The sequence below is a fragment of the Arvicola amphibius genome, chromosome 2, assembly GCF_903992535.2.
Source record: "Arvicola amphibius chromosome 2, mArvAmp1.2, whole genome shotgun sequence".
NCBI lineage: Eukaryota > Metazoa > Chordata > Mammalia > Rodentia > Cricetidae > Arvicola > Arvicola amphibius.
The window spans coordinates 90,141,082-90,268,336 of NC_052048.2; the positions used below are offsets into that span (position 1 = coordinate 90,141,082).

The following is a 127,255-nucleotide window of genomic DNA, read 5'->3' on the forward strand; positions in this document are numbered from 1 at the left end:
CCCCTGGCTTATACACACTGGAAGGAAATGCTTGCCCTGGGTTTTGTCGCAAAACTCACTGGGAAGTGGCGAAGTTCAGGGAGGGTGGGGAGCAAACCAGACAGGAAGTTATCACTTCTGTTCTCTGTCTGTGTGGTGATCTGCCCCCTGCACAGTCAGGAAGGTAGGGGTCTGCATTCTTACCCCCAGGCTCCTCTGAGCCCTATGGATGGGTTGCTGTCTCTCGCCCCTGCAGAAACTATTGGCTCACTCCGAGCCCGCTTCCGCCACAAATCTTCTCAGTTATTTAGACCAACTTCCCTGCCAGGCTTCAGTCATAACAAATGGCTGCCCGGGCTGCCGTTGCATAAACCCATTACTACTCATAGCTGAAATGGAGAGCAGTTCTATAGGCTGCACCTAGAGAGCCATGACGCTCAAATTCACCTTGCCTAGAGGGAGTTTGCTGTGACCCGAGATCATGGTCTCTTGAAATCTGGTCTTAGAACATATCACAAGAGTTGCGGTGACTTCTGGGTACTGGAACTTAAAGAAGCCCCAGCTACTGGCAATAGCATGGCCTGATGATCCTCTGCCACACCCAGACATCCAGCCCTCCTGTGTGCTGACAAGGGAAGTAGAGGTCCCCTTAGAAGTGATGAGCTGCGCAGTCCACCATTATCTACGAAAGGAAGCCAAGCCTGCAGCAAAGAGAAGACAGCTCACAGCCTGTCGTTTGGCATCGCAGCCATTCGGACCCATGAGCCCTTCAGAGTCTGGCTAACCTGACCTTTGCTCTCCACTGCAAGCTCAGAGACTCTTGGTTCTGCCTATGCTCAGGGCCCCAGTGGATGACTTGAGAAGTGAGATGAAGGCCTCTGTCTTGGTCACTGTCACTCTGGCTCCCTGCAGCCACACAAAATAAAAACACTCAATGTGTCCTCCAGAAAGGCAAAAGACCTGAACTGAAGCCGTCCCTTGAACATCTGGTTGCAAGCCCCTCACCCTTCCTGGCTTTGCCCCCTGCCAGCTATAGTGAGACTGATTAACAATCACATGTCGACCTAGGGATAGTGAAGGATGGAGGAACCATGACAGCAGGACCAGGACACCATGACCTCTGACCTCCAACCCAGAGCAGAGAGGGGGTAAAGGGAGAGTGGGTCCTGGCTTAGGTCTCCCTGAGGGGGGATGGAGAGAGAGAGGTGACAGCAACCTCCCCACCCCACTCCCACAGAGGCCTCTACTTGCCCCTTCCTTCTCTTCTGATAACTCTGGCTACTCCACCAGCCCCTAGGAAGGCTTAAGTCTCTCCCAGAAAGACCTGGGACAGAGGAAGTAAAGATTCCAGCAGCTTCTGAGAGCAGCACCCCTGTATGCCCAGCGCCAGTCTCCCTCAAATTGCAGGAATTTCCCATGCTTAACCTATAACTAGGCTGCCCAGGTTGCCCCAAGCAACAGCTCTGGCATTCACACTGGGGTCCTCAAAGCCCTGGCCTCGGGCCTCTGGGCGTGGCCACTCTGTGGCCCAGCCCACCCTGTGGAGGAGGGGAGGAGAGCTAATAGGAGAAGGTAGCTTCTTTCCCAGAGTTATTCCTAGGGGTACATTTCAGTGCCTCCTAGGTGGGACAAAACCGCAGAGGACTGGCGGATAGTGCCATCTGCTGGCAAGAATATGTAACAGCGCCCGGCTGATTAAGCCGAGCCTCTGAACTACCCTTTTGGGAGGTGTCCTGGGAGAAGAGATGACCACACTCAGCAAGGCCAGAGAAACACACTGAGGTATGGGGGAGGACGTGGCCTTCAAACCACCATTGCTGTGGACTTCCTTTGTGACCCTGATAGAGATGACCCTCTATCCATAATCCTTGCTAGGAGGCAAAGTGATTTTGACTTTTGAGCCAGCCTGGGCTGAATATTGTCTCCAAACAAGCAAAGTCTAACATGTTCTGCCTCTTTTAATGGGAATAAAGTGTGAATTTGTTGAAGAAGGTGTGTCACGGGGGGTAGGCTTCCATGCCAGGCCCAGTCTCTCTCTCCCTCTGCCTGCTGTCTGCAGATCAGGAAGGAAAGCTCTCAGCCACTGTTCCAGTGCCATGCCTGTCTGCTTCCTGCCATGATGGCAATGAACTCACCCTCTGAAACTGGAAGCAAGCTCCCAATTAAATGCTTTCTTTTATGAGTTAGCTTCATCATGGTGTCTCTTCACAGCAACAGAACAGGAACTAAGACAGCATCTTGTTGTGAGATATTTGATTGTCCCATTACCGTGATTGGTTTAATAAAAAGCTAAATGGCCAATGGCGAGGCAGGATATATAGCAGGAACTTCTGGACAGAGAGAGCTCTGAGAAAAGTGCACTTGTGGAGTGGTCCCCCCACACAGGAGGGAGGAGTCTTGTGCAACATGGTCCTTGTTACTACTGCCTGCACCATGGAGCTGAGCAGGAAGCACACAGTATCAGATTTAGATCCCACATTCTAGGCATTGCACACAGTTATGCACTGGAGCCTGTGGGACCCACGGAAGGTGAAATGGAATTGCTATCAAGGAAGTGGGTCACTTTCCCAGGAATCCTGTGGTACCCCTGGCAGGCACCAGGCAGGCTGAGATTCCTGTAGTGCACGGAAAAGCCCGGCTCACTGGCTCACACAGTATTGGTGGCAGGCATGCTAGCAGCCTGGGGTCTCGTGGGGAATCCCCACTAGGGTCTCTCAAGACAGCTCTTCTGGGCTCTCGTGGGAGAGGGTGTCACTCAGATCCTTTGCTTAATAGTCTCCCTTCTACCCAACAGCCCACATTGGAATCTTAAGTCCCCAGGTCCTGACTATAAATTTAATGATCTCCACATCCCACCTCCTGAAGTCTCTCTAGTCCAAAACAAACTCATCATTACACCACCTCAGGGTTCTTCCAGGTGTCTAAGCCACAAAAGACACCACTATCCAGCCACTAGCAGGAGCTAAACCACAGCATATATATATACATATATATATGTATATATACATACATATCTACATATAATTTTTTGAGACTAGGTCTCAAGTATCCCAGGCTGACTTGGCCTCAAACTCACTGTGGAGTAGAGGACGACCTTGAACTTCTGGTTCTTCTTCCTTCACCTTCCTTCCTCCTGAGTGCTGGACTTACCACCATTGGTTTACATGGTACAGGGCATGCAACTTTCTGCAGTGGGCAGGAAGAAGAAGAAGGGGGATGGGAGGTAAGGGTGGGGAAAGGAGAGGAGGGTTTAGGATGGGACAGGAGAGGAGGGTGCATTAAAACCTCTGTTCCTGCCTGTGCAATGGCTCAGTGAGTGAAAGCATTTTCTATGCAAGCTTGGTGACCTAAGCTCAGTCCATGGTGGGGAGGGGAGAAAACCAACTCCTCAAAGTTGTCCTTGACCCCACAAGTGCAGTGTTAATTGTACATATGTACACACACACACACACACACACACAAAACACACACATAATAATAAATAAATAAAATTAAATGTTTAAAGTCACTATTATTGCCACCTTTTCTTTAGACCAGTCCAAAACACTGACAACATGGGACATGAATGTGTGTATTCAAGAATGACTTGAAAAGCCATTCACCAAACTTTTAAAATTACCTGTGGGGTGACTTCACTGAAACACAGAGAATAACAAACCTAGAGATCATGGCCATGGAGCCTGCAAGATGACTCAGAGGTAAAACAGCTTACCATGCCAAGCTGATGACCTGAGTTCAATGCTCACAACCCATGTAAAGGTGGAAGGGGAAAGGGGACTCCTCAAAGTGTCCTCTGACCTCCATACATGCTCCATGGTGCGCGCATGTGCACATACACACACAAATATTAATATTAATAATAAAGGGGGCACAATATGGCCCCATGGTAACTCTGCTGTGGCCCAGCATCTGTAGCTATTGGTCACTGGAGAGAGCAAAGGATGGTATAGCAGTTCATTGCCTTCTCCTGGCCCTAGTGCCAGCCTCTTGAGCCACAGGCAGGAGACAGCCATTGGCCGGTAACATTGTCTGATTCTCTTTGAATCTCATGGGGTAGAGAGGTGAGTCTATTCCCAGTGTCGGTTCAGCCAGCTACATGCATAGGAAAACACCCAGGGCCTTCTCTTCAATGACAACCAAAGTAAGCCAGGTCACAGACCTCTTCCAAGGTGCGGCCTTCCATCAGAGTGCATGTCCCAGCAGAGAGAGAGTCAAGGGTGGAAGGGACAGGAAACCTTAGAAAGAGTTCCAGGACAGGCTGGAGGTCTGAGTGAGTATCTGGGGCTGAGGACTGCTGTGTTCTCTGCGCAGCCCCCAAGCCTGAAGAGACAGAGCCCCAGAGGGGAAGACCCTTGTAGACTGAGTGATTGGGTAGGTGCATAAGTGAAAACGGACCCGGAGAGGGAGTGCTTTTGCAACTAGCTGTAGGAAAGATGTTTGAGGACTAGCGGCTGCAGACCTATCGTCTTAGAGGGCTAAGCATATATTGGGATTAAATAACATCAGGTGCCAAGTTTATGAGGTGACCATGGGGAACCTGGGGAGGGTTGAGCTGCTCAAGCCCCTCACAACCTAGGCTACCAAGGCTGTGTTGTGCACGAACGCTGCCACCAGGGGGCGGGCGAGAGATGGAAAGGTGGCTCTGCGCCCAAGCTGGGCAAAGCGAGGACCCTGCGAGACCCCCCCAAAACCAGACTAGGGACCTTCTGCCAGCTAACAGCTAATGTATAGTCCCCGGTGAGCCAGACCCCCCGACCTTTATGTCCCAAGCACGTTAGCAGCCGGAAGGTTTATTCTGCTGCCACCCTACTACTCCGCGAGTGCAGGGTGTGCCACTTAATGTTCCCGGTTTAACAGATGGAGAAACTGAGGCCAAGCACTCACCCAAGATACTAGAAAGGGCTGGGACTGGTGAGATCACGCTGTCTGGGACAGGGACCATTCCTAGTCCTTGTGTACTTGAGGGTTATTTCTTCAGATCTCCCAAACCTTTCAGCGCTAGCTCTGTGTGTACTAGCCCGATACTAAGCACCAGGGAGATGTGTCACACAGTGTGATAGTTTGAATGTAATTGACCACCATAAGCTCATGAGGAGTGGCACTATCAGGAGGTGTATCTTGTTGCAGGAAGTGTGGCACTGTGGGGGCAGGGCCTTTAGAGGTCTATCTGCTCAAGGTAAGCTTAGTTCAAACCACTTCCTGTTGCCTGCAGGTCAAGATGGAGGACTCTCAACTCCTCCAGCACCAAGTCTGCCTGCATGCCACCATGATGACAATGGACTAGACCTCTGAAAATGAAAGCCACCCCCAACTAATTGTTTTGCTATAGTCATGGTGTCTCTTCACAAAAACCTTATCTAAGACGCTGAGGGTAGGCTTTGAGGTTTCAAAAACCCATGCCAGGCCCAGTCTCTCTCTCTCCCTCTGTCTGCTGCTTGCAGATCAGGATTTAAAGCTCTCAGCTACTACTCCCGAGCCATGCTTGTCTGCATACTACTATAATGGCAATGAACTAACCCTCTGAAACTGGAAGCAAGCTCCCAATTAAATGCTTCTTCTATGAGTTAGCTTCATCATGGTGTCTCTTCACAGCAACCAGAACAGGAAACTATGACAACATCCAAAATTAAAAATCAACAAGGACTTTTGGAATCAAAGCTTATTGTGTAATGATTTGGAATGTCCATCCCTCCGACCTTGGTCATGGAACCCAGGGTTTCTGTTCTAGACACAACGATGAAGGGAGCAGCCACTGGTCAGTGGTTGGTCAACTTGACACAAGCTACGGTCACCTGGGAAGAGGAACATCACTGAGGAACTGCCTCCATAAAACTGGCTGGTAAGCATGTCTGAAGGACATTTTCTTCATTAAAGATTGATGTGGGGGGAGACCAGGTAGGTGGTCCTGTTTTGTGCAAGAAAGAGAGCTGGGGCAAAGCATGGGAAGCAAGCCAGTAATCAGTGTTTGTCCATGGTCTGCTTCAGTTCCTGCCCCCAGGTTCGTACCTTGAGTCCCTGCCCTGGCTTCCCTGGATGATGGACGGTAAACCTGTGAGGTGAAATAAACCTTCTCCACCCCAAGTTGCTTTTAGTTGTGGTGTTCATCATAGCAACAGAGAAGCAAACCAAGACAGGGACAAAGATAATTTTGACCTGGGAAGATGGAGCTTGAATACCCAGAGCAGGAATAGAGACACTAGAAGGTGATTTCCCAGTCTCAGATGAAAACAGTCTCTTGATTGCTATAATAGATCCACTGGATAGACAAGCTGATTCGGTTGCAAAGACCTCTGGGAAATCTCCCCGAGGCTGCCCCACAGAGAATGGTGGGCCTACAAAACTCATTTCTTATAAGTCCATATTTTTTCAGGCAAATCAAATGGCTGCAGAAAATGTGGATAGACATATGTAAATATGTAAATGAGGATATTTATATGGGATGTGTACATATGACTCAACTTGGGGAGGGAATGCTTTTCTAAGTGCAATTATATTGTTAAACCATCAAGAGTCATATTCACAACTGGAATTTCATTTAAAAAAATCTTGAAATGTGATCATAAAATATTCTAAAGACAGACTTGAATTTAACCAAATGGTCAAATTCAACATTGCCCATCTCAGACAACACTTCTCACTGAACCATGAGAGTCAGTTCACTGTTGTAGGGAGAGGGTCGCTTGTTCATTCCAGCCACCTGGCTAGCTTAACCCTGAAATAACCACACAGAAATTGTATTAATTAAAACACTGCTGGCCCATTTGCTCTAGCCTCTTATTGGCTAACTCTCACATCTTGATTTAACCCATTTCTATTAATCTGTACATCACCATGAGTTAGTGGCCTCCCAGGAGCGATTCGGCATGTCTGTCTCTGGCAGCTCCATGATGTCTCTCTCCTCCTCCGCCTCTCTTCCTCCCAGCATTCAGGTCTGTCTTCCCTGCCTATCTAAGTTTTGCCCTATCAATTAGGCCAAGGCAGTTTCTTTATTCATTAACCAATGAAAGCAACACATAACAGAAGGACCTCCTACACTAGTTCATCTCACTTTCAATGGCACTGATGGACATCTGTTAACTCTCTGGTTTGATGTGGGAGTTTCATAGTCATTCCCTTAGTCTCCTGACCAGCTCCATGTTGTTTCCCTTCAATGGGATGTGCAGATACGCCACTAAACAAAACCAGCTTTGCAATCAGCTCTCAAAAGAGAGGACCTGGTTTGTTTTTCTTTTCCCTTCAGGGTCATGGCTATAACTCAGGCTCCAATGTGTACAAAATTGATCAAGATGTATGTTATTCTCAAAATATACATTTCCAGATTTGTGTTTCTTCCACATGAGCAGCCACAGCCAAGACATCAGAGTTTGGTCCTCAATGCTGTCTCCTTGGTTCCCAAAGTGAGTTCATGGAGACTTGGAGGTCCCCATAACCTCCTTTAAAGGGTTGTTTTGACAATAACAAGATACAAGGTGTCTTTTCCTGTGGTGACATTTGTATTGATTGTAGAATAGACGGTATGTATCTTTAAATGGTGTTGTATGAAAGAGATGGCATTGAATCTTTAACTGTATCTTTATCTAAAGTCTGGAAAATTTATGCTTGCCACTGTGAGCTTGGAAGGGTGGTGGGCAGCAGTATTAGCAGATGTGGTTGTACCTCACATTATTTAATGGCATGCTCTATCTATATCTGGAAGATCCACATAACTCAATGAACAAGTATTTTCAAGGAGACCAATGTATTATGTTGCAAAATCATGGGTAAAATTTCTATGAACAGGGCACTAAAGGACAATGGGTTTTATGTAACAGCAACAAAACAAGTTACTAATAAGTTCCCAGGTCCCACATTGTAACTAACTCTTGGATAATGGCTGTAGAAGGGTTTTCATGATCCTCTTACTTACAAATAAGGTCACTCCAGAGTTGGTTAATGCAGCTTCTCTTGGTCTCACAAATGTCAATACATTCTAGCCTGTACATTTTTTGAACGCAGGAGGACATGTCTCTAAGATATGTATCTAAGTATGAAATGAATGCATGTGTGCTCTTTATCATAATCATCATCACTGCAGTGGGTTTGAAAGAAAATGGCCTCCAAAGAGAGTTGCGCTATTAAGAAGTGTGACCTTGTTGGAATAGGTTGTGGTTTTGTTGGAGGAAGTACACCGCTCTGGGGGCAGTTTTGACATCTCATATGTGCTTAAGATACAGCCCCACATCTCAAATCACTTCCTGTTGCCTGCAAGATATAGGTCTCTCACCTACTTCTCCAGCACCCATGTCTGCCTGCATGCTACCATGTCCCACCATGATGACAATCCACTGAAGCCTCTGAATTGTAAGCCACAATTAAATGTTTTCTTGCTGTGGTTATGGTATCTACTCACAGTGATAGAGTCCCTAAATAAAACTGAAGTTGGTGCTAGGGACTGGAGTATTACTGTGATAGGCTGGACCATGTTTTTGTTTGGAATAATAATAGACTTTGGGAGCAGGTTAGGAAAGAAGTAGAATATGCTTTAAGGCCTGCCTCATGGGGCCATACTAGGAGAATGGAGACAGTGGTGATAAGAATTATTTGAACTGTGGGGGGACCTGGCTCAAGAGATTTCGGAGAATATTAATATGTGGTCTAAGGATTGTTGTTTGTGATATTTTGGTGAAGATGTGGCTGCTTTTTGCTTTTGTCCAGAAAGTCTGCCTGAGGCTAAAGTGTTTTCGATCAATTCCCATGGCAGAAAAAAAAATCTCAAAAGAGCCTAGTATGGACTAGGTGGTTATTAGTGGTAACTCTGTTGAAGATTTATAATGAAAATACAAACTGAGCAAATAAAAAAAACCTACAGATTGAGAAAAGGGGCACTAGTAAGTGAAATAAAAGTAAGTCCTGTGTTCAAGGAAGTAAACAGTTTAAGAACAATAAATATAAGGGAGGAGCTCAGCCCTGCCTCAACTTGATGTGCCATGCTTGTGCAAGCCCATGGGAGGCCTGCTCCTTTCTGAACGAAGATGGAGGAGGAGTGGATGGGGAGGGGGTAGACGGGAAAGGGAAGGGAACAGAAGGAGGGAGAAGATGGTAAATGGGAAAGGACAAGGGAAAGGAGAGGAGGGAGGGAAACGGGTTCAGTATGTAAAATAAATTAAAAAATGTTATTTAAATTAAAAATTGAATAAAGGAAGTGTGACCTCAGGGCAAGGTAAACATCCAGCTAAGTTTCCAACTTGTGGAAAGGAATTAAAGGAAAGATTGGGTGTGATAGTGTACAGCTTTAACCCGAGCACTAGGAAGGCAAAGGCAGGCAGATCTCACCCAGCTAACTTTCCAGCTTCTGAAAGAGATTTAAAGAAAAGCTTAGAGCCTGGTGTGGCGGGGTACATCTTTAATTCCAGCACTCAAAAGGCAGAGGCTTTCAGATCTCTGAGTTTGAGGCCACATTAATCCACAGAGAAAATTCCAGAACAGCCAAGCTTAGGCAGTGAAGGACAGAAAGCTGGGGAAGATGTATCTGAATGAAGGGGCCATGTTCCAGTCCCAGCAAGCAGCAGAACTTAGCAGTTCTGTTTAGAGTCAAAGATAGAAGAAAGGCATTGTAGACCCTTCTTCCCCAGAACTAAGAAAAGTTGCTGAGGCCAGGCATGTGTCAGGGTATCTCTGAACAGAGGCCGAGGGATGTCATTGTGAATTGAAAGCCTGGATTGCCTTGGAAAACCCCAAGATGCTGGAGATGCCAGAGCTGTGGGATGCCTGCTGAGGAGGACCTGGTAATCAAGCAGAACCAGCCAAGAATGTTGCAGTCATGGAGCGAAAGGACTTGGAGATGTGAAGAGCATTTTCACATCAGACATGGAGTTGCAGAGTTTGGGAGTTTGCCCAGCTGGTTCTCGGTCTTGCTTTGGTCCAGCATTTCCTCACTATGCTCCCTTCCCGTACGGTCATTAGAAATGGTAATGTATATCCCTGTGCCTTATATGTCGGAAGTACGTGATCCTGCCTTTTATTTTGATTTACAGAGGATTATAGTTAAGAGATTGCATGAATTTCAGAAGAGTGTTGAACTTTAGATTTTAAATAAGTTTGAGACTGTTATAGACTATGAGGACTTCTGAAGTTGGACTGAATGCAATTTCACATTATAATATGGCTACAAGCTTTTGGAAGCCAGGGAGTTTGAGAGCAGTAGTCTGAAAAGAAAATGGCCTCCAAATGGATTGCACTATTGGGAAGGATGGACTTGATGGAATAGGTATGGTCTTGCTGGAGGAAGTGTGTCATTATGCAGGTGGCACTGAGGTCTCCTACATGCTCAAGACACTGCGGCAGTGTCTTACAACACATGCTTGTTGCCTGCAAGATGTAGGACTCTCAACGGCTTTCTCCCGGCACCATGTCCTGCCTGCACACTGCCATGTCCCAACAGGATAATAACAGACTGATCCTCTGAACTGTAAGCGAACCACCACAATTAAATGTTTCTTTGAAACAGCTGCTGTGGACATGGTGTCCTCTTCACAGCAATAGAGAACCTAACACAATATGTAACAGTATAGCACAGGCATTTTCCCTACATCTCTTTAGTAAAATTAACTGAATTAAAAAAATTTAACACTACCATCTTCAGACACCATCCAATTGTCCCCAATTTATTTCATAATAGAAAATTTCAATCTAGAGTCAGGGGTCATGTTAGTTGGTCACACTCCTTTAGTCTGAATTGTTACAGATTATAATATAAGTAGGAGGGAAAATCAAAACAAAGGACGGGCCTGGCTGTCCAAGGGTTGGAAAAGACCCCAGACACGAGCCCACGTGAGCTGCCTTCTTTTGTGGCACGAGGAGTCACCATGGGATTTGATCAAGTTTCCAAGTAAAGCTTTTCATACAGCACTAAACAGCTTTAATAAGAAGCACTGTGAAGACCATCGTGACTGCCATGTGGCTAAGTGGAACACACAGGCACAGCTACTGGGAAACGGATCTCACCCACTAGCTAACAATTTTGGTATTCTGTGCTCTCCTCTTCCTCTTCCTCTTTATATCTCTGAGATATGGTCTTCCATATGATAGTTCAAGATGGTCTCTGTCCCATACCTGGTGCTCAGGGAGGCCAGAGGAGGGCGTCAGATCCTCTGAGACAGGAGGTACAGACTGCGGTGAGCTGACATGGGGTGGTAGGAATTGGTCTATGGGTTCCTGGTCCTCTGGAAGAGCAGTTAGTGCTCTTAACCATTGAGCCATCTTCCCAGCCCCTCTGTGATTCTTGAGGATTCAGTGTCCTGAAGCTTGGTTCTTCCCTCTTTCAGGAATGCAACGACAAAGAACTGTTTCCCTCTAACAGTGAGTGTAGCTTAGGCCAACTGCTGGCATTATATCCTTGCTCACAGCACACAGAGATCGGACCAGACACAGCAGTAACGGCAGGAAAACATTTATTATAAATATCATTAGGTGTTTAGATGAAGGATAGGAATGAGGGTACCAGAGTCTTTTAAGTAGAGTTTGGAAACACAGAGTAATGTAATAATAAGGAATCTATGAAGGTTGTTGTTCCCGTGAGTCTGATCTGCCAGCACTGAGTGGACCTGTTTCCACGCATTGATTTCCGGCACTGAGTGGACCTGTCCTATAAGCAAGGCACTCAGAGCAGGACGCCTGGCTTCCCAGGTCAGCTCTCCAGGAGGCCTCCGGGTGCAGATGCAGTATTCGTGTGTAGCACCAACCCTCGCTGTGCAGCTACTGGACGTCTTCATGGACTAAGAGCCCTCCTTGTCTGGAGTTTGGCTTCCACCCGAGAAAGCTACAGCTCCAATGCAGCAGCCATGCAAAGGATGAGAATTCAGCCATCCCTCACCACAGAGCTGGCGGCACTTAAGAACCAAGAGGAAGGACCCGCCTCACTGCCCTGAGGAACGATACTGCAATGAGAGCTTTTCTCTAGAAGAAAATGGAATATTTCCAGTTGTGTATCAACTGTCACTGTCACTACAGACAGTGGGGTTCATTGGACTCTGAGAGCTTAGGATTGAGTCAATTAAGGGAGGCAGCATATCTGTCCCTCCACTTCTCAGCCAGGAATATGCTCCCACAGGTGAAGTCATACGAAATTTAATGGATTACTTCTGTTCATTCATAAATTAATTACTTTCCAGTCAGTAAAGTTTAAGCAAATAGGGAATTAATTTGTTAATGTTTTACTCAACAATTTAAAACACCTTTCCAAAAATTATGTGCTGGGAGATTTTCAGAAAGGAAGAATCATAGGGTAGCAAAAGCCATCACGAATAGCATCAGCGGTTCACTGCCTCCTGTCCATGGGGCTTCATTGGAAGAACCACACCGATGAGCTACTCCATGGCCACACAAATCTGACGTGGACAGTCCATCCCTCCCTTCTGGCTCTAGAGGAAGCTGCAGGGACTTGGCAATTTAGGGCTTGGGAAGAGCCTGCTGGCCATTCTGTAGCAGGTCAGAGTCAGGATCCTTCTGCAACTGTCTAGTGAGTTGATCAATGTCAGGCAACCTTGATTCTTGGTTCACTGCAGGAGGATCAGGAAGACAGGCTGACGACCTCAGCCAAGACCTGTACAAAGTCGGAACTAATTTTCCCCCAGTACCTGAAGGGAACCAAGTTCACTGCCAGTGTCCTGTGCTCATTCCTCCCTGCAACTGGACAAGGAGGGTGAGCTTGTCTCAGTCTTTCTCATTTCACATGACTGACAGCCCACTTCACGTTCATGGGTGGCTTCTATTTTCCAGTGTGTCCATAATTTCATTCAGGACAATCTATTCTAAAGTGATAATTCGGTCAGAATCCCCAATATTTAGATTCCCTTCAGCTTGTAGAATTGTGTTGGGCAAACTGCGCTGGGCAGTACTGTTGGGCTTCTTGTGAAGAGAGGAATCCTTATGGAGGTCACTGTGTCTCGGTGAGTCGGGGAACCTGTGGAATGAGTCATCAACTGTGCTCACTCCAGTCTTAGCACAGGGAGCTGAGCGCTGGTTGTCTGTAGCCGAGGGTCTCAATGTCCTTTTCAAGCATTTAGATTAAACATGACCGCTAAGCAGGGCACACCTACGGCTTCTATGTATTCAATGTAGGTGCGTTTTCCCTGAGCCAGTGTTTATATTTTGGGCAGTTTATTATTCATCCAGTCAGCAACTATGGCAGCCACCTCTTGGCTGAAACCGAGGACAAAAGCATGAGATATTCCTTTCTCACAGAGTCGAATATCCCCGCCTGGGAAGTCTTTCTTCATGTCTTCATAATACTTCACTGGACACCAGCCATCTGTTTTACCGTAGTAAAACGTGAGCTGAAAGACAAGGAACACCATTTATCCTCCCCTCCAACATCACGGCCAGCAGAGGACTGCAGTGGTCTGAGGGACCCCTGTGCCCGACTCCCGCCCACTGTCCTCGGTCCCTTCAAGAGCTTTTAGAGACCACAGGATGCATTAAGGCCTGTGAAGGGAAGAAACTGGAGATTTTGTGGGGCAGATTTCTCTAACTCATAAAGGAACACCTGGCCACTTCATGTGTACAGAGAGCGGGGTGGACATGGGAGGGGGAACGAGGGGTGACAGTCAGCGAGACAGGTTAAGCTGACATGGTCACTGCAGGAGTGGTGGCCACACACTCACTGTTTTCACACACCACTTTGGGAGGCACAGGGCTGTTCCCACAGGCAGCTCGCACCTCTGGCTACGGCAGGCTAAGCAGAGGATGGGGAACAGAGCTAGGGTAGAAAACTCCTTTCCTGAGAGCTCTCTGCCCCTTTAAGTCACATGGTAGCACTGGCCTAGGGCAGAGGCAGTACCAGATTGCCCTGCCACCACTGCCCACCTTCTTCCAAAGGCCACAGTGTGGTTCACAACCAGTGTGCTCTGCCTGTGAACAACTGAAGACTCCCGTGGACCCAGAGTGATATTCAGATTCAGGCCGGAGGAACAGCACACAACAGCTGTTTCCAAAAGCTTGGGCCAAAGACAGTCACGGGCAGTTTAGAATTTCCCTCCTAAGTGAGTTTGAAATGAAAACTTCCAGTTGATAACCAAACACTAAGTCACTTTTCTATGAAAGAGACATGCATCTCCTTATAGTTTAGAACAGTGACAGACTCAGGGAAAGCTGACCTACCTGTCACTCCAGATACATGTGGGCCTGATATAGCACAGAAGAGACCAGGGTTCCACACAACTGAAATGTACAGGTGATTTTCTTCCCTTGGCTACCTTTACTCCAGAGCTCACCTACTGCCCCTCCCTGCCTCTGTCCCATTATATTCACTGGCTCCTCTATCCACAACCGTAACCTGAACTGCCCAAGCATCAAGCTTCAGATGGCCTCTTTCTTTATATTTCAGACTTCTGTAGGTGGCCACGATGCATGCTCACAGCTCCAGCTATAGGCCTGTCACACCAAAGCCAAACTTGAGCCCAGACTCCTCTTTTTAAGGCTCATAGCATACACCTGGGCATGTACTTGCTGGGATATTCCACAGGTGTCTCATACACAAGCACCAACCACCTCCCACCACCTGGGGCTACTTCCCCATCCTCCCTTCCCACCAAATCTAGACCAAGGGCAACAGTCTCAGATTCCTTCACCCCATCTGCTAATGCCCCACCTGCACGAAGGGCCTTTGATTCCTCCTCCTGAATCTTTTCATCCCCAATGCCAGTGCGTTTGTTCTTCTAAAAGCCTGTAAACAGGCATACCACCTAAAACGTAACTGTTTCCCAATATTGTCCTGACACTTTCCTCCAAATTATCACTCCTGTGGGGTAATCTCACCACATTTTTAGGGATAACTGATACATACTGGGATATCTGAATGGGCTGTTGGCAGCTGCTATATGTTCTGATTGGTTAGTGGCTATGTCATGTAGTTGCCAAATATTCATATCCTCTAGTTCAGTGTTTCTCAACCTTCCTAATGCTATATATAATATTTTAATACATTCCCTATGTGTAGTGACCCCCCAACCATAAAATTATTATCCTAAGTGTAATTTTGTTACTGTTCTGAATCCTAGTGGAAGTATCAGTGTTTTCCAGTGGTCTTAGGCTACCCCTGTGAAACGGTGGTTCAACCTACAAATGCATCATGACCCACAGGTTACAATGGCTGCTCTTCTCTTGTTTTGTTTTGTTTTGTTTGGTTTTTCGAGACAGGGTTTCTCTGTAGCTTTGGAGCCTGTCCTTGAACTCACTCTTGTAGATCAGGCTGGCCTCAAACTGACAGAGATCCACCTGTCTCTGTCCCCCAAGTATTGGGATTAAAGGTGTGCGCCACCACCACCTGGCTGAGAATGCCTGCTCTTAATGCTGTCCCTTGCTTATGATTTAAGAGGTGTCCAAGCCAACACATCAGGCTAACCCAGCCTCTCTTTTCCTAAAGTGGGGCTTTTAATAGAGCCTACAGGCCCCACAGGTCCAGTGTTTTGGACTATAAATTTGTTATATATCCCTAATTATAATTTAATTTTCTTTCAATTATACAGACAGTAAGCTACCATATTACTAATATACATATAATCAAATCATAGTAAACTTACTGTAGATGACTAAAAACTGAATTACACTTATTTCTACAAATTCACAGGAATAACTCTATTACTATATACTTAATTTTAATTAATTTTCAAAAATGTGTGCCTGTGTCTGTGTGTGTGTCTGTTTGTGTGTACATGTGTATGTGTGTGTGCCTGTGTCTATGCCTGTGTGTGTATGTGTGTGTACGTGTGTGTGTGTGTGTGTGTGTGTGTGTGTACATGTGAGTGGAGGTGCCCATAGACATCTGAGGCATCAGATCCCCCTGGACCTGGTTCTGAGTTGCCTGGTGCGGATGTGTAAACTGAACTTGGGGCCTCTGCAAGAGCAGCACTCACTGCTAACCAATGGGGCGTCTCGCTAGCACCTGCTATTATCCCTTGCTCTTCAATGTGCTGATAAAGATGCACATGGTACTATATCACAGATTAAATTGAAATGTATTCTTGCTAGCTGTATTTCAATATAATCTATATTCTACAACAGCTTCCTGATGGACCTGTCTTTCCACCCACCTACCTAGCACACATGCACTGATGGTTCAGCAGAGACTATGAACTGTGCTGGGCCCTCAGATGAAAACCACAGTTTGCTTCCAGCAGGAAGGCTCATTTATACCAGCATGACAATTGTGACATTCCAACCCCAAACAGGAGCCATGAGGGCCACAGGAGGACTGCAGCTGGGGAAACATCCTGGAGATGGCAGTGGGAGCCAAGTTTAAGGAAGGTGGGACTTAGCCAGGTGAGGAGACAGGGTGACCTCTGACGTCACCGTCATGCTACACTCATTAGGAAAGAGCTATGATGCTGTGTTTTCATCTGGAAAGAGAAGCAATTGTCTACTACAGGGAATGTGTATCAATATAGCTTGGCATAAATTCTCCAGATCGTCCAAGGAAACAGTTGGCCTAGACATTTCAGAGTTAATTGGTCACTTTCCCTAAACACATTAAAACACCTCTTTGTGAGAACAAGGGAACCTATGGCAGAGAACCTGACTGTGACTTCAAAGCTGAAGCCTGATGCTCAGGGTAGAAGAAGGGTCTGGGAAGCTTTTGGCATGGTGTGGTAGAGACTAGTTTTACGCTAGTTTTGCGTGGCCCCTTGGCTAGATGGTACAAAAATACTCTTTATGTAATGGTTTTGAGTGGAATAACTGAGACAAAGGGAAAGGTTTTTGCATCTATGATGACTCAGAAACTTCACGCTGGGCAGTGTGAACAGTCACAGAGGTTCTGAGTACCTCTTCTCGGTGGAAATGGGGAGCGGGCATCCTTGAACACACACTTACGGGAGAGGCATTTGCAGTCTCAGGAACTGGGCTCTCAGCAGTTCTCAACCTGTGGGTCATGGCACCTTTGGGGGTCAAAGGACCCTTTCACAGAGGTCACCCAAGACCACTGGAAAACACAGATATTTATATCACAATTCATAACAGTAGCTAAATACAGTTATGAAGTAGCAATGAAAAGAATTTTATGGTTGGGGAAGGCTGCCACATCATGTATTATGGGGGTAACAGCATTAGGGTGGTTGAGAACCACTGGAATAAACCATCTCTGGATGAGGGGAGGCAATGCTCACTTCCTAGGACTGTGTGCCTTAACTTCCCTTATTTTCCTTAGCTGACAGGGATATATTGTGTTAAGTCACTTTATTAAAATTAAGCTGCAGCATGTTTCCTCCTCTTTTCCTTATGCAACACGAAGTGGCCATACATTTCCTGTCTCTGTGTTCGCTTAGGAATGCTGAGGAACCGGGACGACCCTATCTGGGGGGAGAGCTGCTCTCTGGCTGGTGGAAGGTGTTTCAGTGAACTGAAGGGAGTCACAGTGAGACAGGAATGGAGCTGCACACCAGCAGGAAGAACAACACTGGACACGCCTTAAATTCTACCCTGCATTTGATGTTGTCGTCTTAGAAACACAATTATTTCGTGGAGTTGGCAAGCTCCATCCTGAGCCTGTGCTGATATCAACCTTGAAATGGTGACTGTCTAGCAGCGCACTCCCGGGTTTCTCCTGAGAAAGTGTCAGGAAACTTCCAGCCCTGCCACAGCTGCCATGAGCAGACCTCTACCTGGGAACAAATGCCCGTGCATGGGGGGTTTAACTCAGCACAGGACTGAGTTAGCGCCTTCCCTGACCTCTTCCTGACCACAGCACACAGACAGGATGCAGAAGGAGTAGTACTGAGCAGCAGCTGGCTTCCCCAGGGGGGAGGACCGCCTCTAACACGTCAGTCCCGTCATCCCTGAGTGTGAATGTTTGAAGCACATGTCTGCCAGTCTTACTATAAAGCAGGACTTGAACTGTTTTTTACAGACACCCAACCTGGAGAAGTAAAATGCATTTTGGAAACAGACTCACTTATAATTTGACTACAAAATAAAATGCTGTTTTCTGGTCATTTCATACCCTCAGTGCTGGAGTATTTCAGAGCCCTGGACAGTAGCAGGTCCTCCTTGCCCAACCTGCTGCAGTCAGCGACCAACAGCTGCCTCTTGATACAAATTTCTATCTCTAGACAACTGCTGCCTAGGACATACGATGGCCACTAGTGTGCTGACGATGTGATGACGTAAACACAATGACATAATGCAAACAGGTCCTGGCATTTCTCCAGGTCCTCTTGGGTTGTAAATATTTTCAACACAATGAAATCTTTTCTAAGTATGTAACGCTTGCTTCCCGAAAACTGCCTCGGGGAGGGGTTGCAAAACTGAAAATCAGTACTGTGGATGAGCTGCAGTCCAGTGTCTCACAGTTTGAGAAGAGATTCTCAATGCAGTCAGTATTTCTACCCATCACCTGACAGCCTGCAGCCTCGAAATGGTTACCTTAGGTAAAAGTTCCTTAATGGCTTCATCATCTCTCTTTCTCACTTGGATCATTTCTTGGCTCCCGAGGTAGGCAGCATTCGCTTCATTGGAAACAAACAAAGAAAGAAACAAACAGTTAAACACATCGACTATGTAGAAGAAACACAAACATCAAATGAATTTTATCAAATTCATATGATTCCTTTCTCTAGAGGCCAAGTGCTATTTGACACCAGATACTGTGGGTCTAAAGGACATACATGAGCTCTCTGGCAGGCTTGCAAAGGCAAGGTGTGTTTCCAGAGCACTATGTCTCCAAGGTTCATCTAACCCTGGGAGGGGCAGCCCACCCTTAAGTAAATTGTTTTTTTTTTTTAAAGTATTTAAAGAGGACAGAGTACAGACAGTCATAGATTAAAAGGAATAAAAAAAAAATAAGCCACGTAAAGATGGAATATATGCAGAGAGTCTGGATTATGTATATTACTGTGTTTTCTTTGAATTTTTTGACTGTGAAGGAGCTAAGCACAGAGAGACATTTCATTGTATGGGCTGTATATTATAAAGGTATCTTGACTTCAAAGTTTGAGTCTATGCATATGTTGCTTTGGAAAAGATGTTCTTCTTTTGTCTCCACAGAGGATAAAAACCTGTGGATTCATTCCAGGTTAATATGATTTGATATACCACGACCCCCTGAAAAGTTGCCAAGAACACCCTCAAAAAGTTACTTCACCCAACTGCTGAGATAAACCTAGCAAACATGATATACCATAAAAGACCTGATTAACAATACCCCCCCCAACAGCAAAAAGCAATATGAACAAAACTCTGCCCATATTCCCAAATATTGTTTATAATTGTTTGTTTACATTTAAAGGTGGGATATACTATAGAGATGAATAATTTGCTTTGGTATGGATCTTGGTTTATTGATACAAATTTAAGTTAAATTTCGTTATACTGTATATGTATATTTCTGCTCTTGATTAAGGTATTGTATTTGTGCAGTTCATTTAAAAATGTAATGTATAATTAAGAAATATAGGTAAATAGTCATATACAATTGTCAAGCTTGTAGTCATATTACTTAGATTTTTTAAATGTAGAGAGATATATTTCAGTTAAATAGGTATTCTCCAAATATTTCAGAGACCTTCATAATGTGGCATTTAAAATGTTTAAGAACCTAAGACTTTTCATGACAATGAGACACATCTGCTCCTGGCTGTACCAAGCTACTTCAAGAGGATGATAGACATCAAAGAGGCTTCCTATGGAGTTTGCTAGCCATTTGGGGCAAGAAACTGCTCTTGCCTGGACTGCTTAACTGGACTTGCAGGACCCTCAGAGAAATGACTGTTTAAACTTGCCTAAAGGTGAGATGATCCTTCTGGGTTCCTGCTACATGAAAGAGTCTGTCAAGACATTCTTCAAAATACAGAAGAAAGTGACTGACAAACTGTCAATATAGGAGGAACTGTCTTTGAAATTTCCTGCTTTGTGAAAAAGTATGCTGGATACTATTGGCCGGTAGGCTCAAGATGGATGCCCCAACGATACAGAAAAACTTTGGGTGACTGTCCAGGTAGTGAGACATCTCTGTCAATTCTAGAGTTTTAGAAATTGCTTACAATGTACTTCCTGTTTACTTAAGTAATATTAAATCCTTCTGGAGCCTTTGATGGAGTTAAAGAATTTATAGTTATAGTTTTCCTTAGTTATGATAAAAGATAGATATAAATATTATAAGTGTAATTCTAGTTTGATACCTGTTTTTGTTATACGTACTTTTACTACATTAAAGTTAAAACCTTCCTTTTTATTTAAACAAAAAGGGGGAGGTGATGTGGGAATCCCCTCTGTGTGCTGTGATTACCATCAATGAATAAAAAAACTGCTTTGGACCTATAGCAAGGCAGAACTTAGGTTAGGCGGAGAAAACTGAGCTGAATGCTGGGAGAAAGCAGGCAGAGTTAGGGAGATGCCATGGAGCCATGGCCAGAGTCAGACATGCCGAAACTTTAGCCGGTAAGCCACAGCCATGTGGCCATACACAAATTAATAGAAATGGGTTAAATTAATATGTAAGAGAGAGCCAATAAGAAGTTAGAGCTAATGGGTCATACAGTAATTTAATTAATTCAGTTTCTGTGTGATTATTTGGGTCTAAGCTGGCTGGGCAGCCGAGAACCAACAAGCACCTCCCTTTTACAACATACCCTGGCCAGCAAGGCCCCAAGATGCCAGGGCACCCTAGGGAATAAGAGCAGGACCCACAGCCTTCGGGCAGTGAGAAGGGCTCCACTGTGTTCGTCCCTGCATGGCAGCTGGGAAACTTCAAACAACAAAAGAGATAACTGTAAAATTCACTTCATTGATTTCTCTTTTCTCAGAATCCCTGCTTTTCACTTCAACATCCGCTGTCTTAAAAACTTTTGCTTTTACATTTTATTTGTTTTTTCAGTTATTTTGGGCAAGAGGGCAAATGAAGCCCTTCTTATTCATCTCAGAAGTGGGGAGCTATGTGAAGTTATCGCCATTTGAAATGAAAATCCACTTGACATTTGAGATAGCTGCAAACAAGCTGTTTATTTGGTTGCTACTTTGACAACTGAAAAGTCTTCATTAAGAGATGACACTTCCTGTCTCTGGAAACATCTGGAGACTGACGCATCTCAGCATCACAAGGAAGACTTTGTGGTTCCGTATTACAAATTAAATTCAGAGATTGTTTTTACCAACACTGGCTAATGTTTGGGTATTTCTAGCCTACAAGAATTTATCATCACAATACCAAACACAAGGCGCTGAGTCACACATTTAATGCTACAGAGAAGCAGAACTCAGGTCACATGTGTGTGACCTTGGGAGGCTCCTCTGTGGCTGCCATGTGTTGGTCAGGACTTCTCACAGCCACACGAGGCTTCATCAGGCATTACACATTCCCAGGTGGCCTTTCTGCTGTCCTCACAGGCTAGAGTGTTATCAAGATGGGGGTATCAGATCAAAGTTCCCATTCCTGGTGATCTATACTTTGTGGGCCAGGGACAGACTCCAGTGGTAATAACTTTGCTATGTAAGGCCAAACTACCACAGGCTCAAACCCTAGCTATTTACTCTCTGAAAACACCTGAAAGATCAACCCAGCATCCTACCTTCCCTCCACCTGAAATCACCTCAGAGCCTGGTAGGTACCAGACAAGAGATCACCCAGAGACTTCAGAAAATATAACAGCAAATCCTAGATCTCTCCACCCAGGTTGCCCAGCAGCCACAAAACAGGCTGTGGGTCTTCTGTCCTTTCTACCTCCTGAACTTAATAAATAGGGTGTTTCCTTGTGGAGACACTGTAGTGTGACATGTCCCCCACTACTGGGAGCTGTAAGCAATAACCTCTCCTTTGAAAGGTAGCTGACTGCATGTCTATCTGATGGAAACATTCTAACTGATTCTGCATCAAGGAGACAGGGCCTCTGGGAGGATGAATGCAGTGGCTTAGGTAGAGCAGAGGCAGAGGAGAGGAGAGAGCTACAGTACCTGGAAGTTCCAGAGATCTACAAAGGGTATCCTTGAGATTTAACTGAGTACTGACCAGCATAGTCATCTGACAACTAGAATTCAGGAAAGAAACTTCAGAAGGGATTGCCCGGGGTCGGTAGCACTGAAATGACTGACTATTTTGTGTATGACATTTCAGAGCCTATGAAAACAAAAATGTGTGCACAAACTAAAGGACACTAAAGGGCACCCCTATCTAGACAGGGCAGGATTTATAATCTACCCCTTGGACTAGCAAACTTCCTCCATTTGTTTCCATAAGATTTCTCCTGTAGCACAGACATTACATAATGCAACAAACACTGCAAGGCAGCCTGCAAGTTCACCCCAGCAAGTTAAAGGTCATCCTCTGAAGGGCAACTGGACATTGGAGCAGGTCCCCAGCGGGAGGGACATAGCTGGACCACAAGCAGTACTGGGAATGATTTCTGACCTGAACGTTTGCTAAGTCTCCTTAACCACACCACTGAGGCAGCCTCTATGAACACTAGTTTTACCTTTCTCCAGGGCATGAGATGTTTTTGGGGCCCACTAACTATTCTCAGCCTGAGGCCATCTCTTAAGAGCATTGTCCTTTCAGGAAGTCACCAAAGGCATGACCAGGTGACTGGACTGGGGTAGCTTCTGTGATGATTATGGCAAGAGGAGGCAGTGGGTACTGGAGAAGCTAGCAGAGGAGGGGATGTAGTGGTCGGGGATGTCACTTGGTTAATGAGCAGCTCGGGGTTACTAGGGTCCACTAAACATCCAGGCAGAAGAGCTGGGAACTAGAAAGAATGAGAAGTTCTTGCTTCCTTTCCCTGTAACCAAAGTTACACTGACTGGGAAAAGCTGAGAACACCGGAAGTACTGACTACTTGGATATTGTTAGTCCAGATCCAGAGCCAAGGAGCGGAAAGACCAGATGAAGCGGCACGCCAGCAGCAAAGACAGCCGTGCACACAATACATCTGCTTGTGAGGCAGTCATTTGAAGCGAAGACGAACTTCCTTCTGGTGTTTAGGGGTCTATGGTTGGGGAGAAAGCCTGACACAACGAGGCTGGAAGGCGCTGGTTGGCCTTGTCTAGAGGGGGAGTGTGCACTGTGGCTGAGTTTACAGCAGAGGCTGCTGGAGCACGTGGCTATAGCCCAATCACTGCAACTGCAAGGGGGGGCTCCTCCTCACCAGTGACTTCAGGGGTGTTTCCTCTAGGAATATGTTTGTAACTCTTGTGTAGGAAAGACTAGACATATATTACATAAGCATTTGCTTAACAAAAATCAAGTGATGTATAGTATTATATATTCACTTGATATAAACTGTCATTTAATTACTGTATTTAGAATTTATATACATAACTTAAAAGATAAAAAATTTCTTATGTTCCACATCCTGATCTGAAGCCTGCTTCTGGTCACAAGTCAACACGGTGCACAGACATATGTGCAGGCAAAACACCCATACATATAAAAATAAATAAAATTTAAGTCGTTTATAAAAACTAATAATTTATTATTGTCCAAAAGTACAGAATAGGAAAACTATTCACTGTATATCTGAAGTATAGACAGCGGAGATTCGAGTACTAAATGATATTAGCATGGTGATGTTACTCTGTCGTAATTTAAACTCTTCTAAATTGATGGAAAAGATGAGCATCAAGATGTAACCCATCCCTTCTCCAGGCTGTTACTGCAGACAGTGAGCTGCAGGCCACCTCTGGATTCCCGCAAGGACTCCCCACACAAGCTGTGTCCTGTGCTTGGCTCATCTCCCCGTGCTGTAGGCACAGTGTGAACCAGGGAGCAGAAGGGAACATTAAAGCTCCATGAAATTTTTAAAACCGGTTTATCATGAACTCCCTTCACGCCAATCTCAAAATTCTATTCTCAGATTAAGTGTGGGGTAGAAAAGGTCAAACAGATAACTGTCTGATGCTCACGGACCTTGGCCCAAGACGGAGTCTGCACATACTTCTTTACTCGACAGCAGCCACACACCTTGAGAAGCATGCTTTACCCAGGCAGAATGGCTGAAGAAGGTTCTCCAACGGAATTTCACAGGTGAAGCTCAGTTTTTCAAGGGCTTTTTTGATTAGGAAGGACTTTATTATTTCTGGACATGGTTTAAGTACTAAGTAGCCGGTAGCATAGAGCACATATCGAAACCAGCACAGAAGCGGAGTGGCAATTCTGCCGTTGGGCGTCTCAGCCATCCGCTCAATAGTGGGGAACAACAGAAAGGAGTGGATGACCTACAAGAAAGAAACACATTACATGAGAGGGTTTTCTTACAGAATAGCCCATGCTTGTCTGTATTTCCTAGAGTCTCTTGACAGTCACCAGGCCTAGAACACCATTAGAGACGTGGTCAGATCAAACTAAAGCCGACTCTATTCTTATCCCATGCTAGTCTACAGAGGGACCTAAGTGCATTCCTGGGGCCCTGGGGCTACCTAAGGGAAGGGAGGAGGAGTGACAGGACACATCGAGATCATGATGGAAATTCACCATTCACTGAAGGATTACCAAAAGGAGGAACAAATACACTGACCTGATTTGATGGGAGCAGGGCCACATGAAAGGCTCCATTGCTGTGAGCATTTCTTTACTGATTAGACTTGGAGACAGTTCTTTTTTCCAAAATGGGTTTTCTTAACTTCAATATTTATTTTAAGGAATAAAAGCATCAAAGTGGCTCAGCCAGGAAAACAGAGATAGATACAAATGCTTCTTCCCGATGAAAATGAACATAAGTCCAAGCACTGTTTATTACTGAAACTATGTGAAATAACTTCTATGGGAGATCAGAAAAGTCAGAAGAGTTATGCACCAATCTATTAACAGAAATATAAATGGGCACCTCAGTACTAGTAAAAGATCCATAGAACAGGAAATAAGAACAGAGACTATCGATTAAGTTTCCTACCTTTTCTTTATTTATATGTATGGGTGTTTTGCCTGCATGTATGTTTGGGTACCATGTGTACACAGAAGCAAGAAGAGGGTATTGAATCCCCCTGCGGCTGAAATTCCAGACAGTTGTGAGCCATGATGTAGGTCCTAGGGATAAAATGCAGGTTTTCTTAAAGAACAAACATTGCTCTTTACCATTGAGCAATCTCGGCAGCTACACCTTAATTTATAATTACATTAGAAAAACAATTTAAAGTGTGTATGCACATACACGTGTGCACCAGGATGCACATTTGGAATTTAGAAATAATTTGTGGGGGTCAATTTTCTGCTTCCACTATGAACTTGGGATGTCAGGCTTGGCACAAGTCCTAGTTTTTTTAAACATTTTAAGTTAAACATAACACACGTACAGTGAGGCATATCAGATATAAATGTGCAACCCAGCAAATCACTGTATAGCAAACAGCAAGGCAGCAGAAAATGCAACGAGCACAGCCTGCCTTGAATCTCCGGCCACAGGGTTCCCTCCGGTCAGCACCCATCCCCCCATATGGGCAGCTCCTTTCTGTTTCACATCCTCGCTCCCCATCCCTTCACAATGAAGAGCCTCTTGGTTAATGAGTTTTACAGAACAGTACACTTGACGGTTTTCCTTCTTTTACTCAACCTCATGTTTATAAACATCATCTTTGTTTACCTTATCTTTGCTAATATTCTACTATATGAATATGCAAAACTTATTCATTTCACTGAAGATATTTCAGTTGTTCCAATCTTATTCAGATCTTAGTTTCTGCTCCAGTGCTTTCGGTGTGAAGAACCTAACGCAGTTCTCGCAAATGGTGGAAGTGACCACAACTCTCCCCAGCTGTTCTTGTCTCCAGTTGTTACTTTTCCTTAATCTTTGAAGGATTATTGCACAGGGTAGAGATTCCAGATGGTGGTTTTCTTTTTTCTTTCGTTTCTCCTCCTCCACACTAAATATCTCACATCTTCTCTCTTCCTGTCTGTGAAGGTTCTGAGGAGCTAAAAATGATTCTAGCTTTTGTTTCTTGACAAGTAATGTGATTGTTTTTTTTTTTCCTTGTCTCTCAGAATTTCATTATTTTTTTTTGACTTTCTGTAGTTTGGAAATGCATGCCTAATTGTAGCAAGTTTTAGGGAGGTGTTAATGCAGTGTGGTGTCTACTGAGGTCCCTGGGTCTCTAGTGTGGTGTCTGACATGAATTTAGTTGCTATCTTTAACAGTTACTTTCTGTATCTTTCTTTCCCTACTGGATTCTTTTTCTTTTGTAGAGTCCTGCACTCTTCCCATACTGTTTTGTTTCTCTTTGCCTTTTGTTCTCTTTGCTTTTTGACTTTAGAGGTTTCTATTGAGATATCTTCAAGCTCAGAAATTCTTGACTTACCATATTCAAGTTACTCACACACCTAACAAAAGCCATCTTCATTTCTGTTACTAGTTTTGATGGGCAGCATTCCCACACCTCTTAGGAGTCCCATTTCTGCACATGTTGCCCACTTCTTCTATTAGAACTTTTAATTTGTTCATCATAGCTGCTCAGATTCCTGGCTGTCTAATCTCCACATCCCTATATATGGGTCTGAAGTTCACTCCACTTGTCAAGTTATGCCTTCTGCTACTTAGCATTTCTTGTAATGTTTTTCCTGTCAGCTAGACATAATGTGCCGGGGAAAATCAGCTGCTGCCAGTGTGGTGCTGGTCACACAGTGCTCTTGTGTCGTTCACAGCAGATCTTTGTCTCTGCTTTCTGCCAGAAGTGAACAGGGATGATTCTACAATGTCCACCATGAGAGCCTGGTTGAGCTCTTAGGAGACAAATCTCAAAATTATACAGTTCTCACATGTCTGGGACCTCCTGGAAGTTCTAAACTTCAGAGTTCTCTACTCTGAGCCCTCAGTAACTAGCCAACCACTACGTGGCTTCTCCATCCTTGACATTTGGCTCTCATCAGGGTTTCAGCGTGTGACTCTCCACTCTGATAAGCCATCAGCCCTTATATGTCCCCATCTTTCACACTGGTCTTTGGTGGCCATCAAGCCTGCTTGGCTTTACATGGACCTGGACATCTGAACTTGGTCCTCATGCATACAATGCCAGTGCTCCGCCTGCTGAGTCATCTCCCCAGACCACTTGCTTTTTAAAGAGCTGTTGTGTGAACTTTTTCCTGAAGAAACAGGAATCAACATCTGCTCACCCACACAGGGCACCCATGACAGAAACAAAGAAATGATTCCATCAGTGAGTTTACCCGGAGTTACTCTCAGAACTATCAGCAACTTACGGGTGGCTACACTGATAGGACAAACTGTCTTTCCCAGCAACTGTTCACTGTTAAGCCTTTGCAAGGGGTTGGGGCTTTGTGTGTCCCTCCCCTGCACTGTGATGGAGAGTTAATGAGCTCAATTCTGTACAGTCTTCCAGTAACTACAGCTGCATCCTGTGCAACTGGACAATGGCCACATCATGTCCAGAGGACAGTGTACCACAATAATCCTTATCCTGACATATCCTCAGGGATAAAACTTTCTGGCTTTGATCTGTATGTCCCTGGTGACCAGGGATGTTGAACACATTTTCAGATATGTATTGCCAATGGTATTTCTCCACTGAATACAAATCGAATAGAGTTTTTGATCATTTCTAAGTGGGTTTTGGTCTTCTTTTTAAAAGAAATTTTGTATTTTGTATTTATTTCTTTATTGTTAATGGAGGAGCATGCACACACAAAGTGCACCTATGTAGATTACAAGTGGGAGGGAGTCAGTTCTCCCCTTGCACCACATAGGACTCAGGGATCCACCTCAGGTGGTCAGGGTGTGGACCCCTTACCCAGGGACCCATGAGCTCACCTGTAATTCTTTCCAGTTACTGTTCTTTCTGCTTTTTTTTTTAAGAAATTATTTTCTAACACCGAATAAAGAATGTGTTTTCTTCTTCAAAATGTTTCTTTATAATAACTGGATTGCTGGCCTTATCTTCTCTACAATGTAGGCCCAAGCCTGTGGCTGCATTACATCAGTTGTGGGTCTATTGTCTGACTTCAGATATCTGCTAATGTTTGACCATTTCCTATGTATTTTATATTTCTTTCTGAGTAAAATCAACACACTTTCCCTGAGGGTGGGTTTCTATCTCTTCACCGTCTGCTGTGGGCAGTTCCTTTCTCTTGGTCACTGTTTGATGACATTGCCCAAATGCCAAATTTGGCCAGGTGTCCCCTGGAATTCTCCCTTGTCTCTCTCACTAATGCAGAACAGGGATTTGAAGGAAAACTGAGGAGGGATTTTTCTTTGAGTCATATCTTGTTTTTCCTGGTCCTATCTCTCAGCTAACTATTCAGCTATTTCCTGTAGACATTTTCTTCCACAACGATACTTGAGATATTTTGTTTCTCTTTTGCTCACAATAATTTGAGTTTCTCTGGTTTTCCTTGTCAGCCCAATAAGAACGTATAATTCCAGGAGTTCCTGTATGGCCTGGATGATGAGTGAAAAGATTTGGGGAGAGGGGGAAAGAGCTTTTCAGACGTCTGGAAATGCTGCTTCGGTAGCAATGCATCGCCAGTGCTGCCAACACACTTCCTAAACAAAGCACAGCGTTTCAGCCACAATATAAAGTGAGATCTGAAACTCACACAGAAAGTACATTTTGTCATATTCTCATGCTATAATGTGGGTATCTGTCGTGTTACTTCAACACCAAGCAGCATGCTTTAGGAGTCTGAGGGGTAAAACTGATAAAAATCATTTCAGGAACCGGAGAGGTGTTCTATGAACCAATGACTTTCCTGCGCCCAACTCAGAGTTCTGTCGTTTAGGGAATTCTGATGTCACAAGTCCTTTCATTCCTGAGACTGATTGATGTGGGAGGGTCTTCTGTTTGAGATGATTTCATTGGTTAGTTAATAAAGAAACTACTTGGCCTGATAGGTCAAAACATAGGTGGGTGGGGTAGACAGAACAGGAAGAAGGAAGTGAGGTAGATGGCTCAGACAATTGCCCCGCCTCTGCTCTCTGAGACAGACGGGATGAAGCTCCGGCCCAAGATGGCCTTACACTAGAATCTTCCTGGTAAGGCACCACTCATGGTTGTTACACAGATTATTAGATATGGTTAATCAAGATGTGAGTAAGAGGCTGAAACTAATGGGCCAGGCAGTGTTTAAATGAATACAGTTTGTGTGTTGTTATTTTGGGGTATAAGCTAGCCAGGCGGGCTGAAAGCCGGGCAGGAACACAGCCTGCAGCTCCCATAGTACAAGTGATGAAGATGCTGCTTTAGATTTAAAGAGACTGAACAGATTGCAAATGGGTGGGTTTGTGCAAAGGAGTCCCTTGTATTGAGATAGGAAGGGCTTCTTCTGTGTCCTGTTGAGGTTTCCCAGGTGGAGTGCGCTCTCCCCACCCCACTATTGCTCCAGGCCAAGGAGCAGGCTGCCTGGTAGCAGCTGAGGGAGCAACACAAAGATGTAGAAACTGAAGTCTCAGTGTCGCTAGTCCTGGGCCGACCACTCTGGTCAGGGAGGCAGGTCTGGCCCACAGTTATGAGCACACAGGCTCGGCTGGACAGTCAGTGCTCTGCGGTAACACTTGGGTAGACTTCTGTGTGCTGGTAAGTAGACCTGTCTGTCAACCTTCTTTTCCCAGTTGTGTCTACATTCGTTTGTATATACGACTTCCCTGAGTTTCAGAGCATGGCCCTTCCCCACTATCTAGAAGGTTAGTAAAATAACACAATTATGTATGCTCTGAATACTCAGCAGATCTTATCACTGAAGCTATCTGGGTCTGGGTTTTCATTTTCCAAAAAATGTATGGGCTATTGATTTATTCAATTTATTTAATAGTTCAAGTTTATCCAGGATATTTCATCTTGAATTTGCTTTTGTATATTCCCCCCCTCATGCCGGGCTCGAGTCCATTTCATTTAAATCTCCAAATTCACTGGCAGAACGCTATTTATAGCGTCCTGTTATTATATTCCCATCTCTGTACTACTAGTAATGATGCCACGCTCACAGTTCTTACACTGCCTGTAGTGCCTGAGAGAACAAACTCTCACTATAAAGCAAGTCCCTCCATTTTTAGTTATTGTTCTCTCTTGGGGCTTATTCTGTATAGCATTACACAGCTAACATAGCTTTCTCTTGGCAAGAGTTGCAAGATAAGACTTTTCCTATTATTTTCTACATTTCTATATAGGATATGGTTGGAATTTTCCTCTATTCAATCTCATAATTTAGTTAGGATACATTTCATCTAAGTTACTGCTAACATTTTAGGTATGAACCCAAGGTACACAAATCCCAGCTCCCAGCTCCCCTGTTAGCTTCCTCCATATTTCTTTATCTTTTTCATCACATTAAATAGATAACAATAAAGGATATGGAAATCTATATATGCAAAGGTCACACTCAAAGATTGGAAACCAAAGACTACACAATCATGCCAAAAATGCAGAAAAACATCATACAATAATATAACATCCTCTCATGCCATAATTGCACGACGACTAAGGTGTGGAAGGAATGTGCCGCACAGCAATGGCCATAGATGGTATCCCCGGTGCTAACATCATATCCATGACAGAGTTCAAAGCTTTCCCCCTAAGGAACAAGACAACCGTAGATTCTTAAACAAGTAGGTTCAAGAAATAGAAGGTATATAAATCAGAAATATGGAGTTATACTCCTGTGGACAGTAAGATGCAAATGGGAAATGACACACTGAAAATCTGTTTGAACTAAAAAATTAGTTCGGTAATGTTGCAGGATGAGAAAATCAACACTTAAAAGTAAATTGGTAATGTTTCTGTAGGGCCAGCAACAAGCTTCTCCCTAAAAGATATCAGGAAAACATTCCACTTCTTATTTAAGAATGGGTTTTAATCAATAGACAGGAGACATGGCTCTGCAGTTTGAACCAGGTACTGTTCCTCCAGAAGATCCAAGTTCAGGCCAGAGCATCCATGCATGTCAGGTGGCTCACAGCCAACTTCGATTCCACCCTCAAGAGATCTGACAGTCTCCTGGCCACTGCTGGTATTGCAAAGATGTGTAACTCCTCCTTCCCTCCCCCATCACATACACAAAATTAAAAATAAAAATCTTAAAAAGAATCAATTTAACCAAAAACCCATATACTCAGAGGTGTAAAATACTGAAAAAACTGAGACATCAATAATGAAAACCTCTTTATTGTCCTTCCATTAGAAGACTACTATGAATATGTCCGCACTACCTAGGGCAATCTACAGATGTTATGCATTTTCCACCAAAGTTACAAAGGAATTTTTCACATTAAAAAAAAGCCAAACTGTTTACAGAGCAACAGAAGACACAAAATATCCAAACAAGTCTTTAAGAAAAGAGTAAAGCTATTGCATCACATCAACTGACTTCAAAACACACTACAAAGCTATACTCATCTAAACAAGATGGTAACAACATAGAAGGTTTTAGGCCAATTACACAAAGCATGACCAGTGTACAATATATACTTGTATGAAAACGTCCTTATGCAAGACAATATCATGTACAATGAACATATACAATGAAAATTAAAAAACAAGGAGCCCTCCAAATACTTGATTTTTAAAAGACAGATGTTAAAAATACACTCTGCACAAAGGACAGACTCGTAGTGAATAGAATGGGACAACTGGTAACTCATATGCAGAGCAATGAAATTAAATACTCATCTCATTGGAAATTTTCTAAAAAGCATTAAAATTTAACTGTAAGACCTAAAACCACAAAAACTATTAGTAGGAAAAGTGAGAGAAAAATCTCCACGAAGTTGGTCTGGAGAAGCATTTCTTAGATACAATTCCAAAAGTGTAGGCAACAGAAGCAAAAATCAAATTGGATTGCATCCAATTAAAGAGCTCTGTGCAGGAAGGGGGAACAAGCGATAAGTGGAGAGACATCTACAGAACAGGAGAAGATGTTGCAAACCATGCTTCTAACAAGAGGAAAATATCCAAAGCAAATGAGGAATTCAACAAATCAATAACCAGAAACCAAGTAACTTGATTTAAAAATGAGAAAGGGCCAAGAAAGAGGATTTGGCAGTGAAAAAATACTGGCTGCTTTCAAAGTGGATCAGAGTTCAAGTCCCAGCCCCACATCAGGTGACTTACTACTCCTTGGAATTCCAGCTCCAGAGGATCTGATGTCCTCCTCTGACCTCAGCAGGCACCTGCTCTCACATGCAAATACTCACACAGGCACATATGCAGATAATTAAAAATAAAATAAATATTAAAATAATAAGCACGCAGAGGACCTCCTTCCTGCATTCACACCATTGCTCATTTTTTAGGAGAGCAAAACCAAACCACCCCCTACTGTATTCTGGACACAGGTAAACACACACGTGAAAACACACATCACAAACGTTTCAAATGGTGACATTGGAAATAAATACTTTTAGCCTTCCTGGTAAGCCTACAGCAAACCAGCGCAAACAATTAATGAAAACTATCTGTTTTCCAAGACATCTGATAATTGAGTCCTGTTTAGAAACCCACTACTCATTTTAGTTCCAAGTTCATTCATCAACTTTAAAATCAGACACCTATGTTTACTACGATGTCCTGGGAGATTTAGAGACTATAAATGGTTAATTCAGTTACTACCAAACTTTGAAAGTATCACAAAGATTCCAAAGGAGTTGTGAAATCCTCATGACTTGAGAACTCTGGGCTAATCAAATCAGCTCCCCAAAACAGGAAGCAATCCATTATTTTTACACATGATCCTTTACTGTGACCCATGTTAAACAAAACTGCATGCAAGGGGAACTAAACACACCAGCAACCACAGGTTATAGTTGGTTGATCTATATCGAAACAAATTGAGTATAAAGTGTGCTCTGAAATCCTGGGAATGGACCAAAACAATAGGAAGTTCTCATATCTGCTCTGAATGCCTTATTACCTCGCAAAAACACAGGAGCAGAGATGGTCACAACCAGTGCTCAGTAGGTGGGACAGGCAGTCACAACCAGTACACAATAGATGGGACAGGCAGTCACAATCAGTACACAGTAGATGAAACAGGCAGTCACAACCAGTACACAATAGATGGGACAGGCAGTCACAACCAGTGCTCAGGAGATGGGGCAGGCTCCACCTTCTCCCTGTGGAGAACAATTCACTGCTGCTCAATTGAAACACACTTTCGCCAGACATCAAGATAATTTCAGGGAGATTTATAGTTTAAGTTTGGTAGGAAAAGACACTGTTGAGAATTCTTTTATTCTTTGTATAGAAACTCACTTTTAGAAAAGAAAAAAATCCATGCAGGCCAAGGAAGTGGACCTAATTTTCTGACCCAGCTCATGCAGAGCACTTTCCAAACCTCAGATAGGACAAGCCATGTTCTCAGGTGATTGCCTCGTTACAGAAAGCACATCCGTGCTGGCCAGCTCGATCTGCTCTACAGAAACAGTTTCATCTGAGACCTACCAGAGTCAGCATCAAAATACTGTTTTTACATTTAAATTTGGTATGAGTGTGTGTGCGCATGTGCATGTATGTGTTCACAAGTAGGTGGCCATGCACACAAATGTGTAGACCAGAGAAGAACAACTGGTAATGTGTTCCTTCCTACCTTGTAGATTCTGGATATCAAATTTGGGCCATCTATGAAATTTGGATCAAGTGTTTTTACTCACTGAGCCATCTCATTGGTCCTAGTGTTTTTAATTAAGCTTTTTCTTTTAATTTTGTACAGGGTGCACTATGTAGCCCCGGATGGCCTGAAACTATGGAGTAGGCTGGCCTCCAAATCACAGAGATCACCCTGCCTCTGCCTCTCAGTGCTAATGTCTAGCTCAGAGTCAAGCTTTCTTATTGAGGCACAACCAGGTTTTCTTGGACATTTCTTGGAATAAAGTATTCATACTAGGACTTTACATACTGTCTACATTTTGGGGCAGTGGCAGATTCTTGTGTCATTTTTCTTGAATTTACATATTTAATCATTCAGAAAAGAAGTCAAGAACCATCCTGAGATGTGGCCGTGGGGAAAGAGCATGATGCTCAGGTGTGGCTTTTGTGAAACATTTCAGTAAGTAATATTTAGTAATTTTTCACAGTATCTGGAAAACAAACGTGAAAGAGAATTTAACTTTAAAGTAGAATAAATCTTAAAACCTTCCATACATCTCCCCATTTGTCAGCTTATCCCAGAGGCATCCATTGTCCCTGAGGAGCAACAGTGATGTCTGCAGGTGGTGACCAAGGGAAACCATGACACTAAGACTCTGACAGTGTCCAAGAACACCACCACCACACTGCTATTTGCTCATTAGGGCACCCGCCTGGCTTTCCTGCTCCACCACCATGCAGACAGGAAAACATAGCACATCGCCTTTCTTCTCCCTGTAACTGCCCGCAGTCCTTTGAAAACGCGCAATAGAAACCTGTCTTCAAAAATCAAGTTGTGAACAGTCAAAGTGGAGACCGAGAAATAATCTTAGCTCTGCTTGTTTCTTTCCCCATAAAGTCACGTGTCCCTGTCCTCAGTGCCCTTTCAGAGACACAAGCGATTAGCTTTTCTTGTCTCTATGCAGTTCACAAACTGCAAATGTCACTTTTATTTTAATCAGAGAGCTTGCTTTTGAGAGAGTATTGTCTTTAAAATTTCATATATCAGAAAGTAAGAAATACACCACATTAGGCAAGCACTTAGCACAGCAGTGTGATTTCTGTCATTTCCTAGGCATTACAGAGCTTACTTTCTAAGCACTTTCTCATTTAATCCACGAAACAGTCTTACAAAGTAGGTCTCTTCATTTTCATAGATGAGGAAAAACTGAGGATTAGCTACAAAGTAACAAATATGAAGCATAAACCCAGGCAGGGTGATTTGGGTACTAACCGTTAACAAGAGTACCAGTGAAAAACTTCTTTGCAATGGTCATTATTTGGAAACATCAGTTTCCTCACGATGAAACAGTTGCTGCCATATTGTCAGGTGATCTAGACAAGTCTTAGAAGTCATTTAGCATGAGAAAAAACCAACTCTCATGCTAAGAAATAAAGCTTGCCTGAAGATCAGGGTTGCAGAGCTAAGCCACTAGAGGTCAAGTAAATGGTGACATACACCTTTAATCCCAGGACTTGGGAGATAGAGGCAGAGGGATTTTGTTAGTTCAAGGCCACCCTGGGCTACATGAAATTGATACAGTCTATAAGAGAAACAGAGTTCACACAAAGGTGATCGCAGCAATAGAGAGGTGGAGACAGGAGTGATATGGGTGGGTGATGAGAGGAATATAAACCAGGAAGAGACATGAGTTTAGATGCAGTCTGAGGTAGGATCTGAGGTGACAGGATTGCCCCTTTGATCTGAGCACTAGAAGAGGTAAGAAAAAAAATGTCTAGTGGTTAGGTGCTCTGTTTCTCTGACCTTCAATTTTTCACCCCTGAAAGCTGACTCTGAGTTTTATTACTAAGAACAGTTTGAACTGCTGTAATCCCTTGACACATGAGAAGGACAGCTAAGAGCATGGCAGTTTGCTTTTCAAATAGCCAGAGGGACAGGCTTCAGCAGGACAGGTGTCACCTCCGGTATGTAAATCACACGACTCCTCCCACCTTTACTGCATTTTGTTGGTTAGAACTGTAAGCACGAGGAAGTGACATATAAACATGGACGTAAGAAGTGGACATGAGACCACAGGTGGACACGGGTCTGCCCACCACACTCCTCCTCACTTTCTTCTTCTGTGTCACTGTATTTGTACAAAAGTTTGAGCTGTGCAAATTAAATCTTTACCTAGTCTAAGGCCAAAATATTACTGAGTTCAAAGTTTTAGGAGTTAAATTAGAATGGCTCCTTTACATATCGTGGTGGTTTGAATAAATACGACCCACATAGGCACACAGGGAGGGGCACTACTAGGAGTGTGGCCTTACTGGAGTAGGTGTAGACTTGTAGGAGGAAATGAGCCACTGTGGGTGGACTTTGAGGCCTCAAATGCTCAAGCCAGCCCATTGTAGTTCTCTCTTCTTGCTGCTTGAGGATGCAGATGTAGAACCCTATCCCTCCAGCACCATGTCTGCCTGCACCCATGGTGATAATGGATGAACGCTCTGAACTGTAAGCCACCCTAAAGAAATGTTTTGCTTTCTAAGATTTGCTGTGGCCATGATGTCTCTTCACAGCAATAGAACACTGACTAAGACGCACAGGCTCTGCCCATCTGTGCCTTCTCTCCTGACAACAGACAGATGTTTCCTTAGTCAAGGCAGGTGTCAGGGTCCTTACATGAAGAGAAGGAGCCAGTGGTGCTCACAAACCACTGACAGTAGCCAGCAGCAGCTGCTGACAGGACTGTCACGCCTGTACTTTATTTCTATTAGAAGAAAAGGAAGGCGGGTCTTTCTTTAGGGATATATAGGAATATGTAGGACCCCACCTTCAAACGTGCAGGAGTCAGCTTCTGTTCTATGCCAGTGACAAAAACTAGGCCCAAGCCATAAGCCCGACAGAGGAGCATAGGGAACACGGATGTGTCTGGGCTTTGTTACAGTGAATGATGAACTGGCACAGGAGCATCTTCTCTGAGAACACAGTCTTCTTACAGAGATTCAAAACCAATGGATTAATAGAGTTAAAGGGTGTGACACCTGTACAGAAACTTTCCTCTAACAATATGGGGTCATTCTAGAACACAGTGAAAACAAGACAGTCATCACTCCAGGGACAGCAGCCATAAGCCACCTGGGGTCTCTGTGTTCACTGTCAAAATGTCCTGGGCTCCATAATACACTGCAGAGCGCCACTGACCAGACACGGTAAGTACCCGTCACTCTACAGACACTAACTGGGTAGAACCACTTCACACACTGTGGCAGGTATGCAGTTTCATAGTTGTTATAGCTCTCAGGTCCATATCTGCTGCTGTCTTTGCATCTTTATCTGAGAGCTTGCTATTCTTTTCATGGACTTCTAGAAGCCCTTTTATAGTACGAGGTTAGGTACTAAGCTTGGCGGGTGAGTACATGGTGGGTCCAGTCCTAGCACTGCTCCTCCTGGCCTCTTGGATCCGAGCAAATCAAGGTCCTTCAGAGTCTCCAGTTCCTCCCGTATGAACTCGATCATAAAAGCCTCTTCAAGTTGTTGAAAGAATAAAGAGCTTTCCTCCAGCATTTACTGTACCTACAATGGCTACAGTAAAGAGTATTAAATCTAATATAAATAGCCACAAGGGAAGTGCATACTTGAAAAAAATTCTAATTCTAAATGCAAGAATTTAGCTAAAATTTTCTTTTATTTCCCCATTAACTAAAATGAACAGAGTGTACTATATTATTTTCTCTCTTCTAAGTACAGGTATATAGGACATGCTAACTTTACAGTAATTTTTATTTATCTGTGTGTGTGTACATGGGTGTGCATGTCTGTGTGCATGCCACAGAGCACATGTGGAGGTCAGAGCACAACCTGTGGGAATCCTCTCCTTCTATCATGTGGTTTCCAGAGCTGAGGCTTAGATTGTCAGGCCTGGCAGCCTTTACCTGCTGAGCCATCTTTCTGGCCCAAGTCAGTTATCTTTAAGGTAAGAAGCAAATCAGTAACTGTGCTGCAGATATCTCCTGATAAACCGCAAGCAGCTCTCGCTATATTTCCCTCGGCCCATTATATTCTACATTATATTTCTACATGGTTTTAGGAAGCCACTTGCTACATTAGAAAAGTGGCCAGCTGTACACTGTGACGTCCCTCTAAATGATTCTCTACTTTTATTTTTCAATGTTTTCCTCATCTTCTGAAATTTGAAAATATCTTAACTTTTATAATTAGAAAACGATTTAAAAGAATATTATAAAAAGCAATTCTGAATACAATGAAAATTAAAACATAGATTATATCCAAAACACACAATAAAATAAATATAAGGATAAAATACCTACAGTTTACTCAAGGTAGTCATGAAAACATTGAATGAAAATACAACAAACATTAGTAACTATACTATGGATGATGGATTTTTATGAATTCATTACAAAATTACTTTATTTTTGAAAATTTCAAGTATCTTAATTTTATAATAAGGACTTTTTAACTCTAAAAATTTTCATAATAAAAATGTAAAAATGTCAACGAATAAAAGCTTTCTCTTTATCCCTTGCCCTCTACAGTAGCATATACTGCTATCAGCTGAGACGGTTTGCTGTTCAATATTCCAGTTGTTTTGTTTTGTTTTGAAACAGGGTCTGAATGTATAGCTCAGCTTATCCTGAGACTCACAGTGATCCTCCTGCCTCAGCACCATGAGGACAGAGATTACAGGTATGGTATATTAAATCTGGTTCTGAATCCACCTTTAACGTCCTTAGATTCCATTAGCCAAGGCTTGATTTCCTTCCTTACGAAGAAGTGATCATCCACATGTATCCACTTGATACATCAGTGATTCCATCACTCCACTTGAGATGTCGGTGCACTGAGGCAGGAGGATGACTGTTAGTCTGAGGCTAACATAGTGAGCTCCAGGCAGCCTATACTTTAAATTAAGACTAAACAAGCCGGGTGGTGGTGGCACACGCCTTTAATCCCAGCACTCGGGAGGCAGAGGCAGGCGGATCTCTGTGAGTTCAAGGCCAGCCTGGTCTACAAGAGCTAGTTCCAGGACAGGCTCTAAAAAAAAAAAAAAGCTGCAGAGAAACCCTGTCTCGAAAAACCAAAAAAAAAAAGACTAAACAAAAACCAGGCATATTCATCACTATGCCATCTCAGTGAAACATGTCATCAGCTAATGTTGAGGGAAAGGGGAAAATAAACTTCTTTTGTTAATTGCTAATTTTACTTTTTGAGACAGGGTTTCTCTGTGTAGCTCTGACTGGCCTAGAACTCACTCCATTGACCACGCAGGCTTTGAATTCAGAGATCCACCTGCCTCTGCCTCCTCAGGGCAGGGATTAAAGGTGTGTGCCACCACTGCCCAGACTATATCTCCCCTTTTAGGCACAGCTCACAGAGAGCTGTCAGGCTGAGGGAAGCTCTACACCTGACAGTAAATATATACTTAGATCTGGAAGCTCAGAAGCCCCGCATGAAGATATTCAATAAAGCGCTGAGTGCTGACACACATGAAGAATGTTCTATTATAAACCCATTTTTCACTTTCTTGCACCTTTCCAAAAAATTAGCCTTTTGTGGTAAAATTTTCCATGCTTAGTTTCAGCCCAAAGGTGATTTTTTTGCAAAGTTTGAGAAAAATATATTAAATAGTGTTTGAGTTAAGAAAAGATGAAAAAAAAAGACCACATAAAATTTCCACTTTGAAAGCAGTTTCAGGATTTGCAAAAATATTCAGACAGCTAACAATGACTGTAGTTGAAAAGCCGAAATTTTCCACATGTCCAGTGTTCAACAAAGTAGTCTAAGAGAATCAGAGAAGACAATATGCATGCACACATGTAAACAAATACATACGGGATCTGGCAAGATTGCTCAGTGAGTAAAGGCACCTGCGGCCAAGGCTGATGACCCGAGTTCTATCCCTGCAACCCACACAGTGCAAGGAACATAATGACGCCTACTAGCTGCCCTCTGACCTCCACATGTGTGCAGTGTGGAGTGATGGACCCTACTAGCTGCCCTCTGACCTCCACATGTGTGCAGTGCTGGCATCTGCACCCACACACATTTGCATGCTCAGACACATACATAAGTTAAAGTGTAAAAACTATTAAAAAACAAATATCTACCGAGTCAGAGTGTGACGGGCCACTGGAAAACCAGCACTCTACTACAGTTAACACAAACCTTCCCTGGAATAATTGATTGCTTTCTAACGCGAAGTGTTTCACAAGCAGAGGATTCACGGCTGCCTCTCTGATCATGGTTTTCACACCAAGACTCACTAGTGGCCACATGGAGACAGTGTCAACTCCTGCACTGCACTGTCCCAGATGCCCATCCCAAGTCTGCAAGTCTCACCCTGTTTTCAGTTCACCTTCTGCCCTTAGCCAGGTCTCCATGCTACCTTCCCCCTTGAGAACATTCACACAAGCTCTGATCCCTCCAAAATCTCCCAAACCTCGCTGCAAAGAAACATTCACCTACTTCCCATTAAAACTCCCAAGTCCTCGAAGAACTCAGGTATTGAGGAAACAACACAAACACGTTTAATTTAAGGAAACGAAGCTGGAGAGACGAGCTGGAGAGACGGCTCAGCGGCTAGGAGTGCTAGCTGCTCTTGCAGAGGACCTGGATCTGACTTCCAGCACACATGGCACTCACAAGGCACTGTAACTCCAGTTCCAGCAGATACAGTGCCCTCTTCTGATCTCCTCTGGCACTACATGCATGTGGTAGGCAGAGGCACATGCAGGCAAAACACCCACATACACAAAAATAAAAAAGAAAAATTAAAAGATACATTTACCTGGCAAGTTCCTTATTTCCTAATTGAATTTTTCTCCTCGGCTTCTAGATCAATATCTATCGCTCTACATTCTGCAGCTTCCTTCTCTTATTGCACTAACATGTACTCTGCAGGGTAATTCCAGCAATGGGATACCATCCATCGCATCGTCTTAACAAGCTGTCACTTTATTTCAGCTAACTGTCACTGTGGAATACCGCTCTGTCTCAGGATTCTGCAGGTGAGGAATTGCGACAGGCTCAGCTGGATGACTGTGTGGCCCCTGGATCAGCTGGATGCTGGTGCAGCACACAGTGCACTGGAGGGCTGCTTTGCCAAGTGCCTGGGGACCCTCTCGTGTGGCCACCAGGCAATGCCAGAGTAGCTAGACCTTTAACATGGCAGCTGCCTACTGAGACAAAGAAAACTGAAGCTCTCTAGGTCTGGAGTTGGAAATGCCAGAACCTCACCCCGAGTCACCGAAGTGACTTGCTGAAAGCAGGTCAGGTGCCCAGGCTAAGCGCAGAGTGGAGGGAACTCACTCCATTTCTTGAGGAATGAATGGCAGGGAGCCAGGGCCCTTCATCCCCACATCACTGCACCTCTCGCGACCTCCTTTCCCTTCTCGCAGCTCCTGTACTATCCAAGTCTGGATGAATGGCTTTCAGAACTTTTACCTTAACTCACAATTAGATATACATTCCAGAATGGAACCTGAGTTACCAGCACACACTTGTAAAATGAGAAACAAATGTCTGGCAATAAATACCTAGATTACAATATAAATACAGGCTGTTCTATTTCTTCAAGTGCTGTTTGGACATTCGTAAATGATTTCTTCTCTCAGGAGAGCATTAGACATCCTAGCCTCATGGGCCAAACCCTGGTCAGGTGACTTGCCCTGGACTGTGGGAGCAGTGTCACCTTCAGAGAGAGACTTTAGAATGCGGCCCACCCCTTTCTGTCCTCTCCACGATGCCAGAATATGTCAGACCAAGTCCCTCAGTTTGGATTCTGGAGTAAGACTTCAGAGAGAACTGCGCAGGGATGGCCCTTCCTCACAGGATGTTCACTACAAGTAAGAACCAAGCCTTTTCACTCGGGCTTGTGCCCCGTGCCTGTGAAACTGTGGCACAGTCTTCCCCATCCACACTGTAACCCACGGCAACATCGCAGGGTGCGCGGGGCTGTGGGTGATAGTCTGGAAGACAACTGTGTTTGCTGCACCTTTCTCTCTTCGTCCTTTACACAATGGAGCAATCCCTGAGTGTGCACATCTATACCCCCTTCCTCCTTTACACAATGGAACAATCCCTGAGTGTGCACATCTATACCCCCTTCCTCCTTTACACAATGGAACAATCCCTGAGTGTGCACATCTATACCCCCTTCCTCCTTTACACAATGGAACAATCCCTGAGTGTGCGCATCTACACCCCCTTCCTCCTTTACACAATGGAACAGTCCCTGAGTGTGCACATCTACACACTCTTCCTCCTTTACACAATGGAACAATTTCTGAGTGTGCGCATCTACACACTCTCTATTCAGTCTCGACTGGGAATTTGCTGTGCGCTGTATCTAGTGCTGCTCACTTGCACTAGGAATCACGCTGTATTCAGTGCTGCTCACTTGCACTAGGAGTCACGCCTGTTGCCTGGTAGTTTCCTTTTCACTGCACCTTCTTTCTTGTTTCTTTTCTTCACTGAAAAACGAGTTCACTGCATGTCTGATAAAACCCACGAACCCCCTATGTTTGTGTGTCCCCCACTGCTAGAGCAAGAGCTAAATAAAGTCTGACTGGCCTCCTTAGATGTATCACACTGCAGCCCAACTCAACATTTTACCTGCTATTGCTGCCTTCAGGGGCCAGTGACAGAAGTCAATTCTTTCATTGTGTAGAGCACACAGCGACTCCCTCTCTGTCTCATGGACGTGGACTTCTAGAGGCCTGTTCAGATACCCGGCTGTGGAGAAGGGCTCTGTTCAGAAACTCCTGCCTCAAAGCTCGTTTGAACTTCTGAGCTGGAAGAAGGTTCTGCTCTCTACACATCCAGACCCTCTCAGATCTTCCCTGCTTTACTTCTTATCACTAAATCTGGGGACAGGGCCCTGGCGACAGCTCCTGGGACACCAGTCGTTCCTCTTGCCTCCCTGAAGGTTTTCCTAACCACTCAACAGAACACGGCACAACGGCATGCGGTTCTCACTGCAGGCCTGATTGGATGGGCCAGGAAGGCCCTGGAGAGTAGGGCGGTTCAGCACAGGCTTTTTCGGTAACTGCACAGCAGGCAGAAGATCTGAATTAATTTTGTTCTATTATTGGGGGGGGTGTACTCCTGAATTGACAAGTTTAAAAATACTAACGTGTCATCTTCTCAGCACAACTTTGTCAAGCAACTCAGTTGCAGTCACACATTTGAAGTCTAAAATTTAGGGTATCTGATAACACTCAGAGAAAGAAAGAGGAGAACAGTGTGGTATCTCACCCTGTAAACAACCCTGGAGAGACTTGAGCAGGAGGACTGCTGGGCTATGTAAGCTCTAGGCTAGCAAGTCAGACCCTGTCAAAACAAAAATAAAAACATCTAGTAAGAAAAACAAAACCGAAACCAGAAAGGAGAAGAAAGCTCCAGGCTGTAACAGGACCCATGCACTTCATTCTCTCCATTCTCCTCTGGTGTCCTTAGGCAGACACGGTTTGCCTTTGCTGACACGTTATAACACAGCTGTCATAGTAGTGAGCAGGGAAAATTGGTTTTAAGTTGAGAGATGGTTCCTAGATGGTTCCTAATACTGAGAGGAGATGGAAACCTATACAACTGACAGACAGGACGCATTTTTCTAAAACAGTAAAAAGGCCACAGTCCCCTAAAAATGGTCAGGGGACAGGCAGACTCTCTTGACTACATTGTATCTAGCACAGCATCACCAGGATTACAGTATCTATTGCTGCTCAGAATCTGTAAGTAAACCTCCTCTCTGCTCCATGGTCCTTGATGAAGAAGCTGAGTATTACCAGGCACGGACAAGGCTTTGCTGCCCCTGGATAGTGTGCTATACAAGTTGAAGCCATCTGGTGGTAAAGGAAGACACTTTTGCTGTTCAGAAGAGGTCAGCTGTCTGCTACTGTGCACCTTTTCCAGGGAACGCCAAAGAACAAAAGACAAACTTGCAAAGGATCTGCTCTTCCCAGAGGATGCTGTCGCCAAATGTGAAGGTAACAGAAAATCACCTCACAACTCAGTCCACAGCCAGGTAAGTCCTACCTAATCTTGACTTTATGGAAATGACCAATTGGAGGGTACCTTTTTAACATGCAGAGGGCTCATGCTGAGAAAGCAGGTTCTAGAAAATAGGGTAAGATTGCTACTCGTAACTGCTAGGGCACCAGAAGGGTTTCCACCCTTTAGCAGACATAAACACAGCCATGCACACACCATAGTCTGTCACCCAAAGGCTGAAGGACATCAGGCACCTTCCCAGACCCTCTATAAACACAGCTAACAGAAGCGCATCCCACTTCAAGACTGGGCTCCAGATGAGGCTGAATCCCGATGAGACCCCTTTCTCTTATTTTTTCATATAAAACAAAGATGACTGCAATTAAGCTCATCTCAGATCCAAGACACTGTGGGTCTAAAGACCAATAGTGAACATCGTTACAAGTCAGAGCAGTCACTACTCATCAGTCTACCAACAGGTTCTCTAATAGAAAAAAAAAAAATCCCTATTCTGGATATTACTTACAAAATATCTGACAAACATCTATCTCTATATTTTATATATCAAGCTTGATTCAAGAGAGAAACAAATAAAAATGTAATACCAGATTTTAAAAGATGAAATCATTTAGTGCTGTATAAAAGTACAGGTCAGTCAATATACCTGGCATTGTGCAATAAGTCTCTACAAATGACTTGAGAACAAAGTCGTCAGCACAACCCCTCTCCCCCAGCTCCTGCTGCACGGGTGTCTTTGTTACACATGTCCCTGCCTCTCCCAAGCCTGCCCTAGTGTATGCAAGGTCCTTGGCTCAGGAGCAGTTCCCTGCTAATGCACCAAGGCCATCCACCCAGAGGGGTGAGAGGCTGCCCGGTAGGCAGGCCTGAAGATTCCCGCAAGGGAGTGCAGGTACCTTCAGCTTGTGCTGCAAGTTCTGCTGTGTGCTACTGGACCTCGCCCTGCCCCTACGTTCACCCATTTGTCTGCGGTGTCCTTGGGCTACCAGGCATCCCTGATTCAGTGCTGAGGAGTTCCATCCAGATGGTGCTGAGGAGTTTCCATCCAGTCAGGAACAGTTCCTGCTCCTGCACTGAAGAGATCCACCCAGAGTCAGTCACAGCAAAGATTGGACCAAGACACCAAGTCTCTCCTGGCTCCATTTGAAGGAAGAGATGGGCAGGCGCCAAAGCAAGAATTCTTCCAATAACCTGAAAGGCAACATGACATCACCAGAATCCAGGGATCCCGAACAACAAGAACTGAACACCCTACTCCAGAAGAAATAGAAGAATCGACTTTAAACAGTACTTTATGAAAATAACAGAGGACCTTAAACAGGAGGTGAAAAACAGCCATAAAGAAATGGAGATGACAAACAATGACGAAATGAATAAATCTCTCAAAGATACCCAAGAGAAAACAAGAAAAACAAGAAAAAGCAATCAAACAGGTAAGGGAAAACAGTACAAGACCTGAAAAATGAAATGAAAGTAATGAAGAAAACACAATCCAAGGGAAGACTGGAAATGGAAATTCTGGGTAAACGAACAGAAACTACAGAGACAATTATTACCAACAGCATACAAGAGACAGAAGAAAGAATCTCAGACTCTGAAGATACTATCGAGGAAATAAACTCACTGATTAAAGAACAAAACAAATCCAACAAATTCTTAACACAAACATCCAGGAAATCTGGGACACTGTGAAAAGACCAAACTTAAGAATAATGGGGGTAGAAGAAGGAGAAGAATTCCAACTCAAAGGCCCAGAAAATATATTCAACAAAATTATAGAAGAAAACTTCCCCAACCTAAAGAAGGATGTTCCTATGAAGATACAAGAAGCATACAGAACACCAAATAGACTGGATCAAAAGAAAGCATCCCCACGCCATATAATAATCAAAACACAAACATACAGAATAAAGAATAGATATTAAGAGCTGCAAAGGGGAAAGGTCAAGTAACATATAAAGGGAAACCTATCAGAATTAAACCTGACTTCTTCCAATGGAAACCATGAAAGCCAGAAGGTCTTGGACAGATGTGCTACAGACACTAAGGGAAACATGGATACAAAGCTTGCATTCAGCATCGATGGAGAAAACAAGATATTCCAGGACAAAAACAGATTTAAACAATATGTAGCCAAAAATCCAGCCTTACAGAAAGCAATAGAAGGAAAATCACAAACCAAGGAGTCCAAGAATGCCACAATAACTCAGACATCTAGCGACCCTTCACCAGCACAACTCGAAGACGGGTAACACACAAACTCTACTACCAAAAAAAATGACCTGAGTTAATAACCACTGGTCATTAACATCACTTAATATCAATGGAAACTCACCTATAAAAAGGCAACAGGCTAAGAGATTGGATATGAAAACAGGATCCAACATTCTGCTGTTTACAAGAAACATACCTGAACCACAAAGACAGACATCTACTCAGAGTAAAGGGTGGGGAAAAGGTTTATCAAGCCAAATGGACCTAGAAACAAGCGGGTGTGGCCATACTAATTTCTCACAAAGTTGACTTCAAACTAAAATCAATCAGAAGAAGATGGCGATGGACATTTCATACTCATAACAGAACAACTCATCAGGATGAAGTCTCAGTCCTGAATATCTATGACCCTAAATAAAAGCACCCATTTATGTAAAAAGAAACATTACTAGAACTCAAGACAGACATCAAACCACACACACTAATAGTAGGAGACCTTCAACACTACCCTCTCACCAATGGACAGGTCAATCAGACAGAAACCTAACAGAGAACATAAGAGAATTAATGGAGGGTAGTAATCAAATGGACTTAACAAGACATCTTAGAACATTCCACCCAAATAGGAAAGAATATACCTTCTTGTCTGCAGCTCATGGAACCTTCTCGAAAAATTGACCACATAATCGCGTAAACAAAGCAAACTTCCACAGTTACAAAAACGTATTAGTAACCACCTGTGTCTTATCGGATCACCATGGATTAAAGTTAGAATTCAACAACAATGCTACTCCCAGAAAGCCCACAAACTCATGGAAACTGAACAGTCAACTACTGAACCACACCTGGGTCAAGGAAGAAACTAAAGAAAGAAATTAAAGTCTTCCTTGAATTTAATGAAAATAAAGGTACAACATACTCAAACCTTTGGGACACTATGAAAGCAGTCCTAAAAGGAAAGTTCATAGCACTAAGTGCCCACTTAAAGAAAACGAAGAAAGCACACATTGGAGACTTAACAGCACACCTGAAAGCTCTAGAAAAAAAAAGAAGCAGACTCACCTAGGAGGAGTAGAAGACTAGAAATAATCAAACTGAGGGCAGAAATCAACAAAATAGAAACACAGAAAACAATCCAAAGAATCAATGAAACAAAAAGCTGGTTCTTGGAGAAAATCAACAAGATTGACAAACCCCTATCCAAACTAATCAAACGGCAGAGAGAGAACAAGCATATTAATAAGATCAGAAATGAAAAAGGGGACATAACCACAGACACAGAGGAAATTCAAAGAATCATTGGATCTTACTACAACAAGCCTGTATGCCACAAAATTGGAAATGTAAAAGAAATGGACATTTTTTTAGATAAGTACCATATACCAAAGTTAACCAGGACCAGGTGAACAATCTAAATAGACCTGTTAGTCGTGAAGAATTAAAAACTGTTATCAAAAACCTCCCTACCAAAAAAGCCCAAGACCAGATGGTTTCAATGCAGAATTCTACCAGAACTTCCAAGAAGAGCTAATACCTATACTCCTTAAAGTATTTCACAATATAGAAACAGAAGAGTCATTGCTAAATTCCTTTTATGAAGTTACAGTTACCCTGATACCAAAAACACACAAAGACTCAACCAAGAAAGAGAATTACACGCCAATCTCACTCTTGAACATCAACACAAAAATTCTCAATAAAATACTAGCAAACCAAATCCACGAACACATTAGAAAAATTATCTATTATGATCAAGTAGGCTTCATCCCAGAGATGCAGGGCTGGTTCAACATACGAAAAATCTATTAATGTAATCCATTATATAAATAAACTGAAAGAAAAAAACCATATGATCATTTCAATAGATGCTGAAAAAGCATTTGACAAAATTCAACACCCTTATGATAAAGGTCTTGGAGAGATTAGGGATACAGGGGTCATACCTAAATATAATAAAAGCTATTTACAGCAAGCCGACAGCTAACATCAAATTAAACGGAGAGAAAACTCAAACCCATCCCACTAAATTCAGGAACACGACAAGGCTGTCCACTCTCTCCATATCTCTTCAATATAGTGCTGGAAGTCCTAGCAATAGCAATAAGACAACATAAGGGGATCAAGGGGATTTGAATTGGAAAGGAAGAAGTTAAACTTTCGTTATTTGCAGATGATATGATAGTGTACATAAGCAACCCCAAAAACTCCACCAAAGAACTCCTACAGCTGATAAACACCTTTAGTAATGTGACATGATACAAGATCAACTCCAGAAAATCAGTTGCCCTCCTATACAACAAAGGATAAGGAAGCAGAGAGGGAAATCAGAGAAGCATCACCTTTCACAATAGCCACAAATAGTATAAAATATCTTGGTGGTAACTCTAACCAAGGAAGTGAAAGACCTATTTGACAAGAACTTTAAGTCTTTGAAGAAAGAAATTGAAGAGGATACAAGAAAATGGAAGGGATCTCCCTTGCTCTTGGATTGGGAGGATCAACATAGTAAAAATGGCAATCTCTACCAAAGGCAATCTATAGATTCAATGCAATCCCCAATCAGGGTCCCATCAAAATTCTTCACAGGATCTTGAGAGAATAATAATCAACTTTATATGGAAAACAAAAAACCCAGGATAGCCAAACAATCTTATACAATAAAGGAACTTCTGGAGGCATTACCATCCCTGACTTCAAACTCTATTACAGAGCTACAGTATTGAAAACAGCTTGGTATTGGCATAAAAAACAGAGAAGTCAACCAATGGAATCGAACAGAAGACCCAGATTTTAACCCACAAACCTATGAACACCTGATTTTTCGATAAAGGAGCTAAAAGTACACAATGGAAGAAAGAAAGCATCTTCAACAAACGGTGCTGGCGTAACTGGATGTCAACCTGTAGAAGAATGAAAATAGATCCATATCTATCACCATGCACAAAACTCAAGTCCAAATGGATTAAAGACCTCAATATTAATCTGACACACACTGAACCTGATAGAAGAGAAAGTGAGAAGTACTCTACAACATATGGGCACAGGAGACCACTTCCTACGTATAACCCCAGCAGCACAGACATTAAGGGCAACGTTAAATAAATGGGACCTCCTGAAACTGAGAAGCTTCTGTTAAAGCAAGGACACTGTCACTAAGACAAAAAGGCAACCTACTGACTGGGAGAACGATCTGCACCAACCCCGCAACAGACAAAGGTCTGATCTGTAAAATATATAAAGAACTCAAGAAACTAGACTTTAAAATGTTAATTAACCCAATTAAAAACTGGGGCACTGAATTAAACAGAGAATTCTCAACAGAAGTTCAAATGGCCAAAAGACACTTAAGGTCAAGCTCAACCTCATTAGCGATCAGGGAAATGCAAATCAAAACAACTTTGAGATACCATCTACACCTGTCAGAATGGCTAAAATCAAAAACCACCAATGATAGCCTTTGCTGGAGAGGTTGTGGGGTAAGGGGTACACTCATCCATTGCTGGTGGGAATGCAAACTTGTGCAACCACTTTGGAAAGCAGTGTGGCAGTTCTCAGGATCAACCTACTCCAGGACCCAGCAATACCACTCTTGGGAATATACCCAAGAGGATGCCCAATCATATTACAAAGCATTTGTTCAACTGTGTTTATAGCAGCATTATTTGTAATAGCCAGATCCTGGAAACAACCTAGATGCCCTTCAATGGAAGAATGGATAAAAGTGTGGAATATATACATATTAGAGTACTACTCAGCGGTAAAAAAAACAATGCATCTTGAATTTGCATGCAAATGGATGGAAATAGAAAACACTATCCTGAGTGAGACAACCCAGACCCAAAAGATGAACCTGGGATGTACTCACTCATAATTGGTTTCTAGCCATAAATAAAAGACATTGAGCCTATAATTCATGATCCTAGAGAAGCTTAAATAAGAAGTGAACCCAAAGAAAAGCATATAGTTATCCTCCTGGATATTGGAAGTAGACAAGATTGCCGGGCAAAAATTGGGAACTTGGGGGTGGGGTGGGATGGGGCCAAGGGGAGATGGGGAGAGAAAAGTGTGAAGGGGAGGATGGGGAGAGCTTGGGGAAATGGGATAGTTGGGATAAAGGAAGGGTGGATATGGGAGCAGGAAAGTATATATCTTAATTAAGGGAGCCATTTTAGGGTTGGCAAGAGACTTGACTCTAGAGGGGTTCCCAGGTGTCCAGTGAGATATCCCCAGCTAGTTCCTTGGGCAGCTGAGGAGAGGGAGCCTGAAATGGCCCGATCCTATAGCCATAATGATGAATATCTTGCATATCACCATAGAACCTTCATCTGGCAATGGATGGAGATAGAGACAGAGTCCCACACTGGAGCACCGGACTGAGCTCCCAAGGTCCAAATGAGGAGCAGAAAGGAGGGAGAACATGAGCAAGGAAGTCAGGACCGCAAGGAGTGTACCCATTCACTGAGATGGTGGGGCTGATCTAATGGGAGCTCACCAAGGCCAGCTGGACTGGGACTGAAAAAGCATGGGATAAAACTGGACTCCCTGAACATGGCGGACAATGAGGGCTGCTGAGAAGCCAAGGACAATGGCACTGGGTTTTGATCCTACTGCATGTACTGGCTTTGGAGGGGCCTAGCCTGTTTGGATGCTCACCTTCCCAGACCTGGATGGAGGGAAGATGTGAACTTCCCACAGGACAGGGAACCCTTACTGCTCTTCAGACTGGAGAGGGAGGGGGAAGAGAGTGGGGGGAGAGGGAGGAAAATGGGAGGCAGGGAGGAGGCGGGGAGGAGGCAGAAATTTTTAATAAAAAAAGAAAAAAGTCGTCAATAATTACACAAAACTATTACAAAAAGTTGAACCAAAGGAAACCAAACAAACCAGCTAGTAAATTGCAAATGTGCCCTCAACATTTTATGGGTCTCAAAATTTCAGTAAAATAACAGAAGAGATGGAAACAGAAGTTTCTTATTATCACACTTCATATGTTATAAAACATAACAGCTAACTTAGTTTTGGCAAATGATTAGGGATTGCAACACTCTGGCTTCCACAAACTTGCTTGATTGTCAAGTGCATCTCAAATGGAGCATGTCACGTAACTTCAGGCATGCAGGGACCGTGTCATCAATGAGACACTGAAATTTCAACACTTCAGCATGGATCACACGGCCAGATTAACGGGCCCAGGTGTTTAATGGTTGAGGGGTGGGATGTGGTGGTGGAGAATTTCAACAATGCAGAAAATTGAAAGAAGATAAAGCTTTTTTAAAAAATTTGTATGAGTGTTTGCCTGCATTTATAGCATGCGCATGCCTGGTGCCTGCAAAGGTGAGAAGAAGGCATCAGATCCCTGATCTAGAGTTACAGAGGGTTGGGAGCTACCATGTGGTTTCTGGGAACCAAAACCAAATCCACGGCAAGTTTACAAACATTTTCTCACTGCTGACCCATCAGTCTAGTCTCAGATAAAGCCTTTGACTAATGAAAACACAAAACGGTAAGGCACTGACACATAGTGATATACAGATGAATGGAAATGGGTTAAATCAAGATGTGAGAGTTAGCCAATTAGAGGCTAGAGCAAATGGGCCAAAGAGTGTTTTAATTAATACAATTTCTGTGTGGTTATTTCGAAGCTAAGCTAGCCAGGTAGCCAGGACAATAAGCGGACCCCCTCCTTACAACAGTAGGTAGCCAATATAGCAGTTAACACAATGATTGAAACAAATGTAATGTTACTCCATAACAACAATAATAGTAATACTTGCTCAGAACTTTAAATCCTGGCAACGCTCTTAATATTTTTGCATAATTCTTCAGAAGATCCTTGAAGAACACATAATTATTTCCAATGTGTTGATGGGAAAACTGAGGCCAGAGAATCAATGACTTCTTCAAGTTCATGCAAACAAAAGATGACAAAAAATATTTGAGCCTAAGTGACTAGCAAGAGCCAGAGCTTACAGGGACTGTGTGACTAGAAGCACTCACACGTGGGCCTGGTACTAGAAAGATGGGAGCTGCCTAGAGGGTAAGAGGAATGTCAAGGGCAGAAGGAGGCTGTAAGTCACACCAAGGCCGACACCTAAGCTAAAGCTGCTCTTAGACTGAAGTACCTCATCTGCGGAGAAATACCTCAACTGAGTAGAAGCAGGAGTCCAATGATGCAAGCACTGTCTTCAGTTTCCTGAGTTCACATCACGCTTAGACATAAAAACATATTTTCTTATCCAAGGAGAAAATTAAAATCCATTTGGTGTTAAAAAAAGGGAGACCAAAGTTGTTCTCTTTCCAAGTGCTGGTTTGAGCACTGAGCACAGTGAGCTGGCAGGAAAGGAGGCAAATTCCTAGTGGGATCCAAGACTCTGCTGGAGATATTTCATCACATGGGAGAAAAAATTCATGGACGGGGCTGCTGTGAAGGGATCCCTTCCTCTTGCTTAGCTGTCTCCTCCATGAGACTCCAGGCTCTTAGCTCAGAACCCTGCCTGTCCCCTGGGGCATCCTCAAGATGGCACAAGAGTGATTTTGTACCCATGCATGCCAAATGAAGACATAAATTATCTTGTAAATTGTACCCACTCAATGGGTTCATTTTCATGATACATGAGAGAAGGCATGCCTTTAACGCTCTTAAAGAGTTCACTTCCTATTGGGGGCACTTAAGTTTTACTCTGTGATGTCAATGTCAATGTATAGTACACAGCCGCACTTAAGAACCAGCTGCTTGCAGCTGTGGGTGTAGCTCAGCGGAAGATGCTTGCCTCTCATGCACTAGGCCCTGAATCCATCCCCAACATCAGGACAACAAACATAAAGATAGACAAAGAAAGTATTTCTGAATGAAAGCTGCATACGTGTCTAAAAACAGCTAGAAAATACAGAACAGACAAGAATCTATACTTACGAACACATAGCGTGTTCCTGAAAGACAGGTATTACCTGTCAGTGATGATGACACATTATTTTGCTTCTTAAAAAGAGAGGAATATTTTCTTATTTCAATTTTTGGGACCAGCTGCATGCAGTGCCTGTGAAGGCCAGAGGGCACAGGATCCCTGGGTGCTGGGAATCACAACAGATGCTCTAGTAGTGCGGTCTTAACTGCTGAGCCATCTCCCCAGCCCATGCACATTTTCAAAACACGCTTTCAGTACAGACAGAGTCCTTTACATGCTACGTGTTCTTAAATATTGTCTCATAAAAGAGAGCAAGTTAAATATAACACTAGAATTTCAGAGAACCTTAGATTCAAAGATATTCATTTAGAAAAATCTCTCTCTTTCCCACCATTATTCTTGAGAACATTATGAAAGGTTCTTTAACATAAGTCTTTAACAACAAAGATGAAGGCAGCCACTACACATCCCCACTCCGCTCTACAAAAAAGCAAAGAAAGATGAGGCTTTTTGCAAGGCAACAATCAGGTACCCACAGTCACCTTCCAAGGCATACTTACGGGGAGCTCAGGGGCATCCTTCATGACCTGAAGAACAATATAGCTGCCTATGGAGTGGCCGATGAGGATGAGCTTCACATCCCTGGGCACGTGAGCTCTCAGGAAAGCTATTTTGTGCTGTATTTGACCAGTCAGACCATAGATGTCCTCAATTTCTTGAGCATTTGACTCTAAAGCAAAAGTATGAACATGCTTTAATGAATAAGTAAACAAGCTTATTAAAGTAGAAAAAGATCTACAAAAAAGCCGAGACTCAAGACAGTGACTTAGAGTCAGGCACTGAGCTCCTGTCATAGCCTGTGATAGACGAGCTGCAGTGCTAGACACTTAGATCACAGACATCCATCCTCACCACAGAACGGGAGAGGCAGCACCAGCTGAAACGTCACAGCTCGTGGATACTGTGTAAAGACTGACAGCTGTGGACTATGAAGCAGGGCAGTTGAGATTCAACTGCAGGTCTGTCCTTGAAGCCCATGAACTTGCGGCTACTCCCCGAGCCACTGCTAGTTTAGGTCGGTAGATCTCAAGGTTGATCACGTAGCGAGTACTCGAGAAGGGCTGCTGGAAGATAGCTGGGCCCTGACACAGAGTTTCTGACACAGTAAGTCTGCGTTGAGGCCCAAGAATTTCCCTTTCTAAGTTTCCAGGAGAGGCAGGAAGGCTGAGTCTAGGATTACACACTGGGAACCACTGGGTTAAGCTGACTCAGATCCAGTGAACTAAGAAAACACCTGATGGATCCTGTTGACGATGTTGAATAATCTGTGCATGTTTAAAGAACTTAAAGACTTAAGTAGAAACCTCAACCTTAACGCACACAGTCATGACCTGCAATAACCTTTCTGTTCCTATTCTTTTTCTAGGGTCTTCAAGATCTAATTAAAACTACACTTGCATAAGCTCACTGACCCAGAAAGACAAAGACGGTATGTACTCACTTATAATTGGACATTAGTTGTTAAGTAAAGGACAATCACACTACAATCCACAGGCCCACAGAGGCTAAAAACGGGGAGGGCTCTGGGGAGGAGAGTAGGGGGGTGTGGGTCTCCCTGGGAAGGGGAAATAGAATAGATTTTGTGGGTGGACTTGGGGCAGGTGAGGACAGGAACAGGAGGGATCGGGTAATGAGTTAGAAGGAGAGGCAACTGGAATTGGAGGGGAGGTGCAAATCAGGGGCAAGGTAGAAATCTAGCACAATAAAAGCTCCCAAAAATCTATTAGGGTGACCTTACCCAAGTCTCCAGAAATGATCATGGTAGAAAGACAGTGATCCTCTGCACTCAGAGAAATGTTGCATCTCTCTCCAACTTCCTCAAGAGAAACACTACTAGAACACTACCAGAGATGTGCATCTTTAACTACGTATCTGAATGTGAACATACCAGTCTATATATACATCCCTACATGTATGTATATATATATATGTATGTATGTGTGTGTGTTTAACTACAGATAAAATATTAAATGAGTAACTTTACCTATGTATTTTCACTCAAAGAGTATTTATGAAACTCCAATGACAATAAACTAGACCTAAGACTAGGAAATAGTGCTGTGCTGGAACTGTGTGTGCAGATGGTAACCCTCACATCTTACACAGCAATTTTCACATCTGCAGAATTCTTACACCTTGCCCCACTGTTACTCTGAAATGATACCCTAATAATTTTGATCAAATATCATACATATATAAAGACTGAAATACGAATCTCAGATTTGAAATCCTTTGAACAAGATGAGGATACCAATTATTCTTTAGATGGACTTTTAAGAACAAACTGTGTTCATTATACATGTATATTACAATCAGAAAATCTAAAAAGTCATTAAAATTTAACGTTAAATTCAAAGTACAACCAGAGACAGAATGCAAAAAAAAAAAAAACCTTTATATTATTTGTTTATTTATAATATTAAAATGGGTCTGGCAATGCTAGCCATCATATAATCATAGAACTTGAACTTGAAAGTTGACACGAATCGAGCAGGACGTGGGCCACTGCAGCAGGGCATGTGACTGCACAGAAAGGAGCAGCACGCTTGGCTGTGGGCTCAAGGGTGGGTGCTGACAGCCCAGCACATCAGGGACTACTAAATGCACTTGGAAAGGTGCCAGGGTTTTCAGACATACTATCCAGACGCTAGTGAACAGGGGGGTCATCCTGGGCAGCTCTCATCTGAAATGCCTGTCGCCAGAACTGCCTAGATTTCAGGTCTCTGTGTCTTTCTGATTTAGGGACTTTTGCCTTGAGTTTACTTGCTAAGCATCTCTCATTCAAAACTCTACAATATGAACAAGGCTCCCCACTCTTCTCTGCCCCAGGACTGTAACCATGGGCTCCATTTCCAGACCCCTCTCCAGCTCTGCACTTTAACTTGGAAACATGCGTGCGTTCCTAGTGGCTGTGAGCAGTGGCTGGACTGTCCCCACCTTTGGGTTTGTCTTTCCTCAATGTTCTTCTGCTAGTCACTGTCCTGGAGAGGGAACTCCTCCAAGCAGTCTCTCTCTCTGTCTGGAGGACTGCGGGGTGTGGTTTTGTTCTTATAACTGCACAGGCTAAACTCATCATTAACTGAAAGGACTGGTAATATTTCATCTGCTACAGTTGAACTGGCATAATTTTTATCTTATGCTTCATGTGTTTTGAACAAAGGACCTGAAGTAGTTGATAATAAATTTACCACCAAGTAAGCGGACTCCAGTAAGTCAAAGCCAGACAACAATTTAAATTCCTAAATTGTTAAAAAAATTATGTATCTTTCTTAAATCATCCCTGTGTGGTATCAGAGAACAGCCGTATTATATTCTGTCATTATATCCACTTCACATTTCTGTCAGTGTGCTATAACAAGAATATCACTTCCATTCTATGCTAAGACCAGGGTCCTCCTGATGGCTCCTTGGCCTTGAGCGGGAAGGAGGGGAGGTATGGGTGAAGGGGAGGGGAGGGAAGGGGGAGAAGGAGGGGAGGGTAGGGGAAGGAGGAGGGGAGGGAGGGGGGAGGAGGAGGGAAGGAGATGGAAATTTTTAAATATAAAAAAAAAAATAAACCATGAAGAAAAAAAAAAAGAATATCACTTCCAACTGTTTATAGTTTTAACACATGTGCACATGAGGCCAAAGCATGCTGCCCAACCTCTGCTGTGCTGCCATAGCTCACTCGCTCTCTCCCTCATTATGTATTCTGCAAACCATGCTGTGCACGTCAGGCGCCTGTACTTAGGGTGACAATCCTGCATGGGAACTATGTATCTGTCCTGCCTGCACTGACCCATCTTATGGCCCCCACTTAGAAAGTACAACCTCTAATACGGAACATAGGTTGTAAGGCCCAGGGCTACACTCGGCCTCTTAGAACTTTTGGGATACTTAGGGTCAGATGGAAATAGTCACCTCGGAAGGTGGACATGGCATCTCTATTGATTCTCCTGCAGTACTACCTATCATTGCCTAGTTGATCATAAATCCTAAGTGATGACAGACTGCCCTTTCATCCCCCTTCAACGTCCGCTGGCCTCTGGGCTAATGCCTCTAGATGGCACTGTTCTCATTAGGTAGCAAAGAGCTCAGACTATTGCTAAGTTATTAACACATTATTAAGTATAGAACCAATCCAAACAATAAGCATTAAAGGAAAGTTATAAATAAGCAAAAATCATTTTAAAACACAAATATATTTCCTAAATTCTGACTCACAACATACATATATCTTTCACTTGTGTGGGGCACTAGTGCATAGTGGGGAAGAATCCATGGTCAAGCTCTGGAAGATGGGGTCCTAGGAACCCCATCCCTAGCAGTAGGAACACTGTTGGGAACTTGCTAGAAATGCAGACTCTCAGGTGGTGCCCCACATCTACTGATCAGTGAGTTATTATTACTATTTATTCTAATAACCTTTGGGTAACTTTGAGACATGCCAAAGTTTGAGAACACTAATCATGGGTGACCCTTCATGTCTGTTTTCACTTTAAAGTCGCGACTCATGTTCTGTTTATTTGCTTCTGATTTTAGAACAGATTTGAATGGCTACTGTCACAGCTGCTGTTGCTATAATAAGAATTCTCTCTATACTACATGCCTCTCCAAGATAAGACATGATAGCTGCATATCACTCAGAAGTTTGAGCAATGGGGACAGATAATTTTCATTAGGGATTAACTAGTCTCTTACACGTAAAGATTCTTGTAGACAGTAGAGAGTTGGGCCTTATTTTTATGTACTCCAAGAGACTGTCTTTTGAAGTATTCATTGTCAAAATGATTACTAATACAATAGACAAATGATGTATAAAACTTACATGTGCTTTTTAAAATAATATGTGTCGTGTGAATGTCTAAGTGTAGGCATGTGCATTGAGTGCAGGTGCCCTGGGGAGACCATAAAGTGTATTGGTTTCCCTGGAGAGGGAGTTACAGATGGCTGTGAGCTGCCCACCTTGGGTCCTATGCAAGAGCAGTAAGTGTTCTTAGCTGAACCATCTTTGCAGCTACTCTAAGTGCTTTCTATTTGACACATTTGCCCTTTCCCCTTTCTTTCTTTTAACTTTTTCTAGTCTTAATTAAGCATATTTAATCATCTCATTTTCTCTTTTTATCATAGTACCTATATTTCTTAAAAAAAACTTTTATTGGTTGCCCTAGAATTTGCAGTACTTAATATAAGTCCAATTAACAGTATATTACTTTGCCTTCAGTTCACGTATGTTATATAACATTGTCATAATAGTATTTGCCAAGACTCAGACCACTTACCCACACATTACCATCACTAAGTAATTTGAGCAGGTATTAGGTAAATTTAGAATAATGAACTTTTAAAGCTTTTACTCATTTCTTCTTCCTAGCTTTTCTCTTTTATATTTTTAATTTGTATGTGCATGCATATGTGTTGTGTGCATGAGTGTACCTATGTTTGTGCATGCATGTATGTATGTGTGGTGTGTATGCATGTGTGTGTGTGTGTGTGTATATGTTTGGGTCCATATGGGTGTGTGTGTGTGTACATGTGTGTATGGGTTTGGCTTGTCCAAGAGTGCTTGTGTGTGCATGTGTATACCAGCACACGCACATTTGTGTGTGTGTGTGTGTGTGTGTGTGTGTGTGTATGCACACATACAAACACAGGTATCCAGAGACCAGAGGAGGTGCTAGATGCTCTGGAAGCAGAATTGCAGGTGGCTGTGACCTATGGGACACAGGTGCGAGGAACTGCACTCTGGTCCTCTGAAGAGCAGCGAGTCCTCTTAACTGGTTAGCCATTGCTCTAACCACGGCTTTCCATCCTTGCTATAGAACTTATTTTCTGTCTTCATTCTTCTTTCCCAGGGCAGAGCTAAAGCAAAAGGTCTCCTCAGCTTCTGTCTACAAAGTCTTTACTCATCCTTTACTTCCAAGGGTAATTTTATTAAACACAGAATCCTAGGTTGCTGATATTTTTCTTTCAAACCGAAATATCTTACTTTATTCCCCTCTAATTTATATCTGACAAGAAGGCACTGGAAGTCTCATTGTTGTCTTCTTTCAAGGCTTCTCTTTGCCTTGGTTCCCTCTAATTTCAATATGGTGAACACAAGGTGAAGATTTTTATCCTGCTCAGTGTACTCCATGTTTCTGAATCTGAGTTTTATTATTTGACTTAAGTGCTTCCATTATTCTGGCTCCATTCTCTCTGTTCTCTGGTACTGTAATTATGTGGACGTCACATCTTTGAAAGTGCCCATAGTTCTTGGATATTCTGTTCTTTAAAAACACTATTGTTTTGTTCTTGCATTTCAGTTTGGGAAGTTTCTACTGGCCTATTTTCAATTCCACAGATCCTTTCCTTAGCTGCATGAGGTCTAAAGACAAGCCCAGGAAGCCAGTCTTCATTTTGTTGCAGTATTTTAATACTTCCTTCTGATTCCTTTCAAAGTTCCCAGCTGTCACTGGTTCCCACTCTTCTGCAGTGTGTTACAGTTCTCACTGGAGTCTCAATATTGACTGCCATGTTATTTAAATCCTCCATCTGATAGTCTGAGAATCGGCACCAGGCACATCTGCGTTTGGTTAGGAGTCACCGTTTGTTTAGTTGTCTTGACTTTTTCTTTGTCTTTTACGAAGCCTTGTCATGTTATGACTGAAGCTGGACGTGATGTGCCAGTTCTAGGAACCGAGGTAAACAGATCCTTGCATGAAGCTTGATGTCAAGGTGGCCAGGACCTGAACTACATTTAATATCCTCCAGAGGCTTTGGTTTCCTCCACGTCTCTGCTTTTCCACCCTCTCGCAGTTGGCTTCCCCTAAGACCTCCTGATCCGCTCCTGTGTCTTCCAGCGCACACTCCTTTGTTATATCAGAAGTCTACTGACACGGGGTAAAATACGGGAGAGTGAACTACAACCTTATACTTAATGTCATGGGGGCGGGGCTGAGACTCTGGGGAAAAATACCTTTCAAATTACTTTCTTCTCTATGTTAGACAAGAAGGACAGGAGGCTCTTCCCTTGGTTTAGACAAGGTCTGGCAGAGTCTCATCCCTTGGAAAGTAGCATTTGCTATTGAGAATTCTTTGGGAATGCTGCAAAATGATTTCTTCTCTTCCCTCCTCAGGAAGACCCTGGGGATATTTTCAGATAATTACTGTGCTAGCTTTACTGCCATGACAAAGCATCCCATGGAGATTAGTTCATGGTTTCAGAAGTTTCAACCCATAGCTATCTAGCCCTATTGTTTTGAGTATTTTGAGGAAAAGACCATCTAGGCAAGGAATGGCAGAACAAAACTGTTGGCTTCCTGGTGATGGGAATTAAAGAGAGGAAAGGGAAAAAAATAACTTCCAAGGTTATGATCTCAATGACCCACCTACTCCAAAATGGTTTTACCACCTCCCAAGATCCCATTAGATTATAAATCCCTAGATGGAGTGATTCACTCATGACGTCAGAGCCCTCCTGACATAATCACCTCCCATAGGCCCTACCCTAACCTCTGAAAACTGCTGCACTGGAAACCAGTCCCTCAGCAGAACACTCTGGGGACATTTAAAATCTAAACTATAACTGGACATGGTGGTACACTCCTACCACTCCTCCTCTAGAGAGCTGGAAGCAGAGGATTGCAAGTTTAAAGACAGCTTGAGTTATTTCGTGAGACCTTGTCTTAAAATATAAACAAACAGGACTGGAAAGATGGCTCAGAGGTAAAGAGCACTTGTTTGTCTTGCAAAGGACTAGGTTCTATTCCCAGAACTCAGCATGGTGGCTCACAACCACTTGTGACTCCCTGTAGAAGGAACGGCTGGCTGTGTCCACCACCCGGCTAGCTTTACCCAAAATAATTACACGGAAACTGTATTCATTTAAACACTGCCTGGTCCATTAGTTTCAGCCTCTTATTGTCTAATTCTTACATCTTGCTTTAACCCATATTTAGTAATCTGTGTAGCACCACGAGGGGTGGCTTACCAGGAGAGATCTTAACCTGCATCCATCTCGGAGAGGAGAGGAGAGGAGAGGCATGGCGACTATGTCGACTGCCTGAAGCGTCTCCCCAACTCTGCTTCCTTTCTCCCACAATTCTGTTCTCCGCCTACCTAATTTTCTATCCTCTTAAAGGGCCAAGGCAGTTTTTTTTTTATTAATCAATGAAAGTAACACATAGACACTCCTCCATCAACTCCCCATCTCTTCTGACCTCCTCAGACATCAAAGGCTTATAAGGTGTGCATGAAGGCACCACACCACACATATAAAATAATGAAACCATTCTAAAAGGCAAAACCAAACAAGCAGCAATCTCCAACCTCAGCCACAACACTGACTCACAACTGAAGAGGGAGTCCCTGGAGGCAATGCTCAAGAGAGCCTGGGCTTCCATCTCACTCTCTACGCAGCCTGCGTTTCACCTGAGCTCGGCGATTCGCCACAACCTCCATCTGTGCTTTCCTGGCTTAAGGATTCCCTAAGATTTCAAGTAAGCTGTCCTTTCATGGTGGAGCCATCTCCCCAGGTTGTACATGGCATTGGTCCTGCTGTCTTGAGTGTCTGACATAGCTAAGAAAAATCATGGATTTTCAGTTTGTCCAGCTTACTTCTTGCTGTGAGGAGAGGAGCAGTAGATTCCAAGCCCAACACATCAGGAATGAAACTGGGAGTCTACTACTTATTGTGGAAGAATTCTAAACTACATCCTTTTCTCAGTGCGTAATATTTGCCAACTATGATTTCTGAACAGGAACAAGCAGTAAATAAATGTTGTAAAGCACCTTTATGAAAAAAAGTATATTACTCAGGTTTAGGACACATAGCTTATCATTACATTTTTATAAGGGGTTTAAAAATAATTACAAGGATGGATGGTGGTGCACACCTTTAATCCCAGTACTTGGGAGGCAGAGGTAAGTGAATCTCAGTGAGTTTGAAGCCAGCCTAGTCTGCAAGAGCTAGTTCCAGGAGAGTCAGGGCTGTTACACAGAGAAACTCTGTCTCGAAAAATAAAATAAAATAATAATAACCAAACAAATCACTGAAGATAACACCCACCAAGTGACAGTTCTCATGGATTTAATTCAATCTGGGTAAGACTCCTGGGTGACTTACACAACATTAAAGTAGCACAGAATCTGGTCTCTCAATGCTAACATGCCAATATATTTACTTGAAGTTAATTTTTGATCATAACAAAACAAAGCATTATGTTATAATATTCATTTTCAATTTTAAATTATAAAACAGAAATTCTTAAACATTTTACTTAGCATCTAAATTTTACATAAAAGGCAAATATAATTTTAATTTGAAAAAAGCAATATTTACTTCAAAAGATGAATAAAATCATGTATTAGTCATTGGAAGTAAGAGATCTATAAACTGTAAAGTTATGAACAAGATAAATTGATATTACTTATCTAACTGCAACACTTCCCAAAAGCTAGGTGAATATACAGGGTATTCAGAAGAGTTCACATATATAATCATAATGACAATTATTTAAATCAGACAACAACTGTATGTGATATGATGGAGGGTGGCCAGAGTACACAGTTAAAAAAGAAACATAATCAAACTATCTTTGAGTACCATGTAGATCATTCATAGAGTACAGGTTTGTGTATTGAATTTTGTATGTTAATATCTAAAAGGATCAGAAATGTATAATCATAAAGAATACAAAGGTAAAATGTTACTGTATCTTTAAAACAGAAAGAGAGACCTGTAAGGACCAGGAATCAAACAAGCAGTAAAGCTCCTCTCTCCCCACAGTGAAGACTCTTGAGCTTGACATCTGTTGGGAATTTAACTATGTATTTCCCCTCATTTATAAGATCTTTAGGAAAGTAAACATGCTAGAATTCTATGGGTAAAACACAGGTAGCTTGCAATGTACAAAAGCGTTCCTTTCCCTGATAAAGCATCTAGCACATTAGCACACAGAAGCCCTGCCCTCCCTTCTCTGGGCCCCACAGAGCAGCAGCAGCCCTCCTGACCCCGCCTCCCTCCATGCTGCTCTACTGTCACTCAGGCTCGTCTCTACCCACACATCCCAGACCCACCGGCATCAATGCGTCATCAATGATCTAGTGATTACACCCCCTTACCTACAGATGTGGTAATACTAGAGACTGAATCCTTTCTGAGGAGCACTCTAATGGGGCTACTGCATGGATTTCAAGAGCTCTTCCCACTATGAGGAGAAGTGGACTCTCCTTCCCAGTATCCATCACCCAGGGTCTTCACCTTGAACCTTTCAGCCTTGAGAAATTGCGACACATGGGTTGGGGATGTGGTCAGTGTTGGGATACTTTCCTAGCACCACACGATTCTAGGTACAATTCCCAACCCTATATGCTCTCCAGCCGAAAGCAGAAAATTATGAGAAATAAATTTACTTGTAAGTTACTTAGTCAATGGTGTTCTACCACAGCAGCTCAAACTATGGCACCCGTTACATGAGCAAGTCTCCTCTAACCCCTGCTGTGGACTCCCTGATCAGCAGGGCACTGCCGAGTCACCACTCTTTGACTAGGAGGGAGAACGCATCTCTAAAGACCAAGTTTCAGTCTTTCCCTCCAGCACTTCCTCTAGTCCACTTTGGACGCACATTATCAATAACTATACAGCTGGTCACTAGTTAAGTAAAGAGGGAGATTCATACTCAACTTGTTGATGTGTCCAAATCCTTATAAAAATTATCTGCAAAAGACAAACTAGCTCTAAAATTATAAAAAAAATGTGGCCTCTGGGGTCTAAGACCACTAGCAGAGGCGATCATTTGTGAACCGTGAATGCTGACAGGCTTTCTAGAAACAAGGACACGCATTCACTGCCAGTCAAAAAGGTGTTAAGACGGACATACCCTCTGGTGCTGCTAGAATCTTCTTATCTTTGGGAGCCAAGGCAAACCCAGCATGAGAGATCATCCACACCGGGAAGCGGCCTTTCGTCAGAGAGTACAAGCTCTTCGCAAACGGCAGGTAAAAGGGGGAAAAGCCTGGGTTACCTAAGGAAATATAAGATTGTGGATTAGAAAGATGGCAGACCCATGCGAGGTGATGTCAGGCCTGAAAGATGTTGCTCTGGGCTTTCTCGCACTATTCTCTACAAATCCAGTGACATTCACATTTACACTTAGGTATCATAAGAAAGATCTTCACAAACCAAAGCATAGAAGTATCTTTTTAAATCTCCTTTACAAGGCTTCCCACTGTTACCAGAATAAAGCTCCAAAGCACTAATACTGTCTCTATGGAATTTCAAGATTTGATCACCTCAGCTATTCTGAACAAAAACTAAAATTAAAGCAAACAACAATAACAACAACAAGAAAAAAAACAGGCCAGTCAAATCAATGTTAGAATCTTACAAAACTTTAAATGTTATCTTTCCATTTCAGATATTTGGAGTGCGTGTGTGTGTGTGTGTGTGTGTGTGTTGTATTGTGTGTATGTGTGTAATGGACCACTGATGGACATATACACTACACATGATTTTTCCTGTGTGTATACAGAATGGATTTTTGACATGGATTGGCATAGGGGAACAGAATATCAATATGATATATCTGCAGCGTCAAGGACAATGAACTGGGGGCTTTAGAGCCTGCAATCATCATCTGTATAAATTCTTCGTTGTTTGTAGCCCTTTCCACAGATGTCCACCTTTACCTATCACCTATTTCTCCAATTAACTTATCTATTTCCTCATGCTGTAAGGTGCTCTCTACTCTAGCTGAACATGGTCTGTGGCAATAGTGTATAAATCACGATTGCCATCCACACCAAGGGTCCACATCTTACAGATAACCCTAGATAGCACAGCAAAGCGGTTGAGAATTAGGCTGCCTGGGCTATAACTCTCATTTTCCCTATGAACTGTGAGCTTCACCAAGTTATTTATTCTCTCTGTGGTTTGACTTCTCATGGATGAAATGGGATAAAGTACAAATGTACATCATGCTAAGTGAATTTACAGACATATTTCAACAGTAATAGGTATATAGATGCTAACTATTCCACATGCACAGCCCTGCCTACCTGTCGTGGTACTCTCTAATGGTTTCTTCATCCATATTGTTACCTTGCTTCTGTAGCATTCTGACCAAAGCTTTAAGTTCTAAGCCATTTTTTGGTGGTGCTGACAATTTGCCAAGTAACATGAAAACTTTCTCAAGGCAGTGATGTGTTCTTTGGTCAGCTTCCTGGCTACTGTGCAGTAGAAGAAGGAATGGAGAGTGGGGATATCAACAGAAGTTGGATACCCACTGTGTATGTGAATGGCATGTCTTCATCTTTATAAATGTAAATATGCAGAATAGGAATGCTGTCTAGCATTAAAGACAAAACAGCACACTCAACTTCTCTTCTATTAGCCAGTTCCATGAAACCATTAATTATGTAACGTAGCCCTGCATTTGACCCGAAGTGTCTTCAGATCCAACACTAAATTTCTAATTTATTTATCTTAACCTGTTCTCCTTTGCTAAAACAGCCGATTGTACACCCTTCTGCATGCACGCGCGCGCGCACACACACACACACACACACAGGCAGGTGTGCATGTTCATGGCTTAATAATGTTCATGGACAAATCCTTTCTCTTTAAGCTTTTAGGGTCTCAAAGTAGTTGAGTTCATTTTGAAAAATCTTCTTGGGCTTTGGAGTGAAATTATTTACATATTACTCTAGAAAGATCTGAGATTTCACTGAGTATACCTGTGGTGCTTTGAACAAAAATGGCCTCCAAAGAGAGGGGCACTATTAGCTGTGGCCCTGTAGGAGGAAGTGTGTCACTGTGGGTGTGGACCTTGAGGTCTCTTTTGCTCAAGCTATGTTCAGTGTAACAGACAGTTCACTTCCTGTTGCCTGTAGATCAAGATGCAGAACTTTCAGCTCCTTCTCCAGCACCATGTCTGCCTGCATGCTGCCATGTCCCGCCATGATAATGGACTGAACCTGAAATGTGAGCTGGCCCCAGTTACAAGTTTCCCTTATAAGAGTTGCAGTGTTCGTGGAGTCTCTTCACAGCAGTAGAAACCCTAGCTGGACCAATAGCCTTCCGGGAGTGTTTTCTGTCCCACATTCACACTCTACAACAACTAATCAACATATGGCTGGAAGCATCACTAGGTAACCCTCCGAACACCTAAAGTTCTTAAGTCAGCATTTTACACATTCTAACTCAGTCTTCGATGGAGCAATAAGAACAAACAGGTTGTGTAACTTTTACCACAAGTTAGAGAATCATTTGGGAAGAAGAAATCACAATTGAGAAAAGGCTCCCACCAGACTGGCCTGTGGGCAAACCTGCAGTGCATTTTCTTGGCTGATGGTGATTGATGTGGGAGGGACCAACTCACTGAAGGTGACGCTACCCCTGGGTTAGTGGTTCTGGATGCTATAAGAAAGTGGTCTGCTCAAGCCAAGGGGGTCTAGCAAGTAAGCAGCACTCCTCCATGGCCTCTGCATCAGTTCCTGCCTTGAGTTCCTACCCAGCTTCCCTGGATGATGAAAGAGAAAGCTGTAAGATGAGATAAACCCTTTCCTCCTTAACTTGTTTCTGGCCATGGTGTTCTATCACAGCAATAGAAACTAAGATCTTCTGTATGCCTGACTACAGTTAGTCTTACAAAACACCTAGAATGCAGACGGAGTTATCACTAGAGGTAAGTGAATGAAGAGCCATTTATAAAAAATTTGGCACTTAGTAGGCACTTAGTAAATGGTAGCTGTTATAATTATTATTATAATTAATGCTAAAAACATTAAAGATAATAACTACACATTTTAGGTACAACAAACCCAATGACAGGGTATATAAAAACATTTGAGAACAAGATAACTATAGAACAGCCTTTTCTACCTGTCTCAGGGTGTAAGATTGAGTTCTTCCTCTTATTTACAATATGATCTTAATTAATTCTCCTTGCTCTAATACAGTATTTTATTACCACCAAGTAGAATGCCAACTACAGCATGCTCAATCTCTCTGTCAGTATTATAGCTTCCACTATATATTATTGTAACTATTACATTTGTACTGGGCAGTCACTGTTTGGAAGTCACTGTGCCATACACAGGCATGCAAGAAGCTCCATGGAGTTTATACAGGAAGAGAGAATAAAGGCATAATCAAACGGGTGACCTGATTCACACGTGTGATAATTCGTACAATCAAAACAAATAGGATCTTGAGAGAGAGATTGGTATGACTTAAAAAAACAAACAACAAACCCAAGGTCTGAGGAAGTGACTTTTTTAGCTGAGGTCCAAAGGGTAAAATGAAAGCCGTGAAGAAATAAAGAGCTTAGTTATTAAAGCAATAGAAGTGGCCCCTCCACCCTTGGCTCTTCTTGTTACATCCAATAGCATCACGACTAAGGACTATGGCTAAGAAGCCTTTACACAGAAGGGAGGATGAGGAGAAATAAACCAGTCAGGATCTGAGGACCGACCATGACAGGAAATATGCCCTTTAGTCTATCAACACAGGATTAAGAGGGTTTGGGCATCTGATCAGATTTCAATCATTTCTCTTCAACAGTAAAAGAATAACTAGAAAACATTAGATTTTTGGTAATTTGGACAAAATAGGCCACTTCCTATAAAGATGGAAAGCATCTCAACTTATTCAAAAAGAATTAGATAATTTCAATAGACCTACTGTCAACTAAAAATGTCAAGCTTAAAGACTGAAGAGCTCGCAAACAAATCCAGATCTACATGGCTTTACTGGCAAACTCTGCCAAACATTTAAGGGAAGAAATACTATCAGTTTATAAGTATTCTTCAAGAAAATATGCAAGGAAGAAATAATTATCAGCCCATTCTGTGAGGTCTATATCACCATCATACCAAAGCCAGATGCAACTTCTAGAAAAACAAAACTACAGGTCAGTATCACAGGGAACAGAGATGAAAAATTATACAGTAAGGGCCTACAAGTTGAACTCATCAAAAGGTTAAAATGTACATTGTGACTGAGTAGAGTTGATCAAAGATGACACCACTGATTTAACATTTAAAAATCAATTTTATCTGTCATACTTATAAATTGAAAGATTCACACACTCATCTTAATAGATACAGAAAAGGTGGAACTTGGAATATATTTAGTAATAGAGCTATATTTTTAAACACAACATATATGAAATACTGAATCACAATTCCTAGATTCTGTATACAGTCTTTGCACCTGGTGAAGCTAGTCTCTTTCCATTACTGTTTATTTTTCAATTTATTTATTCTCTTTCTCCCTTTTGAAACAGGGTCACTCTAGCACATCCTGGCTACTTACTATGTAAACTGGGCTGTCCTCAAATCAAAGTCCCCCCAAAAAAATAAATAGATGCAGGGTGCTGAAAGTGGCATGCTGGAGAAAACACAAAACTCTGGATGCCTTCACCCATAAGTGTGCACCCTAATTTCCTGACAGTTTACAGAGATGAGGCCCCAAATAAAGGTACGGGAATCCTACCAACTCACACGCAGAACCAGCCTAGGCCTCTGAGGGATCTGAGGAAAACAGTGAAGGCCACAGAGGAACAGAGCAAGCATAAAGGACACATCTGAAAATCCCAAAGTGCCACAAGAAAAGAGATCACGGGACAAGGAATGTGTGGCACTTCCCAGCATCCGTAGTGTCTCCACTAACTGCTCCCTCTACCTCCTCACCACACAGCAAACATGGCTTCCCTCACTCACTGTTGTCTAACACTTCACACACTCAAGGGCAGCAAGCACTTTTCCGCAGCACACTCAGAAGAAATGAACCCCACTGGGTGTGGGAGTCTGGGGGCTGCCTCCCTTCATCAACTATTTCACGTTACTTTAAGACTCACTCTGCCCACTCCAACCCATCAGCTTTTCGGTCACTCACACATTTCCAGGTCCTTAAGTGACAGTTCTCTTGTTGCGCACATGAAGAGATTTCAAAACCCAGATGAATTGAGTCACTACCTCTGCCCCATAATTTAGCACAGTTATCAAACCCAAAGGACTTATCTGCATCAAGTATAAGCAACAAGTTACCATAATGTGACCTGGTGTGCATCATGAGGCCCTGGAGGAAGGACCTACGCAGAATGACAGTGCCACCCCCAGACTTTCTGGATCAGAAGTCAATGATGGGACGAAGGAACACTGTGTATCAGGCCCTATCTCGCAATCCAACATGGACTGTAAGAACTACAAGCTTAGGCCCTTTCACCAGCCAGAAACAGCTAACAGGCAGAGCACCCCAACTCTGAGGACCCTTCTCCAGATGAATCTTGGGCGCTTTTACCCCTTACTTATAACATGCCTGTTATTTTATCACGAAGCTGCTCAAGAACCCAACGCCTCTCTTTTGGATAATGGAAAGATAATGCCTTTCATTCGGCAGACTGCTATTCCACCTATCGTCCTCGAGGGGTCGCCCCACCATCCACGAGCACCGCTCTCAGAAACCGACTTTGACCCTAACAGAACACAGACATGGGAGTGGGGCAGGGGTTACTACACTTTCCTCTTAAATCCTTTCACACTTGATCATTTCAGTTGTCAAACTTCCTCCTTCCCTCCCTCCCTTCTTCTCTCCCTCCTTCTCTCCTTCCTTCCCCCCCCTTCCTTCCAGCTGCAGGACAACACCTCCAGTCCAGGATGACTAGTCTACTTAATTTCTATACCCCATTCCTGCCAAACCTCAGCGACATAGAGTAGTACCTGCTATGCCTGCAACTTCAAACTCTCATTCCCTACCGACAGAGTATGTCTATTTTTTTATTTTAACACATGCTACCAAACAGATTTTCAAGGAGAATGTTAAATCCTGGATGATTGCAAGCTTGTTTCCAGAAAAGGTTAGGCCAAAGAAAGATAGCGGCTCAGAAATCTTAGCACCGCTGGGCACGGAAGTCCCATGCTAAGGCGAGGTTAGAGCGGTACAGCTGAGCACGGACATCTCAACCCCTTTCCCCTGTTCAGCTCGAACGTTAGCAGACAGGCTCTCACGCTTCACACAGAAACGTGGAAGAAGATTCCTTCCCAGAAAACAGAATAACTGAAGGAAGAGCTACAGATCCTGAAAACCAGAGACTCAAAATGAAACGCTGAGTTACACTCAATACTCCACAGTAAGGCTTGCTCAGGGAGCCCAAACCTCATTAGCCCGGGTGTGTTGTAATTTAAGCATAGGTTGTCATGGATCTTGGGGTCCCTAGTCTAGGAAAACTGCAGTACCTGATCAACCCTGAGCATGTGGAGAAACCCCGTCTCTGTATGTAATGACCGTCTAAGGAGAGAGGGAGCAAGATGTCCTCCAGCCTGAGGGATCCTCCACACAGTGAAAACACATGGCATGTAGAGCTGTTTTCATAATCTTAAAGGAAAAGATGATTTTGGCCAGTTTTAACACTTCCATCCAACCCAATAAATGCAGAAAGAAAGACAAAGACACACCGACAGGGAGCCTTGCCACATGTTGCAGGCAGAACACAATTTCAAAGTTTATTGTTTGCAACCAACTAGCTATCTCTGACAGTGACAGAGAAAAGTCACAAAAGGCCAAGAAGAAAATCACAGAATAAAAACTCCACATTAAATACATGATCATTTTAAGGAGGGAAAAGGTTGTTAAAAACTTAAACTTTGATAAAGATACAAAACTAAAAACGTTTATAAGGGAAATTTCAAAGTTGTGCATGTAGTGCCTTCTCCATAAGACAAGGCATCTCTGTATAATAGGGAATATGGAAAATACCAATGTAAAGAAAAAAGCGCACGCCCAGAATAGTAACCACGGTTGTTATCAGGAGTAATTTAATTTCCCTCTGGTTCTCCAGTGTGCCAACAGCAATTCTGCAATCAGAGATTCTGAGTATCTGTAACGTTTAGACTTACCTGGAATAACGAAGATAAGCAGTTTCGGCCTGGTGACACTCTGTTCATCAAAAAGATTAGTCCAGGGCCCACATTTTATAATCTGGGTTTCAACTCCACCACAGAAAAAGAATTCCTCACGCACAGGGATTTCTTCCTGAACTTCTGAGTCCATCACTAAATAAAAGGATGCAGGGGGGCAGGTGTGAGAAATAAAATAAAGACCGAGCAAAAGGCAGGAGAGGTGTGCACAGCTGTAGTCTCAGCCCTCAGGAAGTGGACGTGTGAGTTCAAGGTTAGCCTCTTTAGCTACAGAGAGCTAGACACTAGTGTGGAGACCCTGTCTCAACCTCCTTTTCACTCTCTCCCCATCCCCCACAAAAGGGAGGAAAATATAAAACCTTGAACCAAAGACAATATTGAAGAATTAAAAAGGGTCATTTCAAAAACACTCAGAAAAGAATGCCACGGGGCACGTCCCAGGTGCAAGACTATTCAGCTATCTGCATTAATGGATTGAAAGGCAAATTCAAACCAACCACAAGGGGTTTCCTGAGAAACAGGTGGTCGGTCACAGGTCAGGAATGAAAAAGAGGGGGCTGGAGAGATGGCTCAGAGGTTAAGAGCATTGCCTGCTCTTCCAAAGGTCCTGAGTTCAATTCTCAGCAACCACATGGTGACTCACAACCATCTGTAGTGAGATCTGGTGCCCCCTACTGGTCTTCAGGCATACACACAGACAGAATATTGTATACATAATAAATAAATAAATAAAAAGAATGAAAGAGGTCAGAATGAAGCCTGAGTCAAAGACAGATTAGCATTTTCCCCTGTGGCTGTCTCCAGTTGGAAGCCACAGTATCCTTGGATGACTTCCCTCCCCTGGGCTGGCATCCTCTGGTAGCTCAGTGCCTCACCTGAGATGGGCCCTCAACCTTTACCTGGCAATGGCTGGGGAAAGCTCAGCTCTCCCAGGATGGAAAACACTGAGTTCTTTCTGCTCATTCTAGTCCCCTCTTCTGTCCCAATTCTGCAGCACAGGCTTGTGTAGTGGAAGCACTGCATCATTGGATTATGAAAGAGGGGCAGGGAACACCAGGACAAGAGGCACCAAGCATGCACGATTCTCTGAATCACGGTATACATGCAAACTGGAGACTCTGAAATCTTTAAGTAATTTCCCCGTCTCCGTTTTTGCCCTCCCTGTCTGTGGGCACCAGGTCTCAACACTTCAAGACTCTGTCCCAGCCTTCAGGACAGCCTGCCCCCACCCCCTCGTGCTATCCGGTCCTTTCCTTAGTGCCCACTGCTTTTCTGCAGTCACTCTGCTCACGCCTTTCCCCCCTCCCCCAGTCACTTCTGGAACCTTCCCGCTGCTGTCAAGGACCCATTTGCTGCCTCCGACCAGGAATTCCAGCCCCTCTCTCATGGCTGCGCTCACAGCTCTGACCCTGGGCTCTGAAATGCTTCTCTTCTGTCAGGGGAGGCCGTGCTGAGTTCCTGGTGGAAGTGGTTGGAGAGTGGCAGCTGGAAGTTTCCCCTGCAGGCTCTCCGTGGTGGACATGTCTTCCCCTCTGTGCTGCTCAGGCTGTGAAATCCCCCAGCGGAGGCTGCTTTCCAACTGGAGGGGATTTTGTCACCGAAAGACACAGAACAATAACTGGAACTGGTTTTCACTGGTAGAACTGAGAGCTCCTGGCACACAGTGACTAAGGGCCAAGAACGCTGCTGAAAATCCAGTCCCCACAATAGAGCATGCAGTCCAAAGTCACAGACACCCAGAATGGAGGAAACTGCTCTAGTGCTGAGTGTCTGTCTCCAGAGGGCCACTTACACCAGTAGTGGGCTAGCCACCATGCTTTCTCTAGGTCTCCTCACAGGGCAGCCCCAAGTGGCTGCTCCATGGTCCCTCTTCTGGACAGCCAGCTGCTTGGCCTTTGTTCTCCATGTTGGCCCGGAACTGTGGGTCTCACTCTGGACACGCCTGATGTGGGTGCTGGGATTTGAACCTAGATCCTCAGGCTTGCAGAGGAAGCATGCTCATTTCCCCACCCATAGTCTTTTTCTCAAGTGGACACCGGTTAGGTAGCCAGCTAAGTTTTAGACTTAGTGCAAGTAAAGAGTCCAAGAATAAGAATATAGAAATGTAGGTTCCAGAAATAGGAATGCAGAAATAAAGAAATATAAAGTTGTAAGCCTAGGAGAATGAGAGCAGACTGTTGGCAGCTTTTGGATTACTATTAACAGTGGGTTACTTTGCCTTAAACCCATAGCTCTGTCTGCAAGACTGAAGCAGCCCTCTGCAAACAGAGGGTCAGCTTTTAGATGACCCTCACACACCCAGGTCACTCACGACCAGCAGCTGATGTGAGCTGACTTAACCTGTAAAGGATGGGATGTACTGACTTTTTGGTTGTGCGTTGTCCCATACCCTTCCCTGCTACTCAAAACTGGCAGTATCAGGGGAAGTGTGGAGCTTTGGTAAACACCGTCAGCAAGTGCCAAAAGAAAACAATGGGCTAAATACAAACACTAGTTTAACTGGAAAACCCTGTTAATGAGAAGGGGGAAAAAAGGCAATTTGTATCTTGAGTTTTATCTCAAGATTGTAAAAATTCTCACGTGCTTCTTGCTATAAAAAAGTGAGTTTGTAAACAGCCATGGCCACAGCTATAGAAGGCCATCTCTGACTGTGGTCTCAGTCACAGAGAGCTGATAAGCTTTTTGTGCCCTGTGGAGAATTTTTTTCTTTTTCTAAAATAAAGATTCCTATTGGTTTAATAGACTTTGGTGGTCTGTACCCATCTTTGTGTGATGCGAAGACCCAACACAAGTACTCAATGTCTTTCCCCAGACAGATCATCGTAATTAAGGTAAAGGCAATGCTGGTTAGGATGCAGTGCAACTGGAAATTCCACACATCTGGAAAACTATCTGACAGCATGGGTCAACACCTACAAAAGGGACCACTTTGCCTCATTTTGAGGAATTCTATACAAAAAACAAAATCACAAAAATATGTCCATAAGACTGATGCAAGCAAGGAGTGCTGCTTAGTAACAGTCAAAGGGCTGAAGAAGCTAAGTGGCCATTAATGGGGTTAAGCACAGTATGACAAAGCAGTGTAAGAGAGTTAACTACTTAATGAATCAGCATTCGGGAGGGATAAACTATAGTTCTGAGCATACGTGCCCCATTGAGACAGCTTTGCTAGTTTCCTTTAACTTTCCTTTTCCCCCTAAAATTTCTATGATTTCATTTCTCCAGTCTTAGGATCTGGTGTCCCCTCACGCCCCCTTGTCTATGTCCACATTCCTTTGACTGACATTTTTATGAATTTAGGTGCGAATAAGAAATAAACACAGGTTTTTTGAGACAGGGCTTCTCTGTAGCTTTGGAGACTGTCCTGGAACTAGCTCTTGTAGACCTCAAACTCACAGAGATCCGCCTGCCTCTGCCTCCCAAGTGCTGGGATTAAAGACGTGTGCCACCACCGCCGGGCCTTAACTGACTTTTCTTAAGCAAGAATGATTAGAAAAAAATTAAAAACTTTAAGATGTGGGAACCACTCCTGATACAAAATATGTTGACTAAATAAGTTTTACTCACCTTTATATACAGAACTATTTTAATCACTAGTAAATATCACTGTAGCCTCTGTAACGATCTGTCCTGTCTCTTTAAGAGTCAAGCCACGCCCATTCCCTCCCCTGTCTGCTGAGGCAGGCAGATCTTCCTTCCTGCTTGCAGCCTGTCTCTTCTTTTTCCTTCTCCCTCTCGAAGAGGCAGCTTCTGCCTCTCCCGTCTCTCCCTTCTGTCTCTGTGTCTCTGTCTCTGTCTCTGTCTCTCTCTCTCTCTCTCTCTCTCTCTGTCTCTCTCTCTCTCTCTCTCTCTCTCTCTCTCTCTCTCTCTCTCTCTCTCTTTCCCCCACCTAAATAAATGTCCAACCTCACTCTGCATGGCTTGCCTATCCGTCTGTCTCTTGCCAGCCGCTGCCACATGGCTCGCCACCAAGGACCAGCCACCTTTGGAGACTGCTGCGTGGTCTCGTGCGCCATCCTGCCTGGAACTGGCTGCTCTCAGGACCCGCTGCCCCCTGCCTGCCACCGCCCAGAGATCTGCAGCATTTCTGCCACTGCAGCCACTTGAGGATCTCTGCGGCATTTTTAATTAATTCATTACAGCTCCGCTCCAGAAACATCACAACACAGGAGGTGCTTGTAAAGAAACATCACAACACAGGAGGTGCTTGTAAAGAAACATCACAACACAGGAGGTGCTTGTAAAGAAACATCACAACACAGGAGGTGCTTGTAAAGGTTTTCTGACATTTGCAATGCATCAGAAACAAAATCGATGGAGGCTAATACAAAATGTTAAATTAGGGCACGGACTGCAAAGCCACTGGCCACACTTAACACTTTAACCAGAGGGAAATCCAGCCATTAAACATACCTGACTCTTGGCTAATTAATTCCAAGTAATGATACTCTGGGTTTGATTAACGTCAAAATTTCTGAAAGTTCAAGCAGACGCGAAACTCAACAGTCTATGAAAACTGGGAAACAAAATCCACAACTGCGATTCTAAAACACTTCAAACACAATAACTGGACTGAGAAGAGTGGAGTTCACACTGGTGTTCCCAGGGCAGCCTTCCCTTCCCTCCCCTCCCCTCCTCTCCCTTCCTTTCCCTTCCCTTCCCTCGTACATCTGAGTCTCACCAAGCAGTGGAGAAGGAAAGAAAATCTTACCCAAGAGCCCGAGGTAATTCAGTTCTGCAAGAACAGATTAACAACACTATGTTATGACAATTATAGGTTGCTGAAGGGTGACAGCTCCACCCTTGGCCTCATCTTCAGCCTATGAGCAGGCCTGGATTAAATCAATTTGATAAGCACCAAGCGTCAGGATGGACGGCAACCAAGTGTGACTATGTATGACTTGTGCAATTTATGAAAACCTGTTTTTCTAAATACAGGTGCTTATCTGTATTAATAATTTTTGAATTTTATGTTGCAACGTATTTTCCAACTTAATCTTATACAAACCTAGGCAATATGTAAAAGACAGAACCAGCATTTGACCAGTATAAATCTTAGAAGTTCAAACCTACAATATTTTCATAAATTTATTGTAATACTTAGAATGCAACTATATAAACTATATTGTATGAAGCCAATGGGAACAATAAAACTAAAATTATAAACAAAAATATTCAAAGTAGAGTTGTACGTGTATCTTACTAGGCTGAAGCATCTAAATGTCTGCCGTTTATTTTAGCTATCCAGAATTCCTACCGTCATGTAGGAAATGGCAATGATAACTTTTAAAAAGCTTGAGCTAGAATGACCCAAGCGTTTTCAATCACATTAAGCATCAAAAAGACATAGCAGGGAGTTTTTTAGATTTCCCCCTTTCTTCCGGTGCATGCGTGTCCTCACCTGTTTGCATGTGTATGGAGGGCAGAGGTCAACTTAGGGTACCTTTGTCTATGCTCGCAGGGACCTTAATTTCTTCAGACAGGGTCTCTGCGCTGACTGGCTGGCCAGCAAACTTCCAGGACCCATACGTCCCCTCCCACCCTCCCTGTGCCGGGGTCACAACAGATCTCTTAAGTGAGCACTCGGGGTCCAAACTCAGGTCCTTCAGCTTGCACAGCACGCACTTTACCCAGGGAGCAGCCGCCCAGTCTGCAAGAGTTCCATTACTCTGTCTACTAAGAACCTGTGTCACTTACCACGCACATCAGAGTCTAAGAAGCTCCTAAAGCTTCCTCAGAAGCCGGTCTTCCCGTGAATCATTACCGTCTCACCATGAGACACAGCAGAACACACACTCGCGCATGTCTGATTCTTGAACGGAAATTAATTCGTGTGGTTCCTGGGTACCAGCGTTTAAGCTACTTGTGAAATATTTGGTGACTGGAATGCACAGACTGGCTTTGGGAAGGTTCGTGGCAGACACACCAAGTTTGTAATTCATATGGAAAGGCGATGTGAGAAGGAAATGTGAAAAATAGTAGAAGCTCTAGTTCAAATACTGACATGCTGGTTATCTGAATGTGTTAAACCATAGAGGTGAGACTGGCAGCTGGTTTTGCTTAGAGGTTTGTTTTTTGAGTGGGGCTGGGGATTGAACCCAGGGCCTTGCACATGCTAGACAAGTGTTCTACTACTTAATATTCCCAGTCATTCAAGGTTTGTTTTTAAGTTCAAGATGTAGTGAATCTGATTTTGCAATAGCAGATCAGCTTGCTTCCAAAAAATCCTCCACTGATGACAACTAGAGAAGCCAGGGAAAAGCTTTTTCTGACTGTCAAAAAAAATACCAGTAACCACTAAAAGAATGGTCCAAGAATGTGTAACAAATTTGTACAACAGTAAAAACAAAATGTGGTAGATAAGTGAGAAGAAAGCAGAGAATAGATTTAAAAATACAACATCAAAAATACAGAACAGAGACTGATTGCAGACCTTCTCCCCTCTCTCTGTTCCCCAGACCCAACCCCTCAGGCTCATCTCCAGCACTGCAGCAGACACCAGATGCAGCCTCCTTTTCCCCTGCCCACATCTCCTGTGGATCCCTCAGACCAATCTCTCCTGGCTTCCCTTCCGGACTCATTGCTATATCCCAGCTCCCAACCCAAGCAATTGATCCCTGCCCAACTGCAGGCCACACCTTTCAGAAAACCAGGTGGGCTGCCCACAGACTGTGATGGCTGTGTGTTGCACGTTTTCCTGGCCTGCTTGGCTGGTATAGTCATGGGGAATGCCTCCTGGTTTTGCAGGCTGGGATGAAGCAAGGAGTTGAGGGAAGGGGGTTGGAGGGGATGTCCCTGGGATCCGCAGGAGACATGGGCAGCTGCAGCAGGAAGGGAGCCCTCAGCTAGGGAGGAGACTGAGGAATTGGGTCTCTGGAAACAGAGAAGTGGAGAAGGTCTATGGAAATAGAAATAAGAAAAAAAATGGTCTCTCAAACAAACAACAAGGGCCAACTAGATATCAACATAGAAAATGAATCGACCATAACACAGAGTAAGCCACATATAGCATAAAACAGAGATAGCAATAAAACTTCCAAGAGACTCGTGTTTCCACTACAGCTTATCTGCTGACCTTTGTACAGTCAAAGGTTACTTAAACAAGTCACAGCACACCTTAGCCATAAAGGAAAGGGTTTTAAGATGCATCCTTTAGATTAAGAACATGCATTCATCACTAGACACTGGTAGTGAAAGTATAGGCAGAAAACAGAGCAGGAGAGGACGCACACACATACATACAGTCTTCTGGTTATAAGACCGCTGTTAGGATGTCCTCCAGCAACAGGTGTGGATCTTAAATGCTACTCATGTCATTACGCATTTGTTTGTGTGCTTGTATGTGTACAAATTTACAGTGTTCTCCCACTGTACTTTTCTTCTCATTCTCTTAATTTCTCTGTATACAATCGATCTAAAGATATGACTACTTTTTTGTGGGGCTAGAGGTTGAACCTAGGATCTTGCATATGTTAGGTAATTGCTCTATCACTGAGCTACATCTTCAGTTCATAGTTTTTGTATTATGTGTGTATAGTATCCATACATACAAAACAGACTTCAATGTGCACATATCCAGAATATGCAAAGAACATCTACAAATCAGTAAGAAAGAGACAACCCATTTAAAATATAGGTAAAATGTCAGAAGGGCACATTTCAAAAGCAAATGGCCCCAAACGGATGGCTAATAACCATAAGGGCTTTCTAGAAGAGTCAAAGAATACCAATATGGAAACTATCATCTGGGTATGTGGTCCACGTCCAAAATCCAAGAATGTGGGAGGCTGAGGCAAGAATGTTGTGAGTTTGAGGCTAGTCAGGGCTACGTGATATAAAATTGTCTTAAAAAAAAATCAAACAAACCCTAAAAAACAAAAACCCAGGTGTTGAGGCTAATACCCATTTTCCTAGCACTAAAAGGTAGAGGTAAGATCAGGTTCAAGGTCAGCCTAGATTAGAGAAGACACCATCTCAAAAAAATACAAAATAAAAAAACTCTAGTAAGTTAATGCTAATCACAGGGGACACACATTGAAATCAGGCCTGGACTTCTCCAACTCCGGATTATGACAGTCTTGAATACCAGCTTAATGAGTTAGGGGAACCAGTAATTCCAGACTATATCTTGCAAGGGACCTGAATTGATAGTTGCTATAATTTAAAAATTAAAAGTTCCCAAGAATTACAGGATACCCCACTTGTTCATTCAACATGGCACACCATCCTAACACTTAAACCTTTAAACGACATGTTACATCCTCACAGATTATGTGGATTAGAAATTTTAAAAGGATAGAGAATAGTCAGTTTTGGTCAAATCTCAAGTAAGTTAGCTAAGAAAACTCAACACTGGCTTTGACTTGTTAACTGGGTCAGGGGTCATCAGGAAGTAACCTTATTGATAACCCTACAATGGGCGCTCCAAGACAACAATAGGTTGTTGGTTTAGAAAACCAGAATACATCATCCCTATCTAAGCTTTCCGGGTGACCTATTTTAATAGATTTTTGCAGTGCAGACAGACTGATTTCCAAATACAAGTGGTTCCTAAGGATTAGCGTTATCTCACCTCTTAGGACCTCACCTCATTAGTCATGGAGCATTAGTTCCCAACACACTGATAAGCATTTTGAACCTTTAAGAAACAAATATACCATCTCAGAAAGTGAGCTGACATTTTGCCAATTCTTACCAGTCTGTCCGACCTACTAACATCCCAACCTCTTCCTCAAAGTGGTTCGGGAAAATGTTGACAGCATCAGGAAGGTAATAGTTTCCAAAAGTAAGAAAGGACTAGATTAAAGTGTTCTTATAAGAAGATTGGGGGGGGGGGGGGGGCAAGAAAAACGTAAGAACATACTAAAGTTTGGAAACTACCAAAATAATGCTATAAGAAAACAAGAGCAAGGAATTTAAAAATAACAATTAACTTACATATGGGATCAACCACAGAATGGAACCAACAGAAAACAAGATCAGAGAACTTGGATAGATTCACAGAACTAATGAACCTGAATTAGTGGGAAATAGTCTAAAAACGTAGCAGTAGCCCAGGGGCTCGTACTACAGTGACACCTAAAATCCATACAAGCAGAATTCCAGAGGAGACAATGTGGGGCTAAAAGAGACACTGTGAGAAAACAGTATTGGAAACTTCCCAAATTTGAGAAGGACATAAACCCACAATTTGATTCAAGAAGCTCAGCAAACCTCAAGTTGGAGAAATCTACAGAAATACAAGGCATGGCAAAGGTGCATTTTGAAAAACTAAAAGCAAAGAAAAAAATTTAAATCGGTCAGAGAGTAACAACACATTATCTGCAATGGTGAAGGTAATTCTCATGTGGATTTCTCAAGAGAAACCACCTGGGACAGAAACATCTTTCAACTTCATATGGAAAATAAGGAAGTATTCAACAGACACCAAACACTACCACTTACGGTTCCAAGTTTGTTTTAACAAACCTTTGTGACTTAAGCCTAGAGATTTTTTTGTAGTTGTTGTTTTTGTTTTGTTTTTGTCTTTTGAGACAGGGTTTCTCTGTAGCCTTGGAGCCTGTCCTAGAACTCGCTCTGTAGACCAGGCTGGCCTCAAACTCAAAGATCCGCCTGCCTCCCGACTGCTGGGGTTAAAGGTGTATGCGCCACCACCACCAGACAAGACGAGAGATTTTTTTTTACTTTCCCAGGTCTGTTTGGTTGCACCACCCACCCGAGCAATAAGGACATGTTTTTAAAACTAAAAGGACAAGGAAAAATGGGAGGGTTCAAATGGCAGACTATACGTCCTCCCACAGTTTAGCATACAGGACAGAGAGCAGATGATCAGTAATAACTTGAGAGGGAAGAGATGAATTAGTGAGTCATGAAAGAATGGTCTCAACCTGTATTCCGAGCAGTGAGAGGAGTGGGGGAAACCGCCAAAGGTGAGAGTTTGCAAATAAGGCAGGAAGAGATGCGAGGGCAGCCCCAGACGGACTCTGACTCATTTCTAGCGGACTGCCTAACAACGCACAGGCTCATCCCTTCCCAGGGAGCCGCTGGCGACCTGGCCACCGGTGGGGTGCGTGCAGTACCATCTCGTTCCCCAGGACCAAGTTCGGCGCACCCGGGGTGATGGCCACTTCGTTATCCTGGCACGGCTCTGAGCGCAGCACTCCCGTCCTTCCTCAGGGAAAACTACCCACCGTGCGGTCTGCAGCACCACTCCCGTCCACCAGCAAGGTGTATCAAGTTGGCCACAGATCTCCTGGCAAAGCTTCACCAGAACAGGAAGTCCCGGTCAGTCGTGACGTCACAACACGGCGCCGCGCCCTCCCGGAAGTTGGCGCCCTTAGAACGCTTTCTGAACTGGGATCCCGAGTTCGATAGTTTTGATGACAGCTTGGTAGGCGTGTGCTCCCTAGCCAGCGACATAACTGGGAGCACTTAGAGAGTTTCCTTTATTTCTTCTGAATTTTACCCGCTTTCTGTTCTTTGTGGTTATTTATTAGTTTTTTTTTCCTCTCCTCCGACGCCCTTTCTTCTTTTCTCCACACCTGCCCCTTTTCCTGTCTTCCATCTCCAGTCCCTTCTTCATGCACACAGGGAAGTTGACTCTCAGTTAACCTTCGCGTTAGTATTCCTCTTCACATACTCTGCACTTTAGGATAATGAGACTGTTCAGAGGTACTTTCAACTTACCACAAACTCCAAGATCGTGTCCTCAGCACTTGGTACATTGTAGGCAACCAGTGTATTTACAGTCTTAAAAGTTCTGGAGCCTATATGGCATTCTTATATCCAGACAGAGCAGCATGGAACTTTGAAAAAATCACAGCAATTATCACACATGCATGGAAATGAAGCCTTGTTCTTGTATTCAGTACCTCAGTGATGGTGCCACCGTCCAGCCAGCTGTGGAATGAAAACCGCTAAACTTCATTAGCCTTCTTTGTCAGCTCTGTTTTCCATATCCACTAGGTAACATTCAATGAATATAGAAAAAGCCATCCATTGTGCTAAGAGTCTCATGAACCAACGTTTAAATCCCCACAGCTATTCAGTGAAGCCAGTATTAAAAGTGGTCATTAGAGTCTGGAGACATAAACACATAGAATGAATGATTATGTTACAGTGCCAGTATGTGACATGTCCAAGGAGGTGTCTCTCATGAACACAGTTTTGTGTGTGTAAATTTCCCCCAAATGATGCCACTCAGGTCTATCGACCTACCTCTCCAACAGCAGGATGCATCTAGATGTCAATACAAAATGAAGTGGAATCTTAAAAACAGATGGACGTCTAGGTAAACATCTCTCTCCATCTCCAGGCTTCAAATCTCTCTGGGTACCTGTTGCATCCGTCTCATCCACAGGCTACATGACAGAACGCATTAACACATCAACGTAACATGTCTTACACATGCCTTTTAATGTATTATCTCAGGTGATTGTTTCTGATTTCACTGAACCTGTGCCAGAAATAACTGAAGGTTCAGACATTAAAGAGACAAGAATCTTTTCTGACCTGATAGATACTCAGGATTATATCTCCTCCACCATAGTTTAAAGTGAGGTGTGGGGAAGCTAAGTAACTTGCTCAAAGTCAGTTAGGAGAGCTGGGCTCAGGTTGCTGACAGCAATTTCTCAATTGTTCCTCATGCCTTCTCTGGGCCTTCTACTTTTGGGATATACATGCTTTCACTAATTAAGTTGTCATATTTTTGCACCCAATGTTCCCTTTGCTGCATAACAGATTGTAACTGATGTGCCTTGTTCAAATAGTTGAGTGGAGTATTCTCTGAAGCCTGCAGAATTCATTTGGCACATGTCAGGTAAGCTGTAATTGTGGCGCTATTATATATTGAGTTTGGAAGTAAAATACTCCTCCCTTCACCATAAGGCTCATGTGTTGAAAATTTGGTTTTTCCAAGCAGGAGTGTTCAGATGTGGAGTATCTGAGAGGTGATTTGACCATTGGTAATGTCACGTCTGAATGGGCTTATCTCTCTGTGCTTCTTGGACAGCTTTGCAGTATCACACTCCCCACCATGATGTTCTCTCTCTCTCTCTCTCTCTCTCTCTCTCTCTCTCTCTCTCTCTCTCTCTCTCTCTCTCTCCCTCTTCCTCCCTCCCTCTCTCTCTCTCTCTCTCTCCTCTCTCTCTCTCTCTCTCTCTCTCTCTCTCTCTCTCTCTCTCTCTCTCTCTCTCTCTCTCTCTCTCTCTCTGCATAGGGCTAGCTGTCCTAGAACTCACCATGCACACCAAGCTGGCCCCAAACTCACAGAGGTCTGCCTGCCTCTGCCTCTCAAGTGCTGGGATTAAAGGCACACACCACCATGTCTTTATAACCAAAATAAATATTTCATCCTTTAAATTTATTTTAGGTATTTTGGCACAGTGATGAAAAGTGACTGGCATATGTACTTCTTTCTGTTTTGCATGCTTTTTTAACATCAGTTTCCAGTTCCCATTAAAGTGAGAGTTTCCTGTAAATCATGCTTTTACAATCTTTAAGTAATGTTAAAATCCATGTGCATCATTCACTTATTTGAAGGTCTAGAGATTTTTGAAATAAAGACTTTTATTTGCATTATCTTTATTAGTACTTTTTTAAATTTTAGTTTGAGTAAGAATGACATAATAATTTAGGAGACCAGCCGGGCAGTGGTGGCGCACGCCTTTAATCCCAACACTCGGGAGGCAGAGGCAGACGGATCTCTGTGAGTTCGAGGCCAGCCTGGTCTACAAGAGCTAGTTCCAGGACAGGCTCCAAAGCCACAGAGAAACTCTGTCTCGAAAAACCAAAAAAAAAATTTAGGAGACTAGAAATTACACTGTAAACAAGTTATCGTGCTTCTGCTTCTGGTGAGTGTTAGGCCATTTTTTGTTTTGTTTTGTTTTGTTTTTAGGCCCTATTTTGAGTGACACTTCTCTCTGTAATAATAATAGGGAAAATTCTTAGGGATAAGGTAATAATCTTCATTTATGTTAGTAGGTATATGAAAATATTCATAAATGTTATGTCTTATACCATATGTCTTGCTACAGATGTTTCAGAATATTTCTGGGAAAATGGATCTAAAGTTCATTATTTATCACAAAGTGTTAGATACTGTTCTCAATGCCAGGAACAAGAGCGAAAGATCTTTGTTCTCTTATGGGCAAGCAGGTAAACATGGGATACTGTAAGAAAAAATAGGTGGGATCACTAGAAAAGCATGGACTCTCAGTCCTGATGACCTAATGGAGGATAATTCCGGATTCCTTCTCATCCCCTGTCTCCTTTAGTCTGACCACCTTGTATCATGCACCCCTCTCCTTGCCCCCCTCTTTTTCTGTCTGAAATCTCTCTGCAGGTGGTTATGTCCAGCTCCGTGTATTTTAATGTTATCTATAAACAGATAAATCTCAAGTCCACACTGACAACCCAGAACTTTCCCATGAGCTCCAAGCTTGTCGTCAATCAGCCCATCAAATGTCTCCACTTGAAAGACGAATAGGCATGATCAGTTAATGTCGTCTACCCACAACTACTGGTTTGGAACTCCAATGGTCAGGTATAGATGCACCTTATTATAAAATAAAGGACTTAAAAGCAGTTTGAAGGTAAGACAGTTTTTTATCATATCTTTATATCTTTATTATATCTTTAAATCACTTTGGGCTTCTATTATCATTCTTTGATCAAAGGCAGGTGGATGGATGTGGAGAAAGGTGGATGATGTGGGGAAATCTCTGACCATGGAGTTATAGGAAAGATGAAAAGTGACTTTCAGGCTGAACAGTTCATTACTTGTGAGAGGTTCTCTAAAACTTCATACTTGGCAAGGTGACAGCAACATTCAGGATAGTGTCTCTGCCAACAGCCTGTGTCCTTGAGTAGTTGCTGCTACATCTTATGGAGAAGAAAGAGCCTTTGTTATTTGTTTCTAATATTCTTGATAATTATTAGAATACAGTCTCCCTGTCCAGCTTGTTACAGAGGGATGACAACAATGAGATTGACTTTCTGTTTAATTCCAAATACCTAGAGGAAGAAATTATGATCAGCCCTATTTGGTCTGGTGTCCAACAATTGTCCAGTCTCCAATGACATGTGATAATGGCCATGTTATTCCTCTGCTAACATAAGTGAAGGATCATAGTGAGTGGGACAGACATCCCATAAAGGGGTCTACTAGAAGCCTAGGTGGTCATAAAATTAGGTCACTGTATAGTGATTTTCGTGCCATGCTTTTACCTTGTACATAAAAAGACTAGAACCCCAGTGTTCTTTCATCCTTTATTGACTACTTCTTACAGCCTAAGCACTCCTCAGGGCCAGGGGATCCAAAGAGAAAGTTCTGCAGATTATACACCCACAATAAACAAATTGAACAAGTTAATATATAATGATAGTGTAAGAAAAAGTACAAGTATGTTTCAAAAATATTTTTTAGGGAAAGAAAGGAGACATGGAGTTGGATAGGTCAGGAGGATCATGGAGGAGGTGGGTGAGGGGAACCATGATCAGAATATATTGTATGAAAAAATATTATTTTCAATAAAAAGATTTACAATATATGTTCTTTGAAAAATTATTTTAGGTACAATTTACTAAGCATCAATAAAATAAAAAATAAGTTAAAATATGTTGGAGGGATATTGGATTATTTGATTTTTCATGATATATAAACCCTGTTTTTGTTCTTAATCTTTTGTTTTTCTGAGAATTTCTCATGTGAATGCTGTCTTTACATCATTTCCACTCCTCCCTCTCTATAGCACCAACTTCTCCCATGCCGTTCTCAACTTTATGACCTCTTTTGTAATTCTTTCCACCCCCTCCCCCACGCAGAAATCTACTGAGCCCATTTAGTGTTTCACTTATGTGCGTGTGTCTAAGGCTAACCACTCGCGATTAGGCCTTGTGAAATTTCCCTTATTCACCTTGGCATGTTGGATGATATCGTAGTCACAAAGAGCTTGTTTAAGAAATCTTTTTGTTGACACTTCTTGAATGTATCTCCCCTGTCTTATCTAGGAAACACTCCTTAGAAGCAGTTGGCCTGGTCTTGTTCTCTTACACTTCCGTCCCCTCTTCCATAATGTTCCTTGCCCTTCTTTGGTGAGGTATAAGAGTTGCACTTATCTGTGAGTCTCAAGATACATATTTATAATGGTTAGAAATTATATTGGTTTAGGAAAATGGAAGCAGTAGCTTCTTCTGTAGGGTCTATGATCTCTTCACCCATGAGAACTTGTCTAGGTTTACAGTATCAGGTGCGCGTTTCCTCCAATTAAGCAAGCCTTAAGCCCACTTTAACAGTGGTTGATTATTTCCAAGATAATAGTGCTATTGTTATATCATTGGGATTTGTGATGCTTTGATCGAAAATGGCCCCCATAGACTCCGGGAGTGGCACTACCAGAAGATGTGACCATTCTGGAGTAGGTATGGTTTTGTTGGAGGAAGTGAGTCACAGGGTGGGCTTTGGGGTCTCAGAAGCTCAAATCAGGCCTTGTGGCTCACAGTTCACTTCCTGCTCATGTTAATCCAGCAGTAGAACTCTCAGCTACCTCTCAAGCACTATGTCTGCCTGCATGCTGCCGTGCTTCCTGTCATGATGATAATGGACTTAACCTCTGAACTGTAAGCCAGCCCCAGTTAAATGTTTTCCTCTTTAAGAATTGCCATGGTCATAGTGTCTTTTCACAGCAACAGAAACCATAACTAAGATAGGGATATATTGCTGGGCCAGCCGTTGTTTTAAAAGGAGAAAATATAAGGGGGTGGGTAGAGCCTGGGGAGAAGGGAAAGAGTATTCCAGCAGAGGAAGGAAATAAATAACACACTAAGGATGTTTCAAAAAGCCATTGGGATCTCTGCCTCTGTTCCCATGGGTTGCAAGATGAAGGTTCTATGATATTTAAATTATTCATCACTCTGACTACAGGGCAAGGTCGTTTGCGGACCCTCTCCTCTATTACTTAGGGTATTAGCTGGGGTCATCCTTGCGAATTCCTGGGAATTTCTCTGGTGCCAGGTTTCTTGCTAGCCCTGCATCAGAGCACTGGACTGAGCTCCCAAAGTCTAGTTGAAGAGTGGGAGGAGTGAGAATATGAGTAAAGAGGTCAAGATCATGACGGGGACACCCACTGAAACAGTTTACCTGAGCTAATGGGAGCTTACTGACTCCAGCCGGACAGGGAAGGAAACAGCATAGGTCCAAACTAGTCCCTCTGAATGTGAGTAACAGTTGTATAGCTGGGGCAGACTGCGGGGCCACGGGCAGTGGCACCAGAATTTATCCCTACTGCTTGTACTGACTTTTTTTTAACCTATTCTCTTTGGATGGATACCTTGCTCAGCCTAGATATAGTAGGGAGGGCCTTGGACTTTCCCCAAAGCAATGCGCCTTACCCACTCTGAAGAGTGGATAGGGGTGGGGTGGGAGGGTAGGTGGAGGAAATGGGAGGAGGGGAGGGAGTGGAAACTGGGATTGGTATGTAAAATGAAAAAAGATAGTTTGTTTTCTTTTAAAAAAATAAAATTAAAAAAGCAAAAAGCCATTGGGAAACATGCTTATAAATTTACCTAAAAATATATTTGCATTATATATAAAGGTAATATATATATAAAATGTACATATATATATATATATATATATATATATAGAGAGAGAGAGAGAGAGAGAGAGAGAGTTACACTTCATGGAATAAGTTTAGTGCAATAGACCATCTTTGAAAAAAATCTGATGGATAGATGCCAAGCAGAGAAAGTGGGTTATAGAGGGAAGGGAGGGGGAGGGAAGGAGAGAGAGAGAGAGAGAGAGAGAGAGAGAGAGTTACACTTCATGGAATAAGTTTAGTGCAATAGACCATCTTTGAAAAAAATCTGAGTGCTAGGCACGGATAACATCCTTTGAAGTTGTTGGTCTAGGAGGCTGGTGTCTAAGAGACTCCCCAAACAATATAGGTATTGCCATTTTCTTTGCCTACCCTCCAGAACTTGAAGGTAGACCCTATTGCTGAAGACAACATAGACTTTGGGCACAGGCCTTCAAGGTATCAAGTTGGAGCTGGTCTGAAAGCATTTTCTCGAGGACTGGCTATCCATAGTGGAAGGTGCTGTACATGCTGCCAAGAGAGGAAAATACACATATGCTCTTTTAATCTTTAACAATTATTCCCAAGATAATAGTACTACTGTCATATCATTGGGGATTGTGGTGGTTTGAAAGAAAATGGCTCCCATAGACTCGGGGAGTGCCACTATCAGGAGATAAACCCTTCCTGCTTTCTTCCTTTCTGCCATTTTTTCTAAGGAGGCAGCTTTTTTCTCTTCTTCTTCTTCTCTTTCCCTCTCTCTATCTGCATCTCTCCATATCTCTGTGTTTCTCTCTCCTGTTCTCTCTTCCCTTCCCCGTTTCCTTTATCTCTATAAACTCCACATTCCAGCCCCATTTGCATAGTGTATCTGTCTCCAGCCCGCAGTCCTCACCCGCCATGGAACCTGCAGGGCCTCTCACACCGTAATTCTAACAGCAATAAAATAGTTTTTAAACTCTTTCCACGTAATCCACCACATATAATCTCACGGCAACTCCAAATGTTTTGTCTTAATCCATGCTGTGTCCCCTCGTGCTTTTCAGTGAATCCACACACACACACAAAAAAAAAAAAGGAGCTGTAAGGGGCTGGGCAGGCTAGAGGAGAATAAGAAAAATATGGACATTGTAGTTCAGATACTGTATAAACTCAAAACAAACAAGTCAGCATTAGCCACAGATGGACACCACTTTACAGTTCAGAGTGTTCCCATTTTATTGAAGTCCTCAGAAGCTCATTGCACCATTCAATGAGATTTCCGTGGGCTAGTAACAGCACTTCAGGACTTTCACAAATCATTCCTTTTAATTTTTTAATGGAGACTTCATATTCTCCAATAAAATAAAGAGCAGGGTTTTCATAGATCCAAATACCTTTCCATGCAATTCATCTTACCCAAATGTGGGAAACACAGTGATGGCTCTTTGGAGATGCTAATGTCCTAACCTTTGGAATTGCTCTGTGCTACATTTCATGGTTAAAGAGACATTGCCAATGTGCTGAAGATTGTGATATGGAGAAATTATCTTTGTTTCTTCAGATGGGGCCAAAGAAATCACAAAGATTGAAGAGGGAGGAGGGGTCCAAAGTCACAAAAGACACTGTGACATTGAAAGCAATTGGGGAGCGGGGGACAGGGATGTGATGGTAGAAACAATGACACGGTGGGAGACTCTGCATTGCTGCCTTGTAGATAGAAGACGAAAGTGCCTGTTACTGTCCTTGCACGCTTATGGTTTCTACACCTTTGCCTTCTCAGCTTTGGAAACCTTTCAAAAGTCTCATGCTGGCTACCTTTTCTCAGAGCAGTTCCCAGTGAAAGAACTGGAGTCATGTTAGTACCCCCATTTAATGTATTGTTATCTATGGGATTCTTTTTTTGTTTGTTTTTTGTTTGGTTTGGTTTTTCAAGACAGGATTTCTCTCTGAAACAGCCCTGGCTGTCTTGAAACTTACTTTGTAGACCATACTACCTGTGAACTCACAGAGATCCGTCTGTCTCTGCCTCTCAAGTATTGGGATTAAAGGCATGTTCTGCCATCACCCAGCTATCTGTGAAATTTTTTCTTTAATATTTATTTTTTATTTCATTTTACATTCTAACCACAGTTCTCCCTCCCACTCTTCCTCCCACCCTCTTCCCCCCCCCCCCGGCCCACTTTCATCCACTCCTCCCAAAGGGTAAGGCCTCCCATGGGGAGTCAACAAAGCCTGGCACATTAAGTTGAGGCAGAACCAAGTCCTTCCCACACTGCGTTAAGGCTGAGCAAGGCATCTCACCATAGGGAATGGGCTCCAAAAGCTCTTACACCTGGAGCCTCTCAAATAGAGCAAGCTACACAGCTGTCTTCACACTTACAGAGGCCCTAGTTCAGTCCCATGGATGCTCCACAGCTACCAGTCTAGAGTTCATGACTTCCCAAGAACTTGATATTTCTTGAGATTTCCCCATCATGATCTTGACCTCTCTTGCTCATGTAATCCCTCCTCTCTATCTTCCTGTGGATTCCTGGAGCTCAGCCTGGTGCTTGGTTGTGGATCTCTGCACCTGGTCCCTTCAGTTACTGGATGAAGGCTCTATGATGACAGTTGGGGTATCCACCAATCTGATTACAGAGGAAGTGCAGGCACCCTCTCCACTATTGCTAAGAGTCTTAGAGCTGGGGTCATCCTTGTGGATTTCTGGGAATTTCACTAGCACCTGGTTTCTCCCTAACTCCATAATGGCTCCCTTTATCAAGATATCGCTTTCATTGCTCTCCCACTCCATCCCTCCCCCATCTCAACTGTAAGTTTTTCCAGCCCTACAAACCTCTCCACCAGCACAATAATCCAAATCAGACCAAATCAAACCAAATTAGAAGAAGCCCAGGCTTAATGGATGCCAGTGCTCCTGGGTGGCCTTCCAGGAAAACACAGAGAGAAGGACAGAGAACTGGGGAGACCATGTGTTTGTTCTCTGATGGACAATTTAAAGAGCCTGTGAGACTGGTCTTGACCCCCTCTGGGGAAGAGTTATTGTTTGGTGGGCTTTCTTGGAGGTAGAGTCTGGACTGTGACAACTCCCAGGGAAGAGGAGGCTTGAAATGGAACTTTCCACCCAACATTCCAAAATGGATGCCAGGAGTTGGGGTGAAGCCCCCAACCAAACATTCCAGACTCTTTGGATAAAGGGGTGCCAGGGAGCTGAGGTGATGCTTTTAACCTAACATTAACCATCCCCTGTCCCCTTCTCTCTACCACCTCCCTAGCCCCCAGATTACAGGAGATCTCATCTAATTCCCCTTTATCTGTGGAATTCTTAACTGAAATTTAAAAAGTGAAACCAAGTTTGGAAAGAAGTGATGAATTCTGTTGTCTTTATAGTCTTACAACTTTTTCTAAAGCCATTTATTTTTAATATTTCAGGAAATTTAGGGAAGCATTTGCTATGTCTTCCCTTCCCTAACCTCCCCTCCTCACCCCTCCCCTCCCTTCCCTCTTTCTCTTCCATTCTTTTCTCTCCTTTTCTCTTTCCTCCTCTTTCTTTTTATTTTTTCTTTGTAGATGTTGAAACTGAGATATCAATCTCAAAGTATGTTGAAATCAGAAAGATGTGTTAACTTTTTGGCAGCCCACATCTGAAATTCTGTGTTTGGAGAATCTTCCATTACATTCTAAGCCCTGTGGTAGGCCTGCTATGGGAAACAAAGAGATGAAATTATCCGGTATAAAGCTATACTGATACAGCCAGTGACCTCATGGACAGGTTGAACAGTGTGCTCTTAAGAAGAAGAAGTTCAGAAAACTATGGATTAGATAAGGAGGTCTCTGACTGAAGACAGTTTTTGAGTCTTGCCTTAAAAGATAATGTTTCTGTGAAGGTGACCAAAAGTTGTATTATGGTCGAGGTGGCTAATTCAAGAAAATATATAAAATTGTTTGAAGTGTCATGATCCCGGGACTCTACTGTTGTCAGCTCTACACAGTAAAGACTTATGACTAATGACCAGTTTGCTGGGAATGGTGGCAAATCCAGGCACTCGGGAGACTGAAGCAGGACAGTCATGAATTCAAGGCTAGTTTAGATGACTTAGCAAGACTCTTGCTAAAAAACAACAACAGAAACCTAAGCCAAACAACAGCAACAAAAACAGAAATACACATACACACACACACACAAACACACACAAAACTACACAAAAACTAAATATGATGATGAAAAAGCTGAGCAATATTTTATCCTCAGATGGTTTCACTGAGTTTTATGCAGCTTCTTCTGCAGAATTGTCCTGAGCTGTTTCCTAACAGTTTCATGATGCTTTTCTGAACGGCTTGGACCTCACATCCCTAGCTCTCTTCCTAAAATACAAGACCCTGAGTACTAGGAAGCACTATCTATCTGGCCTCTGGCACCTCCTCTTCCATTACCACATGGTAGGGAAGCCACTCACTGTACACTGACATGATCTGCTGAGAACTTCTCAGGGCCCCATAATCCTCTCCTGCCTTGATAACCCAGAAAATCCCTGCACATCCAAATATTCAGTACCACTGCCCCAATTTTTCTAGTCAACAGAGACTTGTGGGCACTTGTGGTCTTTAGGGCTAATCTACAGTGTGGTGCTCATGTTCTCTAACACAGTTTTTTGTTTGTTGGCCCTGACATGTACAAACTATTCCACACATCACAGCACCCTAGCCTTGGGTGCTTCGGGATGAACCCCTACTAGATAAAGACTTAAAATCCTGCCATCATCTTGTCTCATAAATTAGCAAAAACCTTTAACATGATCTGTTATGCAGAGAATGTTCAGTTTCTCTGACGTAAGCTTGACTTACTGCACCAACTCGTTCTGTTCTGGAGCTTTTGGGGGAACAGTGCGCTTCACTATTGCAGTCCTTCAGTGTTGCTACAGGAACAGAGATTGTAGACTCTGATGAGCATTTTACAGAGCACAACAAGGACACATTTTAAATCAGAAGCAAGAACCCACATATATGATAACTCAAAACCATCAAGAGGAATGGCTCATGGTTAATGAATACCTATTGTTTAGTCAGATAATTACTATGCTTGACATTTCATTTATAATTGCTCATGAATTTGCTTCTTGTGTATATAAATCAATATACCTGTATGAAAATATAATTTATAAAAAAAAATCAAAAGCAAGAATGGCTACATGAATCTACCTCTCTCTTCCTGTAAAACATATTAGAGTCAAAGGACTTCTTCAGGTTTTGAATCTGAAAGCCTGTCTATCTGGTCTCTGGCAGCGCCCCTCCTCCACTTCCATTACAACATAGCAAATAAGCTACTCATTGTACTGTGACATTATCTGTTGAGAACAACTCAGGGTCCTGTAAGAACTATGTTAATCCCTTCCCAAGGCTGTGCTTTCATGACCTAATTGCCTTGAACTGGGTTCCACCCTTTAAGGGCTCTGTCTCTACCTCACCAAACTGAAGACCAAGCTTTTAAGTACAAACCACTTCAAAACTATAGTAACAAATAGGATTTCAGCCTTGGGCACAGGTTGAGATGATATGGAAAAGCTGTATGCAAGATAAACTCTGTCCGCACAAGATGGGAAGAGATGCTTCTTGAAATACCCATCCCATCATCCTGTATGGTACCCTCCAGAAATACTGCTGGGGCAGTGCTGAATGTGTTCCTCTGCTATCCACGGGCTGGGGAGAGGTAGAAGGGCAAATAAACCTCTTCTTCATTCTCATCTCTGCTAGTCAATGTCAAAGTGTACCTTTAACTAAGGGTATTATACTCCCTCTTCCCATTTGCCTTGGGGTTCTAATAAAGATCCCTATGCTTAGATTAGTTTCTGTATGGAATTTGTTACAGAACACTGATCTGTGATATAAGTAAATGTCATGGTCCCAGAGTTCCAACTCAGGAACTCTGCATCAAGGCCAATGAGTGATACATTGTCAGTAGCAAAGAACATTTACTGCCATCATTCCCATAGCAGGGGTCTAAACTTTCGCAGGGGCTAGAGGTCAAGTTCTAGTTTAGATAAATCTTCACCCCCAGGAGTCTAATGTCTGTGGTGCTTCGCATTATGTGTTAACTTGGTTGGAATGGGCTTCCTCAAGGAAGACAGGGAGAGAGAGGAGCAGGGTGGAGGAATTCAAATTTGATTGAGCATCCTGTTTTATTTGGCACCCAAAAATACACACATGCACACAGTCTCTCTCTCTCTCTCTCTCTCTCTCTCTCTCTCTCTCTCTCTCTCTCTCTCTCTCTCTCTCTCTCTCTCTCTCTCTCTCTCTCTCTCTGTGTGTGTGTGTGTGTGTGTGTGTGTGTGTATGTGTGTGTGTCTCTCTCTCTCTTCTCTCTCTCTCTCTCTCTCTCTCTCTCTCTCTCTCTCTCACACACACACACACACACACACACACACACACACACTGCTGTTGTTTCTATTTGTTCAGTTTCTTGGGAACCCTGACTAATATAATGGTTTTGTTTCGTTATCTCATTGTTATGTAACAAATAATTCTAAGACTCAGTGCTTGCAACCATTTGTTTTGCTCACAGATTTGCAAGTTGTTTAGAATTCCCTGGGAATGGCTGACTTATGCTTGATGTGATGCAGCTCAAATGTTCATAAACTGTCATCAATGTTTTTGATCTTGGCCATTCTGTCAGGTGTTGGGTGGTATCTCAGAGTTGTTTTATTTGCCTTTCTCTGATATCTAAGGATGTTGAACATTTCCTTAACAATCTTTCAGCCATTTGAGACTCCTCTGTTGAGAGTTCTGTTTATGTGTGTATCCCAATTTTTATTGGATTATTTGTTCTTTTGATGTGGGGTTGGAGAAGATTTTTTTCCCATTCTGTAGGCTGCTGTTTTGTCTTGTTGACCATGTCCTTTGCTTTACAGAAGCTTCTCAGTTTCAGGAGGTCCCATTTCTTAATTGTTTCTCTCAGTGTCTGTGCTACTGGGGTTATCTTTAGGAAGTGGTCTCCTGTGTCAATGCGTTCAAGTGTACTTCCCACTTTCTCTTCTATGAGGTTCCAGGTGGTTGGCTTTATATTGAGATCTTTGATCCACTTGGACTTGAGTTTTATGCACAGTGATAGATATGGATCTATTTGCATTCTTCTACATGTTGATATCCAGTTATGCCAGCACCTTTTGTTGAATATCCTTACTTTTTTCCGTTGTATAATTTTAACTTTTGGAAGAGCAGGTAATGCTCTTAACCTCTGAGCCATTTCTCCAGCCCTAATTTTAGCTTTTTGTCAAAAATCAGGTGTTTGTAGATATGTGGGTTGATGTCGGGGTCTTTGATTCGATTCCATTGGTCCTCCTGTCTATTTTTATGCCAATACCAAGCTGTTTTCATCATTCTAGCACTGTAGTAGTTTGAAGTCAGGGATGGTATTCCTGAAGAAGTTTCTTTTTGGTACAGGATTGTCTGGGCTATCCTGTTTTGTTTTGTTTTTCCATATGAAGTTGAGTATTGTTCTTTCAAGGTCTGTGAAGAATTTTGTTGGGATTTTAATGGGCATTGCATTGAATCTGTAGATTGCTTTTAGTAAGATTGCCATTTTTATTATGTTAATTCTACCTACCCAAGAACATGGGAGATCTTTCCATTTTTTTGTGTCTTCTTCAATTTCTTTCTTCAAAGATTTAAAGTTCTTGAAACAAACCAATCTCACTCATGAACATTGATGTACAAATACTCAATAAAATACTAGCAAACCAAATCCAAGAACATCAGAAAAATTACTCACTATGACCAAATAGGCTTCATCCCAGAGATGCAGGGATGGTTCAACATATGAAAATTTGTCAATGTAATCCACCATTTAAACAAACTGAAAGAAAAAAAACACATGATCATCTCATTAGACACTGAAAAAGCCTTTAACAAAATTCAACACCCCTTCATGATAAAACTCTTGGAGAGAGCAGGGGTACAAAGAACATACCTAACCATAATAAAGGCAATATACAGCAAGACAACATCAAACTAAGTGGAGAGAAACTCAAAGCGATTCCACTGAAATAAGGAACAGGACAAGATTGTCCACTCTCTCCATATCTGTTCAATATAGTTCTTGAGGTCTTGGATAAAGCATTAAGACAACAAAAGGAGAACATGGGGATATAAATTGGAAAAGAAGAAGTCAAACTCTCACTATTTGCTGATGTTGTGATAGTTTACATAAGCAACCTCAAAAATTCTATCAGGAAACTCCTACAACTCATAAACACCTTCAATAATGTAACAAGATACAAGATTAACTTAAAAAAAACAGTAGCCATCCTTTCTACAGATGATAAACGTCCCGTATTTTGTTATAGCAGTTAAAAGCTATTTTAATTGGCCAGTGTGTACAACCAGAGTTTCAGATAAGGAGCTGAGCCCCTCTTTCCTAACATGTACTTTTCACAGGTTGCTTGGGTTTGCCCACACCACAGTGACTATATTGTAAGAGCAAATGGCTCAAGAGTAAGAATCAGGCAGTTGTATCTCCCTGCCTGCCCTTGCTTTAGAACTCACACAACATAATTTTGCCTCAAACACAAGTCCACCTGGATTTCAGAGGGAGAAACTCTTCAGTTTCCAGATGAAATGCACAGTGTTCAGGGGATGTGTATTTCAGACAAGTATAAATGGGTTCTTAGGGATTAAGACATCGTGTGATAATTTCAGATTGTGCTGAAGGGTTAAGACACCATAGGCAATATTCATATCATGTTTATTGATTAAGACATCACGTGCGATATTTGGATCATGCTTAAGGATTAAGACATCACATACAATATTTGGATCATGGATTAAGACATCATTGCAATATTTGGATCATTCTTAAGGATTAAGACATCATGTGCAATATTTGGATCATGCTTCTTGTTGGAACAAGTTTCTGGGAAGGCTCCTTGAATTTTATTTTTTCAACCTGTAGTATAATATCACTTTATTAAGGGAAAAAGTCAAAATCATAATATAGCAAGAATATGTGTACTGAGAGCATTGCACCTATATTTGGAAACAACTCTGCAACAACTTCTGATTCACCCGATATGTAAAATATGTTCATGGTCAGCAGGTCTTATTTCTCTAATAGAACTGATTTGAAGTGTAGAATTGTCCTTAAATTACATCCAAGGATAAGTGAAGGTCTTGATGTACTAAAAGCCAAGGAGGGTAGAGACAAGTTTTGTGTCCCCTATAGAATTGACCTATGACAGTGAGGTAGGAAGAGAAGTAGCTATAGACTCTTCCATTTCTAAGTAGAAAGAAGAGATGTGGCTTATCCGGGACAGTTCTGAAAATCTGTTAGGTGGATGTTGTAGGTTCTTGGCTAATGGCTCAATCCTGTTGCCCAGGGATGGATCCTTAGTGCTCTTGGCTGTGTCTAGGTTTTTAGTTCTTCCCGCCAAGGCACCTTTCTTCTATAAAAATGGCCTGTATTAGTAGTTTAACAATTCAAAGTTCTCTTTCCTTTTTGTCTTGTAGTGGCACTTCATTTGTATTTTAATAAATAAAGCTTGCCTGGAGATCAGGAAAGTAAATCAGCCACACTGGCCAGCCTTAAAGACTAGGCACCAGTGACACACATCTTTAATCCTAGTAGCCATACTAGTTTGCCATAAAAACCAGGCGGTAGTGGTGCACACCTTTAATCCCAGAACTAGAGAGGATTATAAAATGGGAGGAGACACGTCTCAGGCTCAGTCTTATTTTGAGGTTTCCTGGAGGCAGGATCACCATTTCAGACTAAGGTTGAGGTAAGAGCCAGTGGTTGTCTGCTTTGCTCTTCATATCTTCAGGTTGAACCAGAATGTCTCTCTCTGAGTTTTTATTAATCATGCTTCATGCAAGTTCCTATTTTATAATAATGCTCTCTTTCAAGTGACAGTTTGTACATCAGAGAACAGGGGATGCCCAGGATGAAGGAAAACATAGGTTGAATCAGAAGGCACACTGTTGTTGGACCCTGTTCTTAGAGGTCTCCTAATACACAGTCTGGTCCCACAGCATCATCCTCTGCAGGGAAGAAGTCAAGTCCTAACCCAGAGCTAACACCGCTCTAATGTAACAAGCCTGATAGTGGACAAGCAACAGAGATTCTCAGGACTCTGAATGCCTGTCCTTTTCATGTCTGTTCTTCTGTCTGTTGCATGGCATGATTGACCTGTGCCTCTTGAAGTACAGGATGAAATCTCCTATTTTTCTTGTCTGCAAATAAATTAGAAATCCAATCTCTAGCTCACTTGGACCTTTACAGAATGTATAAAGCACACTTGTGAAAATCTGTTCAACACATCAGTAATTGAGTCCATTTTTTTTTAAAAAAAATAGCTTTTTGAATAGTGGTGATGCTTGAATCTTTTTTTTTATTTTTTTTATTTTTTTTATATTTAAAATTACCATCTCCTTCCCTCCTCCTCCCCCCTCCCTCCCCTCCTTCTCCCCCTTCTCTCCCCTCCTTCTCCCCCTTCCCTCCCCTCCCCTCCACCCATACCTCCCCTCCCCAGGGTCTCACTTTAGTTCAAACTTGTGATCATCTTCTTGCCTTAGCCTCTTGAGTAGTGGAATTTTAAGTGTGTGTCATCATACCTATCTTATGACACTTAACCTGTTGTTGTTGTTGTTGTTGTTGTTCTTCTTCTTCTTCTTCTTCTTCTTCTTCTTCTTCTTCTTCTTCTTCTTCTTCTTCTTCTTCTTCTTGTATTTTAACAGGGTTTCTTTGTGTACCCTTGACTGTCCTAGAACTCACTCTGTAGACCAGGCTGGCCTCAAACTTACAGATACTGCTCTGCCTGCCTCAGCCTCCCAAGTCCTGGGATTACGGGTGTGTGTCATGATATCTATCTTAAGACACTTGAATCTTAATAAGATAGTTAACTTCTATTCCAACACATGATTAAGAGATTACTGAAAGCCATAGAGTTGTTGCAGATCCCCCTTGAGCTTGCTATCAGGTATTCTGTCTAAATGATGTAATATATAAAATGTAAATTACATGGTATAAATCTTGAAAACAGATAATGTGCCAAATTGAGTCTCTTCTTCCTAGTTCTTCCACATTCAAGAAGAGTTTGCATTTTTCATTGGGTTTGTGGATGAAGCCAGGGCCAACATTGACTGTTAGGTAAACTTCTTACATAAATTTGGTCAGATAGAAGAAATTTTATTTGTGTTGAATCAAAAACTGCAAAGGCACATTAGACCTGCTATTTGGGCTACTTTCTGGAAGATTCCTTTTGTTCCCTACTTCCCTAGCTGTACTCTTTCTCTGCTGGCTGCACCATTCATCCCTACGCAGCCTTCTCTATCTAGTCAGTTTGCGCATGTTCTCTGGAACCTGGGGATTTTGTGAGGTCGTTGAAAGAGTGAGAAGAGGCTTCTTGTCTCAGAGCTCCCCACTCAAGTGTCTTCTGGATTTGATCCAGTGTCTCCACCAGCTGTAGAATAGTCCTCTCCACACACAAATCTGTTCCTGCTACATGTATTCCAAACTCTTCCAGACCACTGCTCCGAGGTGTCCCACCTTTCACAGGGTTAACACTCAGTCCTTCTTCTTTCTCCACGTTTTTATTCATGTGACTCCCTTCTGCCAGTAAGTGCAAGCATGCAGCCAAACAAACAAAACCACAAGTGTAGAAGGAACGGCGGGGCTGTGTCCCACCACCCGGCTAGCTTTACCCAAAATAGTTACATGGAAACTGTATTCTTTTAAACACTGCCTGGCCCATTAGTTTCAGCCTCTTATTATCTAATTCTCACATCTTGCTTTAACCCATATTTAGTAATCTGTGTAGCACCACGAGGTGTTCGCTTACCAGGAGAGATCTTAACCTGCGTCCATCTCGGAGAGGAGAGGCATGGCGACTGCATATGGCGACTGCCTGAAGCATCCGCCTCACTTCCTTCTTCCTGTTCTGTCTACTCCACCCACCTAAGGGCTGGCCTATTGGACCAAGCAGTTTCTTTATTAATTAACCAATGAAAGTCCTCCATCACAGAAGCAAACAAACAAGACAACAAACCTTGCTAACCTTCAGGGCTCTGTTCTCATGCCTTTTCTTCTTGAAGAAAATATTCTGCCCTTTATTAACTTGTTCTTCTGTGCATAGCATAGCTGCGGGACACATTATTGATGTAGAACTTACATCATAGCTTTATATTTACACATATGTGCATCTACATGGACATTCACTTGTAAGATATTCTGAGCATCTAGTGACCTGAATCATGTCTTTTTCCCACGTGTGTAGCATCAGCTTTTAGAAAAATGATGAATTAAATAAATGAACAAATGCAACAGTCCCAGAGGAACCACAGAGTTTTTTGGCAACCCAAGAGCTGCCTTTACGGAAGAGAACATTAAGTGTCCCAAGTTCAAAAGAGTTTGAATTTGCTCAGACGCTTCAGGAGGAAATGAAATACAAAAGTGTTGAAAATAGGGGTGAGTTATTGAGGAGGCCTGGGGGTTGTGGTCACTGAAGGAGCTGAGTCTGCTTTAAGCTTTGTAACCATTTAGGTAGCACCATTCCACTCTCTTAAAGGAGAAACTTCCAGTCAGTCGGATACCAGGGAAGATAGTGGATGCCGAGAAAAACTTAGATCTCATATCTGCCCTTGGTGAAGTGGTCTATTTATTATTTCACTCATTCGCTTACTAAATGATTATTAATATCTGCCCCCTTACAAGGCCCATGCTAGGCTTAGAAAATAAAGTAGAAATAACATAAGCACAGTGAGTTGCCTACCCAAAACATACTGTCCAGCAGTAAACACCAATCCTTCCCAGGATCCATCTGTGTCTCTAGGTCTGCACATTCTTCTTGGAAGAACACACTATATGCAGCTTCACTATGTTATAAACACTGGTGACTTGACTTCTATCTCAAATATTGACATGATCTCTAGGTATGTACATCTTACACCAGTTAACCATTTCCTCTGAGGGGCTTCCATGCAACATATCAAAACCTTCCTCCAATATATCCCTCTAGTAGTAATTTTTCTTATCCCAATTCATGTAGATGTTATTTGTAGTTAGACCCTAGTCCTGAAACCATCAGCCATAAGGGGTATTTGGTCAGTGCTTACCCTGGACCTTGGACTGTGAGAATATTTTGGCATACATTGTCTGTTACTTGTTTTCTTGTTTGTGTTCATCATCATCATCATCATCATCATCATATCTTTGCTCTCACTTCTCGGTTTACAACCTGATTTCATTCTCTTAAGTACTATGAAGTTCTCCAACTTTCTCTCCTATTAGTATTGAGACTAAAGTTTTCTCACTTCCTCTTGCGATATCTTACTTTCCTCATTCGTTTAGTATACTTCCAGGAGTTGGATGATTTTCCCTGCACAATAGTCTCAGTGAACAATTAGAAATTCTGCACACCTTGCCAAGACATGTTCCTCCCATGTGTAGATCCAGCAATGCATCTCTTTGTAATGGACCCCAATCTTATTCCATTACAATATTTCACTTGAGGTGTTGATCTTTTTGGAGTGCCATTTTCCTGTTCTGTATTTTTGAAATCCCCAAATCCTCAGCACCATCCCCTAGCCTCCCTTCCTCCCACATCTCTTTGCACATAATAATGGTTTTCTCTCCTCTACTTCCGGAGGGCTTTCTTTGCAGCGTGGTGATGGCAATCATCCAGGTGAATATATATGAGGAGGAGGCAGGCTGTGTCTACAGCTAGTCTTTCTGGTTATGCACATAATTTCAAATAAGGCAATTGATTATCATAAGCTCTATGACCTTGGTGTAAACCCTAAATCTGTAGGTGGGGTACACTCTGAACTAATAGCAAACAAGACAGCTTCATTGTTTGCTTTGGCTAAAAAGGAGAAAGCTATTCAGAATATATAAATATCTCATGTAAGTAAAATGGAACCACTTTTTATGCTCAGCATGGTGTATCATTGGAAGAGTTTAGATGGAAGGGACGAGGGGCAGCTACTTGGACTAAGACTGTTTAAAGAATGGAACAACTGTAGCAGTGATAACATCAAGCAGCTCCCTGAAACCTTCCATGCCGTTTGAGGGGAGCATGTTAGGTCATTGTCTAGTTTGTTGTTATAAATGACATTAATGTGGTTATGATCCTTGTATAAGGCAGAACGTTCTGGAGATGGCATTAGCGTTTCTAGGTCAGATGGGGTTTAATTCAGTATACCATTGTAGCAAGCGTTTCTCATGTTATTTCGTGATAAAGTCAGGTGATAGCTACTCTGTACAGTGCCTCTGCCTACTCCCCAAGCCTGCTCAGGTAGCCTGCCCCTCCCACTGTACTCCTACAGTCTTCTGGGCACTTATTAATTGCAATATGTTTCAGATTATACTTACCTTTCCTGGAACGGACTGGGTGTTCCTTAAAGATTTTCAGGCCATTTCTTAAATGCTTTGATGTCTTTTGCTCAACAATAAAATGTCAAGTTTGTTTTTTTTTTCTTTTTCTGATCACTTTTGCTTAATGAGAAAAGAGCAGAATTCAGGCAAAGATGAGAGCTGTTTGGTCTGCAGTATCCCCATTCCAGAAAGGAGTGAGATCACACGAATGAAAATTGACAGTGCTTCCTCGTAGGATCGTAAGGATCCTTCTGAGGAAGAAAGGTGTCACTGGACGATTGTAAGACAGGCTGTCTCAGGGCTTGATGCTCTCTGGACATCACCTCAAACCCTGTGTCTCTAAAGGTCAGGAGACAGAGGGAGAGCAGGGCAGTGTCCTCCCCCAAAGGAAGGGGGCCTGGATCCTCTTGAGCCTGGCGAGTGTAGCTGCCTTCTGGGGGTACACTACCAGGGTCTACATCCCCTTTCCACCAAGAAGGAGCTCTCTGCAGAGAGGGTGAGCAGATGACAACCAGCTCTGTCTGTCTCTCTCCACTGTCCTCATGGGCGCTGCAGAGCTCCTGTTTCCCTGTCAGGGAGCTCGGAGAGCCAGACGGGAAAAGAATCAGAGTGTTTTGTGTAGCACAGCCCAGATCTGACCATAAGCACAGCTCTTCTGAGCTGAGACAGGGTCACTGTGCTTTCTGTGAGTGTATGCAATGGCGTACACGGTCAGTCATTAGCTTCATGGATCTTTCCTGAGTGACCATTTCTGAGAAGGGTGAAGGGAAAATTGGAAGGAAGTATATTCTTGGCTCAGACACTGCATGGGGTAGGTTTGACCAATCAGCCAGGGGTAAAGTAGCCACTGATCCTCTGAAGAGGGAGCTGGGAGGGAAGGAGAACAAAGCTAGAAATAATAGGAGGCACAGCGATGGAAAGACAAGTCAGAAGGAGCAGGAACTCTTCCCTGAACTCAGTGGGTTGCTGGCCAGAAGTTCTCAGGCTCTGCCTGGTCCAGGGAAGGGATTGGGAGAACAGACAGAAGTTGAGACAGTAATGGCTTTTCTCTCCATGGAGACCCATAGTCAACCTCATAAAGAGGGCCGGTGGAGAGGGGTGCCAGAGAAAGTGGATGGACAAACAGGGCCCCACCCAAGTGTTCAGACCAAGTCAGTGAACATAGGAACCTAGACTACTTTGTGAAACAGCCGTGTGGGTTCGTACGGCAAAACGTGGACTGCCGTGTGAGAGAGTGTGTGGCGCTTTTCCGTGAAGACTGATCTCAAGGTCCTTGCCAGTCTTCAAAGCACAGCTCGTTTAACTCCTCACATAAGCAGCTTTGGAAAACAGGGATTTTCAGCCTCAGGACATTTGGGGTGCAGGTAGTTTCTTCTTGTAGAATATGTGGTAGCCTCACTGGCTCTTCCTCATCAGATGCCAGAGGCACCCTTTCCCCAGGTGTGGTGACCAAGAATACTGCTAGACATTGAGATCCATCCAATGAGATCATAAAACCCACTCCAGTGAACAGCTACTGGCTTGAGTGTTCTTAGGGAGGGTGTTTCTGTGTTAGTTTGCTCAACTATTTTTTAACTTAGTTTTTAGTCTTTTTATTATTATTGGACCTAGTTTTATTTTCTTTTGTTTTCCTTGATGCTGGGGTTAAACTCATGGGCAGAGGTCCAGAACCTTTACATAAGTAACCTATTTATTCATTTAACAAGCTTCTTCCCCATTAGAGTGGTAACGGTAACAAGAAAAGACAATTTGGGTCTTCCAATCAGGCAGCATTCGAGCAAGACAAACAAACCGTGTCTTATGGATGGAACAGTGGTACTGGAGTCAGAGAACCTGTGCAGAGGTCTCTGCATGTGTGGCTGTGTCAACCAACTTCTCGGAGCCTCTAAATGACGGTAACATGGCCCCGCGGTCCTTAGCTATGAGGGAGGTCATTTTGTTTTCCCACTGCTATGAGCCCAGCAGTAACTCGTAACAGAACTGCTGCCAGGAGCTTCCTGCAGTTTCTCCTACACACTGAGAATCACATCAGACAGCCTGAACTGATGTCCATTAATGAACCCACAGAGATGAGCAGATATGTGCTTAAAAAGAGATAGAAACAGCAACGCAGGAACTCTTAAATCGATTTGATGATTCATATATTTTAGGCATAAACAGTTAGTAGAAACAGGGAGATACAAAACACCGGTAGCCTGTGTCTGAAACATAAAATAGCCCAGAAAACACAAAACTTAAGAAGATAAACAGCCCTGCCTCAGGAGAACTGCTGTAATGGAGAACTATCGCAAGTGCACTCAGTGGGAGGGAGACCAGAAGAGCAGACTGGCTCCGGAGGGATTGACTTCAGGCTGGCTGGATTTAGTGTGTTCTCGTAGAGGATGAGTTCTCTTCTAGCATTAGAAGATTAGAAACATTAATCTCTGTTAATTGTCCTACCTTTCAATCCATTGCATCAGCAGTTAGTTTTCAACACAGCCGTCCGTGGGGCCAGACCACACCCAAGTCATTTCAGCTGCGTCCTCCATCTTCCTTTGTTCCTCATCCCGTCAATAACTCAGGATGAGATTCATTTGTTATTTGCTTGTTGTCTGCCCCTGAGTCACAGCACACACAAATCATTTGCTCACTGCCACCTCCTACTTTTCTTTCCTGACTCATCAGAACTTGTAGGTGCTGGGTTCTGTTAATATAAATAATTGTACTTATTAACAATCCAATTATTCCTTAAATTACAAAAAGTAATTGTAAAAGTATGTTAGGTAGGCCAGTTTTATATAATCCTTCACAGTGGCTCTCAAACTTAGGGATCATATCACACATTCAAGAAATTTAGGTGTGACAGAGTGGGTTAAAGGTTATTTGTAGTAAACTTAAAAAAGTAAATACAACACGAAGAATCTGATGCTCAGAGAAGTTCAAAAACACACATAAAACCACACATCCAACAATGGAATTGTATTTAAGCTGGCTTAATAAGTTTTTTCGAAGTGCTCCAGTGTCTCAAAAGAGCACCTGTCAGTGCCATTTATGCCCTAAATGTTTTTATTATTACAAATAGAAACCAAACTCATCAACAGTAACTCATTCTCCTGTCTGCAACTCCTGGTGACCTTTAATCTACTCACTGAATCTACACATTTTCATATTCTAGATATTTCTTGAGGCATAGTCATATGACATTGTCCTTCAAGGGAGGCCTGGATAATTTCCCTGAGTGTAAAATTTACAGGGTTCATCCGTGTTGCTGCCTGTATCACAACTTCATTCTTTTCCATGAGTGATATTCCATTGTGTGCATATATACCACGTTAAACATTGGCTTACAGGTGAGCACACAGAGAATCTCCCTCTGGTCTGTTGTGGATAGCGTTAATGATGCACTGTAGACACGGGTATAGAAGCATCTGGGTCTCCTTTCAGTTCTTTTCATCAACTTCCTGTATGTGGACTTTGTTGAACAGTGTGGTAATTCTGTGTTTACAGTTTTGAGGAACCAGCAAACCATTTTCTAGAGTGGTGGCACCATTGTGGGCTCCAGCTCACAAGGAAGAAGCACTTTATTTTCTCCACATCATTACCAAAAGTTATCTCTGCCTCTTTTGAATGTAAGATACTATGTTTGACCATATTCAGAGAGTAAAATCATACTTCCAGAGTGTCCCCAACTACCTATGGACATACTTGGGGGCTCGATTCCATCTACTGTTGGTACAGAGAAGTAATCAGGCCTGGATAATTTCCCTGAGTGTAAAATTTACAGGGTTCATCCGTGTTGCTGCCTGTATCACAACTTCATTCTTTTCCATGAGTGATATTCCATTGTGTGCATATATACCACGTTAAACATTGGCTTACAGGTGAGCACACAGAGAATCTCCCTCTGGTCTGTTGTGGATAGCGCAAACTTTACCTGCAGATGCAGTGGCTATGAACCCTATATTTCACTACGTTCATATTCTCATACAAGTGATTCATATCAACATGGAAGAAGTGGTCTGAAAAAGCAGGGCTGGAAAAATATTTGAGCCATTGGTCCTGCCAATTCAACACCAGGGCATCTTGACCGCAAGGTTGGAAATACAAGAAACAAGTCATAAACTTCTGCACTCTGGGAATGATTACATCTGGCACAAGAAGAGGCTGGTGGACAGAGCCCATCAAACATCCACAGCCAATCCTTGGGGTGCATTTCCAGGCTGTCTGAGAGGAGGATAATCAGAGCCCAGGAGCCTGTGCAAACATTGTCAATGGGAAGAAAGCAGCAAGCACCACATGAAAGGGTTACAGAAATGGACAAGGATGGACCCAGGACTCAAATGGTACAAAGAAAGTTTTACTGCCGAAGGACAAAGAAGGAGGAACAACAGAGCATTGCTTCTAGGGCTAGTCAGCTAAAAGTGACTGTGGATGTGGATGACTGGGTGGGAGAACCCACAAATTCTGCGCTGTAAGTGCTGCTTCTCCGACTTTATGGCACGTAAGAGTAAGGCAGAGGACTGGCTAGAATGTGGATCCTGGCAGAGCTGGTCTGTGTGGAGTGGAAGTCTACGTGCCTAACAAGATTGTAGCTGAGCTCATTATGACACTCAGACCCACATCTGAGTGTCAAAGCAGTCAGTTAAGGATGAGGTAGGAAAACAACGGAGAAGGAAATGATGGGGATAGAGGAGTGTAAGCCTCAGTAGTCCTTTCTCACTATTCGGTGGTAACATTAGTCCTTTGGGTCCTTTGACTAACTTTGATTCGGGACCATGACAGAATCCCCCGTCTCTAGGGATTTACTCCAGTGGCTATGGATGTCTCTGCTGTCTGTGATATAGGGTAATGCAGAGCTAGTGTTTTATTCTTTTTTTTTCTTTTTTTTTTCTTTTTTTGGTTTTTCAAGACAGGGTTTCTCTGCAGCTTTTTTAGAGCCTGTCCTGGAACTAGCTCTTGTAGACCAGGCTGGCCTCGAACTCACAGAGATCCGCCTGCCTCTGCCTCCCGAGTGCTGGGATTAAAGGCGTGCGCCACCACCGCCCGGCTAGTATTTTTTTTTCTTTTTTCTTGTGTTTTATTCTCTTAATTTGTGGGCTGAAACACCATGGCTTCAGGCTGTGGACCGTTTACAGCAGAGCCAATACTGCTTCCAGGACAGGGATGGAGCAGGAGAAGCTGCATAGAATGTAAGTGGGTGGCTTGGCTTCTCTGAGACAGTCTTAGGGATGTCTAGATGTCTGTTATTTTGGTCAGTCTGTGAGAGTTAAGGAACTATGTTATGGAACTGTGCATGTACTCTTCTTAACAGTTAGGCCTTCATTGCATGTCTATGTTTAAAGTTCTACAAACTAGAGAAACATAAGGTCTTCAGAGTTACAGAGAGTGTCCTTGAGGGTTGCAATGTCCTACAAATACTATTGTCAAATCAAAAGCACTCGAAACCAAGCATAGTGGTGCATATAATCTCAGCTCTCATAAAGGTGAGAAAGGAGGATGAACAATTCAAGGGTAGTATAAATTACATAGTGAGAGAATGCCCCCCACTTGCCACCCCCAAGCATTTCAAACCAAGTGGTAAGTTAAGGCAAAATGAGTTTAAAGGCTCATTAAAGATGGCATGGTATTTGCCAAGTCGTGGTGGCACATGCCTTTTATCCCAGTTCTTGGGAGGCAGAGGCAGGCAGATCTCTGTGAGTTCAAGGCCAGCCTAGTCTATAGAACAAGTTCCAGGACAGGCTTTAAAAGTGATACAGAGAAACCCTGTCTCAAAACAAAACAAAACAAAAAGATGACATGGTATTCACTGCTAGTGAACTTGTGATATATTTCATGTCCCATGTAGAGTTCATGCTTCCTTGGTTCTCCCATATATTCCTACCCATTCTGGATACACGTATGATGCATATTGTCTGCTTATTACAAGATTCATATTTCTGTGCTTCACCTATCATAATTTGTGTTTCTCTCATTTTATTATCGTAGGATTTAATAGTCTTTTAAACAATCACAAACATTCATTTGTTTCCCTGAGGCAGTTTGCATAATATTTGAGAAGCAACTAAGAAAGCCTCAGAATGTAATCCAGAGGCTCCTTTCTTAAACTGTGATCTCTCTCTCTATCTCTCTCTCTCTCTCTTTCTCTCTCATTGTTTGGAGCCCCACGGATCACAACCAGGGAAGCCAGCACTATTCTTTTCCACCAAAGCCAGATTGAATCCCACACGTTGAACAACTAAGACAGTTTGCACATGTGACAGCAAGATGGGGAGCTCTTTGGAGGCCATTCTGGCACGAAACTCAATGGAAAGGATGTTTGTTTAGACACTACCACCGCAGTGGATTTAATTCTTACTAAATATACCTGTACTCTTAAGAGGACAGAGGGAAAGTGTTACATATGAATTCTGTACAAAGACCAAACCACAAATGAATAAAAATTGGAAACATCTTGTCTTTTTGCATTTGAGACTCCCCATATAATTAATGGGCAAAAGCAAAACCTTAAATTGTCCTCATAAAATGAACATAGTTATTGTGAAAAACTTTATTCCTCTCGTTTAATAAGAATCTTAGGCTTTTGTTTTACATGGGAAAAGGGGATCAAAGGCATAAAGACCAGTAACTTAAAGTCAAAAAAAAATATTTTAGTGAGTTTTCATAATTAAAATAGTTCATGGACTTTTTAAAGTTCAGAAGCAAAAAGTTGACATATTTATGAAGACACAGTATAAAAGAGAAGAAAATTCAAATAACCACAAGTGTTTACCTAAAACAACAGAGTTCCTTCCCTCCCCCACCGACTGTGCTTGATAGAAAAGCAGAGATGAAGGTTGGAGAGGCGGCTCAGAGGTTAAGAGCTCTGGCTGTCCTTCCAGAGGTCCTGAGTTCAATTCCCAACAACCACATGGTGACTCACAACCATCTGTAATGAGATCTGGTGCCCTCTCCTGGCACACAGGCATCCATGCTGGCAGAACACTATGTACATAATGAATAAATAAATCTTTAAAAAAAAAGAAAGGAAGACAGAGATGAATCATTTTCATTAGCTAAGCGTATTCTAATGTTCTGTCGGCTCAATGGAAATCTTGTTACAGTCCCCAGTGGAACCATTTAAGCTAGTATTCTTTATGTGACTCTGCGTATAAATATCTAACTTCAGAATTTTAACCAGAATACAAATCAAACAGAATTAGTTCATTTCATCTTTCAGTAAGACATTGTTCAACTAAGGCACAGGTGTACTCTTTGGAAAGATGCCAATCAAAAAATACTTGAAACCAAGTAGAGAAATTACCAGAATTTACTGAAGAACATAGAATAGGTTTTTAATTACTTAAAGAGCAATTTATTCAAATAACCAGGAGCATTTTTTATCTTAACCGAAAATGTTTGGGTGGGTTCCGTTTTTCCTTTCCTTACTCTTGTGTGTGAGTGTGTGTGTGTGTAAATCTTTTTGTGTTTTATTTTTTTTCCCAAAGCACCATATTGCTTTTTGCCTTGTGCCAATAAATACAAAGTTCCTTTGAGTTGAAATATGGACAAACAAGCAAAACACTCCCTCGCTGTCCAGATACTCTCAACTCCTCCACCCGAAGCTCCGAGGATAAACGATACTCTTGTTGCTTTGCTCTGTGAATCAAGCCGAACCCTCTGAAGATTAGAATTTCTTACAGGGCTTCCAATAATAATACTCAATAGAAGGAAAAGATGTAGCAATTGTTCCAGATCACAGTGATGCATAGGTACATTTGTCGTCATCCAGGTTTGAACTGTTTAGTCCTCATCAGAACGCCACGTAGTTGACGTCAGCAAGCAGGTCATTGTTCTCGCTTTATAGTCTCGATCTCTAACCATCAGAGTGCGCTTTCTCAACCACTTGGTTCCAGCCGCGTTGGACGGACTGTGAAACATGCTCCCCTACTTCATTTTGTCTCACAAGGACCTTGAAATGCAAGAAAGCCGCTTCTGTGTTCTACTTTTTATCTTTTTAATACACTACAATCAGCTCAGTTGCCTTAACTTTACAATCTAGAAATGCAACTCCAGGCACTCTTCCTTGAATTCTGGGGCACAAGATCTGGGAGCATTCTTACGGTTATTGCAGAAAATCTTTTTGGTAGAAAGATCATTTGAGAAACGACACAGTCTTGGCATCCCCTCCCCAGTCGTCACCTCATGCTGGATTCAGACTGAGCCGGTAGCAGCCATGTAATGGAAAGTGAAGCATTAGCTGGAGATCCATCAGAATTCCTTGTGTGTTTTCCGGTCTTGTTGAACTTAATTATATCAATGTTCTGGGAATATCCATGAGTCCCGCATTCAAATGTTTCTATAGATTGACAGAAGGCAGGCGGGGATGTGGCATCTTTCTTATTCACATGTGTGTGACTCTGATCAAATGCTTAGACTTTCTGCTCGCTATTCAGATGTCAATTAAATGGTGATGTATACAAGACAACCCCAGACAAAGGTACTCTCAAGCTGAGAGCCATGGGTCTAGGCCAAGGTTGCCATTTGGAAAACTGTCTGGAATTTGTCGAATACCACTCCATCCCAGGGAAGAAAGGACACATTCAACACTTTTTTCTCTTGTCTGCTATGGATGATAGTGGCAAGTCTGGATCTTGAATCTCACAGTGTTAAGTTGCCACATTTCTCTCGAGTCTCATATAGTCTAAGCAACCCCTAAATCCCCTGGTGTTAGACTTGTAGTGTAATGACATTTTTGAAGACTCTTATCAGGTATTTTGCAGAATGTTGTTCAATTTGAATGTGTCTTATTATTTTCTTATTAGATGCATGTATGTATTTTTGGTAAGAACATTTAATTCTCAACAGCATGTTTCTCTCTTGAGCCACAACTGAGTCACATGGTTTGCTGACACACAGATATATTTCTAGAATATTTTAAAGAACACGCCATCAGATTTCATCCGTGCACACTCTTTCCTGTGTACCCAGTATTTACTGAATACATTTATATTCTTTCAGCAAGGGAATGGCTCAAGCCCCAGCCCCAGCTCTCCTGCATCTGGTCCTGTCTCCTCTGGCGTGTGAAGACTGAGACCAGCTGTCAGGTACAAAGAAGGCCCAGGCTGTAGAAAGAAGCTGAGTGAGCAACGCTGGGAGCTGTCTCACAGAACTCCCCTTGCCAGTCTGACCCTTGACCAGCAGTCTATAGAGCAGCTTCCTGTAGACTCTAAGAGACAGTGTTGGTTGTTTCCTATGGGTGGCAATTGCCGTTTGCCACGCTGATGGCCAACAACAATAGCAACAACAGCAAGCCTACAAGCAAAAAGAGGGAAGGAAGGAAGGAGAGAGGAAGGGAAGGAGGGAGGGAGAAGAGGGTAGAAGTTTGCATGTGGTTCTGACCATTTCTTCAATCACAGAATTCTCCTGGAAATGGTCACTTAGATGAATCTTGTGTGTGGTGCACCAATCCTCAACTCCTGCCTCCCCATGCCTGCCTCTGCCCTGGTTAAGTGGCAGATAAATTGTTAGTTTAGGCGATCATCAGCTGGTGTAGGAGTGGCTCTAGGCTAGAAGTTAGCATCTGTTCTCATGTTAGGAGCCACCTGGGAACTGAGGCAGAACAGGTGTGAAAGTAAACAAGTGGAGGAAAACACACATAGTCTCAGCCAGCTTCTCACCCATGGTGTCCTTAGGGCATCTGGCTTTGGAGAGTTGCCCTCAAACCTTCACATGCCACACACCTACATTTCACCCATCACGGGCTCTTAGTACTCATGTGAACCATACATCACCCTGAAGTAGACAGGGGAAAATCCAGAGGCAGTGAATGGTATCAGTGGTGACAGGGGCCTACTGCCCTTATCCCCTGTGCACTGTGGGAAATAAGAAGGATAAGTCAAGCAGTCACATCCCTGAGAATGAGAGCCAGGCCCACGATTGCCACAGACCAGAGAAGAGGGCATCAGGGTGCAACCTGGCTCCTTTTCAAGGTTAAGTCCATTTACAAGACATGACACCTTACAAAACCAGTGACCCAGGGCTCTGGGACACGGGCTATACTCAAGGTTGCTCTTGCTGGATGAATTTAAACTTTGTGACAGGTCATCAGGCCTAGCACTGTTTCTGCCTCTTTTTGAAGGTGCTGAACCAATGAAGACATAGACAACATTATATGTGTGCATTCAAGTTGCGGCCTGGCATGTGGCAGTCTGTGCTGGTGCCAAATGAGTGTCTGGGTGAATGTGGGTGTGAGTGTACTTTCCAATCTGTAAGAGACTTGTCTGTCATTCCCCGACTTCTCGTTGTTCTGTAGAGGCTGTGTTCAATATCAGCACCCCTTCTTCCCTCTATGCCAAAGCCTGAGCTCTTTTTTGGGGAGGCCACTTACTTCTTAGCCAGTGGCCCACTGACAGCTCCAACAGAATACCAGGATCAACTGCTGGTTTGGAACCTGATGAAAATTCTCTCTCTCTCTCTCTCTCTCTCTCTCTCTCTCTCTCTCTCTCTCTCTCTCTCTCTGTGTGTGTGTGTGTGTGTGTGTGTCTGTCTGTCTGTCTATCTCTGTCTCTCTCTGTTATATTGCTTTTATTATGATCTTAACACACCCTCTTAACATCTTTCACTGTACCAAAAACCGGGACAGGTGGTATAATATGGAGCATAGGGCAAGTGTGTGACAAAAACCAGTGCAGTGACAGGATGGTGGTGCCCATTTTATGGGTAGAGGTACAGAAGTGTGCCACTGCAGGGGAACCATCTTAGGGTCTATAGGATGATGCTCTTGGCCATTGTTCATCTTCAGACTGACTCACTGCTCAATCAGTCAATCTATCTATCTACCTATCTATCTATCTATCTATCTACCTATCTATCTATTGAAAGACTTGACTTTCAAACATGGGTTACATATAAATTCTTTCCCCCAGTCTAATTGATCAAGCCCAGGTCATATACCACCTCTGGACTAGCAACAGTTGTGGACACCATCAAATGCTGATGTCACGAACCAAACAGGAAGCCGTTTTATGCTACTATTGGAATGAAAGTCTGAGTTGGATGAGTGTCCTTTGAGAATGGAGGTGAGAAGAGAAGTGGTAGGCAGGCAAGTCTCCTTTACCCTGTGCACATCCACCCACGTGTTCTGTGCTGTGCAGCCTGGGTAGCTCCTCTCCTTGGGCTCATGCAATTTCCACCTGAGAAAATCTCCTATCCATAAAGACATTTCCTTCTGTGGATCTGCATCCAGGAACGGTGCCATCTCTACAAAATGCCTGTCTTTGTTTGCCCATTGACTGTCTAAAGGTTCCATGCTCATGCCTCACAATGTCTCCTTTAGTTTCAAGGATCAAGGCAGGCCAAGATTCACCGACATGTGTTTAATTTGCGGGTTGATCCTATCTCTTATGGTGGAAGAGAGGTACTGTGTCCTTAGTCTATCCATAAGAGAGAGGTGTGTGGGCCAGGAAGCCACAGTCTCAGGGGCTGATATTGCAGACCTATTGGAAGATCATCAGAACTGATGCTGGTGTCCTCTGACAGCAAAAGAACGCGCTTGTCAAGAAAACTCGATGAGATGAAATGCCTGGATCTCAAGTCTGCTCCCTCTTTCACTAGTGCTGTAAACTTTACAAGGTTTCTTTGTTGTGGTTCCAGAATTTAAAAAGAATGTAGTAAAATACATGAAATTTCTATTATCATTTGAAGTGTACAGTTTAGTGGGTATGAGTTACATCCATGGTGTGGTGGAGCACTGGCCTGGCACACATAAGGTCCTACATTTGATCCCCAACACCAAAGTAAGAAAAAAACAGATAATATTCTTTGCCTATAAGGTCCTACATTTGATCCCCAACACCAAAGTAAGGAAAAAACAGATAATATTCTTTGCCTAGAAAAGGGTAAAGACTCCAAATGGATAGAGACTAGAAATGGGATAAAGTTGCTTCAGGATGTTAACTGGTGTGTGTGTGTGTGTGTGTGTGTGTGTGTGTGTGTGTGTGTGTGTGTGTGTGGTGTGGTGTGCTATATACACATATGTGTGGGGGTGTGCATGTACACAGTGCCTGTTGTTTTCCTCTATTGGTCTCTGCCTTATCCCCTTGAGACAGGATCTTTGCCACCATCTTTGCTAGGTAAGCTGACCAGTGAGCTTCCAGGATCTGCCTGTTTCCTCTTCCCAATTCTGGGGTTACAATCACACAAGGCAGTGCCTGGCTTTTTAAGTGGGTGCTGAGGATTTGAATTCAGGTTCTCATGTCTTACCCAGTGAGACAGCTCCCCAGTTGGGTATTAACTTTTATAGTCTTGAATTCTGGACCATGTGAATAAATACCACAGACAAGAAAAAAGGATTTGCCCATTCTAGATATTAAATGTAAACAGAATCATGTTGTGTTTGTAACTTGGTGCTGGCTTTTTCCCTCGTGTGGCTGATCCACATTTCCATTGTATTATAGTTATATTTGTCAGATTAATCCAGCATCATTTTTAATCAGAAGTCTTTTAGCAGCTGTTGCTCCTTCCTCAGCCATTAAACAATTCAAAGACAACACAATAAATAACATGCAGTATCCAGACTTTCTGTGTGCTTTCCATTTTTACGTGGCTTTATTTTAAACTGTTTTTTTTTAATTTTGGGGGTTTTTTTGATGCAGGGTTTCTCTGTGTATCTTTGGCTGTCTTGGAACTCACTCTGTAGACCAGGATGTCTTGAACTCAAAGAGATCTGCCTGCCTATGCCTCCCAAGTGCTGGGATTAAAGGTGTGTGCCACCACACCCAACTTCTCTCTCTCTCTCCCCCCCCCCTCTCTCTTTGGACTTTATTCTTTTTCTTTTCTCTCCCAAGCCTACATATTTTTTAAACACATTGTAAACCATTTAGAGTCTGTTTTTTGTCTGAATCTATCTTTATTGTATATTTCTCTTTTTCAGGCCACATGAGTCTTTAATTTGCTAATCAATATGTCTAGGATTAAAGCCGTGGCTTTGACCGCTGGATCCACCCCATTTCTTAGCTTTCTGAGAGTCTGGCTTCATGGCAGAGGTACTGGCAGGAATCATGTTTATTGCCAGAACTCTATAGAGTTTCAAGGTCCATGCTACCACCAAGAAACATGCGGTTGGCTATTCATCTGCACCATTTAAGTGTTTTGTGATGGGGCCTCTTAAAAGAGCTGCAAGGATCTTGAAGCTAAAGCTGAGTCAAGAAGTCTCTCTTAAATGAGACACACTTGACTCTAGCAAACAGAGCCCACCTGAGAAAATGCTGCTACCAAGAAGCCATCCTTAACTCTGCTGTTTTGTGTCTAGAATTACTTCCCAAGCTCTCTCTGGTTTTAAATGAATGTAGTTGTCCACGTGGATGCCAGATGATGCCAAAAGTTACAAAATTCCCATACTAGTTCAGAATTACGTATAATAAAGGGTTATTTATTTAGGGGTAGATTCACAGATCACAGTCCTCTGCACAAACAGGGAACAGGAACCGAATCTAGCAGCACAAAGTGAGAGCCGGAAGCAAGAGAGAGTGAGTGCAGGCTTTACAGCTGCATTTATACTATAAGAGACCCTGCCCAAGTGGCTGAAGGAGCTCCCACAGCACTACATAAGATTTCACACACCCCCAGCCTCCTAACTTCTCACCTGTGAAGCTCGGATAATAATATTTGTCTGGTTGGGTTTTGTTGTTGTTTGTTTATTTGTTATGCTTGGTTGGATTGCAGATGTTTTGTTTTGTTATAAAGCAATGAGGTCATGCATGTAGGAGCCAATGTCTTGTGTGGCTCATGCACAGGCTGCCCAAAGAGGCACCTAAAGGGAGACCCTCAGTCTCACCAGTGCCCTGGAGGTCCATATGCTGGTTCAGTCACCCAACTTGTAAAGACACTTGTGGTCTCCATGCTCCTGGACCTTGTTCATGTGCAGGAGTGTCATGTTGGCCTAGCTCAGCTTTCTGGACTTGGGCCATCATGCAGACTCCACACACATAGCCTAGGATGCTCTCACGGTGGGCTTAGAGAAGGTACAGGAAACAGCATTTTTTGGAAAACATAAGACAGACATTTCTGTTTCTGGTCTCCCACTGGGCACAGAGGAGAAGACATACTTGGGCTCCTCCGCTGGCAGGTGTGTCTAAAGGAGAGGCCAAAAGGCTGTGCTCTGGAAACACATGCATTTCCGAGGATGTGAGCAACGCTCTCCTGACGAAAACATAAGGACACTTAAGTGTGTCCTTGCTGCTTTCTCATAGGCTGTGATTTGTGTCTGTGTCCCATACATATGGAGGAGGTAAGTGATCACATTGCAGGGAGCAGCTGTGGACCATTAATAGAGTCTCCACCACCTCCAGACCAAGACTGGTATCAGTGAACGTGACACTTGCTGAAGCCTCCAGGTGACACCCTAGCAACATAGCAAGGGCCATAGAGAACATGGTATTGCTATAGTTCTGTGAAGAGGGGGCTTCTGGGGGAAAGGGGCTTCCTTTACTAATAAAGAACAGGCAGAATTGGACTAGTTTGGCATAGAAAAGAACAGGTCCAGGTAAAGTATCCCCTAAGCTGTCCCTGTCTCACAGTCTTCTCAGTCCTTGGAGGCTCTGACTTACCCTGTGTTCAAACAACCTGGGTGCGAAGTGCCCTGTCTCACTGAAGATTTCATACCTGCCAGGCTGTAAAGATGAAAAAGCACTCAGCCCACTCTTAGGTGACCTGAGTTCAGTTCCAAGCACCCTTGTGGGTCTTCTCACAACCATCTACAACTCCAGCTCCAGGGAGATCTGATGCCTCGGGTCTCCATGGGAACCTGAACTCAAATGTGTGCACCTGCTCTCTCTCTCTCTCTCTCTCTCTCTCTCTCTCTCTCTCTCTCTCTCTCTCTCTCTCTCTCTCTCTCTCTCTCTCTCTCTCTCACACACACACACACACATGTGCATGCGTGTACGTGCACACAGACACAATTAAAATAAACTTTTAAAATATTTTATAGCCAGCAGGTGACAGGAGCTGAGGTCCTAGTTCAGGCCACTGCTCTAAAGAAAAGACCTTGTTCCCTTCTTTCTGCTACACCATGCTGCCTCCTGGAGGCCACAGTGGGCAAACCTAGCAAGGAAGGTTGGGAAAGAGAATAAAGTAAAAGGCAATTGAACCTCCCAAAACACACACACACACACACACACACACACACACACACACACACACACACACACGCAGAGTAAATGGAGGTGGTTGTCATAAGCAAGGCTTCTAAAAGTCTGGAAACTGTAACTCACAATATTTTGGGAGGAGAAAAGCAGACACACTGGTGTCTGTCTAGGATGTCCTCTGCCAAGCCTTCTAGACACCTGGTGCTCTGTGCCTAACACAGTGATCTTCTGCATGAGTCCTCGCTCTTAAGCCTTGAGAATCACTGCTTCCAGTTTCCATCATGCCCAGACTCATCCCAAAGTGCCAACTGCTTCTACCTCCTGATCACCCATTTAACTCTCTCTTGCCAGCCCACCCAGGAGGGCTGCTCATGACTGGTGGATCTCTGAGCATCATTACTGGAGGGACAGAAGCTTTGATGGCCAGTTCCTTCCGACTCCTACTATCACCGCCCCCCCTTGTCCTTTAAAGGAGAGTTCCAGAAAGTGGGCTTGAGTTGTAATCATGTCTATGCTTGCCAAAGAATAGGACCTGACACTAAATTTCAGAATAAACAAGGTTGTCTAAATTAGTAAGATTTTTTTTTCTTTACCTAGCAAGCAAGCTCCCACAGAAAGCAGGTTCTCAGTAGGTCAGACTATCAAGAAGTTCCATTTGAGAGCCTCTGCATCCTTAAACTAGGCATGCCAGTGAAAGTGTTGGACAGAGACATGTATGCATTTCTTGAACAGAGTAGATTCAAAGACAACTGTGCACTTCCTGACACAAAGCAACTACAAAACAAGGTCAAGACCCTGTGGCCCTTAGCCGGGCGGTGGTGGCGCACGCCTTTAATCCCAGCACTCGGGAGGCAGAGGCAGGCGGATCTCTGTGAGTTTGAGGCCAGCCTGGTCTACAAGAGCTAGTTCCAGGACAGGCTCTAAAAAAAAAGCTGCAGAGAAACCCTGTCTCGAAAAACTAAAAAGAAAAAGAAAAAAAAAAGACCCTTGTGGCCCATCTCGTCTGGTATGACAACAATGGTTACTTCTCTTCTATAATTAGAAGACCTTTGAGGCTTAGGCATTGGCAACTACCAAATACACATCTTGTTAATTACTGAGCCCTAACCCTGCAAATGGGAATTACAGCACAATACACAAGACAATAGCCAGGCCGAGTAGAGCGTTCTCATTTTGTGTATTGCTCAAACATTGTGGTGAAGGTGCTTGTGCTGACCTCCCCACAGTGGGGTGGATTTCCTTCCTGGGTATGTCTCTGGGAAAATTCCCCTTCTCTGGGATGGGAATGTGACCCCCTGACTGGGCATCCATTGGAGTCACAGGGTGTGGGTACACCTGCAAGGTCTCACTCACTCACAGAGGGGCTAGACTCCCACCTCTGCAAATCCACCCAGCTCAGACTCTGCAGAACATCTGGGCCTCCTTGTGCTGGCCATCGCTGTACACCTGCATGTGATTAGGACTCGGCAGACACCACAGCCCCACGGAAGTCAGCCCTGGAGACATGTCCCTGTGGAAAAGACCCTCCCCAGATTGCTGAGTGCAGGTTCCAAGGATACGTGAGCTCCACACATCTGTGACCACAGCAGTCTCTATCCTCAGTGGAGCAGCAAGGACACCTTCACCCCAACCTGCCCGGAAATCAACAGCACCAAGGGCAGACTGAGTACAGCACAGCCAGGGAGGGAACAGAAGCCCAGCTTGGCCTCCTCAATATCAGCCACTGAAGAGTCTACTTTAGACCTCTTTACAGTTGCCTTTGAGTAGTTAGATACAATTTCAAATCCCCTGATTTTCTCCACGCAAATGCCCCTTCTCTTGTGAACGTGTAAACCCCTGCCCAGCCCGCTGGAGTAGGCCTTGTAGACAATGAAAAACAGTGAAACTGAACCTAGGGACGTAATGAACAGTGCATGACAGACTTTACATCCTTCCATGGAAACTGAACCTAGGGACGTAATGAACAGTGCATGACAAGACTTTACACCCTTCCATGGAAGGGTCACAGAGCTTCCACATTTATTGGACCTGCAGAATATTTAGTTGAGAAGATAGATTTTCTCCCAAGAAAATTAATTTTCATTTAATAATGAAATTAAGGGCACAAAGAGAGTCTCGAGATGCACCTTTGGTGGGAGATAAACATGACCACAGAGACTTTCACTAATGTACTACAGTAACATTGCATCCAAACAGGGCAGGTGCTGCCATCCCTGACACAAAGGTGAGTCACTCTGATGGGGCTTCATATCCCCAAAGGTCATATTGGTCACAGTCCTTTGTGAGGGCCAGGTCCTGTCACAACTGCATCTCTGTAGGAAGAAGTGAGTGGAGGGGGCAAAAAGTGGGTGGAGGCTCTACATTCTGTCGGAAGAGGAGCTGAAACAGCCAAGGAGCTGTCTGGAGGACCAAGATAGAATGGCCTGGCATATTTGCTCTGAAATGTGTCATTGGCCTCAAAGGAGAAACCATTCAATGGTCTTTAAGCCTTTAGTCTTCAGAAGCTATGCCATGCAGCCTCCAGAGCAGGACCCATGCTTTCTGCAGTGGGATAGGTCCTCCTCTGCCCAATCACCATAGGAAGACGAAATCCTATCAAGAGTAGCCACTTGGTGATTTAAAAAAAGAAAGAAAGGAAGGAAGGAAGGAAGGAAGGAAGGAAGGAAGGAAGGGATGAAATTGTTGCATTTTCTGGTTATAGCTATTCACAGCCATACAAGTTCACATTCTAAAAGAAGAGAAGTCTTTGTCTTAAGAATAAGTTACAGGGGCTGGAGAGATGGCTCAGAGGTTAAGAGCATTGCCTGCTCTTCCAAAGGTCCTGAGTTCAATTCCCAGCAACCACATGGTGGCTCACAACCATCTGCAAAGGAATCTGGTGCCCTCTTCTGGCCTGCAGGCATACAGAGAGAATATTGTTTACATAATAAAATAAATAAATATTTTAAAAAAGAATAAATTACACAAGGATTTTTTTCTTGTTGGAAAATTTTACAAAATTAAAAGGACTCAGATGGGGTTCTTAAATAAATTAGCTGGGTTTAAATCTTCTTCTTTATTGTCTGTAGGGAGTGTAGTATAATCACTAAGAAGGAAAATACCTATAAACCATCCTGAACTTTGACATCCAGGACGAGGGCAGAATTAATGCCTCTCCTGTAGTGATATTTCAATATTATTTTAATAAATAAAGCTTTCCTGAAGATCTGAGAGTAAAACAGCCTCACTGGTCAACCATTAAATACCAGGCAGGTGGGGCTTGAGAGATGGCTCAGAGGTTAAGAACACTAGCTGCTATTCCAGAGGTCCTGAGTTTAATTCCCAGCAACCACATGATGGTTCATAACCATTTGTAATGAGGTCTGGTGCCCTATTCTGTCATGGAGGTGTACATGCAGGAGGAATATTGTATATATAATAAATACTTTCTTAAAAACTAGGCAGGTAACACACACCTTTAATCCCAGTAGCCAAACTACTTGCCAGAGAAACTGGGCAATACCAGTTTCTTTAATACCATCCCTAGAGAGGATTATAAAACTGGAGGAGATGGCGCTCAATCTCAGTCTCATTCGAAGATTCCTGGAGGCTGGATCCCCATTTTGGACTGAGGTCGAGGTAAGAACCAGTGGCTGGCTGTTTTGCTTTTCGGATCTTCAGGTAGAACCCCAGTATCTGTCCCCAAGTTTTTATTATTATTTTATTATTTAATAATAATAATAATAATAAATAATCCTGCTTCACTCTCCCACAGCCTAAGGAGAAAAATGCAGCATGAAGTCAACACTGTCCTGGAAGCCCCCAGCAGGTGCAACCCAGATGATTTCTCTCTCCCATTCATTGACAAGAGGTCTCAAAGGATGAACAGGCAGCAAGAAATCAAAACAAACACCTCTGTAGAGCAGGGATTCTGGAGATGAGAAACAGGCTTGCACCCTGTTCATCCCACACCAAGGGCCACAACTACTGGTCAAGGAGTAAGGACCTCCTGCATTTCAGGTCCAGGCTGAAATGTGTGTTTGGGTCTGAGAAAAGCATTTGTGTGTGGCTTCACTTCCCGTCGCTGTCATCACACACAGTGGAAGGCACACTTAGGCCAGCACAGATTCCACAGCAAAGCATAAGCACCCATCACCTCTTGGAGGGGGCTTTGCCTTCCTGGCCAATGGGCTTCAAATCCCCACTGGAGCCGCCCTAGGATACTCAAGCCCTGACAGCCTAGTTTCTGCCTCTTAGGGAATCCTCTTGGCACCCTCAGCTGCCTCTGCTATCCAAGTGCAGCCTTTGCTCAACTTCCTCCTGTACCACCCTCTAGATGCTTCTAAACCCGGCAGAGCCTATCCTGTTCCGCACCCCTTGCCTCCATTTCACACACCGCCAAGAGAAAAATATTCTTTCTACTTCACAGATCATTCCTAATTGGAATTGATATTTTTTAAAGTCGGGATTAACATTTGCAGCACAACACGTTCTTTGGATAAAGTTTTCTTTTCAAAACCGAGACAACACCATGTCGGGCTTGTATAGGGGAAGGGTGCTTTCTTCCTCCTTTTTTCCTTACTTTTTGTAGATTCCCAGTGCACACCTCCAGAGAATCTGGGTACCACGGCCCTGCAGTGGGACTCAGGTCAGGCAGGGTCCAGTGGTAGGAATTCAACCATCCCATAGTGCAACACCTCCTCCAACAAAAAGAAGAATCCAACGCTAACCATAACGTTTCTACTTGGATTTAGCGTCAATTACTGCAGCGTAAACACAGACAGCTTTTTAAAGAGACAGCGGTTTGTGTCGATGTTAGCAAATAAGCATGGCTGTGACATCCAGTTGTTGCATCTGCACAAGACTTTTCGCACCTGCCGTCCCTGGCAAATGTGTGTGTGAGTGAAGGAGTGTGGAAATGTGAGTGTGAACTGTGTGCTCTACTCTGTTCTGGAGTAGCCCATATGCACCATCCCTCTGGCCTGGTCGGGGCTGCTCTTCCTCTGGGGTCCTGAGTGGCAAGGCCCTCCCCAGAAGGCATGTACCTACAGCGGCAGGCCTCCACCACCTTGTCCCTGTACTGCTTGAAGATCTCGCCTAATGGTGCGATGATCCAGACTCCCCAACCCAGCTTCTTAAGTCCCCATGCGATGGCTTGGGGCTGCAGCGACTCCCACCCTATCCCCTCCACTGCAGCTCTGAGCTCCCGCGATACCCGCCAGCGCCTGGGTCCGCAGGGGGTTGCTTCCCCAGCTCCTGGTCCCAACGCGCGCTCCTTGGCACCAGTGTCCTTGCCGCTGCCACCCCAGGCCAGCCGGAAGTCCGGTCGTCTGCAGCACCAGGCAGAATTTGCAGGAGGCGCGCGGCTCGCGATGGCGCCTCTGCACCGCGTCAGTCCCGTCCAATTCATCCCCCACAGGTGACTTCTAGGGGCTCGGCAGTCCGCGAGTATAGTAGGTGAGATGTGCGGCCACGTCGGGGCACACGTATAAATGCAGCAGCGGAGGCAGAGTCGCACTGTCCGGGTCTGGCTCTGGAGACCTCCAGTGCAGCACGCGAAGCTCAGCATTCATTACCTCGTAGGCGTCGGGGAGGCTGGATACAGCGAGTAGAAAGCTCTGGCCGGGCTCAGCCGCCGATTCGATTCCTCTACTGGGAAGAACAAAAACAGAAAGAGCGAAGCAGAGTATGGTCGGGTATCTGCAGCTATCGGGGCAGCTTGGTTTGACTTTTCTTCCCTTGATACATAACATCTCAAGAAGGCCCATAGGAGCGGGCAGCAATGGTTACATCTGGGCTCCAGAAGAAATACTGTCAAAGGGATCAATAGGAGCAAAGGGATCCTTCCTTGTCTCCTAAACCTGATGTTTTAGTTCTTCAGCTGCCAACAGCAACCACAATCGCTGAACCGTGGGGCCAGGAGCGCACCACCGCACCCCAAAACAGAACCCTAAGGCCTCTTTAGTTCTGCTACCTGCACCAGCGCCTTGCAAAGTCAGACTTCTGGCCAAGTGGCCACAAGAAGGTGCGAGCTTTCCTAGGGACTTGTGTTTGACAATTGCCCCTTGCTGCTGGGCTGAGTGGCTCTAAAGAGCTGTGAGCCTCTCATACCCTAAATACATTTTCCCCTTTAGTTTCTTCTCTTCTTCCATCTTACTAGACATCCTCACTGACCACGGTTTCCCATGCCAATTGGACCCTGAGAATAGTTCAGAAACGAAACACAGCAGCACCGGAATACAGATTCCCTCCCCCCAGGTCACCCTGTCCCTTCAGCAGAAAAGAAATGAGGGCCCAGGTTAGCGACGGGTTCTCCCAAGTCCGCCCTGAACTTTCATTGTTGGTCACCCCTTTCGACCTCATTCTTGGCTTCTCCTGGTGCTTACACAGCCACCAAAGGGAAGGGAAAAGGCAATGGGATGCAATGAACCTTCATGGAAAGATTAGCGGTGGTGATGGCTGCCACAGTGATTGCTGTATAGTCTTTTGCTCTAATGTGATTTATTTCTGGACATGGCCCTTTTCCTTTCGGGTGGGCTCAGGAGAAAGGAAGGAGAGAGGGAGGGAGGGAGGGAGGGAGGGAGGGAGGGAGGGAGGGAGGGAGGGAGGGAGGGAAGGAGGGGGGGAGGGAAAAAGGAAGAAAAAAAATAAAGTTTAAATTCCACCAAAGAGCAGACAAGGTGTTGCCTTTTTAGAGGGTCATATGGTTTACATTTTGCCCCATCAGAGAGACCAGGCAGAAACTCCCCCCACCTTCAGGATTTGTTCACCAACCATGGACACCAGACCTTCATGCCTTAAGTCTACAGTCTGGGTGTATGGCTCAAACAACTCTGTTCTAAACGGAAGCTGGTGGTAGCAAGCTAGAGAGAGGTGCTGGGCTGTGTCCACAGCCGCAATTCCTCCCTCCCGCAAAGAACTTTCCCTGCAGCCTCCACCTCACCCTGCTTCTCCAGGGAGGGAGGGAGGAAAGGTGGCCCGCCTCTGGGTCTTGCTGGTCAAGCAGAGCTCCATCAGAAGGCCCTAGTTGGTTCTATAACACAAGGACCTAGTTGGTTCTATAACACAATACACTAAGCCAGCCCTAAGAAGTCTGATGATTCTACCATCTTAGGGCCCTTCCTATGCTCTCGCCTGCCTCTTGGGAGCATCCTATGTAGGTCTGGAGTTTTCCCTAATGTTGTGCACCAGGACTGAATTTTCCTGTGAATTGGTGAATCAGTGCCGAATGTGGTGACAGACCTTCTCAAGATGCGCCCTGGTCCTAAGAGCTATTTGAGTCCAGGATTTCTATGAACCAAAAAGAAAGCTGTCTGTGCACGGCTACTGTGTGTGTTTCTGGGATGGGTGATTACTGCACGGTGGCCTCTGCCTGTTTTCCCACGCTGGTGTCAATGGCCTGCAGACTGTCGGTGGCTGCTGGACTTTACTTTCCTGGCCTATTTGTCTTCCTTTCTTTCCTGATTTCCAAGCTAGATCTTTGGCTGGGTAGAATTAAGGCCAAAATTGCTTGCATTTCCTCCTGAAATTAGTTAAATTTCCCCTATCTGTCTGCTTTAATGACTTCAATGAAGATTAATAAAAGCCAGATGATACGCAGCAACTACCCCACAGTCCCACCCACACCCTACCTTGGAGGGTCCAGCACAGGGTAAAATAGGACATTTGAACTTCAGGCATCCATGTCCTCCCCAAACAACCGAGCCCTGGACTCTGGCCGCTGGGGCCTGGCTGCCGCAGATCGCTGGCGCCCATACTCACTTCCCACACACAAGCCACTATCCACCCACCATGGCCTGCTGGAAGTGCGTTCCTCGCATGGAGGGAGGCGAATTTACTTTCATTTGTTTCTCTACTCTTATTTCTCCTTAGCGCCTTCAATTTGTGTGTCCTCACCCGCCCCAGACAAGAACCTACCGCCACTGTTAATCCCTGTTCTTCAGGGTCCCCACTCCTGTACTTCTTTCTTCTCCAAGGGCTCCAGGCCCCAGAACACTCTAAACCCTTCCCCCAAAAAGCGGATCTTGAACTACGCTCGCCAGCTTGAGGGAGACCTGACAGTTCGACAGACAGACAGACCTTCACCCCCTCAGCCCTCGGAAGCCAAGCCTTGCGTGAAGCCACAATCCAGTCTTCGAGAATTCAGATGCGGTGACTTCGAAGTTTCTGACACCTGAAGATGGGATTCATGGGGCCATGGCTCTGAATCCAATGGAGCTGAAGCTTGCTCCCCCGAACTCGTCTCTGGGCAGGAGCAGACAAGATGCACTGTCACAGAAGATACTTAGAGTACCTTGCGTCTATAAAGTCGGTGATTGTGTCTGCGCAACCGTGCCCAGAGGCTGCCGTGACGGGAGTCCTCCCAGCCGGGCTCCAGTAAAGCTGGACATCATGAAGTGGTGTGGCGCCACCGAGCCGTTCCTGAAGCCAGAGCCCGCAGCCCGGCGCACAGCGCGGGGGCCCACTGCGGCGGCCTGCAGAATTGAAGGGCTCCAAGCCGGAAAGAGGGTCCGGCCGCCGCCGCCGCCGCCGCCGCCGCCTCCGGGGCTGCAGGCTGGTCCTGCACCCTCTGCTCGGAGCACAGCTGCAGCCTCCAGCCCGTCGCGGGGACCGCAGGCGTTCAGCAGCCAGAGACACAGCGCGGCGGCGGCGCTCAGGTCCACGGGCTCCGTGAGCCGGTCCGCAGAGCGACACGGGCTCCGTGGCTCCGGGAAGTCCCCTTTTGATCACAGTGTTGATTAATGCGGGAAGTGTGAGCAGCAAGCCGCTGCCCCACTTCTCTCCCACCCCACCGCCGCCCAACGCCCGGAGCAGCGCCCCCTGCTAAACCCTCGACCCGCAGCTCTGAGTCCCCAATGCAGGGCAGGAGCCTCCTCCCCTCGCAGCTGCATCTAGTTTCAGTCCCTGCCAAGTGAGGGCCACCAGCAGGAGGCTCGCGCCAAAAGCGGTGTACGGGTGTAGGCCGCCGCACCCTCAGGCACTGCGACACCCCTCTCCTCACCCCAAGACCTGAGTACTCTGCTTAACAGGATGGTGGGGCGTACCCGCCCAGCTTCCTCCCCTCTCTTCTACCCTGAAAGACCCCTCTTTCCTGCTATTTTCCTATACTAGGTTGGCCAGACACAAACCAAGGCAAGACTGGGCTCTACCGTCTGCCGGGGGTGGGGGGGGGGGGGTGGGCGAGCGATCACATCTCTTCAAGGTGTGGGGAGCAAAAGGCAACAGGCTACTGGTATGTTTGTAGGTAGCTACAAGCCTGGAGGGAGCGCTTTGGTGCCTCTAGGGTAATAGCACCCTTCAAACATGGGTGAAAAAGGCTTCCACCTCTGCCCTATCAATATGAGACGCCTGAGCATGCAGACACCTGGGCTCTGATTTGGCTAGCTGTTTCTTTTTTTTTTTTTTTTTTTTTTTTTTTTTGGCTAGCTGTTTCTAAAGAGCAGGCTGCGCTGAGGAGGGAGGTCGCCAGTCTGTGTTAATTCAGTTCAGACAAATCCCAGAGAGAATGTGTGTCCCGAAAATAGACAATCAACTGTCAGAAGGCTTTGAAGGCCTGAACCACACCCACTCCCCTTTACTTTAAAATTGCATTGGATACCAAACTGAACATCTAAACCGGGCCTGTGCAGTTCGAGAGCTATCTAAAAGCCGCTTGGGTTTGGGGGATGCATGCAACACACACACACACACACACACACACACACACACACACACACACACGGCCTCTTATTCTTCCCAAGCAGTTCTTCCTTCTTCTGAACCAGAGGGGCAGAACTCAGTCTGGGGCCTTGGGAAGTTTGGGAGCTGGAAGGAACGCCCTGGCCAGGGTCAATACTTGCAGGGTTAATACGTGAAGGATTCCATGAGAGATGTAAGGCCTAAGCTCAGTCTGTAGCATGCATCTGTGCACCTGGACCAAGGTTTGTGCTGCCTGCCTCCTCCCCGCCTTCCTGCTGTAGCCCAGATGGCAGACAGCTGGGATGACAACCTGCCTTTGGTGCCCAGGTTGGGGACCAGATGAAAAAGCCGTAGTAGTTATGGGTTTCCTTCTTTGGGGTCCCTGGGGAAGTGGCTCTGGTAGGACAGAGACTTCCTATTGTAATTCTCTTCCCATCTTCCCGCCCAGTCAGGGGTCTCTTTGCTTGGAGGTGCACTGGGTCCTGGTGTCTCACTGTCCTCCTTTCTATTGTAGACATGCAAGTCAGGACTGTGTGCTTACCATGTCAGTTCCATGTTGGAACACACTGAGATCCCTGGGCTGCCATTGTCCTGGCTTCAGATCTGGTTTCACCCACTAACCAGAGACCTGAACTCAAGCCCTTGAACCTCTGGCTGCAAGTCCGTCACCCTTCCTGGCTTTGCTTTGTTTGCCAGCTATAGTGAGACTGATTAACAATCACATGTCGACCTAGGGATAGTGAAGGATGGAGGAACCACGGCAGCAGGACCAGGACACCATGACCTCTGACCTCCAATCCAGAGCAGAGAGGGGGTAAAGGGAGAGTGGGTCCTGGCTTAGGTCTCCCTGAGGGGGGATGGAGAGAGAGAGGTGACAGCAAGCCCCTCACCCCACTCCTGCAGAGGCCTCTACTTGCCCCTTCCTTCTCTTCTGATAACTCTGGCTACTCCACCAGCCCCTAGGAAGGCTTAAGTCTCTCCCAGAAAGACCTGGGACAGAGGAAGTAAAGATTCCAGCAGCTTCTGAGAGCAGCACCCCTGTATGCCCAGCGCCAGTC

At 43.7% G+C, this 127,255-nt stretch overlaps 1 protein-coding gene across 7 annotated transcripts; it reads right to left on the bottom strand.

The window, feature by feature from the left end:
- Positions 1–12,911: 12,911 nt before the first annotated feature.
- LOC119806759 (lipid droplet-associated hydrolase-like) lies at positions 12,912–80,807 on the bottom strand. Of its 7 annotated transcripts, XM_038318731.1 has the most exons (8): positions 80,715–80,770; positions 75,236–75,259; positions 70,504–70,659; positions 63,486–63,629; positions 53,145–53,314; positions 23,916–24,150; positions 18,373–18,455; positions 12,912–13,292 (listed from the first exon to the last, which is right to left on the bottom strand). In XM_038318731.1, the coding sequence occupies exons 3-8, from the start codon at positions 70,655–70,657 to the stop codon at positions 13,101–13,103; spliced, it is 978 nt and encodes a 325-aa protein (XP_038174659.1). In that variant the 5' UTR covers positions 70,658–70,659; positions 75,236–75,259; positions 80,715–80,770; the 3' UTR covers positions 12,912–13,100. The 7 variants fall into 7 exon arrangements, 6 of the variants coding, with proteins under 6 accessions (XP_038174659.1, XP_038174657.1, XP_038174660.1 ...); XM_038318729.1 differs by lacking the exon at positions 75,236–75,259 and having other exon boundaries at positions 80,715–80,807; XM_038318732.1 differs by lacking the exon at positions 75,236–75,259 and having other exon boundaries at positions 80,636–80,769.
- Between the last annotated feature and the right edge of the window lie 46,448 nt (positions 80,808–127,255).

What these genes read in the sequence shown, in the direction of transcription:
- LOC119806759 (XM_038318729.1), bottom strand. Translation starts at nt 70,657, where the DNA reads ATGGACTCAGAAGTTCAGGAAGAAATCCCTGTGCGTGAGGAATTCTTT. An exon ending in GATTCTAGCAGCACCAGAGG is followed by an intron (nt 53,315 to 63,485) that starts GTATGTCCGTCT and finishes CTTTTGCTTTAG; the next exon opens with AGTCAAATGCTCAAGAAATT. An exon ending in TTAAGGAACTTTTACCTAAG is followed by an intron (nt 13,293 to 18,372) that starts GTAACCATTTCG and finishes CTTGTCTTTCAG; the next exon opens with CTCACGTTTTACTACGGTAA.